General features: G+C 31.7%; 14 protein-coding genes, 1 long non-coding RNA gene and 1 pseudogene across 23 annotated transcripts; 8 read left to right on the forward strand and 8 right to left on the reverse strand.

Moving 5' to 3' along the window:
- Positions 1-3,574: 3,574 nt before the first annotated feature.
- On the forward strand, positions 3,575-9,197 carry LOC114367830 (LRR receptor-like serine/threonine-protein kinase GHR1). 2 transcript variants are annotated; one of them, XM_028325035.1, is made up of 5 exons: positions 3,575-3,700; positions 4,154-4,277; positions 4,377-5,744; positions 5,833-7,377; positions 8,099-9,197. In XM_028325035.1, exons 3-5 carry the CDS (start codon positions 4,685-4,687, stop codon positions 8,680-8,682), a joined length of 3,189 nt encoding a protein of 1,062 aa, XP_028180836.1. In that variant the 5' UTR covers positions 3,575-3,700; positions 4,154-4,277; positions 4,377-4,684; the 3' UTR covers positions 8,683-9,197. The 2 variants fall into 2 exon arrangements, with proteins under 2 accessions (XP_028180836.1, XP_028180837.1); XM_028325036.1 differs by lacking the exon at positions 3,575-3,700 and having other exon boundaries at positions 3,844-4,281.
- Positions 9,198-10,197: 1,000 nt separating this feature from the next.
- LOC114367181 (protein KRI1 homolog) lies at positions 10,198-13,567 on the forward strand. Its single transcript, XM_028324307.1, has 3 exons — positions 10,198-10,303; positions 10,906-13,051; positions 13,304-13,567. Exon 2 carries the CDS (start codon positions 10,981-10,983, stop codon positions 13,027-13,029), a length of 2,049 nt encoding a protein of 682 aa, XP_028180108.1. The 5' UTR covers positions 10,198-10,303; positions 10,906-10,980; the 3' UTR covers positions 13,030-13,051; positions 13,304-13,567.
- Positions 13,568-13,581: 14 nt separating this feature from the next.
- LOC114367182 (probable 3-hydroxyisobutyrate dehydrogenase, mitochondrial) lies at positions 13,582-19,706 on the reverse strand. 4 transcript variants are annotated; one of them, XM_028324310.1, is made up of 11 exons: positions 19,575-19,703; positions 19,367-19,485; positions 19,140-19,228; positions 18,702-18,816; positions 18,060-18,210; positions 17,437-17,519; positions 16,792-16,887; positions 16,555-16,697; positions 15,936-16,020; positions 14,797-14,876; positions 13,582-13,816 (listed from the first exon to the last, which is right to left on the reverse strand). In XM_028324310.1, exons 1-11 carry the CDS (start codon positions 19,630-19,632, stop codon positions 13,720-13,722), a joined length of 1,116 nt encoding a protein of 371 aa, XP_028180111.1. In that variant the 5' UTR covers positions 19,633-19,703; the 3' UTR covers positions 13,582-13,719. The 4 variants fall into 4 exon arrangements, with proteins under 4 accessions (XP_028180111.1, XP_028180110.1, XP_028180109.1 ...); XM_028324309.1 differs by having other exon boundaries at positions 19,346-19,485; positions 19,584-19,702; XM_028324308.1 differs by having other exon boundaries at positions 19,346-19,485; positions 19,575-19,701.
- A 4,338-nt stretch (positions 19,707-24,044) lies between these two features.
- LOC114367167 lies at positions 24,045-27,027 on the forward strand. The gene is made up of 4 exons (XM_028324280.1): positions 24,045-24,118; positions 24,504-25,343; positions 25,765-25,920; positions 26,546-27,027. Exons 2-4 carry the CDS (start codon positions 24,513-24,515, stop codon positions 26,783-26,785), a joined length of 1,227 nt encoding a protein of 408 aa, XP_028180081.1. The 5' UTR covers positions 24,045-24,118; positions 24,504-24,512; the 3' UTR covers positions 26,786-27,027.
- Positions 27,028-28,824: 1,797 nt separating this feature from the next.
- LOC114367187 (endoribonuclease Dicer homolog 2-like) lies at positions 28,825-42,120 on the reverse strand. Of its 3 annotated transcripts, none has more exons than XM_028324317.1 (23): positions 41,957-42,120; positions 41,473-41,582; positions 40,943-41,120; positions 40,692-40,805; positions 39,696-39,830; positions 37,857-37,941; positions 37,676-37,740; positions 37,027-37,167; positions 36,604-36,732; positions 36,373-36,493; positions 36,169-36,268; positions 35,709-35,904; positions 35,469-35,629; positions 35,084-35,302; positions 34,720-34,934; positions 34,316-34,587; positions 33,821-34,227; positions 33,634-33,737; positions 32,874-33,067; positions 32,127-32,336; positions 30,833-31,240; positions 30,310-30,588; positions 28,825-29,360 (listed from the first exon to the last, which is right to left on the reverse strand). In XM_028324317.1, the coding sequence occupies exons 1-23, from the start codon at positions 42,032-42,034 to the stop codon at positions 29,016-29,018; spliced, it is 4,266 nt and encodes a 1,421-aa protein (XP_028180118.1). In that variant the 5' UTR covers positions 42,035-42,120; the 3' UTR covers positions 28,825-29,015. The 3 variants fall into 3 exon arrangements, with proteins under 3 accessions (XP_028180118.1, XP_028180119.1, XP_028180120.1); XM_028324318.1 differs by lacking the exon at positions 41,957-42,120 and adding an exon at positions 41,689-41,859; XM_028324319.1 differs by lacking the exon at positions 36,604-36,732.
- Positions 42,121-46,177: 4,057 nt separating this feature from the next.
- On the reverse strand, positions 46,178-61,779 carry LOC114367185 (endoribonuclease Dicer homolog 2-like). Of its 2 annotated transcripts, none has more exons than XM_028324315.1 (23): positions 61,697-61,779; positions 60,944-61,056; positions 60,472-60,649; positions 60,190-60,303; positions 59,586-59,720; positions 55,864-55,948; positions 55,700-55,764; positions 55,049-55,189; positions 54,625-54,753; positions 54,400-54,520; positions 54,195-54,294; positions 53,473-53,668; positions 53,236-53,396; positions 52,851-53,069; positions 52,487-52,701; positions 52,083-52,354; positions 51,593-51,999; positions 51,399-51,502; positions 50,441-50,634; positions 49,899-50,108; positions 48,318-48,725; positions 47,834-48,112; positions 46,178-47,220 (listed from the first exon to the last, which is right to left on the reverse strand). In XM_028324315.1, the coding sequence occupies exons 1-23, from the start codon at positions 61,754-61,756 to the stop codon at positions 46,798-46,800; spliced, it is 4,329 nt and encodes a 1,442-aa protein (XP_028180116.1). In that variant the 5' UTR covers positions 61,757-61,779; the 3' UTR covers positions 46,178-46,797. The 2 variants fall into 2 exon arrangements, with proteins under 2 accessions (XP_028180116.1, XP_028180117.1); XM_028324316.1 differs by lacking the exon at positions 61,697-61,779 and adding an exon at positions 61,166-61,500.
- A 7,013-nt stretch (positions 61,780-68,792) lies between these two features.
- On the forward strand, positions 68,793-71,915 carry LOC114366934 (protein POLLENLESS 3-like). Its single transcript, XM_028323973.1, has 5 exons — positions 68,793-69,212; positions 69,548-69,760; positions 69,996-70,144; positions 70,246-70,314; positions 70,408-71,915. The coding sequence occupies exons 1-5, from the start codon at positions 69,000-69,002 to the stop codon at positions 71,567-71,569; spliced, it is 1,806 nt and encodes a 601-aa protein (XP_028179774.1). The 5' UTR covers positions 68,793-68,999; the 3' UTR covers positions 71,570-71,915.
- Positions 71,916-73,123: 1,208 nt separating this feature from the next.
- LOC114367969 (histidinol dehydrogenase, chloroplastic-like) lies at positions 73,124-78,097 on the forward strand. The gene is made up of 13 exons (XM_028325266.1): positions 73,124-73,452; positions 73,527-73,579; positions 73,922-73,994; positions 74,110-74,211; positions 74,614-74,715; positions 74,841-74,912; positions 74,984-75,046; positions 75,191-75,232; positions 75,546-75,605; positions 75,717-75,827; positions 76,567-76,737; positions 77,275-77,365; positions 77,578-78,097. Exons 1-13 carry the CDS (start codon positions 73,249-73,251, stop codon positions 77,853-77,855), a joined length of 1,422 nt encoding a protein of 473 aa, XP_028181067.1. The 5' UTR covers positions 73,124-73,248; the 3' UTR covers positions 77,856-78,097.
- An 887-nt stretch (positions 78,098-78,984) lies between these two features.
- LOC114367225 lies at positions 78,985-80,826 on the reverse strand (annotated as a pseudogene).
- A 754-nt stretch (positions 80,827-81,580) lies between these two features.
- LOC114367932 lies at positions 81,581-86,342 on the reverse strand. Its single transcript, XM_028325199.1, has 11 exons — positions 86,189-86,342; positions 85,982-86,059; positions 84,847-84,942; positions 84,667-84,742; positions 84,489-84,575; positions 84,290-84,363; positions 84,085-84,192; positions 83,860-83,997; positions 82,986-83,091; positions 82,562-82,770; positions 81,581-82,117 (listed from the first exon to the last, which is right to left on the reverse strand). The coding sequence occupies exons 1-11, from the start codon at positions 86,255-86,257 to the stop codon at positions 82,049-82,051; spliced, it is 1,110 nt and encodes a 369-aa protein (XP_028181000.1). The 5' UTR covers positions 86,258-86,342; the 3' UTR covers positions 81,581-82,048.
- A 5,050-nt stretch (positions 86,343-91,392) lies between these two features.
- LOC114367270 (homeobox-leucine zipper protein HDG11-like) lies at positions 91,393-100,396 on the forward strand. 2 transcript variants are annotated; one of them, XM_028324419.1, is made up of 10 exons: positions 91,393-91,591; positions 93,024-93,141; positions 93,246-93,437; positions 93,885-94,367; positions 94,646-94,747; positions 94,848-95,051; positions 97,432-97,612; positions 98,961-99,232; positions 99,348-99,437; positions 99,870-100,396. In XM_028324419.1, exons 1-10 carry the CDS (start codon positions 91,467-91,469, stop codon positions 100,245-100,247), a joined length of 2,145 nt encoding a protein of 714 aa, XP_028180220.1. In that variant the 5' UTR covers positions 91,393-91,466; the 3' UTR covers positions 100,248-100,396. The 2 variants fall into 2 exon arrangements, with proteins under 2 accessions (XP_028180220.1, XP_028180221.1); XM_028324420.1 differs by having other exon boundaries at positions 99,873-100,396.
- Positions 100,397-106,915: 6,519 nt separating this feature from the next.
- Positions 106,916-113,135, forward strand: LOC114425532 (homeobox-leucine zipper protein HDG11-like). Its single transcript, XM_028392477.1, has 10 exons — positions 106,916-107,138; positions 108,859-108,976; positions 109,329-109,520; positions 109,644-110,132; positions 110,444-110,545; positions 110,639-110,842; positions 111,445-111,625; positions 111,754-112,025; positions 112,179-112,268; positions 112,631-113,135. Exons 1-10 carry the CDS (start codon positions 107,029-107,031, stop codon positions 113,012-113,014), a joined length of 2,142 nt encoding a protein of 713 aa, XP_028248278.1. The 5' UTR covers positions 106,916-107,028; the 3' UTR covers positions 113,015-113,135.
- Positions 113,136-114,473: 1,338 nt separating this feature from the next.
- Positions 114,474-116,046, reverse strand: LOC114425793 (putative germin-like protein 2-1). Its single transcript, XM_028392753.1, has 2 exons — positions 115,856-116,046; positions 114,474-115,184 (listed from the first exon to the last, which is right to left on the reverse strand). The coding sequence occupies exons 1-2, from the start codon at positions 115,968-115,970 to the stop codon at positions 114,646-114,648; spliced, it is 654 nt and encodes a 217-aa protein (XP_028248554.1). The 5' UTR covers positions 115,971-116,046; the 3' UTR covers positions 114,474-114,645.
- A 2,393-nt stretch (positions 116,047-118,439) lies between these two features.
- LOC114367635 (tubulin beta chain) lies at positions 118,440-121,504 on the reverse strand. The gene is made up of 3 exons (XM_028324819.1): positions 120,882-121,504; positions 120,346-120,615; positions 118,440-119,411 (listed from the first exon to the last, which is right to left on the reverse strand). The coding sequence occupies exons 1-3, from the start codon at positions 121,273-121,275 to the stop codon at positions 118,735-118,737; spliced, it is 1,341 nt and encodes a 446-aa protein (XP_028180620.1). The 5' UTR covers positions 121,276-121,504; the 3' UTR covers positions 118,440-118,734.
- A 9,637-nt stretch (positions 121,505-131,141) lies between these two features.
- Positions 131,142-132,888, forward strand: LOC114425449. Its single transcript, XM_028392379.1, has one exon. It carries the CDS (start codon positions 131,324-131,326, stop codon positions 132,500-132,502), a length of 1,179 nt encoding a protein of 392 aa, XP_028248180.1. The 5' UTR covers positions 131,142-131,323; the 3' UTR covers positions 132,503-132,888.
- Positions 132,889-141,120: 8,232 nt separating this feature from the next.
- On the reverse strand, positions 141,121-142,031 carry LOC114425932. Its single transcript, XR_003669319.1, has 2 exons — positions 141,941-142,031; positions 141,121-141,402 (listed from the first exon to the last, which is right to left on the reverse strand). It is a non-coding gene; the product is annotated as an uncharacterized LOC114425932 (long non-coding RNA).
- Positions 142,032-142,531: the final 500 nt, after the last annotated feature.

The following is a 142,531-nucleotide window of genomic DNA, read 5'->3' on the forward strand; positions in this document are numbered from 1 at the left end:
AACGTCTCTATCATTGCAGTAAAATCATACATGCTGAAAGTGTTTATGTTTGTCACATTTGGTGTCCTCCTGCATTTAATATATAAATTTGTACTTTATACTAGTAACTTAATGAAAAACAGTGCTAGTTTTTTTTTGGTGGAAAAAAAAAGTACTTTGTAGTGTGAGTGTGACGTTTTCACAAATTTATAATATTGTAAGAAATTCTTCCACCAGCTGAATACAAACAGTGAAAGTCTGATCACATGATGAAACCCACGTCAAGCCTTATTTATTAGGAGAGATAAAAAGTTAAGTGTCCTCTGAAACCAGTTTGACTTATTTTTAGAATATAAGGTTTTAAATTTAATTTATTCATTTTATCTAGATATTTCTTTTTACAGAATTTAGACTTAGTCAAATCTTTTTTATATTTTTTACTTGACTTGGATATCTAAGATCTTTAAATTGGTCAATTTGTGTATTAAATAAAGTTTTATATAAGTCAAAGGGTTTGAGTTTTTAGATAAATTTTAAAATATGCATAACAATAACAGTATTATATATTTTCAACAAGTTATCTGATTAAACCTAAAGAAAAATTTTAAAATATCAACTTTTACTAACTTCATTTTTTTTTAATTTTTTTACCTAATTTATTAAACAAATTAATCAAGCTAACCAACTTCATTTAAATTAAGTTATAGCCCATAGTACTTATTTTCACCTATTTAATTTATGATATATTTTTTTATACGTAAAAATCCAACACATGTATTAGAACACATTAAATTTATGGTCTATTTGGCAAGAAGAAAAAATAAAGTATATAAAAATAATTAAAAAAAGGATAGATGGAGATAAGTAAAAAAGTGACAAAATTTAGGAGTATTTGATCTGAGAGAAATATGAAAAAGAATAAAGAAAGTTTTTTTTTCATAAGGGTATATTTCAGGTTGTTTTAAATAGTAGAAAATGTTTAAAACCATCTAAAAATGTGCTATATTTACCCGTTTCTAATTGACAGAGCATGGCACAAATGTGTGCTATACATTGTCACTTTTCATTTTCATCAAGTTTTGTACAAAAATAAAAAAGGTATGAAAGTCGTAACTTGCAATTTATCTTTCTGTCTATTTTTATTCTATCAAATACTCTGTATTTTCCATCTCTTATTTATTTCCTCTCCCTCCTCCCTATTTTGTCTCCATTATTATTTCTACCAAACACACCCTTCGACTCTTAGAGGAAGTAATATAGGAAAGAATCCATCTACTCTTGTATGCGAGCGAGTTAAAATGGTCACATGTATAGTTTTTTGTTTTAAGTTTTAAAATAAATAAAAAACTTGTCTCTTTTGCTATTGTTCTAAAAAAGAGACAATGTTCTAAAAAAAGTAGTTTAGTGCTTGAAGTAGTGTAATAATCGCTGTACTAAAAAGTCCTTAAAAATAGTGAATCTTACCATCACTGAGATTTGAAGGCAATCCTTGTAAAAACGTACTTGAATGAAATAAATGAATATACCATTTAATTTTTTTTATGGGAGTAAGAAGTGAATAAATATTTATTGACATTTAAGGGGCACAAAATAAAGTTCAATATTCCCACCGACGTTATATAGCCATCCATTCTAAAAGTCCAATGATATGTGCATATGCTACCATTATGCGTGTGCGTGTAGTCTTCAATTTTCGGTGAAAGCACTGAAAAAAAAAAGTAAGAAAATTATGAATAGTTAAAAGCATTAAGGGAATAAGGGAAAAAATGAAAATGAAAGGAAATGATGTCAGACATGAAGATCTAAAATAATCTTTTGCCGTACTGTGTATGGAGTTGGGTTTTCCTTGTTTCTCTCCAACTAAATTACAAATTTACATTATAGTAATTGGTTAATTTATTCCATGATTTGATTACAAAATTATTAATTAATATTGACAAAAATAGATAAATAATTTTAGAAATTGATCATTTTGCATTAAATCCATCAACATAATTTAATGAGAGAATTTATATTCGATTCTTATTCTGTATAATTTTTTTTTAATCATGCACTGCGAGCGAATTAGTATCTGAAACAATGAGTTAGAGGATACATGTGGTCTTTGACCTAGGTAAAAGAAAAATCTATCGATTTGATTTACGGTTTTTGTCTCTAAAACCAAACCAAATCAAAGCACTTGTACAACTTTTTTGTGTTATGCGTTTTATAATGTTTATATCACTTACCTTTTATAATGTTATGTATACGTTTTGCGTTTTAATTCTTTATTCATATAGTGAAAATCTTATCTTTCTCCCAATTAAATCACACTCATGCATTTGCCTTGCTCCTAAGTGCTACTCAATGGTTGCCTCTCACCTCTCATTTGGTGAGTGACCTCTATTGTCGACTCATTGTTATCATCTTGTCGATAACCTATCCCTGTCACTATCATAAGTGTTCTTTATCTTTGCTCTCGTCGAAGTCGATGTTGTAACTTATTATTTTCTTTGCTCTCTCTTGTTGATGGTGATGTTGCAAACACCTTTTATCGTTTGCTACTATTATATTTTGGCCTTTTGGGGGTTATTTACTTTGCAATTTTGACTTTTAATTTGTTTTCTTGTCAAATCTGACTTATAAATTCTGTATATTAATTTATAGTCATGTTTCAACTTTGTACTATTAAGTACTTATTTGAAATTGTAAAATATATTGAATAAATGTGTTTCTTATGTATTTAAAGTTATTAGAAGTATTTATTTGATATCAACACTGTGTTAATAAATTAAAAAATAAAACTGTAAAATTGAACTAAATCAAAGCACAAAGTATCCAATTAAAAAGTGATATTATGTATCACAAATTTATCAAATTTTATAAAAATTACTTAGAAGTCATATTTATTGTTAAATTTTTTGATTAATTGATAATGCAAACATATTTTACATAGAAACTAAATTCTTTATTTCTCGTGCCAACTATATTTAAGAAAAAAACAAATGTAGATACAAGGAATATATCTTTGTTAAAAACAATTATTTATATCATTTAAGAAACATATAATCTAAAAATCCCACACAAAATGGGTGAAATTTGTCTATGGTGTTGTGTCTGATGGGCCATATTATTGGCATAGGGCTCCCTAGTCCATGGCCCCATTCCCTTAACACATCTCCATTATTCTCTCACCAACTTCACCTCTTGTGAGTTGTGACTCTCTGTCTTAATTGAATAGCCTTTGTAAACATTGATCAAAACAAAGAAACCCTAGTCAAAGGGGCAGTGGTGGGCCACCACTCGTTCCTAGTCTCCTACATGTCACTGTGTTGACACAACTTCCAAGTTCCAACCCAACAATCTTAATAAACTCTATTTCATAAAATCTTTTGACGTCCACTAGGAAAGCAGTGGGAAGATTGAGATTCCCTGTCTTTTTTTGGCGGGTAAATCAATAATTTTTTTTCTTATAAAATTTTAACACCCCAAAATGGGGCAAGAAATGGAAAATTAAAAAGATCCTAACTTTTGTTCCCGCTTTGCTTTTTTCACCCATTGCCTCCATGTCAAAATTGCAATGCCGAATGCAGACACTGAAAAAACCTCAAAAGGATGAAAAATCTAGAGGCTGCTTTATCTTTAGGCCTTTCATAAACTAACAATTAGGGTTCCATTTTAAGGTGCTCCATCCTCCATTGTCACATGCAAACTAAAAGACACAAGTTAAAAAAGGACAAAGGTACTCTCTTTTTGATGTTTTATTTATTGTCACACTTCATTAAAGTGAAATTTTTTGGGGTCATTTTACTGCTCAGAAAATTTAAATACTTTCTTTTTGTTTTTTTTTTTAAAAGATTTCTATCCATCAATTAAAGCTTTTAGGACCAAAAAAAAATAAAATTCTGGGTCCCTTCTCCTTTATTGCAGCATGGAGTGTCAACTGGTTCTCATTTCCTTTTTCCCCTTAACTTGGTTGTGGCTACAATGCTGCTGTACTGTACTTAATTTCTGAAACTCTAAAGTTCTAATCTTTGTGCTAACCTCTCCTGTCTGCTTCAAAAAATTCATACATCAGAGGAGGGGTTTCTGCTACAGTCTACATTGTGCTTTAGGAAGTGTTTTTTGTTAAGAAACATTGTGTTTTATGTGTCAGATCTCTCGACATTCACACATTTTGTTTGGTTCATTTCAGTGCATTTTATGTTTCTAGGTTACTCCATGAAGCTAATAGTTGTCTCTGCTGAAGAAGCTGCACTGCATTTGTAAAGTTTTTCTATTTTTTGTTGAAGGACAGTGAATCACTTGGTGGTTGTTTAGTAAGTAAAGTCGATGACTTTGTGTAGTTTTTGTTTTTTTTTATTTTGTTCTGGCTTTATAATTTGTTATTGAATGCTGTCTATCTTTGCTTGCTGAAGGTTAGGACACTTGTGGTTTTGAAGAACCCCTCTTTGGGATTTTGCTGTAAGTAAGTCCTTCACTAAGTGTGGACTGAGAAGCTTGAAGACCCAACTCTCTCTTTTGGAGACTGTGCTTGCTTCTTTTCTAAATTGGTGCTTGCTTTTAGAAGAACCAAAGAAGGGTATCTTGGAATTTTATCTGTACCTTTTTTGGTGGGTTGAAGATAATTGCTTATCCTTTTGAACTAAAAGGGTGAAAGCTCCCTTTCTGTCTTCACTTACTGTGAACTACACAGAAGTAAACATTCTAGTGTCTATAGAAGACTATGAAGCCTTTTAGCCTTTTAGTGTTATCTTTATATTTCTTCTCTGTGGTAGGGCAGCTTCCCTCTCAGGACATTTTAACATTGCTGGAGTTTAAGAAAGGCATCAAGCATGACCCTACTGGTTATGTTCTCAATTCCTGGAATGAGGAATCCATTGACTTTGATGGATGCCCATCTTCATGGAATGGAGTTCTGTGCAATGGTGGTAATGTTGCTGGGGTTGTTCTTGACAACTTGGGTCTCTCTGCTGACACTGACTTGAGTGTGTTTACTAATCTCACAAAGCTTGTGAAACTCTCCTTGTCCAACAATTCCATATCAGGAACACTACTTGACAGCATTGCTGATTTCAAAAGCCTTGAATTCTTGGATATCTCTTATAACCTCTTTTCCTCATCCTTGCCATTGGGGATTGGTAAATTAGGGAGCTTGCAGAATCTGTCGTTGGCTGGAAATAACTTCTCTGGCCCAATTCCTGACTCTATTTCAGAAATGGCCTCCATCAAGTCCCTTGACTTGAGCTGCAATGCCTTCTCTGGAATGCTGCCAGCATCGTTGACTAAGACTATTAGTCTTGTATCTCTTAACTTGTCTCATAACGGCTTCAATGGAAAAATTCCCAAAGGTTTGGAGCTGATCCCTGCTCTTGAAAAACTTGACTTGCATGGGAATATGCTTGAAGGTAATTTGGATGTTGTATTTATGCTTTCATCAAGTGCCAGCTATGTTGATTTAAGTGAGAATATGCTGTCAAGTTCTGATTCCAATCAGAAGTTTCTACCGCGAATATCTGAAAGTATTAAGCATCTGAATCTAAGCCACAACAAGCTTACTGGGTCATTGGCTAGTGGAGCCGCGGAACCTGTTTTTGAAAACTTGAAGGTGTTGGACCTCAGCTACAATCAGTTGGACGGAGAATTGCCCGGATTTGATTTTGTTTATGATCTTGAAGTTCTTAAACTCAGCAACAACAGATTTTCAGGATTTATTCCTAATGGCCTGCTGAAAGGAGACTCTTTGGTTTTAACTGAATTGGATTTGAGTGCCAACAATCTCTCAGGTAAATTGGCAGTTCCGTTTTTTCTTTTGCTCAAAATAAAGAACCTGTCATGTTTTATTATTCATCTAACATTCAAATTGTTTTTCAGGGCCACTAAGTATAATTACATCAACAACACTTCATTCTCTTAATCTCTCATCAAATGAGTTCACGGGTGATATGCCACTGTTGACTGGAAGCTGTGCTGTACTTGATCTGTCAAATAACAAATTAGAAGGAAACTTGACCAGGATGTTGAAATGGGGGAATATAGAATTTCTTGATCTCAGTCGGAATCATTTGACGGGGGCCATCCCTGAGGAAACTCCTCAATTTCTGCGATTGAATTATTTGAACCTATCCCATAATTCTCTAAGCAGCTCCCTTCCAAAAGTCTTAACACAGTATCCAAAGCTTAGAGTGCTCGACATTAGTTTCAACCAATTGGATGGACTACTTCCAGCTAATCTGCTCACACTGCCCACATTGCAAGAGCTGCGTCTTGAAAATAATATGATCTCTGGTGGCATCAAGTTTTCGTCTTCTCCTGACCAATCCGATCTTCAGATTCTTGATCTTTCTCACAACCAGCTTAATGGCTATTTTCCTGATGAGTTTGGGTCATTAACTGGCCTAAAAGTGCTAAATATTGCCGGAAATAATTTTTCTGGTTCTCTTCCAACTACCATTGCAGACATGAGTTCACTTGACTCCCTGGATATATCAGAGAATCATTTTACTGGTCCTCTACCAAGTAACATGCCAAAGGGGCTCCAAAACTTTAATGCTTCACAAAATGATCTGTCTGGAGTTGTCCCAGAAGTTCTTAGAAAGTTTCCCAGTTCTTCTTTCTTTCCTGGGAATACCAAGTTACATTTTCCAAATGGTCCTCCTGGATCAATCAGTTCACCTGCTGAAAGTTCCAAGAGGAAGCATATGAACACCATAGTTAAAGTCATAATCATAGTGTCATGCGTGGTTGCGCTCTTCATATTAATCTTGCTTGCTGTCTTCATACACTACATACGTATATCAAGATCTCCACCAGAATATGAAACAAGTAAGGATATCCACAGGCATCCTCAACCAATTATCTCGGCTCCTGTTCGTACGACAGATGGGGGTGGCGCTTTGGTTGTTTCAGCTGAGGACCTCGTGACCTCACGCAAAGAGTCACCATCGGAGATAATCAGCTCTGATGAAAAAATGGCAGCTGTAACAGGGTTCTCTCCATCAAAACAAAGCCACTTTTCATGGTCACCAGAATCTGGTGATTCACTTAGTGGTGAAAATCTTGCAAGACTAGATACGAGATCGCCAGATCGGTTGGTTGGCGAGCTACATTTTCTTGATGATACGATAACATTGACGCCTGAGGAGCTCTCAAGGGCCCCTGCTGAAGTTTTAGGAAGAAGTAGTCACGGTACTTCTTACAAGGCAACTCTGGAGAATGGTTTGTTGTTGAGAGTGAAGTGGTTGAGAGAAGGAGTGGCAAAACAGAGAAAAGAATTTGTAAAGGAGACGAAGAAATTTGCAAACATCAGACATCCAAATGTTGTAGGATTGAGAGGATATTATTGGGGTCCTACACAGCACGAGAAGCTTATACTTTCAGATTACATCTCACTAGGAAGTCTTGCAAGTTTTCTTTATGGTAATATGTCGACTTTCCTTCTAATATGATTAGACTGCTTTTCTTAAACTTGAACCTTAAATAAAGGGAGGCACCTTAGAAGTTGTGTTGGGTAGGTTAGAATTAATAAACAAGATATATACAGGATTTGAAGGGTAGGATAATATAGCAGACTAAAAATATCATGATCCTTGATTTCCAAATGGTTAACATATCTAAATGGTCTTTTGAAATGCTTGGAAGTGCTTGCCATGGCAGCTTCTACTATAAAATCTGCTTGTTCATCAAAAATATATTTGATATATTTATATTGATAGCCTTATATAAATTTTATTACCTAATTTACAAATTTCAGTTGGACTCCTTCAAATTGCACCACAGAAATCACTCTTTCAAAAAATATTATCTAAATGTGAGGAAAGATGTCGTTTTTGTCAAAATTGGCCAAATATAAAAAATCCATTTGAAGTGTCTAAATCTCAATCCTTTTAAACTGATTGCTTATGCTTGAATATGATAATGCCTTAGCTCCCATGTAAAGTAATCTTTAGTTGCATGATGTCTATTATGCATTAATTCTAATATGTCTTTTGGGTGTCTGTTTATGCATGAATTCTAATGCCTATCATATTTTACTGGTGCAGCTAGTAAAGGTTTCTGAATAGTCATCTATTATATCTAGTGTTGTCTTTCATTCCTAAATATTTCATGTTTGAGCTTAATTATAAAATTCAATTGTCAGATCGACCAGGAAGAAAAGGTCCACCACTAACTTGGACCCAGAGGCTCAAAATAGCAGTTGATGTAGCACGTGGCCTGAACTATCTCCATTTTGATCGCGCTGTTCCTCACGGGAATCTCAAAGCTACAAATGTGTTGTTAGATACAACTGATATGAATGCACGTGTTGCCGATTACTGCCTTCACCGACTCATGACTCAAGCTGGTACCATTGAACAGATTCTCGATGCTGGGGTCTTGGGTTATTGCGCACCAGAGTTAGCTGCTTCCAAGAAGCCAATGCCCTCCTTCAAGTCAGATGTTTATGCTTTTGGAGTGATACTTTTGGAACTTCTAACTGGAAGGTGTGCTGGTGATGTTATATCTAGTGAGGAGGGAGGTGTTGATCTGACAGACTGGGTAAGGTTGCGTGTAGCAGAAGGCCGAGGCTCAGAATGTTTTGAGGCTACCTTGATGCCGGAAATGAGCAATCCAGTTGTAGAAAAGGGAATGAAGGAGGTCCTGGGAATAGCAATGCGGTGCATTCGGTCCATTTCTGAAAGGCCTGGTATCAAGACTATTTATGAAGATCTCTCTTCTATATAGTCTGCTCATGCTAACTGTTTGAACTTTGACATATTGTGGGAATTAATGTCTCATTAGTGTCCCATAGTTGTTCAGAGCCTGGCCTTTTAACATGTTTGTATTAACCATTTTTTTAGCTGTAAAAATGGGGCTGTGCCAAAAGCATATACATGGATGATGGATGTTACTTGATGGGTTATAACCATCTAATTTTGTCTCGAAATGGTATGTGTTATGAATAGTCATTTGTTTGCCAGTACTATAGTTGAAGGCTGTCCAAGTTGGTCATGTAATGGTTAACACTTAGCAGTTATATTGTTTTGTTGGTTTAATTGATCTTAGAGTTGAATTGCCAAAGATGTTAGAGACGTAGTTCTCAGCAAACTCGGCTGGTTTTCACTTTCAGGAAGGTGAGTGGCACCAATGAGTACCAGTGGCATGATTCTGTACAGTGCAGCTGTTACTATTGTCATATAATCAACCATGGTTGAGGAAGACATGATTTATTAAATTCAATCTTTGCTTGTGTTGATTAACTACTGGTATTTTATTTTATTTTACTGATTCTTCTAAAAGTATAATTAGTTGTTCAATTCAAGGGATTTTCATTACATTTGATGTTATTTTAAAAATTTACAAACATTAGATTTTCAAACATATACTGGAAGGATCCTTTGGTAGGGTATTCCACAGTCAAATAAGCACTATCGGTTTAGATTATTTGTATTGTAAAATTGAATTTTATTAAAAGTGAATTTGTAATAAAATGATTTGTGTTTGAAACTTTTTCTTTGAACAAGTTTGTATTGTGCAAATGCATGATCTTGCAATACCTCGGGTAAAGAGTTAGTGGACATGTACTCTAAATTTACGAGAATATAAATCATGGTAAAATCGCTACAAAAACAGTTATTTGCTTCTTCAGAAAATTACGATGAGTTTAACTTACCTTGTTACCAAGCAAACATATATGTTTGTGAATGGGGATTTCATGGAAAAGGGAAGATAAATTTTTTTTTGTTTCTATTTTTTAATAGAAGAAATAAAACAAAAATTAATATAAACTTAATGTCTTAATCATGTGATTCATGTGTTTATATTAATAAATATTATACAATTTTTTTAATTTAAAAATAAAGAATAGCACACAGGCTGAGAACATTTCTTTATTAAATATATTTATTGTCCATGCTACTTGTACTATAAAGATTAATCATTTTTTTTACTGCAGTATAAAGATTAATCATGTGTATACAATAATTTGTCTTTTGTATATAAATGTTTTTTTGTTTGTTTGTTTGCACTTTGCAGGCATATAAATGTCATTAATACATTTTATATTGTTATAAAATATATTTATGAAAGAAAAAATAAGATTCGTGTAATTTAATTTAATAAAATATAAAATACTATAGATTTGGCAGCAGACCTAATCTACAAAATCTGACCTGTTAGATTGAAGCGGGTCGGTTTGGTCGGGTCAAACCCGTTAAATTATTTTAATAAAAAATTAAGAAAAACATAAGGTTTGGTTGAGCATGAGAAAATTCACAATCTTGTCTCTTTAGAACCCTTCCGTGTTTCTGTCTCTGGTTCGAGGCGTCTCGTTTACGGTCCCTTGTCTCTGTCTCCGTTCATTCTGGTTAGACACTTTACTTTTTTCTCATTCATTAACGCTTTATGTATTTATGTATGTATTCTGTTCTTTCTATCTATCTCCTGTGATTTCAGTTTCAAAAATTCTCATACCATTTTGCTCTGTTTTGTTGCTTAATTATTTAGTTCCCAAACCGCACTGCCAAGTGCTCTTTATTGGGTTTGTGTTTGTCATCTTGCTACTCTCTCTGTATCTTAGTGTGTTTCTCATTTCATCTTGTCTATGCACTCCACCTGTTTGATGTTATATCCACTAGGGTTAGCTTACTGGTGGAGGGTTTGGGTAGTTTGCATGAGATCATAGGTTCTTAACCTCACTGTCGCCTTTCATTGTACACCCAGAAAGAGCTGTTTGATGTTATTCCTTACCCACCTAACACAAGTTTACTGCATTAAATCTTTACCAAAATGAATAATAAAACAAGTATTCTTTAAAGAAAACGAGGCTATAAACTTTGAAATAATGTTCTATTGTATGAGAGGATTATAGTTCTTTTTTATATTTTTTTACGAACCCACAAGTTCTGTTGCTTGCTTTTTGAAAATTTCCTACGTTATCCTAATAATTGCTTGGTATATATTTGGTAGGCTGAACTTATCTTCGTGGGATCTGTGTTTCGGGAGGATTAATTTGTAGCAGTTAGCCTTGTCACTGTGTAGAGAATGCCTCTGCAACTTTTTGATGGCAGCGATTCCGAAAACGAGGACATTTCAAAGATCAAGATAGACAAGGAGTATGCTCGTAGGTTTGAGCACAATAAGAAACGGGAGGACCTCCAGCGATTTGAGGAATTAAAAAAGAAGGGTGTTATTGATTCACCTTCACACTCGCATTCTGAAGGTGAGGAGGAATCTGAGTCCGAGTCATTGGATGATGATGATGATGACTATGAGACGCTTGTCAATTCTAGAAGGAGGGACAAGGAGTTCTTTGATGCCTTAATTAAGGTGAAGAAGCAAGATCCTATTCTTAAGCAAAAAGATGTTAGGCTCTTTGGGTCTGATGATAGCAGTGACGACGAAAGTGATGAGAAGGAGAAAGTTAAATCAAAAGACAAGAAGGGTGAAAAGCCAATGTATTTGAAGGATGTGGTGGCAAAGCATTTGATTGAGGAGGGGGCAGATTTTGGTGATGAAGAGGAGGAGATAGATGAAAAGGAAAAACGTAAGGGTAAGAAGGTAATGCCTTTGAAAGATAAAGACTTTGTTATTAAGGATGGGAAGAAGACTTATGGTGATGAGCAAGAGGAGTTGAAAAAGGCTTTTCTGCAAGCAGTAGAAAGGGAGGGTTTGGAAGATGGTGAAGAGGAGTTTTTCAGTGTGAAGGAGAAGGTAGGTGAGGAAGACAAAGTAGATAGTGATGACAAGGAACTTGAGGAGAAGCTGGATGAGTATTTTGGTGGAGATGTAGAATCAAATGAAAATTCCAAGTTTCTAAGAAGCTATTTCATGAACAAATTGTGGATAGACAAGAGTGGGAAGAATTTGAATGTTGGAGAGGATGAATTGGACGAGATTTCAGAGGATGAGGTGGAGCTTGAGAGACAGGAAGAATATGAGTACAGATTTCAGGAAAATCCAGGAGATAGGGTGTTGGGTCATGCTCGGAAGGTGGAGGGATCAGTGAGGAAGAAGATGAATGCAAGGAAAGAGCAGAGAAAGAGCAAAGAGGAGAGAATGGCTATAGAACAAAAGGAGAGAGAGGAGGAGTTGAAACGTTTAAAGAATTTGAAGAAGCAGGAGATACAGGAGAAGGTTAAAAAGATAATGAAGACTGCAGGGATCCATGGTGATGATATTATCCCATTGTCTATGGCAGAAATTGAAGAGGAATTTGACCCAGAGGAGTATGACAGAATGATGAAGAAGGCATTTGACGAGAAATATTATAATGCAGAGGATGCTGACCTTGACTTTTGTAGTGACATTGATGACATTGAGAAGCCAGATTTTGAAAAGGAGGATGAATTACTTGGGCTTCCTAAAGGCTGGGATGCATGCGGATCTAATGGTGGGTTTTTAGCTGCAAGGGAAAAAGCATTGAAAGAAAAGATTGAGAATACTAGTGATGACGATCTCCCTGAAGCAGAAGATGAAAACGAAAGGTTTGAGAATACTAGTGATGACGATCTCCCGGAAGGAGAAGATGAAAAAGAAGAGAAAATTCCTGAGGAAGGTAGTCGGAAGAGGAAGCGCAAAACAGCACTTTTGGAGAAAGCAAGACAGGCAATGATGGATGAGTACTATAAATTAGATTATGAGGACACAATTGGGGACCTGAAGACAAGATTCAAGTATGCCAAAACAAAATCAAGTAGATTTGGCTTGAGTGCCTCAGAGATACTATTGATGGATGACAAGGAATTGAATCAGTATATTTCCTTGAAAAAGCTTGCTCCTTACCAGGAGGAGGAATGGAAACTAAGCAAACAGAAAAGATACATGCTGAAGATGAGAGCCAAGGAGCTCCTTCGGATGTCAAGTTTGGATAAGAAGAAAAGGAAGAATTCAAAGGTTGATTCTGGCAAGATAACTTCATCAAAAAGTGTTGAGAACGAAAAACCAAGCACAGAAGAATCAAATATTAATACAGATAATCTATCAAGGAAAGCCAAGCGAAGGCGACAAGTGGCTAATTTGAAGTTATCACAATCAAGGCTTAAAGCATATGGGAAGATACCCTCAAAATCTAAGCATGGAGGAAAGCACTGAAAGCTGTCAATGATTTATGCAGGTAATTACTTTAGTGTGAGGTTAATTTGAGGTAGCAATATAAATATATTATCCATTGCTATTGTTAAAAAATGACTGGTTTAATAAAACATTTCCATTCTGCTGAAGGTGATTCATTTAAAATTAGCGTGATTATATTCAGTTACAATTAAAGTGATATTGGATTAAGTTTATTTATTTATTTTTGAAAAGGATTTGCCTTCTCCCCCTCCCTAACCTTGTCTGCTAGTAACTTTTTCTGGTTGTTTTGCAGAAGGAACCAACTAACCGAGGAACTTACGATCTTAGAAGAGATTTGGAGCTTAATATTGCAAAATGCTGTGCGGTGGATCATGGATTGTTTGTCTAAGTGTTTTTGTGGAGAGAAGTTTTGGTTGTCTTTATGTTTTCTCCAAATGGAATTTCTTAGAGTCTATGGAATTTCTTAGTATACAAACTGTCAATTTTGGCCGAAAGTTGGTGCTTGTCTTTGTGTTTTCAACATTGCATTTACTCGTTTAGAATTTGTGTTTTGATATTTGCTCGTCTTGCGGAACCACACTATTTCTGATTGAAAACAAGAATAACTCGCAACTGTTTCTACAACTTCATTGAGCTCAATTGATCTTCTTGCCATATATACTAGGCATGGGATCACAACAGTTTTATGCATACAACCAACGTCTTAATTTACTGATCATGAGGTTCGTCAATTCCAGAGTAATAATGGCGAAAAGCACATGAAAAGTCTTTGGCTTCATGGCCAACGCTGCAGAGCTCAGTATATCTGCACAAAAAATTCATCAGTAAACAAACTGTTAATACTTCGTATACCTGGGACTAACAGAATTTAAACTCACGAGTAGGATGTTGCTAAAGAAAACCAACCCCCTTGGATTTTTAAAGGAGTTAAAGCTTTTAATAAAGCCATATACGAAATTATATATCGCCAAAGTGGTGCATCATCCAAATCAAAATTGCCAGAAAATGTAGCTTATAACAATAAATTTAATTTACTAATTGTAAAACATTTAATTACTCAAATGTATTAACAGACTCGGTTCATCATTTTTGCTAAGGATTCTAGCAAAAATCCTTTTGGGGCTATAACAATCATTTTTATTCTCAAATAATATTAGATGGTTTCTGCTAGATAACAGAAAACAATAAAAAAAGTATAATGTGTTTTAAAAGCTAACCCTTCTCAATATTTGAAATTAAGTGAATTGAAATACTTTTGTATTAATTTTCCAGTAAGATATGAATTGGCAAGACAAGTTGCAATAGAAGTGGCATTTCGTTTCGTTACATAACGCGAGAGTGGGAGTTCAAGCTCAACTTGTATAAAAACACATCGGGTGTATTTTTCTATTCAGTCTTTCTGCTAAGTTATTGAATTATGAAGACCAAATATTTACGAATTTGGGAAAGAAAATACAACAGGATTTATGTAACATTCCTGTGACCAACTATTTACTGAAAAAATTAATTAAAAAAAATGCAGTGGAAGAGCTGTAATGATACATGGCCTTCATATACAACATAAGTTGATTTATCTATAAAAAAACACTAGTTTTATTCATGTAGTTGGTAGTTTGCATAATTTGCATGCTTTAGTAAAAACACTGCTTGCATCATCTTAATGCTTAATCAGCACATTTATATTATAATAGTTTTAAGGTCCAGAATCACAACAGTTTTCACCAATGTAATTAACAGAAAGTGTTATACATGACATGTCAAGGATATGCAAGAAGAGGGACTTACATCTTTTGCGCTTGTGATGTTAGTGGGTATTTACATCCAGCCAGCTTAGCTGATTCTACTGCTAGATTCAAGTCTTTTGCCTGGAGCACACATACAATTAATTTGGCTTATTTTTAAAAGCCTAACATTCAAACTAAAGCAAAACACACTTACACACTTGTTTAACAAGCTTAAAGTAAATAATAAAATAGATCACTGAAAGAAACATAATCACAATAGACTTCACATTCAATGTATTTTTAGAAAGAATCTTTACACTTTATTTAGCAGGTTATATATAATTATGTATAAATGGAGTCCAGCCCCAGGTTTCACAAAATAAAGTAACAAAGGCACCCAAGAAATGTATAATAGATCGATTGGAACAAAGTGAAAACAGTTAAGGAAAAGAAAAACAGCATGAGTCAACATCATTAATATAGGATACTGCAAAAGCTCTAAAAAAAGGAAATTGTGCACCAGATATAAAAATTCTGGCCGATAAACTGTGTTTTGTCATAAACCAATTCTTCATAAAGGCATTTGATTCAGGCCATTTTTAATAGCTTCACTTGGACTTGTTCTTGGTCTACAATCTATAGGCATCTACCAAATTCTTTTTTTTTTCTTTTTTCAGGACAAAAATTAACAAATTTTTACAAGTTAATTAACAATTTAGCATGAATGTATTGCTAAAAGAGAACATGTAAATTTCAGAAAGAACATGTAAAGCTTTGCTAATGGAGCCAACATAGAGAGACTTTTCAGAGAGAAAAAAAAAACTAGGTTAATTATGTTATTAGCCACCCATTCCTTGAATATCATCAACTAGTTGAGTAGCTAGTTATTTCTAAATTGAAAATAATTTTAACAAGAGTTTCCTTTTTTTATAATTCTCCCACATAAATTTCAGTAAATATATCAAATTGATTATTCTTATTACTATTATCGTGTGTCCTTGCTCTAGTATCCCCACACCCTTAGCTGTGAGTAGTTGATGCATTTTTGCAAGCTTGAACTGTTGAAATTAATGATTATTAGTCGGTCTAAATTTGGCTTAATTGCATCCCACTGTAATGACTATTCACACTAAAGATTTCCAAATGGTACAATCATCAGAATTAAACATTTGCAACTTGAGTTAAAGCTCAGTTACTTACCATAAGCTTGGATGCAAACCCTCCGTTATAATCCCCTGACGAGGGCACCCCTTCCATCAGCCCAGGAACTGGGTTGTAAGCATCACTGTAATGAATGCAACTTCAACCTATTATTTTGATCATCTAAATACCAAAAGTTTAATCTTCTCAAAAACCCCATAACGATTGTGAACTAAGCTATATATGGAAAATTTTATTGCTGAAGAAGGAAGCATAATTATTTTATCAGGAGAAAACTACTAGTAAAGGGTCTCAAAGAATACAAGAAGACAACAGATATGAGGACAGTAATATTTGAGGAAAACACTAAGAACAAGTTTGGAATATGTCACTTGCAGTGAAGCTATGTCAAGACAACTAGTTATGTGTCTCTCACACAATATACTTCAACATTATGGCCTTTTGAACTACATGGTTCTTTCATTTGTATAATGGGAACTATACTCCTACATTCTACTTCATATTTATTCCTTTATAGCTACAATATGACAATACTAATTCTAAGGCCTCTAAAAATCATTGCTACTATGCTACTACATATTGTTAATGATGCTGACTAAAACAATATAGTTCTGCAGCTAGTTGTCACATTGAGTCGACAGAGAAAAGAGCCACATACCTACTCCAACAGCGAGCACTGGAGCAATTAAATATATTTGTCAAGGTGCTGGCAGAAACACCTAGAGATTGGCCTAGAGCAAGAGCTTCTGATATTCCCAGCATGCTCACAGCCAAAGCCAAATTATTGCAAATTTTTGCTGCCTAATAACAGAACCAAGACAAAATATGTGACAGTTAAACAGGCAATTGGGAGTACCAATAAACCTACACTAATTATAAGTAATGTGTAACTTACAGAACCACTTCCTGCTCCACCACAATATATTGCACTTTTACCCATTGAAAAGAGTAAGGGCTTTGCAGCAAGAAATGCTTCCTCAGAGCCACCAACCTGGGGAAGTTCCATATCTTGTTCATTACTCAATTTTTTTGCCAAAAATTTAATTGTTTTAGATTACCTCATTCCCGTGTGCAGTTCATAACATTACAACCTTTGTAATTAACCAATCATAGCTTTAATGCATTATAAATAGTATTGTGGCATGACTATTATCAAAATTTAACATCAAATTGAGAATACTAAACTTCAGTGAACTACTCTAGTTTGGTCATCAAAGCATCAATTTGGTACTCAAATGATACTTTTTTGACACCATAATAGTCCAAAAGTTACTGCAAACTTGTACCAGATTGATGTCATTCAATGACTGCAATTAATCATTTAAGGTCTAATTTAATGTCACTAATTTTTTAAAGACCAAATTAGGAGTACTCTAAAAATTTCCTTTCTCACTAGGAATTGGAAAAACTAGTGATACAATGTTCATCTGGTTTCTAGGATCAAATGCATGGCCATTGAAGCTACAATTATTACCAATTTACCAAGTATATTGTAGTTTATGTAAATTTTCAGCAGGTTAGAAAAAAACAGTAACAATACCATAAAAGTAAGTGTCCCAGCTTCAGCTGCAGTAACACTTCCAGATACAGGAGCATCCAACTTGAAAGGTTTTTCCCATTCACCTACACAATGTATAATCATTCAGTACCAACACATTAAAAGAGTAAAGAGTTCAACCTACTAATTGCTTGAAAGCAATTGATAGACCAGGAGGATGTTATGACAGCCCTCTATACATTTGGTTCGAAGAATATAATGAGACAGCTTATACTCTAGAAGAATTTATTGAACAGTGCATTTTCATTTAAGACACATCTTCAAATGAAAAGGTTTGAATCTATTTACCAATTAATATCTAATGACTAAAAGGCCTAATCTACTCATGCTAAAAGCTAGACAACTGAATACAATCATATGACACAGAAAGTAGTGGGCAATTTTCAGTTAGGACTTCAGAACCAGTTAGGTTGTAGTAGTTCTGCATTTATTTACAAATGCCTTAACCGCAGACCTATAATTAACTTCAACATCAATCAAAAAGTTGAAGGAACATCAGTAACACAATGACAGAAATTAGCTCTTAGGTAATTTAATGAGAAATTCACAGATGGAAATTCAAGTTAAAATATACTTTACTTGGTTGACATTACACTTGTTGTTACCTTTCTTTTCTCTTAGAATATAATTAGTTACTGTAGCAGAAAGGTTTCTTGATGTTTGTGGATCAATAGTGGATGAATCTAACAACAACCATGGCCTTAGGAGTTTTCCACCATGAAGCAAACCATTTGGTCCAGTGTAAACATCAATCACCTACTTAAATTAAATAAGGATGTTATTTTGGTATCAGAACAGAGTCATATAATAACATTGGGAGCAATAAAACACTTCATTCTAATCTGAAATATACTAAATGAGATATTCAGGTACACAGCTAAGAAAACTCTTTAACTAAATAACTTACAGTTTAGGGTGGCCTGCTTTAAATATAGATGCCACCATTTATATAAAGCTAAATGGAAGAAATGATACAATCAGACTATACAAAATAATATGATATAAGAATTGACAGTTAAATAGGTTTCATCATGTTACAGAATCAGAAGCCTTCACTTTTGTATATAAGACAGCAATACAGGTCACATCAAACACTTCAAATTTTTATTTTTTATTTTTTTTACCAAAGAAACTGTATGGAGAAGTTGACAATCTTATCATCTGAGCCAGTTGGAAGAACTATATAGGAACGATGTAATGCATTCACATGTAAGGGAATGCCAATTGGAACTAATGGCCAAACTCACATGGGCAGAAGTTGGCAACATTGTGATTACAACATCACTTGCTTCTGAAACTTCATAAGGTGTTTTCTTTGTGGGAACTCCCATTTGAGAGAACATCTCGAGAACATCAGAGTTTCTGCTAATTTTGAACAAACTCAATTAACACCACCACAAACAATCTGTTTAAATTTAACAAAAAATGAAACAACCAATTTATGTTAACAGTGCCATTAACTCAAACTCTCAAGCCATGCCCCAAATATCTAATCTATATCATATGAAATTGCACCTACAAAAGAAATGAGAATATAGTAGCACTATCACAGGGACGAACTTAAGAACAAAGGCATGTTTTTTTATTTTTTATTTTTTAGCAAATGTTAGTTGTTTGTATTGTTAGCAGAGGGATTCAAACTGTGGCCTTATATATCCAAGATCAAGAAAATGTTTAAAAATTACAGGTCATGAACTGTGAGTCTGAATCCAGCTTTGATCAGATTATTTGCCATTCGTGATCCCATATTTCCAAGCCCAATGAATCCAACATTCTGCAGTGCAGTGCATCAGTGAAAAGAGAGAAAAGTGAAAATTTACAAAACATGCATCAACTTAATCAACTCATAATTAATCAGCTTAGAAAATTAATGACAAGATTAGAGAGAGACCCGCAAGTGATTAGGGGGAACCTGTGCCGAAGAGAAAGCGCGTATTGAAGAGGAGACCAACGCAGAGTTGCATTTCGAAAGAGAAAGCAAAGATTTCAACTTGCAAATCGCCATAGATAAATATCCTTTCCTATTTCTCACTACAACAATAAAATGAGACACGACATGAAATTTCACGATGGGACCAAACAACCACGTGCTTAAAAAAAAACGTTAATTTAAGAAGTACGAGGCAAACTTCTTGTCAGCATGGACTTGTCCAGATTCACATGTAAATTTTGTCTCATTTTTAACGTTAAAATTAAAATCCTGTACTAAGTAATAAATAGAAGTGCTAAGAACACTTTTTTCTTACTAAGAAATGTATGAAAATCACATGATTTTAGACGCTCACACCTTATTTAATAAATTTTTCTCATAATATTATAATATATAACTAATAAGAAAAAATGTATTAACAAAATGTGTTAGAAAAAAATTGATATAACTCCTCAATAATGAAATAAGGATAAACATAACTTATGGATAACTATCAATCTTGACGCCGCATGACGACACGCTCGTTCACCTTTTAGATCATGGTGATCTTGTTCGATTTGTAATTCTTAATTCTTTTGTTTATAAACAATGTATGGGCCAAAGCAAAGAGAAACCCGAATAATGAATCCTGATGGAAATAATTTAGATTATGAATGTTTACATTAAAATCTTAAAAAAAAATATATAATTATAAGAGAAAACTAATAGCATGTTCAGTTTTTTGTCTAATTTTTACCTCTGGGAAACAAATGGATCAGTTTAAGAACTTAGTTCAAAAGGTGAAAAGTTTTGGATGATGAACCTACTTCCATTAACATTGTCTAATAAAATGAGCTACTAAAAGAAATGAGCTACAAAAGGTTACTGATTTTTTTTTTTTTTGGTTATAAGTTGTCTGATTGAACTAAATTAACACAATAATTTGTGATCATTGAGTTTGGATTGGGGTGTTGCTATTGACATTTCCACAATTGCTAATGATACTGCTCACACATTGGTATCTTTTAATTGTATTTTGAAATTATTCCTTAAATAAAAACATAATAGAATCATATTTTTATTGTCTTTATGAGGTGAAAAAAATAATAATAAAATAAAATTTTATTGTATAAACATGCAATAAAATAATATTTTTATTTCATAGATGAGAATGATTAAAAAATAAAGTAACAGAAATATGATTATGTTATATATATAATACACAACAGACTCATTTCATTTTTATTGCGTACACGAGGAAGGAAAAATTAATTCAATAGAAATACTATTTGATTGTTGTAATGCAAAGGAGACGACATATACAAAAAAATGCAACTGTGATGATGGTGAGGGTATGATGATGTGAGCCTCCTTGAGAGTGGAAGTGAGTGTTTTTTTATGGAAGTGTGTGTTTTGAGATAGAATTACAGGTTAAGTAATATATTTTATTTGAATGTTTTAGAGTATACGTCTCTACTACGTACCATGAAGTCTTTTTTATAATGTTTTTCTATCTTATCTTGCTTGAAGAAAAATAAAAGCAGCATGGGTTCTTTTAATTTGCTGTTTAATTAAATAGAAAAGGAACGAAAATTTATATAAATAAGTTCACTGAAATATCATAGTTCTAAAATATATTTATTCTAATCAGAAATAGTTAAATAGTATTTTTAAGTCATTCACTCTTCATTTTTTTGCCTAACCGTGACTTGAATATACTTGCATTCTCTTTTTTTTCAATCTACTCCATATTTAACTCAATACCAGACGGATGGACATGCATCTCAAATCACCCTTATATCAGCGTATATATCATTCCTTCACCACCTTTTGCACAAAAAAATATTCAGACATGAAAAAATATTCATGAGTAATTATATTCATATATTCAATTCTGAAAAAATTATATTTATATATTTGTTTTTTATAAAAAAATTATCATTTTTTTTTTATTTCTCTTCATCTTCATATTTATTAGATCTATTGGTTTTTCTCTACCTTCCACTCATACACCTCAAAAACAAAGTGTTTACTTGCCATTTTCCTGTTTATAGTGTTTTCGATCCTTTTAATAACGTAAAATGATTTTAAAAGAATAACATGTGATCATATATATATATATATATATATATATATATATATATATATATATATATATATATTATTTTTAATTTTACTTACAAATGTTAAAACACTCTTTAATACTACTGAAGAAAAGTGTTTACACTCTCTAATACACATTTTGATGCATGTCTTATTATTGATTAAAATTTATTAAAAATAATAAAATTATAATAAAATTTCATTAAATAAGAAGTTAAACCAACTAAAATTTGTGATTTTTAATTAATTTCAATTATTAATAAATAATGTATTAAAAAAACATGTTTGAAGCTCTATTGTTAACATTTATCTCTATTGAAATCATAAAACTGGAAGTTTCATTTCTTTTTTAATGAATTTCACTTGTAATTTTTTTAATAAATTATAACCAAGATCGTGTTAGAAATATTATATTGAAGAGTGTACTCACACTTTTTAAATTTATTTATTTTAATCTATTATTAATTTAAGAGTTTATGATTTCAATATGGATAATTTAATAAATATATTTGTTTGTTATTTAAATTCAATACAAGATTTAGCATTCATTCTTACATATGCCTTGTGAATTTTATTTTATTTTTAAAAAAAATATCAAATTACAAGTTTACGTTTGAAACACATGATATGAAATGTTATTACTAATAACACGTTTGAAATGTTAGATACACATGCATTAAATATTTCAAAGAAAAACATTATTACTAATAAAACGTGTCTCTCAACCAATTAGTCAACCAATTAGTTAAAGACTAAACTCGTTTGCTATTAAGCAAAAAAGTTAAACAATTTTTTTAATAAATAAATTATTTTCTGGTTAAATAAATTATTTTCTCATATACATGAAGCAAAATTTTACACTAGTGGAGTACAGGTTTACCAATAATTTTATTTGACTTGTACCAAACTCTCCCCCATAAAAAAAAAGAAACATTTGCTCTTAAGTTCGTGCCTGCCTTTTACTGGTAAAGGCATTAATTAGTATATTTTATGACGTAATGGTACGTATCTTACCTAATTTTACTTTTGCAATTTTGAATATAATTTAATTTATTAATTAAAAAATGTATAGTTTAAAATTTGTTAACAAAACCTTAAATTTCATTAAATATTTTTTATAAAAGGTATATTTTTTAAGAATAAAATTTCATTTCAGCTCTCCATGACATTTTTAATATTCTCCACGTTTTCTCTTTTAATGTGCATTTTACACACTATACTCTTGTAATTAGTTAAAATATGTTTCTAATTTCAACCATAACAATCCATCCTTCTTTTATTTTTAATTATATACTTTTTAATCATCTTTCAATCTACTGTATTTTATCCCTATATCTTAATTGAATTTCAGTAGTCTTTTAAAAAAATTGTTTATATTTTTTATAATTTCAATCATTTAAAAATTATAATTTATCTCTTATAATACACAAAACTAAAATACTGTTTTATTATTATTATTATATTTGAAAATCCATAAAAATATGTAAAGAAATAGAAAAATGGTTAATATCCCTGCCCTCATTTATATGGATATAAATTTTGTGAGTGATTATATTGGAATAGCGTCCCTATCAATTACCTTTCTACTCATGAATCATGCGGTTGGACGCAAGGAATAATGTAATAGTAGTGCTGCATTATACGTAATGATAAAAATATTGTACTACTTATATTAATTATAAAAAAGATAAAAAAAAAGGTATAAATTGATATTTTTTTATTTAAACCATAAATATTTCCTACACCGAAGCCAATTTTATAGGAGTTATTCATATAGCTTGATGATATGATGCTAATTTCCCTTACGAGTTTTTTTTTTTCATATAAAAGGTTTGAATCCGAGATTGTCGTTTTTTTTTTTTATATATTGTTAGATAAAAATTAAAAAGAGACATAACAGGATGAGAAAAAATTACACACGCAAGAAAGGCAAACCAATTAATTACATACAGTCCTCCAACGCAACTGGGGGAGAAGCCATATTCTAGAAACGCATACAGTTCCAGAATTTGGACCCATCAGCTAAAAAGTAACTAATGTGTACTTTTTTAATCTTTTATAATTGATAAATCGACATTTAATAAAAAAATATTTCTTAAGCTTTGATATCAAGGAAATTTATAACTATCTAGTATAATCATAGATGCATATTATAACATGATCTATCAAGAGTTAAAATGAAAATTAAGACTAAAATTGGGTATGGTAATGAGGGTTCATCTTTGTATATTTATACTCATTAATAAAGTATTTTTCAGTTTAAAAAAAAGCATTTTTATAGTTTCATATCTTCTAGAGTTATTTCTTCTATCAGCATAGAATTGTAGTCGTGATTAGAATATATATAAATGTCAAAGCCTTTTCGTTAGTCTAGGATCTTTCTGTGTCCATCCTAAATTCGCAACCCTCATTCCGTTCTCTTTATTTATTTATTTTTTAATTAAAAACATTCAAACTTCACTGATACACATACTTTATTTAAATTCATTATCCATGTTTATAAACGTCATGGCTTAGAGCATCCACATGCACAACACTCAACCTTTTGCTATATAAATCTTTTGTTCCAAGGTTAACAATTGAACCACTGTAGTAGTTTGAATTACTAGTTCTACTCTTATCATTGTGAAACAAATTGCCCAATTGTTCGAGGTATGCTCATATTCCCACCGCCACTAGTTTCCACTTCTTGCTGCATACTTAATTACCAATTATCTTATAATCATTAAAAGTTCACATAATTAAACTTGAATATCACTACCCATTAATCTCTAATCCACGCTGACTTCATAAAACTAGGTATCTTGTCTTATTGTTAAACATGGCTCGCTTTTGTTTGTTCATTAATTTGGTCTTATTGTTATCTTGTTTTAAGTGTAACACAAAAGAAATATACTGGCATTATACTATGTTTTATTTTCCTTCCACTTTTGTTAGTATTGGCTTGCTAAAGGTGACATTTTTTTTTTTGCCTTTTCTTTTATTTTAAATTTGCTTATAATTAATTATAGCTAACAAAGATTATGCTAATTAACAGATATTCAACATGAGATTTTTATCCAAAGATTGGGTGGTTTCATGGGCACTATTACTTCTTGTGTCATGCACAACATTCTCATCAGCTTCTTTGGGGAAACCTGAGAACAAAATAAAAACATCTGTTTTTCTATCACCAAAGATTGAGCTAGGTCCAGGGTTAGTTTCAAACAAAAATTATTTTGATGTTGACTTTCCAAGAGGCCATATTGCAATCAAGAGTTTCAATGCTGAATTAGTTGATGAGGCAGGGAAATCAGTACCACTCCAAGAAGTATATCTCCACCATTGGGTTATAGTAAGATACCATCAACCCAAAAATGTGTCACAAAATAATCAAACAGATAATATTGTTATAGTGAGAAACAGTGGCTTTTGCCAAGATGGTTTTCTTGTCCAATATTTTGGGCTAGGATCAGAAACAAGAGGAACTGCCACTGATATTCCAGACCCTTTTGGAATAGAAGTTGGAAACCCTTCAGAAATTCCCTATGGATTTGAAGAGAAATGGTTGATCAATGTGCATGCCATTGACACAAGGGGTGGTGTGGAAGATAGGCTGGGGTGCATTGAGTGTAGGTGTGACCTTTATAATGTCACAAAGGATGCAGATGGTAACCCTTTGAGTCCATATTATAAGGGAGGTTTGGATTGTTGCCCTGATAATAGCACGTGCAGGTTGAACAAAGGCTTCAAGGGTCCTAAGAGAACCCTAAACCTTAAATACACAGTGAAGTGGTTCAGTTGGGACAACTGTGTGGTGCCCCTTAAGATTTATATACTTGATGTGACTGATGTTTTGAACGTGTCCAAAGGAGTGAGTCCAAAGCATAATTGCAAGGTAAGTGAATTAATTATTCTCAAGAAGCATACATATTAAAGGATTATAAAATCATGGGATAAGGGAATGAACCACGCATCTTTTGAAAATATATGAATTATTCAAAGGCGAAAATATATACTTGATTCTTGGAGACGACTCTCTTTAGAAAAAAATTCCAGTCCTCTTAAATTATGCATTTTCTAAATTTGTATTTAAATTATTTGACACATATAGTTATATTTTCCTTAGTTCTTTCGGTAAAAGTAAGAGATTCAAATAAAAGCACTGACTATATATAAAAAAGTAGATATTATACGAATACTTCGTCCACTTTTATATGTCTCAATACCAATTTAATCTAAACATATATGTAATTCTAGACTTTCCACGTTTCATTTCGTTGGATGTAAGTAACAAGAGATTTAATTTTTTGCTACAGGTTGAATATCAGGTTGAACCTTGCAGCAAAGGCTACAATAGTAGTGCTTGCATTGATGTCAGAAAGACAAGCTTCCCTATGCAAACTGGTGGATATGTCATCTATGGTGTTGGTCATCAGCATGTTGGTGCAAATGAATCAACTCTATACGGACAGGTGATATTAGAATAATTATATGAATATACATTATTGCTTTCTAGTCACAAGAGTAAATAAGAGAAAACTAATTAAACATGGAAAATGGTACTATATATTTTTAACCTTTGTTCCTCTTTGTCATTGATTTCTTGTCATGGAAAATTGGTACCTGTTTGTTCCTTTCTTATCATTCCTCTTTGTCATGGAAAATTAGTACCTCTTTGTTCCTTTCTTGTCATTGATTTCTCAATTGAGGATCGTAAAACATTTTTACTTATGATATAAATCAAGATTAGTACCTCTTTTTTATTTAATTATTTTCGTTGGTATAGTTCTTTTTGCTTCACGAAATGCACTACTCCTCCCACATTCACCAATAAAATAAAATAAAATAAAATAAAATGAAAACAAAAAATAAAAATAAAAATCTTCTATCTCATTCAGGAAATTGGAGGATAGTTGTTGGGAATTGGATCATCAGTGCTTCTTTTACTATTTTTCGATTAATCATATCTTTGAACCCTTATCATTGTAACTGAATTTGTAAGATGTATATTATACCCTGAAGAAAAAAGATTGTGAGATGTTAACTAAATATTGGACTAGAGCTTATTGTTTGAAATTTTGACAAAATTAATTTCAGGATGGGGGAGTTATTTGTTCTTCAATACCAAAATATGGAAATGGAAACGAAGCAGGGAATGAGAAAGGGTATGTTGTAGGAATGTCTACATGTTACCCTCGACGAGGTACTATCAAAATAAAAGATGGTGAAACCCTAACTCTAGAGATTATCTACAGCAACAACCAAAGCCACAGTGGAGTAATGGGGCTTTTCTACATCTTGGTGGCTGAACAACTGCCACACCAACACCTCCTTTGACATTATTATGTGTCCTAAGTAAATTCATCTTGGAATGGATCCAAGAGACTATTATATTATATGATATCTATATGAGCAAATGAATATGTTGTGATGAAAAATAAAGCCAGCACTGAGAGTCTTGTAATAATAGGAAAGCATTAATTTATTATACTATAGTCACATATCTTTAGATAATATCCTGTCAACATATTTTTCACGACGAATCGGATTAATTAAGATCAACTGGTTCTTTTCTGTAACATATGATTCCGTATAAAGTAAAAATAATATTAAAAGTGGTTTCAAGATTAAAAAAAAGAGAGTAATATAACAGTAAGTATTTATATGATCAAATCAATTTAAATGAAAATTTTTCACGTACAAAAGCCTAAATAACTAAATCCCCTCTATATATTAAGTTATATCTAATCATTATTAGAGGGTGTAATTGAGTTGAATTATTAGTATTCAAGTTGAACTCGTTAAATAATCGATAAATTTATTTGTTTAATTAAATAAATAAACTCAGATATAGTATTAGGCTAGATTATTCAAATGAATTAATCTTAATCCTTACACGTTGGACATTTACAGCTCGTTAATAGCTTATGTGTGTATCATAGAAAATAAAAAATATTATACCACATGTTGAACACTTACATAATATATATATATATATATATATATATATATATATATATATATATATATATATATATTATCTTGTATAAAATATTTAATTAAATATTAAATTGATAAAGTTAAAAAATAATTTAAGAAAATTTTTTTGCAAAAAAAAACAATTAAATGATAAATAAGTAAAACTGAAGCTTTATTTTTTCTAAATATGTCGAACTTAATCGTTTAGTTAGACTTGTTCAAATAAATAAATTAATTGAGTAATCCATTCTTTTTCAAGTCAAGCCTACACACTCCCACTCATTATAGTATCCACATAGTCATTTTTTTTTCTTTCCAAATATTGATAGGCCAGTCAGATACATATACGCTCATTTATCCATCACTACACCTCTGTAAGGATCAGCCCTTTGGGAACTAGAACCCTTTTTAAGAAAATAGAATTATGATTTGATTGAAGGTACAACTGAGTTCTAGACTTGAGTGGTAGAAACTGTTATTACAAGACTCTGGAATAAAAGTTTTTTTTAGTGAATGAAGGAAAGGAATGGCGAAGACTCTAAGAGTCTGAATGACCAGCTTCATTCCTACTCTCAAATCCTAGCATCAGCTTTTCTGCCACAATATCCATGACTTTTACAACTTTCACAAAGAAAATACAAGTTATCTTAACATCATGAGACAAATTTACACGTATAGACACAAAGGTTAAAGGGGCTTCACAATCACTAAGGGGAAGTCACAATTTAGTCCTATATCCAATGGTTCAATAACGGAAACAAGATGAATATATAACACAACCATTGTTACTCAGAGGGTTATAATTACTACATTACACACAGTATAGGCAATTACACAGTTCCTCATTAGTATATTACTCAAAAAGAAGAGTATGTAGAGGAAATTTACCCTATATGAGATCACTGACTTCCTGGCTTTAACATGAACATTCAGACCACATTTGTATATCAAGTAGTTAATGGTTCTGTTGTTTTTTTTTACTAATAAAACATGACCACTACAATTTCCAAGCATATAAGGATTAGGTTGATGGTTGTCAAAGAGATGGGTTAAGAATGAAGAGAATTTTTGAGTATATTCTTATTGAGGACATGCTACTAAGAATAACATGAGTATATTCCTATAGAGGATATGCTTACTAACTTACAAACGCTAACTTATAGTGTTTCTGAAGCATGTTAAGAACATGAGTATTGTGAGTGTCTTGAGATTAATTGTATGGCCTAACGTTTATGATGAATGAACATTAGGTTACCCATTCAAAGAATGGCATAATCCTCACTTAACTTGACTACTCTTCGACAACTCATTACTCCATCCAATAGTCAATTGATGAAAGAGAAGAGATCAAGCACAAGTTTTTGTTCCTAAGATATACACTTGTTTACCCGCCACCAAGAACCAAATGCTTGCTTTAAATGATATATTTTAATGATATCTTTAAATAATATATACAATTGGTTGTCGTAAATTTGAGGGACTATAAACATATTTAAGCCTTAATATTATAACCATTACACAAAACAAGGACTAAAGAAATATTAACAAGTATTACAAGCCTACAATGACCGGTTAGCCCTTGTGTACCCTATAAATCTTCCTTCAAGGAATTCAAAATTTCCTTGCAGGCTATCTTCTTGGCTGTGTCCCTAAGAGCAGGGCCGGTATACTCATACTCGTGAATGACCCCATCAGCTTCTACCTTCATTCTATAATTAGTAACACCATCTTTGCGAGACACGTCCTCTAGTACAATCTTATAACTTCTTTTCTGGCATAGTTCATTCAACTCTCGGATGGGATGGAGCTTCAATGTTTCTGGTGTCACAAGGGGTTCCAAAAGTGGCCTTATGCTTTGCCACACAACCTCCTTATTGAATCCTGAGTCAACAAGAATCGCTCCAGCCAGAGACTCTATAATGTCTCCAAGTACCTATTGAACAATAGGAACAATCTTTATGAGTTTTGTAACGGTTAACACATTGTGGCTGAACAGCTGAAGTAACAGAAAAGAAATGCACTGCAAAACTCAGAAAGTATAACATTACATCTTTAAATTATGCCAAAGAACTAAAGTAATGACAATAAAGAAGGGGACAAAGCAGCTACATGTTAAAACATGAGTCATGATAGACAAATAATGTTTGCAAGGTCCTTTAACATTGGAGAAGCACAAGAATTTCATCAAATTTACCAATAATTGTTTAATTCATTAGTGTAGTAACTAATTATCCTTCGACATTTGAAGTATGTTTAGTGAACTAACTAATTTATCCTTCACATAGAGAAGCTACTCCAAAAATTGCAAGAAAAACAGAATAGAAAACCAGAACAATGCTTCACCAAAAACTAAACGAAAAATAGTAAATGGTAACCATGGGTTTTCATGTAACAACTTATGAATAGGAAAAAAATTAAGTTTTATAATTGATGCGTTAAGTTACCCATTTATCCAACTTTATCCCCCACCCCCTCCCCATCAATGAATGGTTAACAGACATTCACAACAGCTTTTGTAGAAAAACTCATACCAAATATTATTGCTAAAAAACCCATAAAATAAACCACCATAATACAGGTCACTTTTCCTCTCATCACTTAAAAGATGGTGTTTTCTCTAACAATAACGAGATATTTAGTTAGTTAAGCATTTTCAAGGATGCTCTTAAGTAGACTTGTAAGTGCTGGATAAGCATGTATCCACCCTAGAATTTATAGAATTAATACACCCTTACTTGCACACTTTATAGTCCAGTTCACTTTCAAGGAGCTTTTCCCCGTATTCAAACACCACGATGACAGTAATAATATTTGTTAGCATTGACTCAATACTTAAGAAATAATAACCAAGTGAACCTATGAACCAAAATTTAACAACCAACCTTAGGGGGTGATGCCTCTGACTCGTATCCAAAAGTTGATGATGAAGACAACTTATCAAAATTGTTAAGTGTGACAGCAATGTGCTTATGCAGTTCTTGTGAGGCATGGAGTACATGTTTGTGCAACCCATGCTTAATGGCAGACCATGCATAACAATCATTATTCACAGAAGCTGCCCTCATGTCAGTCAACTGCCCAGGTGACATGCCAGGATATTCATTGTACAAATGCCAAGTAATCAGATAATCCAAAACTGAATCTCCAAGAAATTCTAGTCGCTGCAGGGAAAGGAGTATATCATTCACAATTGAGATCAAAGAATCAAAAGTAACAAGAATACGAGGAAAACATGATTGATCATAAAGAATCGGCACAAATACTATTTATTAGGTCCCACCAAGACTTAAAAGTTAAAACAGATAGGCTAGTCAGTCAACATGAAATAGGTAAAAGTTGTCCTTTAATAATACATGCTAATCACTGTCTTGTTTCCATATAATGAATAATAACAACAGGAAATACCTGATAACATCTAGGAACTTCAGGCAGCATGTACGAACCATGGGTTAGGGCTTCCACTAAAAGAGAATGGTCATGGAATGAGTATTTTAATTGTGATTCTAGGAATCTGACATTTAACAGTTTCTCAGGTTGAATGTCAAAGTGCCTCTCATAGGGTATTTTATCAAAACTGACTTTAATACCAACCCAATCCATAAACAGCAATGCAGATATTTCGCCACCAGTACTGAGGAAGGCACCAATTAGTGCCTCAACAACATCAGCAATAATCTTGCGATTTAATTTTCTTTTTCCGTGAACATAAATTTTTTTCCCCTTGATAACCAGCTCTTCTAATTTTAAACTTTCAGGTTTATCCCCAGGAATGGTCCAGGCATGAGGATCAAAAGGCTCATTTCGTATGAAGCCCTGCAAATCAAAATAATGCAGAATTCAGAATTCTGAAGTTTCAAGATGATGGTTACACAATCCTCATGATAAAAATGCAGAATTATGAAATCATGTTAATTCATCTGAGAATGGATCAAGCGATAGCTAGCAATACAGTCAACTCCTCATGATAGAAGCATTACAAATTAGATAGCACATTACTCGTAAATAACTAAATATTATAAACTTTTCAGTTTAAGCTTTGATAGGAACCCAAGAAACAATTCTGGAAATTGAGTGTTATACTACTATGAGGAGCTCCTAGCTCTTACAAGGAAAAAAAACCCACACCAGCCCAAAGCCTAGCTATCTGTACACACTCAACAATTTTCTGCTTACTCCATACTAGTCTCTTCCTAAAACAACTGTAGCATTTCCAACTGCCTACTCAGCATACTCACGTGCAACTATTGAGCAGCTCGCTGCACTCCTTTCTTTTCAGTAGACTATTCAAGTCTTAAAAACTGATCAGTTTGGGCTTCCTCAATATTAGAGCTCCCAATTCTATCAGATCTTCACTGCTCAAAGAGCAAATAAAATCCAAAATCTTGTACAGCATGATAATCGCCCAAAGTCCCAAACAATTGCAACCACTCAATTGATTAAAAAATATAATCTTTTATCAAACATTTTAAAAAAATCAACTAGTCAAAGCATTGAAGCACTCATTACTTTAAGTTATTATATCAGAAATCAAACTCTTTTTTACGCTGATAAAGAAAAATAATACAGATTAAGAAATCAACCATAAGTTTGAATAATAATTCTAAACTAGAATAATGTAAATAAAAAATGCTGTAAGGCAGCATCGTAACAGATGCAGAGCATAAAAAATGGAACATTAAATGAGAGAGAGAGAGAGTACCGGAAGTCCAGAACTGCACCCTAACTTACAGAGGGCAGCATTAGAAATGATCTTTTCCCTCTTCACACTAAGGAGACCTTCATGGTGATTTTTATATGTTTTAAAAAGCTGTTGACTGGCAGCATATTTTAAAAAAGAATCTCCAAGAGTCTCTAGAGACTCATAATGAAAGGCCTCATTGCATCTTTTAGTAGTTATTGCTTCCAAGACCTACAATGCAAGTCACAGATACTATTGGTGCAATTATCTTTAAAATATTTGACAACCAGACAAAATAACAATAATAATAATAATAATCATAATAATAACAATAGTTTTTTTTAAAAAAGGAATCCACACATTCAGAGAACACTAATAGAAATCAACCAAAAGATGCTAACATAGAATATTTTACACTGCAAGTTTCTTCTCAATCTCTTCATTATGTATTGGCTGAGGCAACAGAGGGTGAAAGGAGGGCAGGACAGAAGGAATTAGTTACCTTCACTATCCACAATGCTTGCATCCTATATAATTTTTTTTTTCAGAACTGCTTATATATATATATATATATATATATATATATATAAATATATATATATTAAGCATACAAGAAAACTTACAGTAAAATAATCAGTTTTCACTACACTTTTTTGTCAATCAAGGACAACTAACAGAAAGATATAAAATTGCCTATTCTGGACTCTGGAGGGAAAAAATGGTAATGTACACTTTTCTAGATTGTAGTGATGAGCAGTTGTAACACACCTTGATTGTTTGAATTTCATTTTGTGTGCAATGATCCAAATGCATCTTCTTTAAGTTGAAAGCTCCAAGTAATGATTCCAGCCGATGCATGATTGATGGAATAAATGAGAAGGTATAAATGATACTATCTTTTATCGGTGACATGACTATAGAGCACAGTTCAGGAGGTAACTCAACAAAGGCCTTGCTTGCTTCTGAAACAAAAAACATAAAGTTAGGATTCAGATTGAATTGTAGGGCTTGATGATAAGTAAGCACTAAGCATAGCCGCAACTTTTTGGTACATATAATACACCTATAATTTGGAAATGAATGAATTTAGGCATTGTGACATTGATATCTTAATTTTCATTAATAGAAGAAGTTACTGATGATACAAATTCTGTTCATATTAAATAACATTAGCTTTCAGAAACAAGCAAAGCCAATAGAGGTAACAACCAAGAAGATTAAAGTTCCTAGTCTAACAAGCCTGATTTCCTTTCAATATCAGAGGGCATATAATGGCAGGTATACATTCAGAAAAATCCACTTCAATTGATATTGGTTACACAGATAACCCAATTTTAAGATTCATGGGCATAATCAACCTCATAGGTATCCACCAGTAACAAAACTATTACGTTTTTTTATAATTTATAATTAAAAAAAAAGACACTTCCATGCATTTCTGGACAACAATGATCAAATCGTTGGCCTAATCTCACTAAGAGATTAAGGAACAGAATAAAATAAACAAATTGAAAATTCCAAGTCTAACCTCCATCCTTCCCTTGTTTTTGTCCATGACAGTAATTTTTAACTTTAAAATGGTGTCTTGCTTTGAGTAGCCATTGATTTTCAAATTGTAGTTGAATGCCATGGCTGAAAATTGTAAACAAAAGGAATAACGCACTCTAGTAGATAAAGTAATCTGAGAATAAACATCAATAAAAAAAATGACTTACTGTTGTTCATAGTATTTCTTGTATGTAGTAACTTCACCACCCCTTAGTTCCATAGGTGAGTTTCCATGCAACTCCATTATACCAGTGGTGATATAGAAATAAATCTTACCACCAGGATGGGAAGTACAAACCAACGCATCTTGTAGTTTACAAGTGCAAACTAGACCACTTTTTGTCTCTATGTGGGGTTGATGATACTTACACGTAAAACTAGATGGTTCTACAGATTTGATAGCTAACCAGTTTACATGTGATTTTTCCCCTTTACCAATAGCTGGAAGCAGCAGATAATCAATCTCAACATTGTCTTCCAAATAGCATTTGTCTAAACTAGTTGCCAACTTATTCATGCTATGATCTATGATACTTCCAAGCAAAGTGACCTGGAACTTTTTACACAAAAGAACCTGGAAAACAAAAAATTAACAATAAATATACTGACTTTTCCGAACATTTCAAATATGTTAGATACAATTAAAGGACTACACAGCATACCAGGTTTGGCGAAAGATTAATCGTTCCTTTGTATCTTAACTTTAGTGACACGCTACCTCTGTCAAAACCCATATCAAATTGTGTGCATCCAATTTCTGGATCAAGCTCAATTCTTATGGCAAGAAAAATATCTTGCACAGAGATATCATAGCTAAAATTTTGACTGAGTTCCATCAAGTAACAATGGTATATCGTGTGGCTATTATTTGACACAGAATTTACCAATCCAAATGGGACAAAAGTTGGTTGGTTTTCATCATAAGGTTCATTCCCTGAAAGAATTTGTTTCCTGTGTTAGTCATTCAAAGAAATTTATGGACAATTAGAGTTTTATGTTCAAGAGACAATATTTAGAAAGAAAGAAAGTAATAGAAGGAGAAATGAATAGAAGCCAAGTAAGTTACCAAATTCCTCCACCTCTGCTTCTTCAATGACAATATCAGGAACAAGATTATCTGTCAGAGCTCCAATTTTATGAAGTTGTTTGCATGCTTCAAGGCATGCGATATTCTTTAAGTGTTTTTTGTTACCTTCTACACAAATAGGCTGTAGAGGGCAACTCTTGGGAAGATACAGTGTTCCAGTCTCTTTGTCCCACCTTGGAGCTGGTTTAAAGTACCTGGGAGTTTAATCAAGATGGGATAAATGTTGAAGAACAGGATAAAAATAAAACAAAAAACCAGGATGATGCAAAGGAATGCATATCTTAGGTTCATTAAAATGAAGGAACAAAAAACATGTAATAAGGGAAGGAATGAAATAACTAACCCATCTGCAGGGAGGCGCGAGCAATATAAGTATATCAAACTAATGCTAGAACTAAGATTTGCAATGGCTCCTGTGCTTGATACGTGATAAGCTTCCTTATCAAATTCATCACCTTCAAAAGGATCACATGGAAGGGAAGAATGACGCAATGACTCCTTCCTCATAATATCTGCACTAGCAAGGTATTTCTCTAGTCGAGAACACGTAACTGAATCCCCACTGTAATTTCAAAATAAAATAAAGGTTGTGTAGGGAAAATTTACTTCAACTGGTAAAGCATATAGATTTGACGCTATAATTTTGTCTCATACAGCTTAATAATTTGCACTTGCCTAAGTGCCAGAGTAATAACAATACGGAGGGAGTAATGTAAAAAAAAAAATACCTCTTAACCATTAATATGTAATCTGAATTTCTCATTCTGGCACGTCCTCGGGACTGTATGAAACTGCACACTGTGGGACATGGATCAAATCTAATAACTAAATTGCATCTTTGAACATCTAAACCCTCTTCAAGAATTGATGTTGCAACAATGATGTTAACCTGCATATTAATTTTTTTATTCAGAAGACAATGCATTTGATTATTATAATACATGAGGTTGTTTAAGAAAGAAACATACCAATCCCATTCGAAATTCATTCACGATTTCATTTTGTTTTGTCCTTGACTGATTTTGCAATCCAAAATTGTATCCTGCAATGAATTTAGTCTTCCAGCTGTTGTATTTTGGAAGCAAGGTATTCAATAGATCCTCAAGGACAATGGCTGTAATGATCCTTTCCACAAATATTATGCATCTCATGTCAGTCAAACCCCTGCAATTGAAGCAAAAATAGTAGATCCATCAAATAGATTTAATAATAACCATAACCTGTCCCCATATTTGATAATTCAGCCTATTTAAGAAGAAAGATGAGACTTCACATTTAAATGACTAAGTGACCAACCATAAAGGCATTTACTCATTCAATAAGAAACTTAGACAGTCTAATAGGATAAGGAGAACCTAGAGGCCAGAACATCCATAATGATAACTCACATTGAAAATATTTAAAAAGAATTATATCCATGATAATAACCTGTACTCGAGTAGAGAGTCAACAAGACAGCAAACTTTGGAGGTCAACAGACCCATCTTCACATCAGATTTAATATTGTCACCAATAGACCACTGAGGATCTGAGTAAGAAAACATTGTGTAAAAATTAATTCATGCTGGGAATGCAAGCAAAAGATTTATATTTAAAATTTCACTGTTCTCTCAATGGTAGAAGAATCATTACCACATTGCAAGTAACTTTTAAGTGCATGTACACCTTCCAAAATAAAGTCTTTGACAACTCTATCCCCAGAGTGTCCCCATGAAAATGACTCTATTTCATTGGAAGATAAAGACTCTGCAGCCTGTCAAGAAAACAAAAAAGAAATTGTCAATTATGATTTATGAAACCTTGAACAGACATGAGAATCAGAAAGTCTCTACAGTCTCTACAGAATAAAGGCAAGAAAAGAACCTTCAAAGCCAACCAAACACCAAGCTCATCCAGGCAAAACATTAAAGAACAAAAAATCTTTGTTATTCTTTTTTGTGCAGACTCAGCAATTGATTTAGTGAAATCTGAACTTCTTAGAGTGAGTTCATGCTGAGAAACAGAATATCCACTGTTAAAAACCTCAAAAGAAATAATAAATTAGGACATAAAAAATACAGAACTTATAAAGTAGCACTAAGTATAAATGAAACTGTGATTCTGACCATGAAGATGATAGGATCAGCAATTGGGAATTGATTCAAACACAACTAGGCACTCAATAAAAACAAATGACTAGAAAGCATACTCATATTTCCACTTTCAATATATGACGAAGAGGAATTTTCCTTTTTCTTAGTTGTTTCAGAGTAGATATCAAAAACTGATATCCTTAAATGTACACACCTGCTCTTTTAACATCTTGAGTTTAGATGCTAATTCTTCAAATAATACAAATTGAATTCCATTGTTGCTGTAAAACTTGAATTTTGGTGTTGATGTTGGTATGAACTCTGTGATGACAGCTTCACTTACACATGTATATACCTTCATTTCAAAATATTTGTCAACCAAACAATCCATAGCAAGACCAAATGGTTTGCACATCAAAACAAACAAGTATTAATCCCATGCAAAATTGCAAATAAGTTTTTCTAACCACATTGCCTCATTTCTTCAAATAAATTAAAAAAAAAAAAATTCTAGCATAACCTGCATAGGTATAGGTTTGACTACCTATAGGCATGTTAACATACAACTGTTTCCTAAAAACTAGGGAAAAAACACTTCTAGAGATAATTATAAAGTATCAAATAAGATACCATCAAGTTAACATAAATTTAACCCTTTTAAATTTTAATACTTCTTGCCAGAAAACTTGCCACTTGGAGGCCCTAATGATAGTCTCTATAATGTATGTACATATGGTTATCTTTAATTACTCCAATGTTTATACAATTATATAAAGAAGGTAGCAGACAACACTCAACACAATAACATGAGCAGAAAGAAGAAAGCAAGAAAAACTGTACAAAAGAGGGAGGAAAAAAACAACCTTTGAATGCATTAGAATCATTAGTTTCTGAATATTCTCTGACCAGGATGATTCAGATTTTCCAACTGGATTGAAAAAAAAATTAAAAGAAAAAGGGAATTCAACATTAGAGGAATGAAAAAGAAAAGGAAAAAAAAACAGGCAATGCAAGGAGCCATAAACTTTCTCTAGGCTTGTATACCTTTCGACTTAATAGGAGATGCAGTCATCCCAAAAATTCGAGGGAGGTCAGAGATACCAGATTTTAATTGATGATGATAAAATTCCTGCATAAAATCAAATCTTACAAAATTAACAAAACTAAGTCCACAACACAAACTACAATCTCATAATGCAGATGCTTAACAAGGAAACAGTAACTTGCAATACAAGATTGTAATAGACTAATTGTCCTCAATCAAAACAGGTTACAACTGTTACAGAAAAAAAAAAGGAAAAGCACAATACGAACAACGTCACCAATTCAAATTATAATCTCCTGTTGTAAAGTAAGAAGGTCAATGGAACAACAAACTTTCAGATGCTGTACATCAGGCCACACCACCTTATCACATCCATGGAATTCATGTTCAACATCAAGTCCCTTTACATATTATCTTTGGAAAATGCAGTATTCAGATTTCAGATCAATTACTCACAACAAAAGTTTACTGCAATTTATATGACAGCGTATTGCAACTATTAAACAGAGGGTGATAGCGGCGGTGAAAGCACGGCCGCAACGAATGCGTCACGTGCTGGAAAGGCATTGCTGTCTGGTGTTGTTTGGCAAGCACAAAAGGGCTGCATGGGGGCACGTCAGAAGTCCAATCCCGACACCGTGGCCACCGTTGTGTAGATTGGCGAACAGTAATGCTGGTGGTGGGGTCACCGGCCGGAATGGTCACGGGCAGTGGCTGGAAAAGTGAAAAAGATTGCCAGAAAAAGAATGGCAAGAGAGGGGACAAACCAGAGGCATACACAATTCACCGAAAAATGAATTTTATATCCGGGGACACTGGGTCCACCAGGCAAGCATGGTTCTCAAGATACCTTTTTTAGGATCTGGATACCATATTAAACAGTAGGAACCAGAGGCATATTAGGCGGAAACTGTATGTCTAAATGACATTATGGTACAGGTTTATATAGACTCATCATATTAATTACACATAATTGGAGGTGATACAGTTTCCTCTAAATCACATCCTATCAAATCACTATGCAATAAATAAAATTTATTTCTGATTCTCAAAAAGCAACCAATGGCATGTTTAGGAATATAGTTTGATTAAGCGATTATTTAACAAGAGCTTATCGCATAAGCTTATTTTGATAAAAATCCAAGTAAAGATTATTCAAATATGCCAAAAAATAAATATAAGAAAGTCATAAGCAACTTTCATAGGCTTAACCAAACACCTGCATAAGTGCTTGATTTAATGTCAAGAGGAGCCCAAGTTATGTAAAATCTCTTCTTTCAAACACCCCGCAAATGGACCTAAATGCCTTTTTCATCAAATAGTTTCCAGGGATGAGTGCACACTGCATATATTTTTCCATCAAATAGCTATTTATAGATCTAATAGCTGACCCACATATGGATGGACAGTCTTTTGTTATTATCGGTAGGCATGGCAAAGAAGGAAAATATTTTAATCTCACCAATCAACCACCGCTCACACCTGGTCTGTACATTATCCATTGAAAAATGAATCCAAGGTCAATGACTTAGAAAGGTTAAGGGTATATTACAAGTTTACAACATATTATTGAAGAAGTCATTACTCATCCTACAGATCATGATGATTCAAATCCTACAGACCGTGATTCTTGTATTGTTCGAATGATAATTACACTGAAGTAATTGAACATTAAAAAGTCTGAATTTTATCCAAAAACAACGTCATTTATGGATTTTATCAGGAAAATCAAACAGGTCCAGTTCAGTCTCTTTTTCACATATTATAATTAGAATTAGAAAGAAATTCAGAGGCACAAACCAGTAAAGAAAAAAAAATGGAGAGGATATAACACTTACAGTCATGATGCAGGCATAAGGGTGTTTACCCCTAGCATGATGGCATTCATCCATTATTAAGACATTAATCATATTCAGTTTGAAGAAGCTATGCCTCAAGCAGCTCAGCAATATTGCAGGAGTCATGACAAGCACCTATACATTCAAAAGCAATACAGACAGTAATAAACAATTACCCATGCAGCATACAAAAAATAAATTTCAGAGGCATCAAACTAAAAGTAACAAATGATGCAATGCGAATCATATTCAAGCCCATTGAATAATAGAAAAAAAGAAAACAGTTGTCATCTTTTCCATTTAATTCAAACATAAAGATAGAAGCCAAAAACTATGTTTAAGTATACTATAAGGCTTAACCCAGTACAAACTTCAAAATAAAGAGGAAAATGTCAAAATTAGAGAGCAAGCAAGAAATGGATTCCAAAAGGAACAATAAAAGAGTTTGTGGCAGATGGCCATCAATAAAATCAGTGAAGTAAAAGCATTTTCATTACTATGCAACACTTATGCAATCAAATAGGATAAGTTCAGAAGTGTTACTTCAAAGCCATTTCATTTAACAATTTAAACTTAAAGGAATTTTCAATTTTTTCAATGGAATTGGTGAAAGTAAAAAAATAAAATAAAGTAACAAATCGTTGAATTGTGTGATTTGTATCAATGATACGGAATAGCACAAATTCATTCATGTATCGTGAGACACAAAGTAAGATTCATCTTCTTTCAAAAAAAATAAAATTAAGATTCATCTTATGATAAAAGTCAGTAAGTAGCTGAATTGTATCAAATTGTAATATTCAAATCATAAATGAATTGTAAGTTCCAAATCGTTAATCATAAGATTTTGATAACCATGGAAATAAATATTCAGCCACCTTTTCAAGTGGGGGGAACAGGAATATGTCACAAACAGATGGGTTATGATTAAGCAAAGCAGGTCTGTAAAAATAACAAGGGCATCTTTCTGTTCTGATAGAATGCAAAAACCCTCACCTCATGTTTTTCCATTTCTTGTTTCCAGGTAGCAGCATCCCAGAAGTCAACTCCCATATCTCCCCAATACATTCCCACTTTCAAATCAGTATGTCTTTTCACGGCTTCCGCTTGCTAAATTTACAAGTGAACAGCAACAAGTTAAAAGATAATGAAGAAAAAGTCACAGTGATTGTACTGATCCATTACATGGCAACCAAATAATGCGTCCCAAATTTGCAAAGGGCATCATAAGAGAGAAAGTAGCATACTTGAGAGACCAACACAACTTGGGGAACCAAGAACACTGCAATGTAAGGAGAAGGCTTTCGCAGTTGATGAGCATAGCTGCGAAGAAGCATGATAGCTATCAAAGTCTTGCCTGAACCAGTCTCCAAGTACACTATGGTATTCTCATGGATAGCTTTGTACAAAGCTTCAAGCTGATAGCTACAAAAAAACAAAAACAAAACAATCAATTCAACATCAATGAGAAAGTGATGATGATGACACGAAGATGATGACAATAATAATAATATATTCAACAAAAAATGCATGCACTCATGACGGCTTTTTTTACCATTTGGAGTAAAAAAAAAGTTCAAAATTAACAGAAATTGTAAAAATTTCGAAACTACTTTTACGACCTATTATCCTAAATGAGAATTAATTCAAAAAATGTCCCCACTTGATAATTTCCAAAAAAAAATAACCCCCAATTGTTATAAAAAAAAAAAAAACCACTCATGACTCAACACTAGAAGTGTTAAACAATAACATGTGCACATTAAATTAAACTCACCTTCTAGCAAATGGTAGAACATCAGGAGCAATGTTCTGATCCTCCTGTGAATCAGTATCCATTTCCATTGATGGTGCCTCTTCCATGGTTTCTTTGCCTTTCTGATCAACCTACATTCAAATTCCAACGAAAGAAAACCACCCCATCACGAAAAATGATCCATTTCCTTGTCATGGAAAATGTAAAACAGCAAACATATCTAAACCCAGAACTCACAAACACAAATCGAATAAAGGGTAGTGCAAAAGGTTCTATATTTCCCCTCTGAGAAGTGAGAGTGATAGGGTTCTCGTGTGTGTGTGAAGTGGTCGTCGTTCACATTGGATCATTGGGTATTTGGTAAGCAAAACAAAAGATTAAATTTTGGAAAATGCCGCACAAAGGAAATAAAAACTAATAATTCTAACAACTAATATTTGTCTATATATATATATAAAAAAAAACCTAATAGATACGAGAGAAAGAGAAAGAGAAAAGAGAGTACCAATGAATTTGAACGTTGTGCTGATTCTCTTTTTCTTTTCTTTCCGCCGTACACTGAGAGTGAGAGCGATGAGTCCATGCTTGACGTAAAAAAGTAATCAGAAGAAGACTCTGCCGAGAAAGAAAAGTTGGTGGAAGACCAAACAAAAGGAAGTATGTCGAGGACTGACTAGATGTTGAAATTTATACACGAGAAAGAGAAAACAAAAAAGGTTAAATAAGTGAATATTATTATCTTGGTCTCTCATTTTTTTTCTTTCGTCTCTATAAAATTTGAAATATTATTTTAGATCCTGTAAAAAGAGTAAATTTTGATTTGTGTGTAAAAAGACTTCTTTGATTTTCATGTCTATGAGATCTAAAATCATTATTTTTTTTATCACAATATTCATTTTAAGCGATAAATAACATTTATAACATTGCATAAATCTAGATAAATACTAACATTCTTATTTAAGGAATGTGAGCACGTATGAGCAGAAATTCTACAAAAGATCGGGTTGATGTACAGTTGTACACCTTATGTTGTAAGGAACTTAACTAACCTTGCATGAACATCCTATGACATTATACGCTGCTCATGATAAGATTTTGGTGTATATTGAATAGATTTTAACATGTGTCATTGTTGACCTATATGGTCGAAGTTCATGGTATATTGTGTTAAGGGACACTATTGACTTATTGCTTATTGATAAGAATCTTCATGAACAATCAATTAGACACAAGGATACAACAGGAAAAAAAATGTTCAGGGATCCTATAAAAAGAAAAAAAATTCAAGGAACTAATTAATTTTTTTTTTTGGTAAGAATATGATGACTTGAGAATCAATTTAGCCTTATTCAAATATACAAGTCAATAAGAAAATTCTTATTGTTAGTGCTCTTTTATTGTTAAGTTGTTTTTTTTCTTATTATTTCTTGCGGTCCTTTTTACAAAACCTAATTAACTAATTCATTAAAATAGATGAAATTGGTTATATTTTTTTGGTAGCATTAAGTATGTCTTAAAAATTTATATATATATATATATATATATATATATATATATATATATATATATATTTCAAAATTATCCCTTACATTAATTAAACACTTACGAAAACGTATATGCCACCAACTATTTATAATACAAAGAGAAACCACTTTAATTATTTTTGTAATAAATAATTAATGAAAAAACTCTTTAGATTTGTTCTTAAAAGAAAGACCAAACACCACTTCTAACCTATAAAAGTAACATATTCCCTATGATCTCATATATAAGAAAAAAGAGTACATTTTTTATCTTAAATACCAGATAATTTTAATTTATTTTATTTTATTTTATATTATTGTCTCTAAATTACCCTTAGTTTAATTAAGGTACTAATTTTAATAACTCTTTTTTATCCTTAATACCAAATTTTAATAAAAAATAAATTGAAAAAAATCATTTTTAATTAAAATTAATACAATTAAATATGATTAATTAATTAATTAGTATGTATTTTTTTATATATTTGTGATCTAGTACACTGGCGTGATTTTCCCCATTCAAAACAGGGATGTTTGGTAACTTTACCTCATATAAGATTAGTGGAATAAATGAGTGATTGAAACACTATTAAGCAACGTCATTTAGTACAACATTAAAGAATCTTATCTTATATATAAAAGTAAAGTACAGTGACATAATTTTTTTCCCGCACAAAACAGGGATAGTATAGTAACTTGAGATACATAAGAAAGGTGGAATAAATAATTAATTGAAGAACTATTAAGCTACATTTATTATAACATTAAAGGATCTTATATATGAAAGCAATGACACTGACATCGATTTTTTCCTCTCAAAATAAGGATAGTTTGGTAACTTGAGTTATAGTATAAGATTAGTGGAATAAATGAGTGCTTTTGAAGCACTATTAAGTTGCATTTTTTTATGAGTTTTATTACATTAAAGAATGGTATAATGATTTTTTAGGAAATAAAAAGTAAAAACAGCTCCTCTTTTAAAGTGGGTTGATAATTTGGCTTATTTTGTTCTTTTTCTAAGACACAGATATTTGTCCTTACTATATGTTTTTTTGTATGATAATAAACTTTGTATTTTAACATATATTTTACTATAATTTCTATCCATGATTTATCACATGTGGTATAAATAAATGTTATTTAATTCTCAAATGTGACTCATATCTCTAATAAAAAGAAAGCATTCCATATGTTGATCTTCAATTCCTACATATATAAAAATTATTATCGTTTAGTGCATCCAACAAAAGTTAAAATAGACTGTTGGCTTCATAAAACAAAATATCATTCAAAACTCTTAAGATTCGAGATTATAATATTTAAAGTTAGTCAAATCTGATTTTTTGTTGTTGGACAAATCTTGAATTAATTAATTTTTGTCATGAATTACTATAAGGATGAAATAACCTTCTTTATAAATAAAAAAATGATGAAATAATTGCAATGTGTCCACCTATATGGATAAAAAAAAATATTATCGTCTACTGCATCTAACAAGAAAGTTAAAATAAATTGACTTTATAGAACAAAAATATCATTCAAAACTCTCAAGATTATAATATTTAAAGTCAGTCAAATCTGGTTTTTTTTTTTGGACAAATCTTGAATTGATTAATATTGTCATGAAACTAATTGGTAGCTATATTGCTTTTAATTGTGTTTTATGATCTTCATTTTACTATATTTTTATATTATTATATTTTTTCTTTTAATGTGTCTCCTTACATAAATTTATTGAAGTTTTTTTATTTTATTTTATTTAAGAAAATATGAAAATGCTTTTGCCTAATTAATGTAGATTGAATTACATGATCACATATAATTTAATTCTTGCGTGTTTCTATATTCTATATATAAATTAAATTTGGACTCTATTTTGTTATCACGGTTTTAATGATTTTTTAATTCATTGTTATATTACCTTTATTATCATTTTTTGTATATTCAATTTAAATTTAAATCTGTCTTTGAATTAATTTAGATATAAGTTGAATTTAAATTATTTTAAATATAATATAATTTTATATGCTAAGTACTTGAAAAATTCAAAGCCCATTAACGATGATAATATATATAGAAGAGATAATATGTATTATATTAAATTAATATAAAACATCTCGAAGAAGTTAATTTTATGAAATATAGATTGAATAGAATAATAATTTTTAATACAATTTTTTAACTAATATGTCATTTTATTAGTTTATATCTTATCTAATGAATTTTTATAATTTAAATTATTAAAAATATTTTTTATGAAATTTAAATATTATAAAATAATAAAGTTTACCTTTTCTACAATATAATTGTAATAAAATAATTATTTTTTCATTTTAAAATTCAAGATTATAAAAAATTTAAATTTAAATGTAATATAAAATTTAACATTATATATTAAATAATTTTAACATATAAAATAATGATTATTCATATCGAATGAGCAATAAAATCATACTCAAATGTTAAAATTAAAGAAAAAACATGTATAAAATATTATGTACATTATAATTATTAAAAACTCGAATATATATTTAAGTAAAATAACATATTATCTTATACATAATATCTTATTTTTTCTGTAAAGTAGATTGTAAATAGAGAATTCTTTAAAAAAAAGGGAAATAAAATTAAGTTAATTTTATAAAAACATATTTCAAAATATAGTCTTTTGGTGAAATTATTTTTAACTTTTTTTTAAAATATTTTAATTTTAACCATGCATAATTTTTTAATTACAATTATTTACATATTAATATAATTATTTCGCCCCTCCCTAAAAAATTCTTGAGTGTATGACACAGGTCTATGACTAATTTGAGTCTTATAAAAAGAAGCAAAATATTATTTAAGCAAATTTTTGTGTATTTTTGTTTTCTTGCCTTTAACCTTTTTATTTTCTTAAAAAAAACTACCCAAAAAAATTAAAATTATGGTTAAAGTGTGTTTTAAAAATTATGCATGAAGTACTTTACTCAATAATTATGTTGTAGTTATTTATTTTTGTCGAACTGACTTATTGTATAATTGTCCTTTTTCTGTAACATGAAAATTTTACATCCATTTTCTCTAAATAAATTAAATAATCTTACTTAATTGAATTAATTATTTTCATATTTTCTGCTAATTAATTCCATAAGATGTCCACACGTTACAAAAAAAAAAATACAATATTACATATTAAATATTCTTAGAAAGAAAAATCCTTAAAACAAGATATAAAAGACAACAATTGCTAAAGTAGTAGATGGTGTCGAAGGGTCCACTAGCTGACCATGCACAAACTCATCAGATTTGGCCATCTTGGATTCAAAGTCTGACTCAAATTTAGCTATTTTTGCTAAAAATGACATTGCTTTCTCTTCTAAACAACCCTTCACAGCAGTAAGCTTTTCAGCTTCCTGATAATCTCCAGGTTTTTCTCCAAATCTTCAACCTAATCAGCCTTCACTTTTGCTGCAGCAAGTATCTCCATTCACGTAGACACTCAGGTTCAGCTGATAACCCTTGCACAAAGCAAGAAACACCAAAAAAAATACCAACAAGTATTGCTATTACAACCTACAATGACAGTTTTATTTTTTTGAATCGGCGAAATAAATGATATATAACTAATAAATGGTACAGGGGTACCAAAAACCCTTTTACATCAGATTCAATAGCGAAGCATATGCCTGCAACAACCCCACATGGTTATAATGTATTTATATTCCAAGAAGCCAATACAAAATAAAGTATAACCTTAACTACCCCCACTTTATACCCCTGCAAAATAGCCCTACAATGACAGGTTAACCCTTGTGCACAGTACACAAGTTTTTCAAACTTATGCACCATTTGATTCTCCTTCCTTCAAGGAATTTAATTTTTCCTCGCAGACTATCTTCTTGGCTGTGTCCTTATGAGCACCGCCATCCTTCAAGGAATTCAAAATTTCCTTGCAGACTATCTTCTTGGCTGTGTCCCTAAGAGCATCACCTTTATACTCGTACTTGTGAATGATCCCATCAGCTTCTACCTCCATTCTATAATAAGTCAGACCATCTTTGCGGGACACGTCCTCTAGTATAATCTTATAACTTCTTTTTTGGCATAGCTCATTCAACTCTCGGATGGGATGGAGCTTTAATGTTTCTGGTGTCACAAGGGGTTCCAAAAGTGGCCTTATGCTTTGCCACACAACCTCCTTGTTGTATCCTGAATCAACAAGAATTGCTCCAGCCAGAGACTCTACAATGTCTCCAAGTACCTACCAAACAATAGGAACAATCTCATGAGTTTAACAATGATTAACAGAATGTTGTAGCTGATCACCACAATAAAGAGATATTTATTTAGTTAGTTCAATATTCTCAAGGATTCTCTGAAGTAAACTTGCCTATGAAGTGCAGGAATAAGCAGGTATCCACCCTAAAATTTATAGTTAATTGTACACTTTACAATCAAGTTCACTTTGAGGAGTTTTGTCCTATATTCAAACACCATCAACAGTAATAATATAATACTTTATCCGTTTCTATTTACAAGGCATAGTTGACAAAATTACGCTTATTAAGAAAATTAGTTAAATTTAGGTATTAGCATTAAATTTGTCTTTAATTGTAATATTTTTCCAAATTTGTCCTTAACATTAATGGGAGTCTACTCACTTCTTCTATCTTCATACAAAAGAGAAAGTGACAACTCAAAGTAACATTTAATTATAAATTAAATAAATAAGGGTAATTTAGTAAAAAAATAATTAATGCACTAGAGAGATGAAATGAAGTCTTATAATAAGGGATAAAAATACTTGCTGACTGTCTTATAAAGACGGAAAGAGAGGGTATATGTTACCATTAACTCTAATGTTAACAACTAACCTTAGGGAGTGATGTCTCTGCCTCGTAACCAAAAGTGGACAATGAAGATAGCTTATCAAATTTGTTGAGTGTAGCAGAAACATGCATATGCAGTTCTTGTGAGGCATGGAGTACATGTTTGTGCAACCCATGCTTAATGGCGGACCATGCATAACAATCATTATTCACCGAAGCTGACCTCATGTCAGTTAACTGCCCAGGTGTCATGCCAGGGTATTTATTGTACAAATGCCAAGTAATCAGATAATCCAATACTGAATCTCCTAGAAATTCTAGTCGCTGCAGGGAAAGGAGTGCATCATTCACAAATTAAGATGAAAGAATCAAAATTAACAAGAATACGAGGCAAACATGATTGTTCATTTCCAACAAAACTTAAAGAAGATAGGCTAGACACTTTGGAGTTGGTGAAAGTTCATTCATACATAATAAACACATGTCACTGTCCTGTTTCCGTATAATGAATAATAACCACAGTAAATACCTGATAACATCTAGGAACTTCAGGCAGCATGTATGAACCATGGGTCACAGCTTCCACTAAAAGGGAACGGTCATGGAATGAGTAATTTAATTGCGATTCTAGAAAACTGACATTTACCAGCTTCTCCGGTTGAATGTCAAAGTGTCTGTCATACGGTATTTTATTAAAACTCACTTTAATACCAACCCAATCCATAAACAACAATGCAGCCTTTTCACCACCAGTGCTGAGGAAGGCACCAATTAATGCCTCGACAACATCAGCAACAATCTTCTGTCTTAATTTTCTTTTTCCACTAACATAAATTGTTTTCCCCTTGGCAACCAACTCTTTCAATTTAAAACTTCTAGGCTTATCACCAGGAATAATCCAGGTATTAGGATCAAAAGGCTCATTCCGTATGAAACCCTGCAAATCATAAGAATGCAGAATTCAGAATTCCAAAGTTTAAAGATGATAATGCAATCCTCATGGTGATAACGCAGAATTCTATAGCCACAACAATTCATTTGAGAATGGATCAAACAATAGCTAAGCAATACAATCAGCTCCTCATGGCACAAGCATTACAAACGGGAGAGCACATTACTTGTGGTAACTGGTACCTATTGTAAACTTGTTAACTTGATCTTTGATAGGAGCCCAAGAAACAATTCCGAAAATCAAGTTTTATTCCACTATTAGAAGCTCATAGCTCTTACAGGGAAAAAGACTCACACCAGCCCAGAGCCTAGCTATCTGTACACACTCAACAATTTTCTGCCTACACTCCATACTAGTCTCTTCCTAAAAAACCAAAGGCATTTCCAACTACTTGCTCAGCATACTCACATGCCTGCAAGCAGCTAGCTGCACTCCTTTCTTTTTTAGTAGACTAACCAAGACTTGGCTCACTTGGATTATGGTCCAAAAACGTGATCTGCCTTGGCTTCCCCCTCAATATTAGAGCTCACAAATCTATTAGATCTTCCCTGTTCAAAGAGCCAATAAAATACAAAACTAATAGAAATTGGGTCAGAAACTCAGAATTACAGAAAGGAAAATGTTTAACTTGCGGAACTTCGAGGATCTACACCTCCCAATGATCAAAGGCCACAATCCTCTAACAAATGATGAGATGATCTCTCTCTTCCCTTCCCTCTTATTTATAGGCAACATGCTTTATTTCTCTAACTAACTAACTCTCTTTAATCATTCTACTTACTAACTATGGGGGTTACCTATAAAAAACTTGCACAAACATGATAATCACCCAAACAATTGCACCCAGTCAACCAATTCACAATTATAATCTTCTATCAAACTTTTTTAAAAAAACAGCATTAATTAATTGAAACATTCAGCCACTCGTTAATTTTTGTCCTTATATCAGAAATCAAAACTCTTCTTCATGCTGATAAAGAAGAATACTACAGATTAAGAAATCAGCCATACATTTAAAGAAATATTAGTTTTAAAGAAGAATAAAGATAAAAACATACAATAAACTGTTAAATGTTAATATGAAAAATGCTGAAAGACAGCATTTATAACAGATGCAGAGCTAAAAAATGGAACATAAATATCAAAGAGAGAGAGTACCGGAAGTCCAGAACTGCACCCCAACTTACAGAGGGCAGCATTAGAAATGATCTTTTCCCTCTTCAGACTAAGGAGACCTTCATGGTGATTATGATAGGTTTTAAACAGCTGTTGACTCGCAGCATATTTTAAAAAAGAATCACCAAGAGTCTCCAGAGACTCATAATGAAAGGCCTCTTTGCACCTTTTCGTTGTGATTGCTTCCAACACCTACAATGCAAATCACAGATACCATTGGTGCAAATATCTTTTTAAATATTTGACAACTGGACCCAAAAGAAAACCAGAATCCACATATTTATAGAACACCAATACAAATTAACCAAAAGATGCTGACATAGAATATTTCACAAGTTTCTCCTCAATCTCTTCATTGTGTATTGGCTGAAGCAAGAGTGGGTAAAAGGAGGGCAGGGCAGAAGGAATTAGTTCTCTCTCTCTCTCTCTCTCTCTCTTTCTATCTATCTATCTATCTATATATATATATATATAAGTTTACAAGAAAACATACAGTAAAATAATGATGAGCAGTTGTAGCATACCTTGATTGTTTGAATTTCATTCCGTGCACAATGATCCAAATGCATCTTTTTTAAGTTGAAAGCTCCAAGCAATGATTCAAACCGATGCATGATTGACGGAATAAATGAGTAGGAATAAATGAGACTATCTGATATCGGCATCATGACTATCGAACACAGTTCAGGAGGTAATTCAACAAAGGCCTTGCTTACTTCTGAAACAGAAAACACATAAGTTATGATTCAAATTGGATCACATATGGGTAGTGCTTATAGCCGCAACTTTTGGGGTACATAGTACAAGTATAATTGAAATTTGAAAATGAATAAATTTAAACATCTTGACATTGATAAGTAAATACTCATTAATAGAAGCAGTTACTGCTGATACAAATCCTATTATGTTGACAGGGTGTCAAAAGAGATAAAATCTCTATTCAATTCCCTGAAATATTTCCGTAAATAAGTTTGATTTTGTACTTATTTTGTTTCCCTGTTTAACTAGTAATTATTGTGTTTCCTTTTTTAGTTTATCCTATTTTAGGTAATTCATTATTGTTATATTTTCTTTCCCTAATTTAGGATTTAGTTTCCATATTTTAGGAAATCACCTAATGTAATTCTCCTTTATAAAAAGGAGGAATCTCTGCACAGTTTATTAACAATAATATTCCATACTTTCCATATTTCTGGAAAGCAGCCTCAAAATAGTTGTTAATAGAAGCGCAGTTACTGCTGATACAAATCATATTCATATTAAGATTATAACATTAGCACTCAAGAACAAGCAAGCCAATACAGAAGCAAGCAAAATTCATGGCATAATCAACCTCCTTGGTAATCACCTATAACAAAACTGTTATATTTATCATAAAAAAGATCATCCATGGAACAAAGATAGAGTATCATTGGTCCAATTCCAATCTCACCAAAGAGAGATTAAGGAACAAAATAAAATAAACAAATCGAAAAATCAAACCTCCTTCCTTCCCTTGTTTGCGTCCATGACAGTGATTTTTAACTTGAAAAATGTGCCTTGCTTTAAGTAGTCGTTGATGTTCAAATTGCAATTGAATGCCATGGCTGAAAATTGGAAACCAAGAAAATAAGAATGACGAACTCTAGTGGATAAAGTAACCTGAGAATAAACACCAACCAAAAATAATTACTCACTGTTGTTCATAGTACTTCTTGTACGTAGTAACCCCACCACCCCTTAGTTCCATAGGTGAATTTCCATCCAATTCCATTGTACCGGTGGCAATATAGAAGCTAATCTTACCAATAGGGTGGGAAGTACAAACCAATGCATTTTGTAGTTTACAACTGCAAACTAAACCACTTTTTGTCCTTATGTGGGGTTCATGATACTTACAGCTAACTTCAGATGGATTTACAGAATTAACAGCTAACCAATTAATAGCTGTATATTTCCCTTTACCCATAGCTGGAAGCAGAAGATAATCAATCTCAAGATCATCTTCCAAATAGCATCTGTCCAAACCAGCAGTCAACTTATTCATATCATGATCTATTAGAATTCTAAGTATAGTAACTTGGAATTTTTTACACAAAAGAACCTGGAAAACAAAAACAAACAATAAATACACTGACTTTTCTTAACACTTACAAATATGTATTAAAGGACAACTAGACAACATACCTGATCAGGCGAAAGATTAATGGTTCCTTTGTATCTAAAGTTTACCGACAAGCTACCTCTGTCAAAACCCATATCAAATTGCATGCATCCAATTTCTGGATCGAGCTCAATTCGCATGAGAAGAAAAATATCTTGGACAGATACATCATAGCTAAATTTGTTATTGAATTCCATGAAATAACAATGATAGACCGTTTGACTATTATTTGACACAGAATTTACCAATCCAAATGGGACAAAAGTTGGTTGGTTTTCATCATAAGGTTCATTCCCTGAAAGAATTTGTTTGATGTGTTAGCCATTCAAAGAATTCTATGGACAGATAGAGCTTTATGTTCAATAAACAATATTTAAAATGGAAGGAAGTAATAGAAGGAGAAATGAATAGAAGGCATGCAAGTTACCTAATTCCTCCACCTCTGCTTCTTCCATGACAATATCAGGAACAAGATTATCTGACAAAGCTCCAATCTTATGAAGTTGTTTACATGCTTCAAGGCATGCGATATTCTTTAAGATTTTTTTATCTCCTTCTACACGAATAGGCTGTAGAGGGCAGCTCTTGGGAAGATACAATGTTCCAGTCTCTTTGTCCCACCTCAGAGTTGGTTTAAAGTACCTGAGAGTTTAATCTAGAAGGGATAAATGATGAAGAACAACATAAAAACAAAACAAAACAACCTGAATGATGCAAAAGAAAGCATATCTTAGGTTCATCAAAATGAAGGAAGAAAAAACATTAACTAGGGCAGCAATGAACCAACTAACCCATCTGCAGGGAGCCGTGAGCAATACAAGTGTATCAAACTAATGCTAGAACTAAGATTTGCAAAGGCTTCAGTGCTTGCAACGCGATAAGTTTCCTTGTCAAATCTATCTTCTTCAAGAGGATCACATGGAAGGGAAGAATGGCGCAATGACTCCTTTCTCATAATATCCCCGCTAGCAAGGTATTTCGCTAGTCGAGAACATGTAACTGAATCCCCACTGTAATTTCAGAATAAAAAAAAGGTATTTAGGGAAATTTTATATTAACTAGTAAAGCATATAGATTTGATGATTTAATTTTGTCTCTTGCAGCTTGATAATTAGCCCTGTCCAAGTCCAAGAGTAATAATGATACTGAGGGAGAATTGTAAAAAACAAAACCTACCTCTTAACCATTAATATATAATCTGAATTTTGCATTCTGGCACGTCCTCGGGACTGTATGAAACTACACACTGTGTGACATGGATCAAATCTAATAACTAAATTGCAACTTTCAACATCTAAACCCTCTTCAAGAATTGATGTTGCAACAATGATATTGACCTGCATATTAAATTTTTTTCTTGATAAGACACTATGTTGGGTTATTACAATAGTGGATTTTAAGAAAGCAACATACCAATCCCATTCGAAATTCTTCCACGATTTCATTTTGTTTTTTCCTAGACTGATTTTGCAATCCAAAATTTTGTCCTGCAATAAATTTAGTCTTCCAGCTATTGTATTTTGGAAGCAAGGTATTTAATAGATCCCGAAGGACAACGGCTGTAATGACCCTTTCCACAAAAATTATGCATCTCATGTCAGTCAAACCCCTGTAATTGTAGCATAAAAAGTAGGTCCATCAAATATATTTAATAATAATAATCACACACACACACACACACATATATATGTATGTCTATATCATTTGTCTTCAAATAAGAATAAGTATTGTAAAACATCCATCAGTTCTCAACCTTAAAAATTGTATGTCATAGCATAAAATGTCCTAATTTATAAATTTTGTCAAAATATCGAGTCAGCCTAGTACTAGCCCAATCACTAGTCAGGACATGATTGGGCTGAATTATGAAATATTGTGATAAGATAAGATTAGGTTAAATCCATCGATGAAAACCCATATCCAGAGCTGAAGAATAGAGGAGAAAGATGAGACTTCACATTACTGACCAAGTGACCAACCATACAGCACTTTCTCATCCAATAAAAAACTTAAACAGTCTAACAAGGAGTCAAGAACAAGGAAAGTCTAGAGATCAGAACATCCATAATAATACACATTATGATTTCAGAATCACATTTGAAATATTCAGAAAGAAACTTATCCTTGATAATAACCTGTACTCAAGTATAGAGTCAATAAGACAGCAAACTTTGGAGGATAACAGCTCCATCTCCACATCATATTTAATATTGTCACCAATTGACCACTGAGGACCTAAGTAAGAAAACATTTTGTAAAAGTAATTGATGTCAGGAATGAAAGCAAAAAGATTTATATTTAAAATTTCACCAATTCTCTCATTAGTTGTAGAATCATTACCACATGGTAAGTAAGTTTTGAGTGTTTGCACACCAGCTGAAATAAAGTTTTTAACAACTGTATCCCCAGAATGTCCCCATGAAAATAATTGAATATCATTAGAAGATAAAGATTCTGCAGCCTGTCACATAAACAAACGATTGTTGTCAATTATGATTTATAATATTTATAAAACTATGAAAAGACATACGAGTCAGAAAGTCTCTGCAGGAGAAGGGAAAGAACCTTCAAAGCCAACCAAACACCAAGCTCATCCAGGCAAAATATTAAAGCAGAAAAAATCTTTTTTGTTCTTCTTCGTGCAAACTCAGCTGCTGATTTAGTGAAATCTGAACTTTTTAGATTGGATTCATGCTGAGAAACACAATATCCATTGTTAATAACCTCAAGAAATAATAAACTATGACAGAAAAAATACAGAACTTATAAAGTACCACTAAATAATAAAAGTGCGACTCTGACTAATAATTAAATACAGGAAGATGATATGATTGGCAATTGGGAGTTGATTCAAACACAATATGCCAATCAATAAAACAAATGACTAAGGGTCATATTCATATTCTCACTTTCGACACATGGAGAAATTTTCTTTTTCTTAGATGTTTCAGAGCAAATATCAGAAACTGATATCCTTATATGTACACACCTGCTCTTTTAACATCTTCAGTTTAAATGCTAAATCTTCAAATAATACAGATTGAACTTCATTGCCCTGGTAAAACTTGAATTTTGGTGTTGATGTTGGTATGAACTCTGTGAGGACAGCTTCACTTACACATGTATATACCTTCATTTCAAAATATTTGTCAAAGAAATAATAAATAGCAAAATCAAATGGTTTGCAAATCAACACAAACGAGTATTAATAACATGAGAATAAATTATTCCAACCACATTACCCCATTTCTTCAAATAAATAAAGAAATAACTTTCTAGCAAAGGTATAGGTTCCAATACCTCTAGGCATGTTAACATTAAGAGTCTTGAACAGTCACAACTGCTTCCTAAAAACTAAGAAAACAAATGCTAGAAATAACTAGTATCTATTATCTAATAAGATAACTCATAGTTAACATAAATTTAATCCTTTTGATACTTCCTTGCCATAAAACTTGTCACTTGGAGGCCGTATCAATAATCTCTGTAATGTATCTACATATGGTTATCTTTAATTAACAAAATAGTTATACAATTATACCAAGAAGCTAGCAGATAACACTCAAACAACACAATAATATGAACAGAAAGAAGAAAGCAAGAAAAACTGTACAAAAGACGCAGAAAATAAAAATGCAACCTTTGAATGCATTAGAGTCATTAGTTTCCGAATATTCTCTGACCAGGATAATTCACAATTTCCAACTGGATTAAAAAAAATAAAAGACAAAGGGAATTCAACATTAGCAGGAAAAAAAAAAACTAGCAATGCAAGGAGATATAAACTTCTCTAGGCTTGTATACCTTTTGACTTAATTGGAGATGCAGTCATCCCAAAAATTCGAGGGAGGTCAGAGATACCAGAATTTAATTGGTGATGATAAAACTCCTGCATATAATCATATCTTACAAAGGTAACAAACTAACTCCACAATACAAAATACAACCTCATGATGCATATGCATTACAAGGAAAAAGCTGCTTACAATACATGATTGTAATTGTCCTCAAACAAAAGAAATTACAACTCTTACAGAACAAAATACAATTAGAAAAAGCATGATATACTGAACAAAGTCACCAATTCAAATTATAATCTCATGTCGTAAAGTAAGATAGTCAATGGTGCAACAAGTTTTCCGGAGCCAGGCATGAAGTCATACCACCTTATTACATCCATGGAATTAATGTTCAACGTCAAGTCCTTTTTCATATTATCTTTGGAAAATGCAGTAGTTCAGACTCCAGATTAATTAATGACACCATAAGTTTACAGCAATTTATATGACAAATGTAGGAGATGTTTGGGAAAACAGTTTAATTAAATGATTATTCAATAAGAGCTTATCACAAAAGCTTATTGATAAGATTGAAAGTGAAGATTATTTAAATAAGCCCAAAAAAACTTATGAGAAAGTCATAAGCCATTTTCATAGGCCTAACCAAAGTACCAAACACCTGCACGAGTGCTTGATGTTAATGTCAAGAGAAGCCCAAGTAATCTATGTAAAAACTCTTTTAAACTCCCCACAAGTCTATGATTGGACCTAAATGCTTTTTTTCATTAGAAAGTTTCTAGAGATTAGTGCACACTGCATATTTAATACTCAATAGATTGGTTTCCTTTCTTAGCTTCTATGTATAGGCCTAACTACAGTTTAGTGTGCCTTTATAGTTAACTGACTAGAGTCAGTTGACAGTTAGAGTTAGTTGACAGTTACTTCTGAGTAACAGCCTATATAAACTGAGTTGTAACCTTTCTCTTTGGGTTGAATAATATAACTCTTCACCTCAATTCTGTTAGTGATATTCTCTCTCTTTCTGAGATTTGTATATGGTATCAGAGCTTTGTTTCAATCATCCATGTCTTCCGCTTCCCCTTTCAATTATCTTTGTTGTGTATCTCATCAATCGTCTTCCATCATCATCTATTAATCAAGAGGCACCTTATCAGAAGCTGTTTAAAAGACTTCCAGATTACAAGTTCTTAAAAGTCTTTGGGTGTGCTTGTTATCCTCTACTAAGGCCCTACAATCAGAATAAACTCCAACCAAGGTCTGAAGAATGTCTTTTTCTGGGGTATTCTCTCTCTCATAAGCGTTACAAGTGCATGGCTGCAGACGGAAAATTTTACATCTCCTTGGATGTGATTTATGATGAATTGAACTTTCCTTTCCCTAGGCTGTTTGGGGAACCAGCCTCAGATTCATCAGCTCTTGCTGCTGCCTCTTCTCAACAGACCTTAACTGTTTTGTCTGCTCCTCCAACAGCAGCTACTCCTAACACAACAGTCAATCATACCACTGCAGCTCAAGTAGCTGATGATCACTCACCAGCAGCTTCAACTTCAGAGGGTGTTGCTTCTGTTTCTGATTATGTTTCTCAGCCAGACCAAGAAACAATGGCCACTGCAGTTGCCCCCTCTCAAGCAGCTCTTGTCAGATCTCATAATACTCATCCAATGTGTACTAGGGCCAAGGCTGTTGTTGTTAAACCCAGGTTGCAGCCTACTCTTCTTTTAGCTCATGCTGAGCCTAAGAACACAAAATCTGCTCTTTCTAATCCAACATGGCTAGCAGCCATGAAAAATGAGTATGAGGCCTTGATGAAAAATGGAACTAGGTCTCTCACTGATCTTCCTTCTAACAGGTCACCTGTGGGCTCCAAGTGGGTTTTTCGAGTTAAAGAAAATCCTGATGGCACAGTCAGTAAGTACAAAGCCAGACATGCGGCCAAAGCCTTTCACCAACCACTTGGTTACGATTACAATGAGACCTTTTCTCCTGTAATCAAAGCTGGTTACTGTCAGAATTCTTCTTCTCCTTTACTGTCACTCACAAGTGGAGTCTTCAACAGTTAGATGTTAACAATGCCTTTCTCAAACAAGCCCCTATGGCATTCTTGAAGAGGATATCTACATGAGTCAGCCCCCTGGATTTGAAAATCCCAACAAACAGCTTGTGTGTAAATTGCATAAGGCAATCTATGGTCTCAAACAAGCCCTTAGAGCTTGGTTTGACAAATTAAAGGCCACCCTTCTAAGGTTTAAGTTCAGGTCAAGCAAGTGTGACCCCTCTTTATTTGTTTACGCTGATTCCAAAATTACTGTTATCTATATGCTTGTATGTAGATGACATAATTGTTACTGGAAACAATCCCACTTTCATCAAGTCCTTAGTCACCAAACTCAACTGAGTTCTCTCCTAAAGACCTAGGGTGTCTTGACTACTTCCTGGGAATTGAAGTCAGACCTCAGTCCAATGGTGCTCTCATTCTGACCCAGACAAAGTACATTAGGGATTTGTTGGGGAAAACAAAAATGGATGAGGCCAATCCAATTTCTTCTCTGATCCCACACTATTCAGGTCTATTGTGGGGGCCTTGCAGTATGCAACCATCACTCGACCTGAAATTAGCTTCTCTTTTAACAAAGTTTGTCAGTACATGAAAGATCCATCAGAGCAGTATTGGGAAGCCGTAAAAAGGATTCTCAAGTATCTAGCTGGTACCATCAACTTTGGCTTCAAGTTTCTCCCTCCCTCTACTGGACTTCCCTTTACATTGCATGCTTACTGTGATGTTGACTAGGCATCTGACCCAGATGACAGAAGGTCAACTTCTGGTGCAGCCATCTTTTTTGGGTCCAATTTAGTTTCTTGGTGGTCAAAGAAACGGTCCGTTGTTGCCAGGTCCAGTACTGAGGCTGAATATCGCAGTCTAGCTTTAGCCACTGCAGAAGTTACATGGATTAAATCTCTTCTGTCTGAACTGCACATTCCTCATCACTCTCCAGTCATCTTTTGTGACAATCTGAGCATTCCTGCCCTTGCTCACAATCCGGTTATCCGGTTATGCACTCTTGTACTAAGCATACAGAACTGGATCTCTTCTTTGTTAGAGAAAAGGTTTTGGAGAAGCAAATTCAAGTAGTTCATGTTCCTGCCATTGATCAGAAAGCTGACATTTTGACCAAGGCTTTTTTTTTTTTTTTTATCAGCAAAGATAATATTGTATAAATATAGAAAGGAGTACCAGAGGTACTGATAGGGATACCATACAAATGGTTCCATATATTTTTTTGACCAAGGCTTTAACTCCTTCCAATTTTGCAACTTACAGATCCAAGCTCGGAGTGGCTGAAAAGTTTACTTCCAGCCTCTCATGAGCTTGCGGGAGGAGGGGGGGGTATAGGAGTATATTTACTCGATAGACTGTTTTCCTTTCTTAGCTTCTATGTATAGGCCTAACTACAGTTTAGTGTGCCTTTATAGTTAACTGACTAGAGTCAGTTGACAGTTACTTTTGTGTAACTGCCTATATAAACCGAGGTGTAACCTTTTCTCATTGGGTTGAATAATATAACTCTTCACCTCAATTCTGTTAGTGATATTCTGTCTCTTTCTGAGATTTGTATAAAGTTATATTACAAAGAAGTCACAACTCAAATATATAATGATGATAAGAATTAATAAGAAATTCAAAGACACAACCCAGATACTAGAAAATCATAGAGATTATATACTTACAGTCATGATGCTAGCATAAGGGTGTTTACCCCTAGCATGATGGCATTCATCCATTATCAAAACCTTTATCAAATTCAGTTTCAAGAAGCTATGCCTCAAGCAATTCAGCAATATTGCAGGAGTCATGACAAACACCTATACATTCGAAAGCATTACTGACAGTAATTACCAACTATCCATGCAGCATACAAAAAAATAAATTTCAGAAGCATCATACTAAAAGTAAAAAATGATTGTAATGCATGCCATATTCAAGTCATGTTTAAGTATACTATAAGCTTTAACCCAGTACGAACTTTACAAATAAAGAGGAAAATGCCAAAATTAGACAACATGCAAAAAATAAATTCCAAAAGGAACAATAAAAAAAATTGTCGCCAGATGTCCATCAATGAATAAAATGGAGTATCCCTTGTGTTCTCTCCCAGATTGGGGGGGAGGGGGGGGGGAGGATTGTGAAGTACCATAATTGTTTACTTCCATGATTAGGAAAGGTTTGTTTAAACTTGATATGTATATTTAATTTTTATTCTGTTCTAATTCCATAGTTAGGTAAGATGCAGTTAATCTTTCAGTTCTGATAGAAAATGCCAAAAACCCTCACCTCATATTTCTGTACTTCCTGTTTCCAGGTAGCAGCATCCCAGAAGTCAATTCCCATATCTCCCCAATACAATCCCACTTTTAAATCAGTGTGTTTTTTCACGGCTTCGGCTTGCTAAAGTGAATGAATAGCACCAAGTTAAAAGACAATGAAGACAAAGAGTAAAGTGAAAGCACTGATCCATCACATAACTCTCCTCAACCAGCACTTGGGAATCAAATAATGCATCTCAAATTAGCAAAAAGCATCACCATCATATATATAAGAGAGAAATCGGCATACTTGAGAGACCAACACAACTTTGGGAACCAAGAACACTGCAATTTGAGGAGAAGGCTTTCGCAGATGATGAGCATAGCTTCGAAGAAGCATGACGGCTATCAAAGTCTTGCCAGAACCAGTCTCCAAGTAGACAATGGTATTCTCACGGATAGCATTGTCCAATGCTTCAAGTTGATAGCTACAAAAACAAAAACAAAACAAAATCAATGAGAACAGTTTTTTTTTATGGACAAATGTTAATTGTTAGTTTGTTTATTTTTTTTATCGACAAATGTTAATTTGTTAGTTTGTTAGTTTTTGTTAGCAATGGGGATCAAAACTGCAACCTTTCCCTCCTTCCTTTTTTTCTTAACCACCTAACCAACATTATATCTCCTCAATGAGAACAAAATGATTATAACTATAATACATTCAACAATGCATGAACTCAACACTAGAAAATGTTAGCATCTGTCAGCACATTAAAACTCACCTTCTGGCAAACGAAAGAACATCAGCACTAATAACCTTCTGCTGCTGCTGGGTATTGGAATCCATTTCCACTGGGAGTACTTCTTCCATGAGTTGTTTGCCTTTCTGATCAACCTACATTCAAATTCCAAAGAAAGAAAAAACACCCCCATCACAAAAATGATCCCTTTCCTCCTCATGGAAGATGCAAAGCAGCAAAAAAAAAGTTAAACCCAGAACTCACAAGACACCGATTGAAGAAAGGGTAGTGCAAAAGGTCGCAATTTGGCCTCTGAGAAGTGAGAATTCTAGTGGGTGTGTGTCTATTTAACAAATCTTCCAAAAAAGGCAGTGGATACTATACTACTACTACTACTACTTGTTACCTAAGCACCTTGCGAGAGAAGGAATAATAATACGTGACAGAAAAAGACACCAAATCAAAAGAGGTCACTCACGTTGGTCTATGTGGTATTTTGGTAGTATATGAAAAGAGTAAACTTTCAGAGAATAATAATCATAGCATACGATATACTCGTGTGATCTTGAATATACGTAACAAAAAGCTTGTATTTTGATCTCAAATAAGAGATTAGTAAATCCTAAAATGTATTCATTGACACTCACACACGCTCACTATTTTCCCTGCCACATGAGTGGCACGTTTTTAAATAAAGGGTTTGTGACAAGGACAGTGAAAGCAAGTTGAAATTGCAGAGAATTTGAAGCGGTGTTGACAGAGTTTCCAGAAATTTGAATTTTAAATGAATACTACCATTGTGCTGATGTGTTCAGTTTCTTCTCTTTGTCTTTTTTCTCCTGCTGTTGCCTGCATGCTTAAATAAGAAATTGGTAAATCCTAAAAAGTACCTGTTCAAGAAAAAAAAAAATAGGTTAGTGGCAAAAAGTGTGTGATGAAAATTTTTAGAAAGTTTTTTTAGGTAAAATATATTTTTAGATTAGTAAATCCTTAAACTTTTAGAAAGTTAGACACAAGAGAAAAATAAAATAAATGACAAATTTAATTTGATATTTTCTAGAAGTCAATTTTTAATATTTTCTTTTTAACTAAACAAAATAAAATATATTGTTATTGACGCCTTTCTCCCAAATTATTTCATACAAGTAATAATAATAATGGATTACAATTTGGTGTATTTTTTAATTTATGAATATTAGATTAAATAAATGGGCAATTCAGATTAAAAGGGTAAATTACGAAAGAGGCATCAGCAATATATTTTTTCTATAATATTTTTATTATTAGTTAAAATTTGTTAAAAATAAATAAATAAAAAACAAAATTTATCAAATAAGAAGTGAGATCCATAAATTTTAGTGATTTTTAATAAATTTTAGCTAACATAAATAGTGTGGTAGAGAATGATGTGTTGTTAAAATTTTTCTCTTTTATTTGTTTTTTTTTCTTTCTTTTTTACTCTCTACATCATCAATTTCCCCAACCCTAATTCAAGTAGGAGTCTTCCTTACCACTATGAAGTTCGAGGCCTATGATGTTTGGCATTAAGCAAGAGATGTCGACGACTTTGTCCTTCTATTGGAGGCGCCGCCACCACCAAATGAGTGATTATCGATTGCTATAGACAAATGTTAACAATTAAAACACCACAAGCAATTGCTGGTTGAAAGATCTGAGATCTAATTGAAGATTTTAGGGATAATCAACTCTTCACAATAGTCTCAGTGATCCACTATCTTTTACTATACATAAGAGAAATTAGGGTTATCGTTAGTCTCTGGACGGCGGACTATGTATGTATATATATAGTAGTACATCACTTGTGCGTTGTACCCTATAATTAAATTTAAATATAAAGATATTAAATACGTTAAAGTCATAAAAGAAAACATAATTTTTTTATTTAGTCTGTGAACGGTAGACCTAATCTACGTGGAAAAATTGTTAAATAATCCCTTTATTTATATATATATATATATATATATATATATATATATATATATATATATTAATATATCACTTATGCAATGTATCCTACGATTAAATATAAAATATGTTAAAATCATTAAAAAAAGAATTAAGAGTTTAGTTTGTGGTCGATCAACTTGGTATACACAAAAAGTTGCAAGACAATCCTTACTTTATGCAGTAATGTAACACTTGGGCAATGTACCCTAAAAATAAATTAAAATATTAAAAATATAAAATACGTTTAAATCATAAAAGAAATCAGGACAAGCTTTTAGTTTGTTGGTGGTGGAGATGGTATACACAAAAAAGTTGCTAGACAATTCTTCATATATGCAGTAGTATATCATCTGTGCATTGTACTATAACATTAAATTAAAATATAAAAAAACGTCAAAATAATTTTAAAATTTAATAAAGATACCATAAAAAAATCTAATGAAAGATAGGATTAAAACACTTACAACTAAAAATAAGTTTTATGTATAAGATAAAATATAATATAAAAGAAGAAAAATTAAAATTACATACATTTCATTTATTATTTATTATAAGTACATATTTCTATTTTTAGATTATTATATAGTATTAAAATACTTTATTAAATACTAAATTGATCGAATTAAAAAAATAAGTTAAGAAAATTTTCATCAAAAGCAAAAGTAATTAAGTTATAAGTGAACTAAACAAACCTAATTTAGTTCCCAACTTAATTCAATTGTTTTATACTCCTAATTTCCATGTTTGATTTCTATAAAAAGAAAAATCTTAAGTATGTAAGTATTTATTTTCTTCCAAAAATACTCTTTTAGTAAATGACTTCATGAGATGTATTTGTTTAAAACTTTATCATTTAAAGTTTTTTTTTTATAAATATTTGTATATATTATTGTGGCAACCAAGTCGCCAGGACAAGAAAAATATAAGTTAAACATAGGAGCTACAAATTAAGGAAAACTATGAAAAAAAATCCTTATAAAAGAGTTAATTACTTGTAAGGTTTGTTCTAGAAAGAATACTTCAAATTAATTAATCAAATTAATGTATAATTTTTTAAAATATTTATCTCACCAAAAAGTAATTTAAAAAAATTAACTACAATAAAGATATATTTGTTTATTCAATATGTGCATTTATTAAATTTTATTATTATGAAAAGGGAGGATTAATATTTTTTGTGTTTTTAGATGGACAAAAGAGATTATTTGCTCTAGTATATCTTCAAGTGCAAAGGAAAATAAAGTAACAGTTCTTTTATTGAAAAAATTGAGTGTTGATGTTTTTTTTTAATATTGTTATTTTTTTTTAAATTTTATTTTTTAAGCAATTTAGAGAGGTTTTAAAACTTGAAGTTGTCTAATGCCCAAAACCTCATGATTAAGAAGATTTACATCTAACAATCATTTATCTAATTATGATTTATTATCACTTATAAAGTATTTTGATTAAATTATAAAAACTAAAATATATTTTTTTTATAAATATCAAAATGTTTAAATTTTTTTTTTAGAATTTTTTATATATTTTTTCTCCTCAGAAGTCATAACATTTAGATGTGTTATTTTTTTATCCAAAGTTAGATTTAAGCTAATCCAAACCTAACTAAAATTTAGATAGGTGCAACTATGTTCCTCTTTCTTTTTCTCATATTCTCTCTTCTATCTCCTCCATTTTAAATCGTCTTAGATCCAAATCCTTCACCTCCTTCGTTATCAAGTTGTGTTCCAACCATGCTGCATACACTTCTCACATCACCACTCTTCCAATCAACATCCTCAACCTCAAGTTCCTTTCTTATCTTCCAAAACAAGTTGTGTCCTCCTTCAAGATGTGTGGTTCACAGCGGTGCAACAACTCCTTCCTGAATAACATCCACCAAATCATGAGGACTTCTCCACTGTACTCTCCACCATTGCCTTAACTTCTTCGATTAGGTCGATGCTGACCTCAAGCCCCTTATCGCCTTTCGCCGCCACATCTTCCACCATCACCTCCTCTTCCTTGATGGTGGTGTTTGCTATTTGGTGATGAAGGTGGTCTAGTGGTTTTGATGGCAATTGTTATAGGTGGTAGCACTAGGGTGGTGTTTATTATGTGTTTGGAAGAAATGTGTTTTTTGGTAATAAAAAAACTATAATTTGTAACCTTTGAATCTTCAAAGATTATATTTTAAAATTTAAATGAAAACATATTAAGTAGTTTCTAATTAGTCTAACTCTAGTTTTAGATTAAAAAATAACACATTTCAATCTTGTAAGGACAACAAACATACCAAATTTTTTCAAAAGACGAATTTTGAACATTTTATATTCATAGAAACAAAATATATATTTTAGCCAATTATAAACTAATTATAAATTATAAAATGCTTATATTTATTGTTATAATATATTTTTGAAGCAATTATAGTTATAAAATTTTGTTTTAATTTTCTGTAATTTTAATTTGGGTTCAATAATGTCATTTTGGAGAGAAGTTTTAAAACATTAAATTGTCATAGCTTTCGTTCCAAAAACTTCAAGCTTAAGAAGATGTCACATTCAAATAATTTTTACTCCAATAAAGTTTTTTCTATTATTATGGTTAAAAAAGATATTAATAATCAAGAAATATTTAATGGAGATTATGTTAAGATTTATATTTTTAATATGAATTATTATGTCTAGAAGATATTTTATTATTAATTATGATTAAAACTGATCAAGAAGAAATTTAAAAACACTGAATTGTCGGAACTTTGTATTCTCAAAATTTCATAAAGTAAAAAAGATGTCACATTAATCAATCTCTTTTTTCACCATGATAATTCCATTCATTCAATTTCGCTATTTTCCCTAATTTAATTACAACTGCTTACTAGCTTTTAAATATTGGATTTCACTGCAATTCGACCTATGTTTTTTATAAATTTTGCATAAAGGCTTCAGTTGGAGATCTAATGCTAAAAAAAACCCATCGTGCCTGACATAATTAACACAAAATCTAAATAGACAGCAAGCATACTTTGACAGATATTTTTTTTCTCAATCTTCTAGTTCATTAAAAAAAATTATCATTAATTCAAAGTTGAGTCAAAGATAAATAAAATTTGGCAAACAAATTATTTTTATCAAATCAAACTCGATCGATAATGCATGAATGATTTAACCTTTAACTTGTGATTAATCAAATGGTTCGTTGAGAGGGAGATTAAAATCAAATGAAAAGGTAAAGGAAGTAAAATAAAAATAAAATGACCAAAAAGGATTAATGGAAATGTTAAACCAAAAGGAAGAAACATGTAGAAGTACGTTTGCATCAAGATACCCTTAAATGGTAGAGTTACTGCAAGCTGGTGCCTGAATTGAATGGTAGAGTTACTATTTTCAAAACAAAATGGTTGGCTATCTTTTCGTGTGTGGTTTTTTTCTTTAAGTTTGTTTCAAAACGTGACCCTCTCTGATGCACATACTTCCAATTCATAAGCATTAATAAATTATTGAAGCCTCTGAAACATATTCACGTGAAGCCTCTTTTTTCTACCTGCCTAGCTAGCTCTTGTGTCTTTTTCAAATATTTTTGACTACTTTTCATTGATATGTTAAGGTATTGATTTCTTTTTTCCTAGTCAACTTTCTAAATGCAGCTTTGCTTTGTTTGTCCTTGAGGGTGGGTTGTGGGAGAGAAGAAATAAGATGGAAAAAAAATATTTTTTTAAAATTAGTGTTAGTGTCACATTTCTAAAACTCTATTTTGATTTAAATATTTTTATCTATTATTTTTCTTTCTTTTCTTTTCCACTGTACCAGTGGATGTGTTGTTGCTTTCTACCATTTGCAATTATTATCTTTGGAGGAACCAAACATTCACCAAAATGGGTCAGAGCAACTATATGATTAGGTATCACAAATAATTTCTTTCGTATTTATGGGTTTTATCTTGAACCTATTTCGACTTTAATGAAAAATATTCCTTTTTAGTGAATATAAATATTATTCAAATTATCTATGTGATGATGAGAGTAAGGATAAATATCAAATTATATCTGTATTCATATTTATACCTGTCTTATTATATTTTTTATATAATTTTTTTCACCACATATATACACATAATATATATAAGATTTTATTGTTCTTTCTTCACAGCTCTCAAAGACCTTGCTTGTGCCTGAGGCTAGTGAGGCTAGCTTATTAGAGGGACCAACATTCATTGAAATGGATTAAAGTCACTGTTGCACGTTACTGCTGACTCATTCTTTTGCTTCCCCAAATACTCAAATACATGTCAAATTATTTGTATTTTTTTAGCTAGCTTTAATTAGGCTTTTTTGGACTTCTTTTATTTTCTAATTTTTTTAGTGATCCAATTTGATTAACAGTGCCAGCTTAAAACAAGAATAAAATCAAAAAGTGGACAGAAATAGGTGTTCACGATCTTTAATATATTCAAAGAAAATAGTAGAAAAAAGTTATATAATAAATGTAAAAAGTTTTATCTAGTCATCCAATTACAATTTAATAAATATATTAAGTTTTGTAACTTTTAAAATAATTATTTAAAACTAATTAAAATATTAAATTATGATTAAATCACAATGTAAAAGACATAGACAAAGAAAGGGTAGGAGAAAAAATAAAAGAAAAAACTAGAAAACCAAATGATTTACATTATATTTGCTAACACAGCAGTTATTGGGCTCACCTATTACCCGTACTCTTAGCCAAACATTTGCTTTCAAATAAAAGCAACACTAATAACATAAAGGTGAAGATTATGAGATATAGACTAATCAATGTTTGCTCAAGAGGAAAGAAAGTGAGATCAATATGGCATTTGAGTAATACAAAACTTTTTTTTTAAGTGTGTGGTAAGGAATATTTTTTCTTCATCTTTATTTTTTTTACTTTAATTACTCATGAGAAATGCATGGGCATTTTTTACCTCATTAAGGAAGTAAAAGAGAGTAAAACAATCTCTTTCACAATATATTGAGATCTATTGAATATTTGAATTACTTGTTTAAAAGTTTTGGTAGTGAGAAAATAAAAGCTTTTAATCCTGTTATGGTTTTGGTAGTGGTTGATTTGGTCTTAATTATGTCCGTAAACCCTGACTTTGGTGGCCAGAGTTTCAGCAGCAGCAGCTCCGACATGTGCCCCACCGACGACATCATTTTCTGCGGCAAACTCGTTCCCTTCAAGGTTGAAGAGCCGCTGAAAAATTACACAATGCATAAATATTAAACTGTTGATATTAACTCGATTTTAAGCAAATAAAAAAAAACAAAAGATTTTTATTGAAAACTAGAACTCATTGACATTAGTTGGGCCTCTTTTCACTGAATCGAGAGGACATTATATAACTTATACGTATGTTTTATTTTTTAATTTATTAATATATTAAATTTTTTAATAGTAAATATTTTTTATTTATAAAAAGGTATACAGATTAAATAATTTGTATGAGTTATATCAAAATTAATTATCACAAAATTTATTATTTAAATTTACATGCGCATTAAATATACATTTGAGCGTTATGCTAATAACCTAAAAGTTATAAATTAGAATCTTGCTTGGATCATTAATTTTAAATTAATTCATAACACATATTTTTGAATTTTTTTTTTTAAAAAAACTTTTGGATTGAGCTTCATACATATGAGGCGCACGGATCAGCTCATACGGATCAACTGATCCATGGGCCTCATACGGATCAGCTGATCCGTATCCTTTTACGAAATGATAAAATGAGAAATTTGCAAAATTGTTGGTGTTCGCTGGGTGCGCGTAGCAGTGCCCTTGGGTAAATTGAAGATTAATTTGGGCCCAACTTTAAAGCCCAAACCCAAAAGAGATCTCAGGAGCAAAAACAGTGACACTAATAACCCCAACGGCTAGTAATTTTAAAACGGCTACTTTCGTTTACATTTTTTTCTTTCACCTTTCATTTCTCAAATTTTCTTCCTTTCACTTTCTATCGTTGAAGCACTCATTGCTCGTGTGCTTTTCGCCCTCTGTTAAATTCACAATCTTTCTCTCTTTTCCCTTCACATCCTTCAACTAGAGGGAAGAAGAAGAAGTGGGGTTCTCTTAAGTTGAAGAATTCAATCTTTCAGCGTTTTCTTGTTGAGAAAGTTCTTGTCACAATGCTGTTTGAAAGAGGATCTCCGGCGAGGTGCTACATGACGCCGCCGCCGCAGCGAACTTCGCCGTGGAAGCCGCCACATTCACGGTCTTCTAGTGTGCCGTTTTCAGAGAGAAAAATGTCACCAAATTCTGTGAATAAAAGTGATATTTTTCATATAATTCACAAGGTTCCTGCTGGGGACTCACCTTATGTTAAAGCCAAGCAAGTTCAGGTAACATGTTTTGTTTTGAATTTGGACGTTACTTCTCCTGGGATGTACTGTTCTTGCTCGTGTTCCTTCACTTCTTGGCCTTGAATTTTCTTACGTAAGAAGGTTTTTGTTTCTGCAAATTTGCTTTATTTTGTTTCTTTGATGTTTCTTTTCTTTTTTGTTATGAATATGATGGAATTTGAGGGTGTAGCTAATTAGGCTTACAGTGTTTTGCAATTATAGAATTCATGGGGCGGGGTGTGAAGGGGAACTTGAATTGCCAAAGGGGTTTTGCTGGTTTGTTTTCTTTCACCGGTTCTGTGCAGTGATTGTTAATCTGAACTCTTCATTTACAGTTGGTGGATAAGGATCCGGGAAGAGCAGTTTCCTTGTTTTGGGCTGCCATCAATGCCGGAGATCGTGTTGAGAGCGCCTTGAAGGATATGGCCTTGGTTATGAAGCAACTCAATAGGTCAGATGAGGCAATTGAAGCTATTCGATCTTTCCGTCATCTTTGTCCGTCCGATTCTCAGGATTCTCTTGACAACATCTTGGTTGAGCTGTATAAGGTAAAAAAGCTGGTGAATTCTCTTCAATTTTGTTGCTGTTTTGTGTCTTTAAATGAATTAAACCTTTAAATGCTTGTGTATGTTGGTACATCTTACCTAGTGGGGTAAGGCTGTTATTGTTGTATGTATGTTGGTGTACATCACCTAGTGAGATAAGACTATTATTGTTGTATGTATGTTGGTGTACATTACCTAGTGAGATAAGACTATTGTTGTTGTATGTATGTTGGTAAAGAGGTCCGGAAGGGTTGATGAGGAGATCGCCATGCTTTGTCACAAGTTGAAGCAAATTGAAGATGGCTTGACCTTTGTGGGAAGGACTACAAAACAAGCGAGATCTCAAGGAAAGAAGATTCAAATAACGGCCGAGCAAGAGATATCGAGGTTTTTTTTTTTACATTCATGCTCTTTTATTATTATTTTCCTTCTAGTTTATGGACCATGTACCTCTTTATTTGACTTTGAATGTCTCTCTAATAATGCAGGATATTGGGGAACTTGGCCTGGGCATACTTGCAAAAAGGAGACTATAAAACTGCTGAAGAACATTATAGGTGAGCTTCTAAGATGGAATCAAAATGGAGTTTATGTATTTTACTTTTGTTTCTTGGAAGAGAAAAGTAACAGTTCCTTATTTGTTTCTACAGGAAAGCATTGTCCTTTGAGGTTGATAGGAACAAACAGTGCAATTTGGCTATATGTTTAATTCATATGAACAAGATCAAAGAAGCAAAGTTTCTACTCCAGGCAGTACGTACCGCTACAAAAAATAGAAAGATGGATGATTCATTTGCCAAATCATTCGAACGCGCTTCTCAGATGCTAATTGAGATAGAGACATCATCATCACAGAATGCAGCATTTTCAATGACAACACAGTGCCCTCCACAAAGCTTTGAGAACTCGATTAGAATGAGCTCTGATAGTGTTCAGAGTAGGTCAGAAAACCGGTCTGAGATATCTGAGGGGGATGCACCTCATGCTAGGAGGAGATTGTACCAGTCCCCTGATCCTAGTAGAAGAGATCTCAGTGTTCCTTGCACAAAACCAAAAAGATGTTCATGGGGATTCAATAATGGACATCGAAGGGAAGCTTGGGGAGATGCCAATTCAGATTATAAACCTACATTTGGGACTCCTCCTAATGATAAGCATGTCACAAGGATGCTAAACTCAAGAGAAAATGGTTTCTCTTCACCTGCCAATGGGAATGGGAAGGCAGCAACATTGGAAGATCCTGCTATACTAAAGCATGAAGCTACAAAAGTAACAAGTTCTGATTCGTTACACACTTTGAACACCGAATCAGCTACGGAGTTTACTGAGAAGGAGAAATCTGCTGCAGATGACAGTAGCTATGGATCAATACTGTCAGAATCACATGTCACAGTTGTGAATGGTGTCAATGAATTTGCTTCAGGAAAAAGAAAACCTGAGAAGAAAAGTTGGGCTGACATAGTAGAAGAAGAGCAAAATGAAGAAAATGACTTCTTCAGTGGATTCACAAATTTTGATGATAAGAATGGTGCAGAAGTGTTTAATGATGAAAATGAAGACTCCAACATAATCTATCCAAGTCCCTGGCCACAGAACCAGCCTGATGAATGGTCAAGCAAAAAGCTTGAATCATTGGACAAGAAAGATGGACACTATGCATCTGAGAGTGCCATTCTGTCAAGGAATCCAACAGCAAGGCGTTCTTTGTGTTTCAACCCGGAACTGATTGGGGAGAAGAGGCTAACTAGGAGAAGTAGGTTACAGGTATTTCAGGATATTACTCTTCTCCCCGAAACCCCAAGATTTGCCTAAGATTTATTTGTCTCTACACAAGTGTCCTAATAATGGATGGAGAAGGATCACATTGTTAAGACTTAGTGGCTTAATTACAGGATCATGGATCTCATTTACTGAAGGAATTCTATTAATATAGCTTATTCTTTCATTCACACTCATTTTTTTTAACAAGTTCTGTAAATCCATGTTCATTTGCCCCATTACTGTAAAATAGTTACCTCAGTTGTATTGAAACTGGAAGAGTGCCGCCTATTTCTGGTACACTCTCAGATTGTGCTTCAATTTTCTAGTTTCATTACTGATATTATGTACTTCTTCTACAATCAATGAGAAAAATTATGCTTCTGTTTGTTCCTATTAAGATTTGTAAATCCAACTTCATGCTTTCAAATACTTTAAATGAGTAGTTTCCTCTGTTGTATTGAAACTGGAAAAATGCCTTTTTATAGTACACTCAGATTGTGCTTCAATTTGAATAGTTTTATTACTGATATTATGCATTGCTCCTTCTACAATCAACGGAAAAAAAAACTATGATTCTGTTTGTTCTCATTAGGATTTGTAAAATTCATGTTCACATTAGAACTAACCTTTTGCTATTTTGGTAAGATATGACACATACACTATACAGTGACTAACACCTACTTTGGGCAATAGTAGACTCATCATCAATTTGTTAGGCTTCAGAAGACAATTGAATATTCGTAGGATATTGATACATATTTAAGAAAGAATTGCCTGCAACATGGATCACACTCACATACATTCTAAAACTGTCACACTATAATATTGTTCAGAAGTGTTGATTATGCACTTTGACAAAATCATTGACTATCTCCAAAGCAACATATATATTACTTGCCTTACCAGATATTAATAAAATTTTGCCGTGTTACACCCAATTAATGTTAATTTGCATTCAATAAAAAAATGTTTCTACATGAAGATCAAATTGTACTTGCTCTTTCTCAGGATTTCAACTTGTAAGATCATGCCCAATTTACTTTTAGATAACAAATTCAAGTTCGCATTTTTTTAAGTTTTTTTTTTTTTTTAAATTTTGATATATTTTTTCCGTGTAAATATTTTTACATTGTTAAAAACATTAAATACATTACATATCATTTTGTAATCATGACTTAGAAAGCTATATTTAATGTGATATCTATTTAGTTAAGAATGTAAAATTTTTTACATTAAATCTTTTAAAATAATTGTTATAAAATTAATAATTTTAATTATATAATAAATATTCATTGGATGATAATATAAACAAATAGTTAAATTATTAATATATTTCAATTAAATTAAAAAAAAAACTTTTACGTGTGTCTTCATTTTCATATGTATGCGTTTCTCATATTAAGATATTATCTTTCAAATTTTCATAAAATCAAATTAACATAATAATTTTTTATGTCAATACTTAAATTTCTTTTTCTTATAAAATATTTACATTTTTTTTGTATGAGAAATAGTGAAATACTTACATAAATTTCTTTGACCAATACTTCAGATTACCATTTAAATATCATCAATTTTTTAATTTTATTGAAAACTTAAAAATTTTCAAACACATGTCATTTGATATCCCTACTTTCTAACCGGAGCGAAGAGACAAGCGAGCATAGCAGTGTGGTCTCTCTCACTCCAACTCCAACCACAGAGACAACAAATTCAACAACGTTGTTTCCATGACAATGGAATCTGCGCTTACAGCTTCTAACTGGAACCGTTCTTTGATTCGGATTCGCCACACTAAGCCACGCTTCGGTGCAATTCGCCCCACAGCAATACGGTGCTCCATCAACTCGTATCGCTTGTCCAACCTCACTCCCTCTGAGCTTCAGAGCCTCAAGAGCCGACCCCGCATCGATTTCTCTTCCATTTTCGGTGTTGTGAGTGGTTTTCCCTCTTTCCCTTTGTTTTCAAATGGGTCACTCTCAAAATTGTTCCTTTTTTTTCCTTTCAGGTTAATCCTATTGTCGATGATGTTCACAAAAGAGGGGATGCTGCGGTTAAAGAGTTCGTCTCTTCTTTCAAATCTTCTTATTTTCATCTATGAATATGATCTTGTTATTGTTTCATTCACTCTTGTTGTGTGTGGTTTCTTAACTTTTTCTTTTTTTGGTAACCATGTCAGTATGGAGTATCACTGACTTTGTCAATGACTAATCTCCGTCGGGTACCTGGCTGACCACCTTTAGTTGGGTTCTCCCCTCCCAACCATGTTTTTTCCATTCATGGGCTTGAACCCAAGACCTTGCTTAAGAAGACTCAGTCCAGTATCACTTGGATCAATGACTTGTTGGTTGTGCTTTCTTAACTTCTTTGCCTATGTAACTTCTTCACTTTTGTGTTTTGTAGATACACTTCAAAGTTTGATAAAGTTGAATTGGATAAGATAGTTGAGGTTGTCTCGGAGCTCCCTGACCCTGTGGTATGTTTGTTTGGATATGCATACATTCTGAAGATATGCCTTTGATTATGATTCACTTTAGTGATGTTGGTTTGGGCGCTATTATATTCTTGTTTTTGTGCCTTTTATTTTGCAGCTTGAACCGCCTATTAAGGAAGCTTTTGATGTCGCCTATGATAATATTTATGCATTTCATGCTGCTCAGAAGTCATCCGAGAAAAGTGTTGAGAACATGAAAGTATGTCAATACTGATTCTTGCCTATAGACTGGCTAGGTTGGATGAACAAGCCAGGGGCTTATTGATTCATGGCTGAAATGATACTTTGCATAAATTTGTTCTTGTGCATTATTAAGTCAAAATTTGAAATATTCAGTGGTAGGATATAGTTAATGTAGCTAAGTCTTACAGCATTATCTAGGAAAATTTAAATAATACTAGAAAGATCAAATGGGTAGATTGTCTTTTTCAGTTGTGATTATGTGCTTTTCTGTCCATGGTTAGTCTCTTATTTTTTTATTTATTTATTTATTTATTTGTGTATATCTTGTTGTTTGGCTATCATGCCTACATGATTGTTTGTTCTTTGGTTCTTGATGTTTCCCAACTTACGTGAATCTTGAGTTTTCTGAAAATCTCAGGGAGTCCAATGCAAGAGAGTTGCAAGAAGTATTAACTCTGTGGGTCTTTATGTTCCAGGGGGAACTGCTGTATTACCTTCAACAGCTTTGATGCTTGCAGTTGTAAGTTGAATAGATATTTCTGTTCCTCTTATGCCTTTCAATGTTCTACAATTTTGATATTGTAATTTGTATATTTGTATTTATCTTGTCAGAATTAGCTGACGGTTAATTATTTTGTTTACCAGCCTGCACAAATTGCAGGATGTAAAACTATTGTTCTTGCAAATCCTCCAACTCGGGATGGCACTACATGCAAGGTATTTATCTATTTTTGTTTGAAAATTATAGTCATGATGTTGTTCTTGTTCTGAGCAATGTTTTCCTGCAGGAGGTACTGTATTGTGCAAAGAAGGCTGGGGTGACTCACATTCTCAAAGCTGGAGGAGCACAGGTTTGAAGCATGATAGTATAAGATAAACTTCTTCTGGTTTTGTAATCTGAATCTAGTATCCTTATATTTAGCTTTATTCTAATATATTTGTATAACTCATTATAAATTATACTGTGATTAATATGGCATTTCTCTCCATTGTAGGCCATATCTGCCATGGCTTGGGGAACAGAAACTTGTCCAAAGGTGACTAGCTTCTCATTTAACCCTTCTTTATTGTTTGCTTCTCTATTGATAGTTAATGGATTCAGCTTTATTTATTATTATTTATTTTCTCTCTATTAGTAATTTAGTTTTCATATTCTAATAGTATTGCAATTCATGATTAGATATAGTGAAACTCATTCCATGATATATTATCAAACTAATCCTAACACACACTACATAGATTACGTAATATTGTGATTAAACCGTACTTAAGATGTAACTTCAACAAGAAAACTTCATACTTATTTGATCATTTTTAATTTTAATTGTGAATTTGTGATGAAACTAGTAGGTTGAAAAGATTTTTGGCCCTGGAAACCAATATGTCACTGCTGCAAAAATGATACTTCAAGTAAGCATGTTTATATCACATTAGAATTTATGGATCCGTATCCACTATTACATTTCGTTTGTTGAATCTTAGATCTTCTGCATTTCTTTACCTTTTGAAAATCTTATGCAGAACAGTGAAGCCATGATTTCGATTGACATGCCGGCCGGTCCATCCGAAGTTTTGGTCATTGCAGACAAGCATGCAATTCCTTCCCATGTAGCTGCTGATTTGCTTTCCCAGGTTTAATAAGTTTTAAAATACTTCTATTTTCCTTGCAAACATTATCCACTAATTCACATTCATAATGAGAATTGGTAATCTTTCTGTCACCCTCTTAGAAACAAAATTCATGTTCTAGTGTAATTTATACATTATTCTAAAAATATTTTATTTGTAGTTTCTACATTATGATGTTAGTTTTCCAAAATTCAATATAGGATGAACTCATAATTTGCGCAGCATGTAGGAAATGTGAATTAATTGAAGATTAATTACTATATCTAGAAAGCAACCAAATTTGTAAACTGAGGATATGGAGTGTAGAAGCGATTTGTTTGTTTATTTAGAATCTGATTATGATTCAGTGTTCTCTTAGTTGACAATGAATGTGCAAATACACCACACTAGAGAAAACGAACTGGATCACCTTTCTTCAAATAAGGCCCAAAATCTGCAAAACTTAAAAGCACAGATAAACCCCAACTGACAGAACCACTACAAACAAGAGTACAAGACCTAAAACCTGCTAAAAATTCAGACACGGACTAGAAACAGTAGTGCAAACAATATCCCATATAGAAAAAACTAATATAATGTTCAAAGTCTCAAACAGACATGCTTCCCCATCATCTTGCCAAATTATGACTTGAGGTTGATAAATTGTCCCTTTTTTTCTACCTACACACTTCGAAGATGATTCCTAACCTTTTTAGCTTCCTGTACATTGCTGATATCTATGCACCTAGTTTACAATTTTCAGGCAGAGCATGGCCCAGATAGTCAGGTTGTTCTTGTGATTGCTGGAGATGGTGTGGATCTGAATGCAATACAGGAGGAACTCAGCAAGCAGTGTGACAGTCTTCCAAGAGGCGAGTTTGCCTCTAAAGCTCTGAGCCATAGTTTTTTTGTGTATGCGTGTGATATGCTTGAGGTCAGTCCTGTTATCTATGTTTCTTTCTTGACCTACTAAATGTAGAGCGACCAGATCAGGATTAAGGTAGAGAGAGAACAATTTCTTTGGAATAACTAGAACAGACTGTTAGGCTTCTATGCCTGTATTTATACAGTGCACAGCAAGTATGATTATTCCATAATATAGATTGTACTTGTGTTGAGGAGTGTTAATAAGTTGTTAGAGAAAATCAAGAGAAGAATAGGAATAGCCAAATAGGAAAGACAGGCCCACCCCAAAAATACAAAATAACCTATGAAACACCTGTATAAATAACTATTCTCAGACATTTATGCCACATGGAATGTTAAGATGATCTCTTGATATGTCAGAATTCATAACTTTCTTTGGAAGAATTTATAATTTAGCATTGAATTATATATATATTATGTTTATTTTTCAGTCAACTAATATTTTATATTTAATTCCTAATTCGCCTCTCACTTGTTAAGTCTCAATTCACCTAACTGTTGTTATTGGAGTTTTAGAAGTAAAAGTTACCTTTGCATCTTTCAGGCTATCAATTTCTCAAACTTATATGCACCTGAACATCTAATTATCAACGTGAAGGATGCAGAGAAGTGGGAGAGTTTTATTGAGAATGCAGGTGTGCCTATGGATTTTCCTTTTGTTACTTTGAATTTATTTAGTTTTCAATAAATGTAGGGTTTGGAGGAGTGGGGATGGACTCTTATCAAAGATACTTATGCCTTCAATCTCTTTTAGGATCCAATTCGTTTTTGATAACCTCATTTTGCATCCTTGATGGCATGGCAACTCAAGAATCCTAGATCCTAACGTCTGTCATTGCCTCTGCAGGTTCTGTGTTTTTAGGGCCTTGGACTCCTGAGAGTGTTGGTGATTATGCAAGTGGGACAAACCATGTCCTTCCTACTTACGGTTATGCAAGAATGTATGGTGGTGTGTCATTGGACTCCTTCCTGAAGTACATAACTGTGCAGTCTCTCTCAGAGGAAGGTCTAAGAAGGCTTGGGCCATATGTAGCAACCATGGCTGAAGTTGAAGGCCTTGAAGCCCACAAGCGAGCAGTTACCTTGAGACTTCAGTACATAGAAGCCAGGCAGGTTTCAAGATGAGATGATGCTTCAACTCATTGTTCTCTTTATCTCTTGTAAGCTACTAGCTCTTAGTTTTTGGCAAGTCTAGGACCATTTGCTTGGCGAGATTACCTAGATTTAGGTGGTATTAGTAGCTAGAAGTTGCCATTTCAAGTTCATGTAACAATATGGATTCATATTCTGTAATAACAAACATATACAAGTGCCTAATTTGTCGGTGATCTTTGGAATAATGCATCCGATGTATTTGCTAGACTGTACTTTTTTCCTTCCTGATAAGCTTGCTCAAATGTACTTGTACTTGTTCACCATGGTTAAGAAAGTATTTGCAAAGACGGATAACTCAGTATATCGAAAGAATATTAATTTCATTAATAAAGTGTATTGAGAAACCTTGTAAAGACAGAAATATCTATGTAAAGAGTGAAGTGAAATCTTGTAAGACTAAGGAAAAGTTTTGTTAACGAGTATCTTTTAACACAGGTTGAGAAAAATTATTTATAATTTGATGCTAATTAGTGTCATAAGGATGATCAATGTTTAAATTTTAATATATGGCTAAATAGTTTATAAACGAGATTAGTCAAATAATTTGTTCTCTTATCTCTTTTTTAGGTTTTAGCTATTAAAATTGCATGACCATGTTACACATAAGTATGCTAACAGGGTTAAAAATACCGAAATCATTGGGCATAGAACAATAAACCGATTTGTCTAAGAAAGCATACGTCGTAAAGGATAACTAACAGAAAATGCAATAGAGAATATGTAAAATGGGTGAATATTTCATCTCAGTTCTTTACATTATACAAGACCATCCTCAAACTATGAAGAGAAAAAAAAATCCATGCTTGAAGGATGAGCTATTAGTGCATATGGTTAGGAGCCCAGGAATCAACAATATAAAACCAAGGAAAAATTAGTGATGTTTCACCCTGCTAGATTTTCTCTATTACTATCTCATGTAAAAATGGATAATTCCACATAAAGAGAAATGTTTGGCTTGTCTTTTCCACACAATTTCGTTTATTTTTGCAAGGTCAGGAAATGGGAAACCCCTGCCTAAGAATAAGATGGTGTATATATTGTATGAGCTTGAAACAGACCCTATCAGGAATTAAATTATCAGAATCTACGAGAAAAGAGATTTGTAACAGAAAGAAATGATACTCCTGTTGATTGGACTCCCAAGTGGAAAGTCCCAAATCCCAATGCAGGAAAACTTGAGTTTGTCCCCAACAAACATGGAAGTCTACCAATTCTGGAGCATGCTTTAGCCACTGCACTTGAAGCAGCACATCTAGTTGCAACCAAGTTCATCAGATGGCCATAATCATAAAATGCTCTGCCTCAGCTACACAGCTATTGATTAAATAGCATCAGAAGAATCCTGAGAAAGCCTACTTACAAATGATTTCTGCTTGATAGGAATGTATAACAATTATTTTGTTTCCTCTGTCATCTTAAAGGGCTAACAACCCAGCCTGTAATCGGGTTCTGCTGTCGAAATCTCAACTTCCGGTGTCCACCACTTTGCAACCGCTCAAGCACTGCATGCGTAATTGAATCTGGTGTGAAACCTTGCTGCTCGAGTTTTGCATAGAGGTCCACTGCCTCAGCAGTTCTTCCACTCTTTTCAAGACAGTCAAGCAAAATATTATATGTGATTAAGTTAGGAGTGCATTCTTCAGCAAGCATTTCATCAAACAACCTACACGCCATCTCAACTTTATCCGTCTTGCCAAAACACTCAATAAGTGTACTATAAGTCACGATTGTAACAATTGGGAATAGAATTACCCATTTGAACCTTCACTCACTCACTAACAATTCTAAACTTTATTTATGAAAGAGAATGTACATAAGGGTATTTATTTATACCCTCTTAATCTGGATTTTCCTAATGACAATTAACTTGCTAATCAAGCCTCTAATTTCACTTATTACAACACATCCGGATTTAATCCTTTCTCTTGCATCTCTTTAAATCTCATGTGAGTTTCATCAACATCCCCATTCTTTCCAAGGCAATTGATCAAAGTGTTATATAGGAAATAATGTCAGGCTTACAGTCGCTATTCTCTAGTTCTTCAAAATTTTTAACAGCAATGTCTACTCTTCCAGCCCTGCCAAAGCTGGAGATCAAAATATTGTATGTAAATATGTCTGGTTGAGGGCCATCTTGTTTCATCTTTTCATAAAGATCATGAATTTGTGATATTTGTTTCAACCTGCCAAGAGCTGTGAATACTGTATTATACACGATAGTATCAGTGGTTATACCCTTTTCATGAATTTTATTCAGAAGGTCTTGGAACGCTGCCTTTCGCTCGTTAAGAACCCGACGAGGATGTTGACGGTGGAGATGGAGCCGCGAACGGCGCGGCGGTCCATGTCGCGGAGGAGCTCGCGCGCCTGGTCGAATCGGGCAGGGTTGGTGGACTTGGAGAGGATGAGGAAGTGGCGGTTGTAGGTGAAGGACTCGTGGCGGAAATTAGGGTTTAGGGAGGGGCAGAATTGGAAGAATCGGAGGGCGAGGGAGGGGTGTTTGAGGGCCTTGAGGATTTCAGAGGCTTCGAGAGGGGTGAGGGAGAGGGAGAAGGAGGAGAGGTAGTCGGAAAGGTCGGAGAGGGTGGTGGGGAGAGGAGGATTTGCAGATAAGATCGCGCATGGGGAGGAGGTAGCCGTGCGAGTCGGAGGGGAGGGGCGGCGGAGGGATTACTTCGGCGGCGAGGGAGCGGCCTGTTGCGGTGGTGGAGATTATCTTGGCGGTGTACTTTGTGGTGAAGTGACGGCGGAGGTGGAGGAGATGTGGCGGCTTCGTTTTGTGATTGGTGGTGGTTGAGTTGAGTTGGGCTTGGTGGAGCTTAGGGGACAGTGTTATGCTGGGTTGGGACATGTTTAGTGCAGTTAAAATTGTTACGCCCCATGTTCCAATGGAGATTCAAGGAATAAAAATCCTTTTACCTCAAAACTCAAAAGTACGTTTTTTTAACTAATATCCAAACATGAAATGCTTTTGCATGCAACAAACTCAAAAGTACTTATTTTTAACTGATATCCAATCATGCACTGGTTTTGCATGCAACAAGTTCGATGCTTTCCCCTTCCAAAATGTTTTATTTTAATGATATAGAAGAAAATGTAGGTAAAAATATACATGCTTCAAAATTCTATTGTTTTAGAACATTTTTGTATTGTTATTAATTAATTATTTGTAGTCTTATGTAACTGCATTTGTTTTGGAATTGTTCAGTCATAAATTTCGAAAGATGCATAAATTTGTTTGATCTGAAGTGTGCCCGGTAGTGGTAGATGGATGCTTTTGAAGTGTGAATATTATGATCCGAACCCCAAAACAATGTTTAAGTTCGTTATTCGTAATGATCCCCAGTTAAAGTATAATTTTAATATAAAAAAAAAATGTGCGTACCAGTCCTGACCTAGGGAGAGGAATTATATGCTGTTTAGTTGATGAGAATAAGTTGAATTATATCCTAATTTGACTTTAATCCAGAATATATTTAACCATAGTCTTCATATACTAATTTAATAATGAAATTTTTGAAAAATTCATGCAATAATAAGCCATATATGAAGAATCCATCTTATTTCTTATTTCACCCCATCTGTTAGTTTTACAGAAAACGAATGTACTTTAGAATGGGGATAGAAGCTAAACAACATTCACATGGCTGACGTGCTTCATAATCAATCAACAATCATGGGGAAGAGAAGCACAATGTCAATAAATGGTGAGCTCGTGTTGTATGAAAACAATGCTCTGCTCATTATTTAGAAACAGAAATGATCATTATTTTACAATAGAATTGAAATAATTTCGATCAAAATGATAACCACGGGGTACACCCATTATGGTAAATGGCTGGAATAATAACACACCTACTATGACTATCTACGTCCTGATTAAACACGGGGGAACAATGCTTCACATTTAAACAACATCGGTACACAATAATCCCCTATTCTCTAGACTCAAATCCTGATTGGACTAGTTTCCAATACCTCATTATATGAATATAATTGGCTACACCGGTCCATTAAACACAAGTAACAAAAGCTATAACAATAATATAATCATGCACACGGATTAGAGGCATCAAGAAAAAGACTCCCCCAATTACAAGGTTCAGCGGCAGACCGGTTCTCCTTCGTTGGTTGAAAAGATTTGTCTTGGTGCGCATCCATGCTTAATCAAGCTTGACATTAGAATATAGAAGGGTGTCCCTTGTGAGCGGCATATTCAGGAGGTAGCATATCTGCCAGCAAACAAATAAATTAATAAATATTATGCATCAATATCAATATTACCTATCCACCATAGCATCATTAATGACGGATCCTAAAGGACCTTATGCATGATTATCCTCGTATGTAATCCTTTGATTCCTTCATAAAGAGATGGATTATCCAAATGCGAAACTAACACTTTTACTGATACTTGCACCCATCGTCCAAACAAAAGAATCATTTAAACTATCACGCTAGGATTTCAATCATGAATAAGTTTTCAAGTAGTTGCTATGATAGGTTACTACCCTGCCCCTGCTCTAATCAAAATAAAGATTGCCTTCCAATATTTAGCTAGGCCTTAATGACAGATTTTAAACCATACAGAAAAGGGGTTTCTTTTTTGAATTTCCATTTTTATCTGATTAATAATATTACTATTAACTAGCATAATTAGTTCACCTAATACTTACCCCCATAAGGGTTGAAACGAGCAATATAATTCCTGTTATCCAAGCAAGGGTTCTCCTAACCAGCACCACTTCTGGCAATGTTGCATTCACTGCATTTGTTTCTGCCAACCATCGAGCATACGGATGGTGAGGAGTAAATATCACATCAAACTTCTTGCCCGACTCTTGAGTAGTGGCCCCGTGACAGTAGATAATTCCAACAATTTGACCTGCTCAGTCATTTGATCATTGAGAGGTTACAAGAAAGCAAGTTAACTTTTTAGATCAATACAGTTGACATCTGATATAATCTGAAGAATGAATGATCAGCTAAGACTTTGCCAGTTGTTTGACAGGGTTTTCTATATTAAAGCAAATCATTACCAATATTGAAAGGCTTTAATTTAAAATCAAACAGCAATTGTTTTAGCCTAACAAAATTGACCTTTATATGCTTCTTGCAGTGAACTAAATATCTTTGTCAAAGTTGCATATAGCAATTCAACTCCATGCTGAGCAATACTTTCAGTTTCATATTGCTCTTGCAAAACCTGCACCATATTAGTCAACAAGACAATTAAAATCCATGTATATAACATCAACAGTCAACATTTTTATTGATTACTGGTTATGTTCAAAAACTAGATAACAAAAGAAATGCTCATTGTATCAAGTACGCAATATTACTTTTGTTTTCTTTAAACATATATGTAGCTGAAGAAATAAAAGTAATAATGGAATCAATGCTCTTTTGTCAGGGTAATGGAATTAGGGATTAAAGATTTGCTGCACGGGGAGACTCTAAGAAGTGGAGAAATATAATGTCTCACTAGACATATCAGTAATACATGTAAATTGAGAAAAAGCATTAGAAAGAAAATTGTTATTAACTCCAATATCATATCAATATACGTTCATATAAATTCAGAAAAAGCATTAAAATAATTTTTTTATTAAAGGAATATCCTTTAAGAACATCAAATCTAGAAGTAAATAACATGACCCTTGTAAGACTAATACAGTTTCATTTTTATAGGAAAAGAGATATCATTAAAAAGAAAAGAAACAACAAACATCTAACTGATGAGAAAAAGATGCATCACCAGGGTCTCCTGGCCCTTAAATTTTCTTTTGTATAGGGTAATGTTCTTATCCTCTCCCTAGGCAGTGCTAACAATTGCGGATTGCAGAATATGGTGGAAAGCCAATAATCTACTATATTGGATAACGTTGCGGGTAAATAGCACATTTCACATGGCAGTTCTTCCAAAAATTCAAAAGAAGAATAAGGCAAAGGTGTGAAGAAGAACATGACATACCTTAATGCCATTGAAGCATCCTGTTAACAACTCAGCAGGACTCTTCACACTCTGTGATAAATTGTCATGCATTTGAATTGCTCTTTGGACATTACGTGTGAGAGACATAAGACCTATGATGAACTTCCTTTCTGCTTTCTGCAAACACAAACATGTAAAACTCCCAATCAGTCTTAACACATTCACATAAAAGTAGAAAAATATACCTTAAAATCCTCATTATACCTTTGACATATGAAGATTCACTGAGGCACCATTTGCCAATGGAATGGTAAGCACTCCATTTAATGGCTCAAGGGCATCAGGAGCATATGATCCACCTATCGAAGATGACTAAGAAAACAATGACAAAGTCATTTTCACATGAAACGTGATAATCAAATAATACAGAAATAGCTCATAGGCATGTATAATATAAATCAAAACTAACAAAATCACTAATTTCTTTGTCAGTCCAGTCTTCCAGTTGCTCATCCAAAGAAACCACAGAAACATCATTTTCATCTGCATAAATTTAAAAACAACAATGAAAACGAAGCTCTTTTACAAAAAATTATTAAATCATATTGCCTACCACCATTTTCATTATATTCTCTTTCTTTTCCAAAATGAACTTTTCAAAGCCTCACCTGGAAGTTGAATGTCAACTTTATCTGAATTTGTACTCCAAAATGAATTGCTGAACATTGGATTATCCTGGACAATATTTCCAAGACCTGCATTCATGATACATTACACTATTATCTTTTTACGAAAGAGAGAACCAATATAGAATTTGATTATTAAAATTAATCCAAGGTCAGAGACCATTGATTCCATTCACTTCCAGCAAAAACACAGCACGAGGCCTCTTGAATGGGTTAGGAATCAGAACATCATTCAACTGCACGAAAAACAAAATATCGTCATCAATCAAATCTATAACAAAAATATGATGTAACATGAATAATGTAGTGAAAACAGAACATCACTGATGATTTCAAGAACCTTGGATGAACTGGCAGCTGGAAGGGTGGAAGGAGGAGCAAAACCAAGCAAGACTGACACAGCAGCACCAGCTTCTTCTAGCAACAGTGAAGGTTGCTGCAACATGAAATAATACCACCCAGTGAGATAATTATTATTGATTCAACCATTAAAACAGAATGCAGTAATCTCGTTAGTGAAGCTAAGTGGAATATGGAACATTTAATCTATTTAACTAATTGGTCTAATTGGAAATGTTTCAGATGGATTCTACCAGTCAAAATTTCTTAAAAGGCTCTTTATCCAAATTCTTTATCATTTGAGTTATGACATTAAGAACCACACAATCTATTTATACAAGGGCATCTGTGATGCCAGTGTAATGAGAAATTCCCACTATCTGCTTATTTCACTTCTCCAAACTGCTAGCACATCCTAAAGAGTATAGAGCCACTGAATTTACACAGGTTGATAGTGGTAATCTATATTCTATTTTGCAGACTACTGTCCAAATCCCACAATAGAATACAGATTTCCATATCCTTTCTGACCTACGACCAGGTCTACTTTATCCGGAGAAAGCAGTCCACTAACCTACTTTATTACCTTTGATACTACCACTTCAAAGTCGAGCTTCTTCTGCAATCAGAAATTAGCAATAAAACCCCGAAACTCTGTTTGCTCAATATTTTGACAATCCAACGAAGTTCTATGGAAGATGCTTTTACAGAAAATCATTTTATCTACTGATTTGAAGATGGATTTGTTTCATGTATTACAATAAATTTGAAGGTGATAAACTAACGCCATAGCATCCAAACTCACCAAATAAACAAAATTCCGGGGCTGAAATGTTACAATTCAGTTCTGGCATCTATTGAAAGTTCTTATTCATTCATCAAGTGTCACTTCCCCGGACATTCCAACACTACCGACTAGGCAGAAAGGCTCATATTGCATGATTTATTCATAACATTTCGAAAATGGAATTTATTTTATCGACTAAAATTGTTCGGTCCTAATTTTTTTAAATAAACTTAAAATCAAAGTACCATAAATGCGTATTCAAATAAACGACTGAAATTCGCAACGATCAGCGAGTTGAATTGGAAGATAGCATAAAATGCAGAAACGAGACAAAAAGAAGAATCTGAACCTCATAGTTGGATGATCTGGCGCGAATGAATTGATTACTGGAGCTATCGACGAAGAAGACGGAACCAGAAGCCTCACCCTGCGACAACACACACACACACACACAATCGAATCAAACAAAGAGAAAATTGTTAGATCGAAGCCGCACCGCCATCAAGTTCTTACGTACTCATGAGATTGAAGAGAACACTGAGAGGGAGAAACGAACCTTGATTTGAGGAGAGAAGAAAGAGACAATGAGGAGAAGGCTCCAAATGACGGAAACGCGAAACTCCATCGCAGAGAGAGAGAGATCCAGAGGTTCCACTTCAGCAACGTGCTTCGTTATTTCTCGCAATAATGAAACGTAAATCGCACTCAGAAGACACAGGCTCGTTTGGGCCTTCTCAAATCACTGGGCCTTTAAAAAGCAAAATCTAGGGCCTGAAATTGACATCCCTATGTTGCTATTTAAACCCCCACCAGTAAAAAGACCTCCCTGCCCTCACCATTTTCCCTACTCCCGCCTCTTAAAACACCCCCCACCCCGGTGGACACCCCCTTACCCTCTTCCTCTCGTTCTCTTGCTGCTTGCTCTTCAGCTAAGCCTTTTTCCAAATTTTGGCCACGTAAGCCTCCTTTATCTCCTTCTCATAGCTCAACATTCCATTCATCTCCACCAATTGTGCTACTTAAACTCCATTTTTTTTTTTCCATTTCGTAGATCTGAAAAAAAGTTAACGATATGCATTGGGTGTTGTTGCCTTGTGTTTCAAGTACGAGCACTTCAATGATGCCAACATGCACAATTGTTGCAAGTTTGTTGGATATACGATATAGATTATATTTTGTTACGTAATTCTAGGTTTTTAGTTTTACGATAAATATTTATGGTAATGTTCTATTTAGGCAAGGGTTTATATATGAGCACTTTTCAACTATTGGTTGCAAGAGAATCAATACATACATTAAGACAAATCCCCGAAGGAGATCCTACTAAATTCACTACAATTAGATGGTGTCATTTGGACACAATTCAATGATCAATGAAAGGTGCAACAATTTCGTGGGATATATATTATACTTGATTGGCTTGCTTCGATTTGGCAGCCACGTTCATGCCTATCTACTCGAGTGGATCTTACGTCAATTTGGCCATGTCTAGGGGATTCCTCAACCCCCTCATCGGATTATATATATAGGTGCCCTCTTTTGAGGATGTTGATGAGTATTATCGACAATGTGCATTGATGATTATTATAGTGGTTTCACATCTACTCTCATCCATACATATTGTCCCCAATAAAAGGTCCTCTCCTTATGCCTTATCGGCATGCATGCTACAACAGCCAGCCAGATAAACACCCAGATAAACCATCTAGATAGATAATTAGCATGATAATTATCGTGTAAGTATCTTTATATCTCTATCTTTTGTGTTGTATAATTTCATTGTACTTATATATATATTTTTTTGTAGAAGATTTTCAAACCATATTAGATTTAAGGAAAATGAGGCTTGTGAGGATATTTAGTACTGTGTATTGAGCTGGGTGTTGAGGTGGCCGGTGGGCATAAAATTAAGAACACTTCAAGAGCATGCACAAAGTGGAGGAGGAAGACTTGCCAAGTATTTATGTTTTGTCTTTTGTATTTGACGTTGTGTTTTTATTATTGTATTTTGTTATTGAACGTTAGGTTGTGTATCTATGATGATTTTAGTTTGATTTCTTCTATAATGTTACACCCATCTATATATATCATGTTAATTATGAAAAGTAGCCTAAGAATGAAATCGCTTTAATTAAACTCCATCGAAATAAAATAAATATTAAATCACAAGCTTATAATTTTCCCCATAACACAACAAAAACTTGTTTGGGTTATGTATCTGAGGGTCACACAATAAAACCATATACAGAATGAAAACTTATCTTTGTTATGTATGCGCGTTGTTTTTTTACACTATTGTTAAATTAGAAACATATCATTCTTGAAATAATTTTTAATATTATTTTATAAAAATTAATACACTTATTTTTCTTGATAATTTTTAATTAGATAACAATATAAAAATATTTACATTCTTAGTTTATTTTAATTTTTTTACTTTTAATTTGTTGTAGTCTCTTGTTTTAGATTTTTGGAAGGATAAGAGAGAGATATATAGTTATAAAAGTACGTTTTTTGTAATTTGTTTAGTTAAGTGTTTAATGAATAAAATGGTAGAAACGTATTAATTATTATTATTTAATTATATACTTATTTGTAAAAATATTACAAAGAAATAAAAATAATATAAAAATATTAGATTCATAATTAAGAAAGATAGAAGGTATATTAGCAAAATAAAAATAATTTTGAAACAATTTTAATTATTTAAAGAAAATATGAAATATTTTTAAGAATTTTTAATTTGATTGAAAGACTTTTTTTATTTGTTGATATGTATATTAAAGGCATATCTTTAATATTCACCCAAAAGGAACATATTTAATAAAATTATTTTTAAATGTTTACAAACTTAAAAAAATATTGTGAAATAAATAATGACACTAAATATAATTTTAAAAGTATTTCAAGGTAACTTTGATTTAGGAAACAATTAATTACATTTTCAATATTATGAAATACTAGGTATGAAATTTTTAAACCATTAATTTTTTATTAACTAGTTTTATTTAAAATTTTTTAAGGGATCTATCATTATTATTAGTACTAATTAATTATTTTTCTCTCCTATTTTAATATTTTTTTAAAAAATTGAATAAACTTTCCTTTTATGTTAATATTTTTTATTTATTTTGAATTTTGGATTTTTCTAAAATAGAAATTATTTTTAAAAAATTTGTAAAGTTTTAGTTATTTTTAAATTTTCATTTTATGTTAAGATGTTTTTATAAAATTTTCCTCTTTTTATCATTTTAATTAATTTTAAAAAAATCATGTTAAATTTATTTATATTAAATATTTTATATAAAATTAATTATTATTAATTTATTTTTAAAAATTTATTTCCCTCTAAATCTATTCAACTTATATTTTTAGTTGAACTAAACAATATCCTTTGATTAATGTTCAATATATTTGCTAGTATATGATAATAGCTGTCCTTATTTTATGACAAGTGATTTTTAATTAGTTTATGTATAAGAATAAATTCAAAATGTAATACTTTTAAAACGGTTACATATTCATAGAAAAACCTTTTACACTAAACAAAATAAATAAGACAAATAGATTTTTTTAGGTAAAAATAACACATATAGATAAAACTTTGGAAATTGAGGAGTAAATTAATTATGATAAAACTTATGTGAATTAATCATTAATTATTACAGTTAGTTTGGAGTGTTCGCGTTCGGTTTAATTTGATTTTTGATTAAAAAAATCATCCAAATCAAATCTATAAAATATATGTGATTCAATTTGATTTGATTTTTGTTTAAAAATAAAATTTGAACCAAACAAACTAATACTTTAAAGTTTGGTTGATTCAATTTTTACTATTTTTACTAAAATATTATACCATTAAAATTTTTATATTTTCTTTTCATGTTTTAAATTAAATTTAAAAAAATTACTAATAACAACCTATGATACTTATTAATATGTTTAATTTTCTACAATAAAAATCTATCAAATTTTCATCAATTTTAAATCAAATATATCTTAAAAAATTTATTGAAAAAAAATGATATACATTATATAAATTTCATATAATAACACTACAAAACATTATAACACTCCCGTGATATACATATAAATCATATAACACTAAAGTAATATAAGTATTAATAATATAAGTGTTGCAATTCGATTTAAAAAACAAAAATCAAAAACCGAACCAAGCAGATTGATTTTAGAAAAAATCATCCAAATAAAATCTAAAAAAATCAGTTTAGTTTGATTTTTGATTTTTTTAAATAATTTTTCATTTTTATTTTGGATTGATTTAAATTTCAACACTTGTACAGTCATTTCCATAAAAAAATTACAGTCAGACAAAATTTACAAATATAAAAAGTTTTGATATTATCAACTGAAGAATTTAGAATAAACCGAATTCTAATAATAGTATTTAAAAATGTTTTTAAAAAATCAGACGCATTGAGTGAGAATAGATTGATAAAACTCTCCGCTCTTAAGAGTAAACACTTTAATATATAATTACTATTTATTTTTTTAATAAAATATTCACATTTCAATGTTGTTAAATTTTTAAATTTCATTCATCTTATTTTTTATATCACTATAATGTTTATTTCTTTTCTTTTTGAACGAATATAATGTTTATTTCTAATGGTACTCTTTACTGAAAATAAATTTATTCTGTTTTGTAATGTGTCACCACCGCTATTATTTGATCATTAATTGATTTCGTCATCCGCATTTATTAATTTCTTTTCAATTTCACTTTTTATGCTTTTATTAAATAAAAAATTATAAATTTAAAAGCTTCAATTAATGTCTTTCTCTCACAACATTTATTCGAGTATATCATACTCTAAAAAAATAGAACTAAAGGCTCCAATTAGTGCCTCCCACCACAATTACTACGAGAATATATTATATAGTAAAATAATAATATAAATAAAAGGCTTCAATTAATGACTTTTCGCAATATACGAATAAAAACACATCCTTAAAGCGATGCTCATTAATTGCTTACAATTTATTTATTTTTAATTTGAGTGGCCCTGTGTAGCCAATGTACATTTAAAAGGCTCATACTCATTTATTGTCAATTATCTTATCCTGCTTAGAAACTAGAAAGTATATTTATTTTGAACCTGTTTTTGTTTTCCTCCTCTTTGCATATTCCTTCTTATTTCATTACAAGGGTAAGCACAAACTTAACTCCACGATATATATGCATTTTTTTTTTAAACCACCAAACCGAAACTTAACCCCACAGTTTCAAATTTCATAGTCAAAATTCAGTTTCAGTGTTTTGTTTTTTAGTTTGATATTTTCCGAGTTCTCTCATCTTTTTGCATGCATATCATGAGTTGTCATGCTTGGTACAATGCAAGGCTAGGCAAAACCATCCGTTACAATCTGAATTTTTCCAAATATACTCTTCATTAATATTTTTTTTTCTTATAACTTTCATAATTTGTTTTTTACTACCCCATATGGCTGTTACTAGGTTGGAGAGGTATGCTTGTATGCGTGTAAATAAGTTGAACATTTAATTTCTGTCCATCATAGCACACAGTTTTTTTTGGTCGGCAAAATAACACAATAATCTTAGGGAAAATCCTTCCTAGGAGGTAAAAATCTCATTATTATTATTATTTTCTTTGCCGGATTTTATCACTTTTTGTGATCTTGGAAATGCAAACTGCAAAGGTAACTCCTATATGCTCACCAAGACTGAGGTCGTCATGCAAATTGGCATTTATATAAATCTCTTAAGAGTTCACACAACTCAACGCAAAAAAGGGTAAAGGAAGCAAAACACTCAAAAACTCTAGTCTTTTGCAGGTGAATTGAAAAAAAAAATGGATTTTGCCATGGGAGCTGCTGGTGGGTCTGGTGATGATCAACACAATCAGAGCTTAAACAAAGGAAAAAAGACGACCACCTACCGTCGTCATAAAGAGGATCAAAGAACTAGGCTTGAAGAGTAAGATGACTTCTTGCTATTTTTTTTTTTTAAAAAAATTTAATTTGCTAGTCTTTGAATTATATGAGTGAAGGATATAAAAGAAAATGGCTAACTTGTCTCAATCGCAGCAGATACCGCGAGATTGACAATTGATACTTTGGAGATCTCTTGCTGCATGTATATATAGAGCAAGCTATATCCATAAAATCTAATCACTTTTTCATGTAGTTATCAAGTTCAATTCATTATGTGCGTATAGGTTGAATAATAAATTACTGAGTTATTTTTTTCTTGGCTTGTTTTTTTTTTTCATGACATGGGTTTTGCTTTGTTTGATGCTTTTAAAGGAAGATCTTTTGTTGATCTACTTTCCAAGCGAAATTAGAATTTAAGATCATGACTGCTGTTTTTTGTTTTAAAAAAATATTTTTGCATATTTTTATTAATTTTTGTGGGGTATTAGTCTTCACATGTCTGTTGTGTATTTTAGGCATGAGAACCATACGAGTTGAAATTGGTTTGACTCTTCATGTCCCTGTAACCCTATCTCCATTGAGTTTTGTGGGTTTAATTTTTTCTTTTTTAGGAAAACCTGTTTCACTTATATATATATTTTAAGTAAATTATTTATTAAATTATAAATTATATTTTAATTTAAATAATATATAAATTCAATAAATAACAAAGATCTTAGAAAAAAAATGAAATTAATTGTTTATTTAATTTTTTATTTATTTGTTATCATAATTTTAATTATTTAACTATTAAAATAATAATTTATATTTTTAATAAATATAAAAAATAAAAGTATGAAAATGAAATCTTAACTTTTATATATATATATATATATATATATATATATATAATATAATATAATATGCTTTTAAAATAAAACATAACATAGTAGCCGGGGTTTGGGAGTGGGATTACATCCACGACCTTAGGGAAACCGAGTTTTTTCTACCAAAATCATATCAAAGTTGAACGAATACTTAAGAGTTTGAATTTAATTATAATGACTTGTGTTCGTGTATCTTTTCTGGCTCCTCTATATATTAATTTCATTTATTTTTAAAAACCATTTTTAAATTTCCCTTCCGTGATTGGTTCCATTTGCGATTGGTGCCTTCTGTAATGCCATAGTTTATCTGACAAGAATGGGCAAGCCAACAAGCAACACCAAGAATGAAAGTGGAGATGATGAATTGCATTTTAGATATATTAATACTTTTTCTGATTAAAAAAAAGATATTAATTTTCATATACTTGTTGATGTCTCTGTATACTTATACACACATATACTTGTCATTTTAGTAATTAATGGCATAGCATTCTACATATCCTTCATAGCTTATGTAATTTTTTTTCGGGATTATGCATTTGTTATTCAACTTAAATTATCTTGCAATACTTTCTCTATTAACTGGGATCTTTGTTTCAAATTTATAAGACTGTTCAGAAAGTGCCCAAATCCAGATGAAATCGAAAGACGTCAAATAGCCAAAGATCTCGGGCTTGAGCCAAAACAAGTAAAATTTTGGTTTCAGAATAAGAGGACTCAAAAAAAGGTGCGTAATCTATATATTTTCTTTACTTAGATACATCATTATATTAAAACATTATTTTACATGCTATTCTAACCATTTTACATGTGCTATGATCTTATATAAAGACTATATCTGAGCGAGTGGATAATAATGTCCTTCGTGTTGAGAATGAAAGAATGCACAACGAAAACCTCGTACTGAGAGAGGCATTAAAGACTATAATTTGCCCTTCTTGTGGGGGTCCACACAATGAAGATGAAAGGCGTGAACTTTGTCTAGAACAACTTCGTCTTGAAAATGCTCGTCTAAAAGCACAGGTTAGTTAACTACTTTGATTAGTTATTTATTTATTTATTTATTTATTTATTTATGTGAATTGTTGTTTATTTGATTGGTTTTATTATTACTCAGATATATATTTTTGGTTCTTTGAAATTTTGTCTTTTTATTTTTGTTCCTCTTTTTCTTTTCCTTAAAAATTACAAAAGTCATGCCTATTGTAGGCCATCAAAAGATTAAAATCACATTATTCTATTAAAGATAGAAAACAAGAAATTAAATGAAAATAAAATAACAAATATTATGTTATCTTTGAGACTAAAAACATTTTTTATCAAAAAATTTTAATTTATTATAATGTTAATTCTTATTAGGAGAAAAGTAAACTTATGATATTCTTTCCTTATTCCTTAATCATTCAATACATCTTATAAAAGCTATATATAATATGATTCATATCTATTTGTGTTTTTTTTTTTTTGCAGCATGAGAAGTTGTCTAAGTTTCTTGTACAGCACATGGATAAACCAATTTTGGAACAAAACTTGGATTCCCCTATCAGAGGATCTTCGTCACATGGTCCATTACTAGGAAGTTCTCTAAGACTAAGAGCTGGAAGATCTCGTATGAATCTTGGTGCTTCAACAAGTCATGATTCATTTCAAGATGAAGAAGATACCATGTCAAGCCAAGCTGGGAGCAAAATAATAACACAGATGGAAAAGACAATGATGGCACATATTGCAGTGGCTGCTAAGGATGAATTGCTCAAGCTTTTGCGCACAAATGAGCCCTTATGGGTCAAGTCTTCAACTGATCAGAGATATGTTCTTCATCTTGAATGCTATGAAACGATCTTTCCAAGGATTAACCACTTCAAGAATTCCAAAGCGCGCGTAGAATCATCAAAAGATTCGCGAATTGTCAGAATTAAGGCGAAGGAATTAGTTGACATGCTTTTAAATTCGGTCAGTACTATTACTTTCGCCCTCATATATATATATATATATATATAATCATAATCATTGGCAGACCTACATTATGATCAAGGGTGTATCTCATTTTTTTAAAACTCACAAGTAAATTGTTTTTTTACAAAATTTTATAATTTATTTTGTATTGTATTTTTTCTATATTTATATATTTGAACCCCTGATTTCAATTTGTATAATTTGCTCCACTAGCTCAGGGTCTTGCATTGGTCACTGATTCATAATGAATTTTCTTTATTTTGTAACCTTTGTAGGAAATTTGGGAAAATCTTTTCTCAAGAATTGTTACAAAAGCGCGCACAATCCAAGTACTTGAAAATGGTTCATTGGAAAATCGAAGTGGAGTTTTGTTGCTGGTATACTTTCATGCAAACCTTATTGCTCCATGCAATAAGTTTCTTTGTTACAATAGTATTTCAATTTTATAACAAACCACGATTTTTTTATATTTTGTAGATGCGTGAAGAGATGCACGTTCTTTCACCTTTAGTGCCATCTCGGGAATTCTACTTCCTTCGCTATTGTCACCAAGTTGAAGCTAATGTATGGGTTATAGCAGATGTTTCAGTTGACTGCATGAAAGAGAACAACCATGATCCTAACTGTTGGAGGTTTCCCTCTGGATGCATGATTCAGGGAATTTCTAATGGCATGTGCCAGGTGAGTACATATATGTAGTTGCATTGGTGAAATAAGTCATCAATGTATAATATATTGTTGTTATACTTTATGGTCAAATACATGGTCAACCACTAATTTCTTACTTTTTGTGTCAAATTTTTCGTAACAATTAACATTTCTGGTTCTATATCAGTAATGCTAAATTGTACCATAATTAGTTGCATAAAAGCCACACAAATAAGATAACTAAAGTCTGATTTGTTATTTTTTTTTACTCCAACTACCCATGTATGGTTATTAGTTTCCTAATTGATTTTACCACTAATTTGTAGATTTTTGTGTCAACTTTTTCATAGCAAATAACATCTCTCTTTCTTATATATCTGCGACGTATTTAATTTGAAAGGAAAATGTGCATGTCAAAAAATGCATGAATATAAAAAATTGTATTTTTAACACCTCTTAATATATATACTCATTAAGATGTGTTTCTTACTTCACACATCACCATACTTTAAAGGAGTTGGATATGAAATTTTAATGTTTATACTCATTAACTTATTTAAAATTAGATGAAATATATATTAGAGACACAAAAAAGGTAAAAAGGGTAAGCAGAGGACAGGAAGGATAAGCATGGAGCAGGGGTGAAGTTGGGTAAATATGAACATTGATGCACATCTAACTTAAAAAATATATGTTGGTTCGAGTTATCATGTAAGGATGTTAAAAAATAAGTGATATCAAGTTGGTTACCAGGTTAGAAGAAAATGAATCCTATTAAAAATCAATCACAAGACTTATTGTCCAAGATGAATAAATGCTTCATGTGTGAGATGACATGATCTCAAGTTTGGACTTTTTCTCATGACATGAGGGTTTATTGTCCCCTCATTTAGCATGAGAAAATATGATGATGTGGTTAGTTTATGAAATAAATTAAACTTCAAGTTAGTCATTAGGTCACGTCAATCTAGAACAAAATCACCAATCGCACCTTCTCTGTCTCACTTGGTGTCCCACCAATTAAAATTTGTCACATCAATTAAAATCCACACGTGACTATCATGTAATTTCTTTTCTACCATTCTTTTCCCATTTTGTTCCAAATTGGTCTGCTAAGCTATCACTCCCCTTCGCCTCTCCAATCCTAAAACTAATTTCAAATTTGATTCACATCGTTATACTAATATTTAAACTAATTTTAATATAAATTGAAATAATTCTACACACAGTGACTTTGGTAATTACAAAAGAAAGAGGGAACTCATATCTGTTCCCCACCCAACACAACCAAAATAATATGCAAAATAACAACATAATATGCCCTCCATTATAAGCCTACCACAAATCATGACTGAGATATAACGCGGCGCAATAAATGGCATGGAACACCCGAAGGATAAAACCACAGCCACTTCAACTGTGGGCCGAGGTTCTGCCATTGACATTAATTTGATATTTTGATAATACTGATAATGCAAATATATATATATATATATATATATATATATATATATATATATATATATATATATATATAAGATAATTATTTGATAATGGACAAAATTATATAGTTAATATGAGTAAAAGTTTGCAGGGTTTTGCACAATATTCTCTTTCACATCATCATGTCAAGAAAGACACCAAGGGCCATATATAATTAATTGAAGGACAGTTTTGTACCAGTGGGTTGATGATTTCAGGAACCTTGAACTAGGTTTCATTTTTTCTTCCAAAAGACATTTATTTGTGTGTTTTTCCATGTTGGAGGAGAAAAATAAAGAGTGGTTGATTTGGGGTTGGAGAAGGTAGAGGTTGTAGAGGGGGAGGGAACCATATCGGTAAGCTGTAAAAGACAAAATTAGGATAGAATGGAAAGAGAATGACAGAAGAAATCATGTGTGGATTTTAATTAATGTGACACCAAGTGAGATAGGGAGGGTGGGACTGGTGATTTTGTTCGAATCAATCTTATAAATACAAGCTTATATAATGCGTGTAATTAATTTAGTGACTGCTTATTGAAATAATTTATACGATCATTTACTTAATTAGTCCCAATTTGAGGGAAAGGTTTTAAGATAATACCTTTCTTTTTCTTCCTTTTTTTTTCCATTATTTTAAATCATCAAAATAATTTGAGGTAAAGGATTTAAGATATTACCCTTAATCTGTTTCCCCCTTATATATAAAACATCTATTTCTATGATTGAAAGCAAACTCATGGGACAAAGAAATCTTTGCCGTGTGTTTTATGTGTGTATGGGTGTGTATGCCTTTGTTTGTCCGTGCATGTGTGAACATTTAACTTTATATTTCTATTTTAAAGATTATGAAAAGTTGTACTGCATCATTTTGAGACCATTAATGCTAATTGAAACAAACTTTTGTTATAACTTTATATACGTCCTTCCAGGTTTCTTGGGTTGAACATGTTGAAGTGGATGAGAAGATCCAAACACATCATCTGTTTAAAGATCTTGTTAATAGAAATATTGCATATGGAGCAGAAAGATGGCTTTTGGAACTTCAAAGAATGTGCGAAAGATTTACTAGTCTTGAAGTTGAATACATACCTAATTATGACATCGGTGGAGGTTACTCTTTTCCATCTCTGTTCCAAATCTATTTACATTATTTATTTATCGAATTTGTTTTGACATGTGACCATAAGTAATCATTAAAGGTCTAAACGAGTATAGGTTGACTCACGAATTTGATGGACCACTTGATTACATTTTGACATTTTGGTTTGGACCATTGGTTCAGTTCGATTTTTGTTTTCCTAACCCGACCTTGTTTGGCTCGAGTTTTAGGTTATAAGTTTACAAACCTAAAAAATCTAACTCGAGTCATACACAATATGTGTAAGGTTCCTTTTCTCATCCACTCACTCACTCGTTGAAGCTCCATGCTAGAACTCCTTTTTCATTATGTGTCGTGAGGATCTTTTAGTTGACACATGAGTTGAGGCATAAGTTTGACAAAGATATAATATACGATCACTTTGAACTCACGATTATATAAGTCATTGATAATGACACCATCTTGGTGACTGTAGTCTTGTTTGACGACACCCTAAAGATTCTAACATCCTTTGTAACAAGGATATATGAAGAAGACACTCTAAGGAAGTAAATGAGGAGATCATTGAATAATTAATTCATTGATTACACAAATTAAAATTGTAAACCATAAAATCACTAAAGTAATTATTCGTTTGATGATTCCTCATGAACTATCTTTGCCATAATCATAAAGTTTCAAACTTTGCTTCATTTGTACAAGAAGCCTTTCTCATGCCAGTGGCCTAGGTATAAGGCTTTGGTTGTGAGTGGGCATTTCAAGGGTGGTAAACTCATTCCTATATGGTGTTGCTTTTATGAATTCGAAGGTGGTTGGTGAAAGCACCAGAATACAAGGTGATGTTGTAGAGGAAGATGAATATATGATTTTTTTTCTTGATTTTTCATACTGTTTATTTTCAATTTTTATAATTTACTATTATTTTGGAACATTATTTTATCACTTAATTTTAATCAACTTGTCGGTTGGTTTGATTTCAAATGCATACCCAAAAGCAAAAAACTTGAACCAACCTAACTTGGTATTGTTTATTTGGTTTAGATTTCTAGACACCCCAAAGTTGTTTAATAGATTTAGATTTTTGGATGCCCCAAAACTCACTCAACTTGATCCAATTACACCCCTATTAAGCATTAATTTATATAAACAATTTTTTTATACAAAAAGATATTTGTTGAACCCCAAATACAAAAAGTCATCTAACATTTACTTTTGAGGTAATTAGTTAGTAATACTTTATAGGATGTAATTTATATTTGTTAACATTTTTCTAGCCCTATATTAAAAAAACATTCATTTATCTCCTATTTAATCCATTATGTGTACATATCTAAGACTATATATATCATTCATTTTCAGTGATCACTACTCTAGGAGGAAGGATGAGTATGATGAAGTTTTCTCATCAAATGGTTAAAAGCTTCTATGGAATTTTAAATATGTCAAGTATCACTGACTTCCCACAACATTTAGCTGATGAGAATACTGGGATTAGGATTTGTGCTCGAAAAGTCACAAACTCAAATCAATCAAATCCCAATATTATAATCACTGCTACTACATCTTTCCGACTTCCTTTGCCTTCTCAAAATGTTTTTGACTTCTTTAGGGATCCAATAAGACGTGTTAAGGTTTAGCAACTAAGAATATCTCTCTTTTATTTTATTGGCATATAATTAATATTTTTGTTTGTAAATCATAATTTTTCATTATAGAGTCATCCATTCATTTGCTATTTTCTTTTAGTGGGATGCTATGTGTTATAAAAGACCTCTACATGAGATTGCACGCATATCCACGGGAACTCATCCCAACAACTATATATCCATTATTCAGGTACTTAATTACCTTATATATTTCTAAAATAATGCATGATCATTATGTATTGAAATGATTTTAGTTTATATTTAGTTATTAATTTTCTAATGACTTAAATAACATTTTAGTCCATATAATATACGGCTATTTTGTTTTAGACCTCTTAATCTTTTTGTCTATTTTAATCCTCTTAATTTCTTGCATTCTTGTAAGCTTTTAAAATGGAGGAAAAAATTGTAAACCAAATGTCATAAGATAACCGATGAAAAATAGTGTGATTAGGGTTTCATGCATTGGAAAATATATAGTGATTTGTGTACTTATGATTATCATATAAGCTATTGCAATTCCTTTGATTTACCTTTTAGGAAAAATGAAACCTTCAATTAATTTATTGATACTGCTTTTGATATGAACTTGATTAAACTTATTTTAATCATTCATGTGAAGCAGCCTATCCACCCAACTGCAAATAATGTGGTGATTATTCAAGAAAGTTGTACCGATCCTCTAGGATCATATGTTGTATATTCTTCAACCAATATACTTGACATAAAGAGGACAATAAATGGAGAAGATTCATCGACAATGCCATTTTTTCCATCAGGCATTGTCATTTCAGAGGAAGGACAATCTATTACAAATGCTCGCGCATCGAGTAGTGGAAATGGGGATGTAAGAACAAGAGGATCACTACTGACTGTAGCTTTCCAAATATTGATGAATAGTTCACCGACCATGATGATGGAATTTGTGACTGTTGTTAACTCTCTCATCACCTCAACAGTCGAAAACATAAATGATGCTTTGATCAGTTCTTTCAATTAAGATTTCTAGGGATTTTTCATTTCTAGATGAAGGAGGATATGATTGGAAGTTTTTGCTTCCATAGTATTTAAGGGTAGTTGTTGGACCTTCTTGTGTCATTTTGCATAATTATATCACAAAGAATTACATAATTCTTTACTTTTAATTAATTTAAGTCTTTTTTATTTCATATATATAGGGAAAATGATTTGATTGTGAGGTAGAGAACTTCTTTTTCTCTGTGACTAACCTTGGGGGGTCAAACTTATATTGTTGAAGTTGTTAGATAAATGGGGACAACAAGATCATGCAATAGTAGTGGCCATTGTTTTCTTTCTAGGATAAGGTTATAAGAAACAAACAATCACGGCCACCAAGGGGGAAAATGGATTTAACATAGCAAAACCTTGTTAGAATTGAGTATAAGAATGACAACAAATTACTTTCGAAGGTGTATTTAGATGGTAAAGTTTTCCAAGAATTACGTGGACCTTGGAATGATGCTTTAGTGATTAAATTACTTGGAAAGTCAATTGGCTATGGCATGATGAAGGTATGGAATCTCAAAAGGGGCTTTGATATAATGGATGTGGATAATGGGTTTTTCATGGTCAAGTTTGATTTAGCGATGACAAATGTAGTCAAACTTTTGCTTCTCCAAGTGCTCACGTAAAGCAAACCATTGTACGGATTTGGTTCCCAAGATTAAATATTATCTATTATGATAGGAATTTCGTCCTGGCTATTACTTTCATAGTAGGAAAACCCATAAAAGTTTTATCGTAACACTTTGAAGGTTGAGCATAGGCACTTCACAAGAATTTGGGTGATAACGAATATCTCCCAACCAGTGGTGGCTAAAAAGTCTTGGTTTAATGTCCATTGGTACAAAGTGGAATAGAAAGGTCTGTTTATCATATGTGCTTCATGTGGTTATTTTGTCCACTTGGTCAAAAATTTCCTTATACACCCATAATTCTTGTCAAAATGTGCTCGATCATCGCTCTTAAGGGAAGTTGGCCAACAAGAGTTCAACTGGTAATGAAACAAAAATTGTGGAGGGAAATATGACAACATATTCGGTAATGAATTCTCACCTTAATGATGATAAAATATTACATGATGAATGGATGATTGTGAGGTGAAAAAACATTAATCTCCAATTACTAAAGATATAAACAAAAAAAGGTAAAAATTCTAATGCTAGTAACAAATTCAAAGTGATTGTGATTATGAATAATATAATCGATCAGATGGAAATCCAATATTCTAAGAGACCTACATTATCAATTCATGCTAATAGATAGCAGAGAGAAAATCATGACGCTAAAAATCATAATAAGCGAAAAAAAGTTGACATGATAATGGTCAGGGTTAACGAACAATGCACCTTCTACTTGTGTCAATAACAAATCTAGCGATTAATCAATAGGGATGATAAATTGCATGTTTTGCACACTATTATACACTCTAATATGCCTTCCCAAGTCCCATATTCTCCACAAAAATGCACCATCAAACCTCTCGAATGCAATGACTTTGAAGGAAAACACTTCATCATCAAGGCAAGGTGTTGCTCTAGCCAAACCCATCTTTCAAACAACTATGGTGATAAAATAAGTTGGTCATAACCACTTTCACTTTGTGGATGAACCAATCGATTCCAATGTATCATGGTTAAGAAGCGTGAAATCAAGGATTATACCTACTTTAGCGACCATCTGGGACCAATAAGATAGCAATAGAGGACTAAATAGAATAGGCAACCTATTTTGTCTCATAGTATACCTCTTTCTTTATAATCTTGTTTCATGGATATGCTACATGCATTTCAAGACAAAACCATTCTCTCTTGAAATGTTAGATGGACAATTAATGCTACAACTATGTGAAGATATTATCCCCTGCTTCTTTTTATCCTTGAAACTCATGTACAATTTTAAAAAAAAACTATTTTTTTGTATCAACCGATAACTATTGTGTAAGTTAAGGGCAAGCGGTGGGAATTTGGGCATCTATCTAGATAACTAGAAACTTTATGATGACTATCCTAGATACCTCTCCCTAATTAATTACATATAGTTTTAATGTCGGTAATCATATTGTAATATGTGTAACATCCCCAAAATAGGTTAATGATAATACTAAAATAATAAATAAGATGTATTTTTCACTTGTGTGATAAGTGTTTTGTATTATATAGTAATAGTGGGCTATAGTTAAGCTAATTGGGAGAATGCCCTATGAGGCCCAATAAGAGCCCCTAAGCATTTCTAGACACACAAACACTCACTAAACTTTTAAAAGAGGAAAAGAAAAGTGAGAAAAAGAGAGGAAGAAAGAGAAAAAAAAAGGAAAGAAGAAATACCTCTACGCAATCATGTCAAAAATATATCTTGCGAGTGTATTCCTTTTTCTTTTCCTTCCTTTTTCCTATTAATTTATTGTTTTCTTTCCTCCTCTTTGGTATTTTATGAATCACTAGGACTTGGATTTATTTATGTGATTGTTATGATTAATGGGTTAAAATATGAGGATTTGACGTTCGAAGGCATAATGAAGCATTTTTGTTGTATTTACAACATTTTTGGTTGGTTAAGGGCCATTAATGGTCACAAGGATATTAAATTTGTGACTTTTGTAATATAAAAATCACCCTTTTGTGCTAAGTGTGCTTTCATGGCCCTAAGCATGAATTATGTGAGACTTGGGTTTGGTGTCTAATATGTCTACACTAAGCGCAACCATAGTCGCGTTAAGCATGAAGCTTTTAAGAGAACGAGATTAGGGCTCTAGATAAAGACTCTAAGCGCAAGAAAAGTGTGTTAAACACCAAAACATGTAAAAAGTGTGTCCCAAAGTTCCTACATGACAATGCTAAGTGCAACCTTTGTGCGCTAAGCACAAGTCTTCTAAAGAGAAAGTCTATAACCCTTTGCATAGTTGCGCTAAGTGTCATCCTTACGTGTTAAGTGCCAAGGTCCAACATTAAGTATGATTGTACCTATACTAAGTGCGAGACCCCTAGAACATCATTTGACATAGGATTTTTTCATCCCATTTTTCCTTATAAAGTGGTAAAATTCTTTTTTGGTAAAGAAAGAATGATGCCATGGAATAAAGGACACTCCTTGCTCAAGGATGAGGCTAAAAATTGGTGAAGGGGAATAAGTGAGAAAATGGTGAACTTAGACTTTCATCACTTATGATAATTTCAAGATTGTTCGTAGAGATATGTGTTTTTCCCACAATGTATAAAATCAAAATGAGGTGGAGTTTCTTTAACTTCAACAGAGAAGCTTTTGTGTTGGCCAATATGTGATTAAGCTTGAAGAGTTGACCAAGTTCTCATAGTATTTACAATCCAAATAAAGAGCGGTAGACAATTAAGTTTGAGCAAGGTCTAATGTACAAAATTTGTAATATGGTTAAGATCTTGGAAATTAGGGATTTCTTCACTTTGGTTAACAACTACCTCATAGTGAAGAGGAATTTGAGCACAATGGAGGGGACCAAACACAATCCTTCAAGAGGAAGAGGGGCAAAGGAAAGTGCTTCCAAGGAAGAAAGTCTCAAAAGGTTGGATACAATGTAGTGATTATTGTGAATCCAAAGGTGGAAGGTTGTCCCAAATATGGGAAAGTGAGTAAAGGAACATGTTTATTCAGTCAAAATGTCTACTTCAAATGCACTAGGTCATTTCATCGAGATTCCCTAAATCTAAAATTGGGTAGAGCATTCAACCAAGCACTCAAAGTTAAAGGAAGGATCTTTACCTTGAGCAGTGAGAAAACAAAGGTGGTTAATAACCTTATTCAAACCATTTGTTTCTTAAACCAAGAACATTTAGTTATGTTATATGACTTAAGATCAACCCATTCCTTTATTTCTTATGATTGTGTGCATCATCCGAAATTGTTTGTTAAACCTTTGCCTATTTTGCTTAATGTATCTACTCCCTTTTAGGATAGTATTCATGCTTATGTTTGTATTCACTATCCTCTTGTAATTCAAGATAGGTTCTTATTAATTTGATATGTCTGCCTTTTGTTGGACTTCATATTATCCTTGGTATGATTTTCCTTTTGCCAACCAATCAAGTTAAATTTTTTGGTTGTATTTTAAAATTTCCTAACAATGTTGTTTTCACCAAAGCTAAATTCTTTTATTTTCTCTAGTGTCTCTTAGGTTTTCCAAAGCATAAAAGAAGGGGGCAAACCTTTTCTTTTGCTATAGAGGTTATCCCCATCATTCATGACATTTGGTTTGCAAGTTTGATTTTCATTTAAAAGCTTACAAGATTGCAATAAATTAAGAGGACTAAAATAGACAAAAAAAGAGAGGTCAATTAACAAACTTAATCTTGTATTATAGTGACTACAAATTTATTTAAGTCTATATAACATTACATAACTAAATATAAACTAAAATAATTTGATGCATAATGATCAAAATATTCTTTTAGAAATAAATATGGTGATTAAGTACATGAATAGTCAATATATATTTGCTATGATGAGTTCCAATGGAGATGTGTGTATTCTCGTGCATAGGTCTTTCAAAACACATAACATCCCACTACAATAAAATAACAAATGAATCTATGTGACTCTACAATGAAAAATTATATTTTACAAACAAAAAACTAATTATATGCTAGTAAAATTAAAGAGTGACATTCTTAGTTTGTGAACCTTAGCATGTCTTATTAGATCTCTAAAAAGAAGTCAAAAACATTTTAAGAAGGGAGAGAAAGCCAAAAAGAGGTAGTAGTAATGATCATAATTGTGAGATTTGGCTGGCTTGGATTTTTTATTTTTCGAACAGAGATATTAATCTTAGTATTATCATTAGCTAAATGTTGTAAGAAGTTAGAGATATTTGACATATTTAAAATTTCATAGAAGCTTTTAACCATTTGATGAGAAAACTTCATCATACTCATCCTTCCTCCTAGAGTAGTGATCACTTAAAATGAACCGCATATATAGTCTTAGATATACACATGATGAATTTAAAGGGAGATAAATTGATTTTTTTAATGTGGGGGCTAGAACATAATAAATAATATTAAATAAATCCTATTAAAAATTTTAAATAATTAATTCATAAATAAATTTGGGATGACTTTGTATTTGTGGTACAATAAATGCTTTTTTATATAAATTAATGCTCAGGGGAATCCAAATATCTAAACCAAAGAAGCAAATTGGTGGTGTCCAAAAATCTAAACCAAATGAACAATGTTGAGTTAGGTTGGTTCGAGTTTTTATATAAGATGAATTATTTTTTATTTAATCAATATTGATCATATTTACTAAATAAAGGTTGTGTGATTATACATAAACACAATATTACATTAAAACATTATTATATATTTGTTTTAAAAAAATTGTTATATACCAAAGTATCATAGTATGGGAATAGAGAGAATGGCTAAGAAGACAAATCAAAATGGACAGAATCACAACTAGAGGTATAACTTTATCTCAAGATAAGTTGAATCAGGGAGAAGAAGATTAGTTGAATGTCAAATAAAAACTTTAGATATCTTATGGTCACACCAAAAAAATTGTAACAAGTCCAAAATAAAAATTTATTATGTCAAAATATATTAGTAGGGGAAAGAAAATATTTATTATATAAAAATACATTAAGTTCAGTTATTACTATCTTTTTAAATAATTACAATATATTAATTAATAGGTGTATTTAATAGTATTTCTTAATGGTTTATTTATAGTATAATTGGGTGAGAGGAAAGAAAAAAACAAAAAAAGAAAGTATAACAGTATATTTTATTTTGTTTAGTTAAAGATAAAATAAAAAATTGTCTTTTAAAAATAAAAATTTAATATTTTCTCTTGCTATTTTCTTTTCAATTCAAATTTAAAATTTTCTTGTTCATCTCTTTTTTTCCCCATTAATTGAACCAAATAGAAGATTATGTACCATCACACTAGGATTATATATATATATATATATATATATATATATATATATATATATATATATATATATATATATATATATATATATATACTAGAAGCTTAAATATGAATTTAATTTGTGTAAGTTCATGTATTTTTTTTATTTGGTCCTTTTAATATTTTAATTTTTAGTCCTTATAAGTTCGTACTTTAGGGACCACAAAATTAGAAAAAACACAATCCTATAGGAATTATATATAAATGAACAATAAACTTACAAAAACAAAAAAAAAACAAAATTTATGAAGACTAAAAGCACACAAAAAGACTTGTAAGAATCAAAATCTAAAAATAATAAATTTAGAGGGACTAAATTCATATTTAAGCCTTATGTACGTTTGATTAAATAACTTATGTTTTATATTTAACGTGTCTCACACATAATTCATTCATCTTATATTTTTTATTTTTATTAATTTTTTAATCTAGGTACATATGAAAGGCTTTAAAATATTCCATAGTTGTTGTCAAATTCTTCGAAATAATCTTTTCCCAAAAATAGTGTTTTGCAAAAATACATCCTTTTTTATAATTTTTCCAGCCTTGTCAATTAATAAAAATTTTCTTATATGGAAAAGATTAATGACTTTTCTATTTACTCTCACACAAGAATCCAAAAAAAATGTAGAAAATAATCAATTTATATTGTTTTCTATTTATTATTTTTATTATATTAATTTCTTTTATTGCCTTTTGTGGAGGATAAATCATATGTGCAAATACATCGAGGTTTATGAAGGTCTAAGGGGATTATATAAACACCCTAAAGGCTCAGAAATCTCCAATAGTTGCTTACCGTAGGTGGTTGAAAAATGGATTCTTCAATGGCAAGTCCTGGAGGGTCTGGTGATGAAGGTTCTCACCAGGGAAGAAGACCCTCCTACAAACGTCTTTCTTCTGCTCAAACAGCCAGACTTGAAAGGTAAGATCACCCTTTTGATGGTTGTAAATATTTTCTTTCAACATTATTGTTTTTAATTAATATTTTGATTTGCTTGATTTTGAGGGAACATCTTGCTTTATGGGTGAAGGAAATGAAAGTAAACAAGTAACACAATATAGTTCATTTAGATTTATTAATGTACGTGCTAGCTAGCTGTTTCATAAAACTTTTTTTGTTTCATTATTTTTTAATCAAGCTCAATACATATCTCTCCACATTAATGATGAATAACTTCTCTTGATTTTGTCTTGCTTGGCTTCATCTATTTGATAACATGGGTTTTCATTTTACTTAAATTTGGTTTAATGTCCTTTCCACTATCACTAGAATCACGATGAATGGTACCAATATTAATTTGTAGAATTGATTTTTTTTATGTGTATTACAGTGACCATGTTGATAGAATCTAAGTTCTCGTACATATTACGCATGATAGGTAGATTGATTTTATAAGTAGAAGAGAATTGGTAAAATTGATTATAGATGTGAGATTCACGAATTATATTTTTTTAGTTTATGATTGTTTATAAGTTAGAAAAATCACTTTTGCACTTTTTTTCAAAAGCACGTACATTTCAATACAAATATATGATTCAAATGAAGAAAATACCAATAACAATCTTTGATATTCTCTTTCTAATAAGTTTTTTATTTTACTTTTTATAATTAATTAAAATAAGAAATTTTAGTAGGTTCTACTTTACATTTAACTTTGGTACTTTTTTTATGCGTTTCAACTTTGGTACTTGATTGTATGATGAATGACTTAATGATGAAATTAGTACTACTTCACATTTTATTAAATTAACCATAGGGAATTGGTACTAATTAATAAATTATATTATATAATATATTGACCAATAAAATAATATAAAATTGAAAAAATTAAGTCTAATTTTTTAAAGAGTTTTGACTGTTTTTTATCATTATTATTATTATTATTTTGACTGATTCTGTTCTAATTTTGACTATCTTTTTATCTATTGAATTTGAGTTGTCAGGACTAATTTAATTAATATTTTGATTTTTTTAATTGATTAAATATAATTATTATGTTCAATGCAATAGATTCCCTTTAGAAATGAAATGGAATTTAATTTTCCCTTTTTACTTCGTCTGTTCTTATTTATAAGAACAAGAAAAAATAATTTTACATTTATTAAAGAAATTAATTGTTTTCATTAAATTGTGTGAATCTCAATTAAAAAAAAAACTTTTTCTTAAATTACCATTTATTATAATTTGATATCAAGTATTAATCTCTTATTAAATTAAGAGTATTTTAAAGATAGTCTTATCAAATGAGACAAACCTAATTAAAATTTACTTATATTTAAGAAAATAAATATTTTTTTCTTATAAAGGAGAATGAAGTGTCAAATTCAATGAACTATTTAAACATATTATTTAGGGTTAACCAATAGGAATTGAGTAAGAGACAAGTCCCTCACAACTTGACATACCAAAGTCTAAATTTTTATTGAAATAAGTATTCATATTCAGTGTATCATATCTTAAACAAAATTGTTTTCAAAGAGGGATAATGTGAGAAAAATGTTTATTTTAACACATTTAAGGTTAAGCATCTTAGTACATTTACTTTTTGGTTATGCATTTCTTAATTATTTAACTTATCGATCATCTTGTTCTTATACTGTCTCAACTAATTAATAATTGGGGTTTAATTTTTGAAATAAAGATTCATCAAGGATTGCCCACACCCTGACGAAGCTCAACGACGTCAATTAGCTTCTGAAATTGGTCTTGAGACTAAACAAATAAAGTTTTGGTTTCAGAATAAGAGGACCCAAATCAAGGTGATTCATTTTCTTTTATCTAGTACTTTTCATTTAAAAACTATTTTACATGTGTTCATACTTAGTGCTTTCATTTTAGAGAAAGCATTTTCTATAATAAGATTTGAGAGAATACTTTATGTAAAAGAGTTTTTTTTATCATATATATAATAATAATTACCATACAAATTATACTAAAAAAATAGAAACTTTTGATTATTTCAGAATATAAAAATCATTACGTACTAACAAGATATAGAAATTTAAAAGGAGAGAAATGTATGATGAAATAAAAGATGTTTTAAAAAGATATAAAAAAATATTGTATGAATAATATATATAACTCACCATTTTATTTGTATGTTATCTTAAGAATCAACACGAGCGAGCAGATAACACTGCTCTTCGGGTTGAGAATGATAGGATCCATACTGAAAACCTTCTAATGAAAGAGGCACTGAAGAACATGCTTTGCTCATCTTGTGGGGGTGCACCGTGTCAAGAAGAAGATCATGAACATGCAATCCAAAGTATGCAACTTGAAAATATTCAGCTAAAAGAAGAGGTTAGTGATGAACTTGTTTGATTAATTAATTCTTTTTAAACAAAATTAGGGCTATAGAGTGATTAATTGGTTTTAATTAGCATATATATATATTTATTTATTTATTTGTGAATTGGTTTTCAGCATGAGAAAGTGTCTAGCCTTCTTGCAAGGTACTTGGAGAAACAAATGTCACCACCTGAGCTCCAACAACAGGCTTTTAATATTCCTATCATAGGATCAAGTTCACATGCTCCAGAACTTGAAAATTCATCACTAAACTATGAGATTGGTGGAAGTTCATCAAGTCATGGTCCAAGTCGTTATGGTATGCAAATTATGGTTAGTGATGACCATAACTTATTGAGAAGTGAAGGTATAGAAAAGGCCCTTATGTTTAAGGTTGCTGCTGCCGCAATGAACGAATTGATTAGGCTTATTCGGATTAATGAGCCCTTATGGACCAAGTCTTCAACTCAAGATGGGAAGCCAATTCTTCAGCATGAAAATTATGAGAAAATATTTCCAAGGACCAATAGTTTCAAAGGTGCCAATCTGCGTGTAGAAGCAACAAAAGAATCAGGAATAGTGAGCATTAATAGCATTCAACTAATTGACATGTTTCTGGATCCGGTGAGCATGCACTTCATAACTCTTGTTTGTTAAATATTTCTCTCAATTTTATGAAAAATGCTAACTAGTGGGAAGTAAATAAGAATTTTTTTATTGAGACGTAAAAAATGTGTTCTCCTGTGATTTTAAAATGTGTTTTCATATAATTTCCAATAAAATTTGATTTCTTTTAGTTTCTTAGTCAGTATTCTAGACTAGTTATACTTCTTAACAAGACTCATTTTTATTTAATGTTACAATTACAATATTGATTATCTACAATAAAGAAATACATCTATACTCATAAGAGAATGGTGAATCCATCTTTACAGGACAAATGGGTTAATCTGTTCCCAACAATTGTTACAAAGGCAGAAACAATGAAAGTAATTGAAAATGGTTTGGTAGGAAGTCGAAGTGGAGCCTTGCAGCTGGTAAATATTTTCATGCAAATTTAATCTTGCTTTTTGTGATTAAGTTTCTTTGCTATAATTTTTTAATTTGTTGATAATACACTTTTATGACAGATGTTTGAGCAAATGCATGTTCTTTCACCTTTGGTGCAACCTCGCGAGTTTCAATTCCTTCGCTATTGTCAGCAAATTGAAGAAGGTGTATGGGTGATAGCAGATGTGTCATTTGATTCCTTTCGACAAAAAACCTCTTTTTTTCACTCTTGGAGACATCCCTCTGGATGCATGATTCAAGAAATTCCTAATGGCTGTTCCATGGTTAGTAATTTACATATTTGTAAAATAGAATACCTGATTAGATCTTCAACTATATGATTGAAATACTCTACATGTTATTGAGAAAGACATTTTATATATTCAAAACAAATTTTAGTGAAAAGTATCAATGCTCTTGAACATGCTAAGCATGGATACTACGTGAAGAGTTGAATGCCTAACTGAGAAAATGTAATGGCTCCCTCACCCATTGTCTGTCACTTGCTAGGGCTATAATGTCAAAGCATTCACGACTTTTCCAATAATTAATATATGAATTGGAAATTTTGTCATTCTTTTAAAACAGTTTATGTATGTGTGAATGTAACAGTAACTAGTATAAGATCAAAATTCTAAAATGTTCTTGAAAGGAAAATTTTATTACCAATTTTGTTAATTAAAAAATTCCACCTCCCTCATTATTTGAGAATATATCCCAATGAAATTTTACTTTCAACTAACTAAAATCATATAATTCCGATAGTATTTAATAAAGCCACGGATTAATTAAGTCCAGTTATTTTCATGGATTGTGTTCAAATATTCATATTCAATTTCTTCATCAGACAAACTCAACAGAAAGATATTATTATGTTCTATGTTAGGTTACTTGGGTTGAACATGTGGAAGTGGACGATAAGATCCAAACCCATCAGCTATACAAAGACCTTATTGCTACAGGAATTGCATACGGAGCAGAAAGATGGATTATGGAACTTCAAAGAATTTGCGAGAGATTTGCTTGCTTTTATGTTGAAAGGATACCTAGTCAAGACTCTGGAGGAGGTCACACTTTGTCATAATATTCACTCAAAAACCCTTACACTTGTTCATTTATATATTTGATTTATGATTTATCATCATATGCTTATATATATAGCTAAATATATACTTTTTTGTTATTCATTGTTCAGTGATCAATTCTCTTGAAGGAAGGAGGAGTGTAATGAATTTTTCGCATCGTATGATCAAAGTCTTTTGTGAGAGTTTAACCATGTCAGGTAACTTGGACTTCCCACATATGAATATGGAGAACAATAGCGGTTTGAGGGTTTCTATTCGCAAAAACAGAAACCACCTTGGTCAACCAAAGGGCATGATTGTTGTAGCTGCTACCTCCATTTGGCTTCCTCTCCATTACATGAAAGTTTTTGAGTTCTTCACTGATGATAGAAGACGTGCTCAGGTTCGTACAATTAATAAGCTAGCTAGGCTAATCAATCTTTTATTTCATTGTACAAAGAACAATTTTTATTGGTTAATTAGTTAAATTTAAATCAACCTTTCATTGCAGAATCATTAACACTTACTGAATTGATATATTTTCTTATATACATAGTGGGATGTTCTTTGCTTTGGAAATGATGCGAACAAGGTTGCACACATCTCAAATGAAATTCATCCTGGCAATTGTATATCTATTTATCGGGTAATTAACTTCAATCTTTCATGCTTATGTTTTGTGTTTCAATTTTGTTATAAAGAGAAGTTTAGCTTAATTTTTAGTACAATTATATTCAACAAAGACATTGTGTCATTAAGGAATTTCTGTAACTAATCAGCATGAGAAAAATAATAAGGAGTACGGTAATGTAAATTGTCAATTAGATGCTTAAATATAATATTCCTTTTGATCTTTTTTTTTATAAGAAATAAGTTTTAGTGTATTTTACATTGACACTTATTAAGGTAAGAAGTACTTTGAATTAAATTATTATGAACACGGTGCTAATTAACTTCATTAATTATTGTTTCTTCAAGTAAACTTGTATAATTTGACTTCATGTGTAGCCATTCATCCCTAATGAGAACAATGCGCTGGTTCTTCAAGAGAGTTTCACAACTCCCATGGGATCGTATGTTGTGTATGCTCCAACCGATGTAGCAGCTATGAATTCGGCCATAAACGGAGAAGACTCTTCAATGTTACCAGTTCTTCCATCAGGTTTTGTCATCTCTGCAGATGGTGAACCAAATGCAGCTTTGGGAGCATTTAATAGTTCAGATATTGAAAGATTGGGAGGCTCATTACTGACTGTGGCTTTCCAAATACTTGCTTCAAGTCCAGATGGAATCAATATGTCAAACATGGAATCTGTGGAAGCTGTGAACTCCCTTTTAACCTCAACAATCCTAAAAGTCAAGGATGCTTTGAATTGCAACAACTTGGAGTGATCTTTTGGTTATGTAGTTTTTTTTCCTATCTCTAGCTCAAGGACAAAATATTGCTTTGTTTCCTTTGCATGCATGACTAGTTTGCTTGACATTTGAATTAAATAATATCTGCTTTATTTCATTTTGCCCTCTCTATTTATGAGTGATGAATAATTTTGATCCTTATGTTATGGTGCTAATGGTTCTTTAGACAAGCTAATCATTTTTCTTCTTCTGATAAGCTAAAAAATATATTTAAAGAGACTACAAGGGGTACTACTCCTACCCGGCTACAAAGTTAAGCCATCATGACTTTGAGGATTGGAGAATAGGTATAGCTAAATCTCTGATTTATTGCTTTCCCATAATTTCTCTACAATATTCTCTTATATTAGCTATAGGCAATTTGTGGAACAATTTTTATATAAGTATCAGAGATTGAGTTCTAAAATCTAAAAGTTTGTATCTCTCGCTGTGTTCTAGGAGCTTTTGCATCTTGTTTGCACCCTTCAACCTAAAATTCTTTTGGGTTCTTGTTATATATGATCAGATTTTCGAAATCCTGTTTGGTGGGAATTCGTTCCTCTCGATTAATAATGTCTAGATAAAATTTCATTGTTCGATTCAATGAGAAGAATTATTTTAGTTAGAAGATTCAATTCAAAATGTTCGAGAAAGAGAATGAAGAGGCATCTTAACGAGTCCAGTTCAGCTCTTTTTTTCTTTTTTTTAACAAAGTTCAGCTCCTATTGTCACCCAGGAACTTCAAACATGGGAGGCTAAAAATGCACGAATCATATCTTGGATATTAGATTCAATTAAATCACATACGGTGGGTAATCTAAAATCGTTTTCTACAACAAAAGAAATATGAGAATATTTGATACTGATTTACAATCGGGAAAAACAGTCGATTCCAATTGGAATTGAAGATAGGAAATTTTAGTCAAAGAAGTTTTTCTATTTGAGCTGTACTATTTAGTTTTCTTGAATTTGTGAAGTGAATATTCTGACATTATTAATGCAATAGTAATTAGGGGCACTCACTACTGATTTTTAATAATATTTTTTTTCTAACACTTAATAAAAATATTGTTAAAGATTTTTAATCATATAAAAAAATATTGTCAAAAATAAATATTATTAATATATTTTTATCACATTATTATTAAATATTATATAATCCATACATATTGTTAAAGTGTAAAAATGTGATAAAAAGACTAACATAGTAAATATTTGATAAATGTTACAAAATATATTTAATAATATTTATTCATAATTTTGTAATATTTTTTGAATGTTGTAAAAAATTTTAATAATATTTTTATTAAGTGTTAGATAAAAAAAATGACTAAAGAGTAAAGACGGTTAGAAATTTAAACTAAAATGATGAATTCATAATGGAATTAAAACTAATTTGTGACTGCACGGGAAAGACCACAAGGTTAACTTCACTTAACAATATATATATACTTCTCAATACCAAATTCTATAAATTAATCAATTGATAGACCTTAACACAAAAAGGCCAACAAATAATAAAGCATAGAGATGGATAAAATGCATAAAAACTACACACATAAAATTCAATACAGTGAACACACAGTAAACAATAAATGAAATTCTATATCTCTCCCATGTTCTTGTACCTAGAACTTGTTGGACTGTAGATAATTGACGATAGCCTTGTCCAAATGGAAAGCCTTAACAAGAACATCACTATCTATATCCGGCGTAGCCCCAAACACCGCATTAGCAACGGTTATGAGTCCTGGATTCTGGCTGCTAAGTGCTGCAATGGCCACAGCATTGCCATACCCAACATTTCTCTGGTAATGGACGAGCCCTATGGGGAACACAAACGCATCACCCTTCTGTAGAACCACCCTGAAGTGGCGGTTTTCGGGGTTGGAAGTGACGAATCCAACCTCTAAGGCGCCATCGAGAACGGTTAAAATCTCGGTGGCGCGAGGGTGCATGTGAGGAGGGTTAATTCCCCATGGAGCGTAGTCAATGCGAGCCATGGAGATGCCGAGAGTGTTCAACCCTGGAAGCTGAGTTGCGAAGACTGGTGTCACTTTTGAGCCATTAGGGTTTGTGGTGTTGCCTGCTGTGTGAAGACCGCTGAAGAAGAAGTCGTTTGCTTCAACAAGTTTTGGATCCTTGCATGCCAAACCGTTCACTAACACTGCCACAATTGATCAATGGGTACAATGTTAGAATCTTGCACTACTTCTCTCTGTGTATAAACTATAAACTTTTGTAAACCCTAAACAAGGAGTCATGTTATAGTTACCACTTACCTTAAACTTTTGGGATAGATTAGAGTAAATTCCACTTTATTCCTCTAATATTTTATAAAATTACACAAACTCTTAATTCATATATATTAATTCCTTTAATTTTTATAAATATACACTAACATCACCTTTATTCATTATAGATTACACTGACTCATCATTACCTTAATTATTTGAAAAACATTAATTATCCTGTGTTTTCTTTAAAAAAATGTGTAATTTCAATAATTTTATGAAATTTCAAGAATAGTTTGTATAATTTACTCATAATATATATATATATATATATATATATATATATATATATATATATATATATATATTAATTTGCCCACAAAACATTAAGCTTAGTTCAATGCCTATTTTTAAATAAAAAATGTCATAATTTATGAATTTCTAGTATGCAATCCTCTTATATATGCAAGAGTGAAAAATTATCTTGTCTTCCTTTTATTTATGTTGAGTTGCGGGAAATACAAAGTTTAGAATTTAAAATAAAATGCCAAGATAATTAGGTGTCACTAAAAGGACAATTAATATATATGTGCATTTGCTATACCTTGCCCTTTTGGGTCTGCCACACAGAAATCTTGGAGAGCACTATTATCAGCTGCTAAAGCAACTGATGAAAGTGAAAGAGCTAAAACTGCCACCAACAACGAGAGATTAGCCATTTGACAAGAATGTAAAAACCCCTAGTGGAGTTTGTAGTGACAAGAATTATATGTGCTAGCAATGTGTGTTGTAGTATTAATTGGTTATTGGTGGATGAATATAGCATTGCATTAAGCCCTATTTATAAACCAATATATAGAAACAAATATGCCGCCCTAATTAAGAACAGAATTGGCCATGCAAAGATTGGTTTCAATAATATTTTTTATCTTAAAAAAACAGAACAGAATTGGTCGTCATGTTTGAAGTGGTAAGAAAAACATTAGTGATTGGTTTTGCTCAAGCTAGCGTGTGTACTACGGATTATAATGCCGGTGATGCTGCCATTCGGCTAGTCATTTACAAAAGAATCTTTAATTGATTAATTAATTTAGTTGAAACAGCTAACTCTTCCATTTGTAAAGAACATTCTAAAAGTAGAATGCGAGTGACCAATAAAATAAGATTATAGTGTATTCTAAATGGATCACAACCGTATCTATTTGGGGTTGGAGCTGTTGTACGTACGTATTGGAGAAAAAAAAATTGGTATTAATTACTTTATCGGCCTTTTGGCTAAGATCAAGTGTACGTAATTATGTATCCGAGGAGAAACTTCGCATGTCTAGTAGATTTTATTTGGTACAATGCAATCAATGGTAGTCAGAAAAAGTAGGGGAAAAGGGCTTGTTGAAGGTTGGAAATATAATTAATAAATATAAAACACAAAAAAAAATCTTTCATTTTTTCTCTTCTGTGAGTCATATTTTGAAAACAAGTTCATAAGTCATAATAATATCAAATGTTTTTCTTGATTTTTATTAATTAGAGTTCTTTGGGCTTAATTGCACATGTTTGTCTATTAATTTGAAGGTTGTTTCTGTTAATTTTATTGAAGATATGTATGAGAAAGTCTGAAACATTTTCTTATTATTATCTGGTTGAGGTTTTGAACTTTATTTTCGTAATTTGTAGAGGTTTAATTTTAATAGCTTATAAACATCATCATTAAATAATAATTCTAAAAATATTTCACTTAATATAATTATTCAAATTTACATAGAGATAATTACAAAGGGAGAACCCAAAAACCTGACAAGGTTTTCACCCAAAAAGTTACCAATTATATACACGTGCAGGCTGAGCAAAAAAATTAAAGGGAAAGGAAATTTCGTATTCGGAAAGTTACCTTTGGCCCTTCCCAAATTTAATTCTATGCCTCACTTCTAATTAAGCGGATGCCAAAGGATATTTCCTAGGTGTGTCTTTTTTCTTATATTTTTTTCATCTCTCTCTTTCTCATTTTACTGTTTTCATTCTACACCCCCTTTGCCCAACCAATTATGACTCGAGATGATGATGAATAATATGAACAAAAACCAAGATCTGGTGAACACATGTTTTGTTTTTTACCTTTTTTTGCCGAAATAAGTTTTTTCAAGAGTTAAAAGTTTTAACTTTTTCAGAAACTAAAGTTTGAAGGTGATAAAATTTTGCCGATAAAAATAAAAGTGATACAATTTTAATAGTTTCAGAAAATAGTTTCCAAAACATATCAAATAAATTTTATAAAAAAAACTAATTTTCAAAACATCTATAAATTTTTTTCAAATATTTTTGCATTGAAAAATATGTTTCATAAATTAATTTCTAAAAAGATAAAAATTATAGGAAGAGACGAATAAAAAAAAAGAATTACTCTATAATTAGGTTGCACGAAATGGGCCTACTTTGTACGTCTTTTGCAAAGGCAATACTGGACAGCTCGTTGTGGACCAGCAAGAATAGATTGCAATTGCAACTCACCCACTCTTAAAGATTACCATCATTTGGGACATGCTAGGTGCACCCAGCAACATTGCTGGTGCATCCAGCAATTAGGTGAATGGGCAAAATTGTCCTTGTATTAAAAAAATAATTCCTTCTTTCGGAAGAAGGTTCTTCCGATAGAACAATTTATTCTATCAGAAGAACTTTCTTCTGTTCTTCCGATAACTTCTCCGGAAGAAGGTTCTTCTGGATGAACAATTTGTTCTACTGGAAGAACCTTCTTCCGAAGAAGCTACTGGAAGAAGGTTCTTTCGATAGAACAAATTGTTCATCCGGAAGGACCTTCTTCCGGAAAATTTCCGAAAGAAGGTTCTTCCGGTAGAACAAATTGTTCATCCGGAAGAACCTTCTTCCGGAAGAACAAATTGTTCTACCGGAAGAACCTTCTTTCTGAAAACTTTTCGGAAGAACCTTCTTCCGGACGGAAGAAGAAATTATTTTTTTTAAAGTAAGGACAATTTTGCCCATTCACCTAATTGCTGGGTGCACCAGCAATCATTTTAGGATAAACTATAGCATTTACATTTTTTAAAGTTTAATGACATTTATTTTAGTTGTCCTTTTAATACAAAAACATAATAAAGTTAACAAAAAAAAGTCCGTTTAAAAATAAAAAACTAAAAGGCTTTTATATTTCAAAAAGCAAAATACTCCACCCATACAATTTCATAGACACTTGTATTTTTAATTCAGAGGTAACTTACTATAATCAAGATATCAAAAGGGGGGAAGAAAACGAGACCAGTCATTAACTATTACAAACATCCATGACTTGATCTCTCAAGAACATAAGCATTGTCAACAAAACCCAGTTTATACAATGTCAACAATCAACGATAAGCATACACATTAACGAGTCAATCTAATTTGACTGCACAATTTAAACTTACACCACTCGTTCAAAGCCAACCATATCGATATTTGAAACAATTTTTGACAAATAAGAGAGGCGCCTTAAGCAGCAATCTCTTCTTCCTCTTCCTCCTCCTCATACTCGTCCTCGTCAGCAGTAGCATCCTGGTACTGCTGATACTCAGCAACAAGATCGTTCATGTTACTCTCGGCCTCGGTGAATTCCATTTCATCCATTCCTTCCCCGGTGTACCAGTGCAAGAAAGCCTTGCGCCTGAACATAGCCGTGAACTGCTCACTAACTCTCCTGAACATCTCCTGGATTGAAGTCGAGTTACCAATGAAAGTGGATGCCATTTTAAGACCCTTAGGTGGGATATCACACACGCTGGACTTCACATTATTAGGTATCCATTCGACAAAGTATGAAGAGTTCTTGTTTTGCACATTGATCATCTGTTCATCCACCTCTTTTGTGCTCATCTTACCACGGAACATAGCTGAAGCAGTCAAATAACGACCGTGACGAGGGTCAGCAGCACACATCATGTTCTTGGCATCCCACATTTGCTGAGTCAATTCAGGAACAGTCAAAGCACGGTATTGCTGGGATCCTCTTGATGTCAAGGGCGCAAACCCAACCATGAAGAAATGGAGCCGAGGGAATGGGATAAGATTGACAGCAAGCTTGCGAAGATCAGAGTTCAATTGCCCAGGGAAACGTAGACAACAAGTAACTCCACTCATGGTGGCAGATATCAGGTGGTTAAGGTCACCAACTGTAATCAAAACAAGATTAAAAAAATTAATTCAAAAAATTGAACTTACAACTAATGTCATGTTTGCTTAAGGCCCCCAAAGAATTTATTCATAAACTAACAACAGTTGTCCGGGTAATTTTTGGAGTTCTCAAAATCAAATCCTGCAATGAGTAGAATTGATTAAAAACTAAATATTTTTTTAGCTTTTCTGATGGGAGTAAAATTTGTTTTAGGTGAAGGAACCACAAAAACCTAAACTTCAAAATGTTTCTATTTTATCATTCAAGTAAAATTCTTGTAACCACTTTTAAAATATCATTCCCAAACAAAACTCAATTTTCTTAACAATAATTTTTTTAACATCTTACATAAAAATCTCAAAAAAATATCATCAGATGAAGTGACCACACATTCCATTTAGAGAAAGTGACTGAAAACCAAATTGATAGAAGAAGCTGAACAACAACACCCACCACAACTACCAAGACACAAAATCCCCCCCTGGCCCCACTAACACAATGACACTTCAGCTCTATTTGAATAAACTTCTCCATAAACAACCATACAAGACAAAATGAAATACACTTCTCCCATGAGCTAAAATTAGCTTATGTGTAAGTTAAGTTATTGTAGCTGTCTCATTTAGTTTTTAAAAGTTGACTTAACTAATGCATAAGCTAATTTTAGCTTTGGGAAAAGCATATTTCATTTTTCCTTCTTATTTTCTTCTCTAAGTTCTTAGAGAGAAATTTATCTAAATAAACAATCACTACAGTGACAAACATTACTCATCTAAGCTAACAGAACCTTAAACATAGTTTAAATTGTGAAATTGAAAGCAAAACCAGATAATTAGACCACCATTTACTTGACAATTAAACCATAATCTGCAAGAAACAGAACAACAACAATAACAAAAAACACCAATCAAAAAGAGAAACCCGAAACTCACATGTCGGCGTGGCGAGCTTCAAAGTCCTGAAACAGATGTCATAGAGAGCCTCATTGTCCAAAACCATACACTCATCAGCATTCTCAACAAGCTGGTGAACAGAGAGGGTAGCGTTGTAAGGCTCCACAACGGTATCCGAAACCTTAGGCGAAGGAAACACGGAAAAAGTCAACATCATCCGATCCGGATACTCCTCCCGAATCTTGGAGATCAGAAGCGTCCCCATGCCAGAACCCGTTCCTCCACCAAGAGAATGGCACACTTGAAACCCTGCCACATCATCATCACCACCATTATTCAAATTCCATCAAAATCACAACAATCAATCAATCAATCAAAATTAGTAAGCAACCAGTAGATTCAACTTATGCATTGCACGGAGATCGAAAAAACTAACAAACGTTGATAAAAAAAAAAAATCCATGAAAATATTCAGTTGAAGAATGACAGCCAAAAACACTCTAGTTCAAGATAATTATTCTAATGACGGATAAAAACGCTATCGTTCAAGATAGTTATTCTAATTCAATTTATACCTTGCAAGCAGTCGCAATTCTCGGCTTCTTTGCGAACGACGTCGAGAACGGAGTCAATGAGCTCAGCGCCTTCGGTGTAGTGACCTTTGGCCCAGTTGTTTCCGGCGCCGGACTGGCCGAAGACGAAGTTGTCGGGGCGGAAGATCTGGCCGTAGGGGCCGGATCTGACGGAGTCCATGGTGCCGGGCTCTAGATCCATGAGGACGGCGCGTGGAACGTACCTTCCGCCACTCGCTTCGTTGTAATAAACATTGATGCGTTCCAATTGGAGTTCAGAGTCGCCACTGTACTTTCCGGTGTGGTCGATGCCGTGCTCGTCGCATATCACCTCCCAGAACTTCGCTCCGATCTGGTTCCCGCATTGCCCTCCCTGGATGTGCAAGATTTCTCTCATTTTCAAGATGAGGAATTAGGGTTTGAGAAGATTGGGAATTGGAATTGGAATTGGATTTGGATTTGAGAATTTGTGAGTTTGGAATGAAAATGAATGAAGCGGGGCCAATGGTGGTGGGGGAGAATTTGAAGGATGGTCCTGTTTTGTAAATATGGAATGTTTCGAGGGTGTTTTTGGAAGAGAGGGAATGTTTTTAAAATGATCTTTTTTTGGTGGTGTCCAATTGTCATAAGGAACTAGGAACCAGACGAAACGACACTATTCTGGAACCATTTCCATCTCTGTCTTAATTAATACTATTTCAATTTATATTTTTTTATTACCAATATTTATATAACATTTTTATAACTAGACCATTGTAATTTATATAAAAATGTTATGCTTTGTAAAAAAAAAATTCAAGTTGATTAAGAGTGTGAAATAACTTCATTTAATTTGCTTCAATTTATTTTAAAAATGAAATTTTTTCCTGTATTATCCTTCACAGATTACTAGTCGATGAAAGACTTTTAATTTATGAAAATTTGTTTGTGAGAATATTTTTCTCCATTTTAAGGATATTTCATTGTTTTTTCTTTGAAAAAAAGGATATGTCATTGATATTACAAAACTCATAAAATCATTGAAAATAAAAATCTAAACTAAATAATTCTATATGAGGTTTTAAACTAAACTAATCGCTGTTTATTTTCTAATCTAGAGTGTATTTTTTTGTAAAATGGACCAAACCATACTTTCAATTTGGTTTTTTATTTTTATATTTATGTGGAAAAAAAACACTTTTAGCCGATTAAAATTTAATAAAATTATGCAGTGGGATATTAAAACGGCAGTTGAACGAGTGCTGATTGGAGTGAGGTGGGCCGGTGAGAATTGATGGCCTTATAGCCCAACCCAACTGTCACTGATTTCTCCAATTTTTGGATCCAACCTTTCAATGTCGAGTCACGAGTGATTGGATAAGTTTTATTTGTGATGAATTTATATATAAAAATATATGTACAAAATATAAAAAAAATTAAATATTTTATATTTAAACTAAAAATAATTGTGTCTTTAAATATATTTTTTAATCAGAAAAATAATATATTTTTGCTCCTTTTTTTTTTGTACATGCCAGAGGTTTAACGCTGCTATAGAACTTCACCGAACCAATTCCTCAAAATTCAATGTGAGTATGATACTGGTAGCGTAAAAAGAAAAATAATACTAGCATAGCACACAGAAAATAACGGATATTTCATATGTGCAGTCTTATTCAAAACAACAAATTAATAATGACTAGCAATTTTTCTTCTTTTTTTTTTTCCTTAGAAGAAATGAATACACGCCACCTCCAGTGATGAGGAACATACTGCTGCCAACAAAGGTTGGTTTAATTGTTAAGGATTGAAATCATATTACACAAAAAATGTGAATTAGAACCTTGTTACCTATGTGAAGATTTTGTGAATAGGTAATCTATAAGAATATCTATAAGTGTTTTTCTGAACCTTTAAGTTTATTCTGATCATGATGAACTCAAACTTACCAAAACTTTTATCATTTTAGAAGAAAAATAAAGACTATGCTACTTGCGGATCCTATGATTCTAAGTAATCATTTAACGTATCTCATTATTATTATAAATTACACAATCCGGTGCAACAAAGCAAAAATGAAGTGCATTAAGTAATACCCATGATCCTATGAGATTCCCTTTCTTGCGTTTGAAAGTATTTTTCTTCCTTTTGTTTTTGGACCATTATAAAAAATGTTGAGTAAACTCATTAAAATGGCCCATTACCAAAAAATAATTTTAGCAACCAGCAAGGTTGTTGCTTCATGTACCTCCTTTTTGGCTTTCGGAATGTCAATCTGACGCTCTTTTTTTGGTTTCCAGAATGACCAATCTGAAAGATAAAAAAAGACATTTTGAAAAGGATGCAAGAAACAAAATGGGTGATTTTAATGAAGCATTTGCACCCAATAACCCCCTCCATCCTCCATATTTACATTCAAGAACTTGCACCCACAATGCTTCTTATTGAAAGAACAAGTTTCATCTCCACACTCCTAGCAATGCCTCATTGAATTGGGACAAGTTTCTAAAGGGGTAGAAAGGATATCACTGAATTGATCAATGACACCCTTCTTGCAAGTGACAAGGTTTTATGCTTCCAAGTCTCCTCCTTCCTTCGATTAGCACCTATGGGAAGTCCAAGATATGTGAACAACAATTTTGAGTTTGCAATTCAAAACCCTAGCATAAGTCTCCAACATCGGTCCCTCCACTCCCAATGCTCCAAAGAAACTTTTTATGAAAATTTACTTTAAGCCCCGACATAAGCTCAAACCATCTCAACATGCTTTTTATAATCATCACATTTGCTAAAGTAGTCTCTTAAAAAAAACATGTTTACTTCCACCTTTGACTTACCCACCAAATAGTTAGTGCTAATTTATTTTTTATTGTTTGCCTCATTATGTCACATAATCCTTCGACAACAATATTAAAAAAAAAAGAAATTAAAAGATCTCCTTGTCTTAACCCCTTTTGAACTTTGAACTTCATAATAGAACTCTCATTCACCAAAACCAAAATAAAGATAGATACCTCTTTCTCCTTACTCCCCTCAAGTTTGAGTTTTACTGCTTGAAGTAATTAATGTAACATTTTTTTTCATAGAGAGAACTATGACATTTAATGAGAAAACCGTCAATTTTTTAAACTTGGAAAGCTCAATGTTCAACTATAACTCCAAGTCTCATGAAATACTCAATTCACGTGTGCTTTCATTACGTATCAAATTTAGAAGAAGAAAAAAACTTAAAATAACCAACTGAAATTTGAAAGATAAACTAATATAAAACAAAATTTTGATAAGAATTAATATTCTGAGAGGTTTTAAAAATATTAAATAACATGAAATTATATGTTTTAAAAAGAAAAGGCATACTAAAATATTATTTGATTTTAATAGTGGAAACTTCACTCATATATAAAGACAAACTTTTTTGGTAGTGATAAATAAAGACAAATTGTTCTTGTAAAAAAAGACAAATTGTAACGCGGCATCTAAGTTTATCCATCAGGGAAAATAACTCCTATTTTACATTTAAAACGTGTCACTTCAGTATTTTCGATCGTTCCAAAAATAAATAGTACTTTAATATTCATTATTCAGTCCCTTTCAAGCCTCCCATCCGTAGAAGTATTAACAGAGTAAGTTGATATGTCAAACCACTGTAAGGTTATGCAGAGTAAAAGTAGTTAATAAGTTAAATAAAAATAAAAATTAAAAAAATAATTTTAATTGGAAGTTGTTAAATTAACTTAATAATTTTTTTTATTGGGAACGTGGCACTGTTGAAAGAAAAAGTTACAATATTTCGCTACTTCTAGAATTAGGGTTCATCAGACACAAAACATTGAATTGCTTCTTGAAAAGAAAACGAAATGAATGGAAGTTCGATTATCATTATCCAACTAACTTTAAATGGAAGTTCGATTATTATTATTATTATTATTATTATTAATTTTTAATTGGTTTGGTGTGTTTGCTAGTGTCCCTAAAAATGGGCATTGAAGATCTTCAAACTTGGCTTGCGAGTGTGGCCATCTTAACCCCCTCAACAACGAGACATCTACGTGTGGCACCTCTTAAAGAAAAATATCATACCTCCATGCCCAATTCTCTATTCACAAGAAACATTATATATATATTTTTTTGAACGGAACATTATCCTATGGCCGACACTGCTGTCCAATGTCTTGAAAATTAGAAGTATTGAAATTATTTTGTAACTATAACCAACCGATTGGCATTAATTTTGAGATTAAAGATGTCCCTGTCCTGCATTTTGTCTCATCAAGTCTAATGAGAGCTTCTTTTTTTTTTGTTAAGAATTAACTAGGGAAGCTTAAATAACAAGAAAAAGTATTGTTAATTAGTTTGGTATATTAGTTAGTGGGCATGATTGACGTGCATTGATAATGTGTGTTATTGTGTTAGGTAACGAAGATTGATATTTGGGGTTAAAGAGTAATATATTATCTTGATTGATTGGTCAAACCACAGTTTGACACTACTTTAAAAAGATTGATTCGGTGACCTCCAACACAACCAAATTAAAGAATCTTGTTTTGTAAAAGTTGTTGATTCAATAACAATTTAAAATACTTGATTTGTATCACCAAACACGAATATGTACTGATGTAAGAATATTTTAGTTTAAGTGAGAGTTTGAATTTTGAATATGCAATTCAATGGTTACCAAAAATACATGGGTTGTAAAACTGTGCTTAGAAAGGAATGAAATCCATGAAGATATAGCAAAGCTAAATATGCTCGGCGCTTGAAAAGGTTAGTAATGGCTAATTAAGGACCAAGGGTGGCCCATAAGAACACTTGAAAACAATTGAAGAGTGACCACTGACTAGAACCAGAGAATCAGTTTCTAATACCATCAGACAAAATGACAAATTGCATCTAATGAATAAGATATGTTGAGGGAAGGTTTATTTATGCAACATTTCATTGCCCCTCACCCCACAGCCGATCCAGTACTAAAATAAATGGCATCCAGCAATATATTTGAGTATAATCACTATTAATCAGTAAAGATATTTATGAAGAATATAAATCAATTAACACTTGAAGTACGTATTCTAACATTTTGAATTAATCATTATTATGAATTCACAGAATTGAACAAAGGCTTTTAATATTGCTGTGCTTGGTAAGCAAAGTTTTACATAAGTTATTGTGGACAACTCATTTAGTCCTATGAGTGCTGAAGAGAGATTTTTCCCCCCTACTACCTGTGATATTGGTAAGAAATCCATTTTGGACTTGTGGAAGAAAAAAGATAACTGAAAAGTGAAAAGGCTTTGTTTTGACAATGAGTAGCAATGACATGAATTGATTCTACCCTACAAAATCATGGTGAAACCATGAAAAAGTAGAAGCAATTATTTATTGTTTCACTTTCAGCATGAAAAATTAATTGATTTTTTTTCTCACTATGAATCTATTCCAAATACATTATTGATCCCTGGCTTCCTGTCTACTCAGACGCGGGCACACACACTCATATTAATTAATTTGATGTGGCTCAAGTTCCTATAGATGGAACAGATATTGTGGTTCATTCACTAACTTCTGTAGGGAGATCAAACGTTCTGTAAGGGTAAGATGTTGAGAGATTTTTTCTTCTTCCTTGGCTGAATGTTGGTGGTTCTTTTGAGAAAAAATTGGAGAATTTATTTTGTGATTCAAGAGAAAAAGATATAAAACTCAAGAACAAGAACGATAATGAGACACACTATGAGAGATGAGGCTCCTGGTTTCCCTTCCTTTGAGTTCAGGGGTGACAACTCCACTGTACAATTCACTTCTTTCTTGAAATGGCTTTTCCCTATGCCATATTAACTACCCTAACCAACTTATTAGGAGCTGTTATACAATTGAAACTATCCTCCATGTCACCTTGATTTGTTGCACTTGGAACTTCTGTTGCTGATGGTGGCTTAAGTCATTTGTTGTATCAATATGTTCTATACTTCTATTAGTATTAGCTTGTACTTTGTGTTAATTAAGTAGTTGCTAGCTGTAACATATTTATTAGCCAGCCCTAACCAAAGTGCTTTCCTCAAAGAAAGATTTATTACCCATTAATTTATACATGTGCATTCGAAAAATAACAAATTTGAGCAACATTTTCAGCAAAGAAGGTGATATGTGTCATGACCATGTAATTGGTATTTTGGGTCAAATGTGAACATTTTAGTGATTAGCAAATGAATTTAGGCAAGTCAGCTTCACCTTTTAGCCGAAACATTCCTGCAGCAAATATTTCATATGTTGATCCTAGGACAAAGATATTTGATTGCATGCTTATTTTCAGCTTTCTGAAAAGCAAATTCCTGCTTTTATTGAAGACAAAGTCAGGAAGTTATAATGGTGAAAGAGTAGAGCACTATGCTATTGGTCGAAGGAAGAAAAGTTCAAACAGGAGGCTTAACTATGCTTTTAGATTAATATATTATGATATAGTATTTAGTTTAGTTTAGTTTATTTCAAATAAATAATTAATTAATTTTAACAGCTTTATATGAGATTTTTAAAAAAAAATAAGTGGCCATTTCTCTAACTTTAATCTTTATCAAACACCCTATATAAGATAATGGGTGTGCATTATATTTTCCTCACTTTTGGTGGGGACAAAAGTAATGTAAAAGAAAATATTAGTAGGCTTAGCTGGAATTGTAAGAGAAAAATAAAATAAAATAGCTCAGTATAGGTTTTAAGGATTTGAAATTTGTTAACTGTGTCATGATCTGCAACTGCAGACAGGGTTAGAGGCTATTGATGACAAAATCTCTGTTCCACAATTTCACAAGAAATAAGTGATTAAGTACCTATGCGGGTCAAGCATGGCATTTGGTAGGGAAGGAAAATTATTGAAAAGGGTTTTCCATTGGCGGGTTTGTCAAGGAAACTCCATGTCTTTTTTATGATCTTTTGGATTCGGATACCTTTTGGATTAGGCCATGTCTTATTTGTTCAAATTTGATCTCTACATTGCAATAATTGATAGTGGCACCTTCTTCATGCCACATTGGTCTTTCACTGTTATAGTCTCTCTTTTCCTCCCAAATTGGAGAGTATATTCTTAGTTTGAGACCTTCACAAGGAGAATATTGCCCTGCTGAATACTTTACTCAAATACTTTGATGTATTAAATCAATAAAGTATTCACAAATCATTAACTTTTTATTTATTGTATAAACATTACACTGACTAATGTTATTAACTTATTATCAATGAGTTAGTACAAAAATCTCTCGTGTTCTACATAGCATTCTGGTCCTGATGCCATATGATATGACCAGAGAATCAAATTTTTCTTAGTCCAATAGTTCACATTCTGTGGTGCATTTCATTGGTAAAAGAACAACCTAATACACCACAAACAATAAATAAAAAAATAAAGCACTGATTTTAAAGCTTGAACCTATGACATATTCTATATGGGAGCTTGGACAATCTCAGTCAAAACATAAGGTAGGGGATGAAAGGAGTAGACAAGGTATCACTTTCTCATAGCACGAGACCAAGTAGAGTCAAATTCCATATGATTCCACGTGCTTCTCGTTCCAATGTTCCCCAATGATTCTGACTTGGCATTTACATCACCTATTGATGTGCTCAATAAGGGCTTTGTATTATAAGGTCCAAGAAAACATGCTAAATTATTCTGTTTTGTTTGTCTTAAAATGATTCCTTTGTTCAAAGAAATACTGCCTGGGATACCCACCAACCCCACTGTCACTCACTCACACACCCAGCCATAATCATAGTTTTTTTCAAGCTCGAAGGGTTAACTTTTTTTTTGGGTCTTATCCCACTTTTAGGACCCCAAAAGTCAATCTTTTTAAGCATATACTACAAATGTTCAAATGTTCTCCTCAATATATATATATAAAATTTAAACTCAAAACTCTAAATTAAACTAAAATAATTTTACATCAATGGATTTACACATTCGATATTTTGTCTTATGATTCTAAAAGCATGAATATATATCCATTATATTATATGTAATTTGATCAATAGGGAAATGGCCTAGTGGTCCCATTAAACAACTATCTAATGTGCTCCAATTATTAAGGCAACACCTAGTGTTCATTGTGTAGTGGGAAGAATTATATAGTCAATCACAATCAAGCAATATCTAAAGGCAGCTTAGGAAAAAGAAGATAAAAAGAATAGTGTTGTTGTTGGAGTTCACTGTGGCAGCTCCTGTGTTACATTTGTATAGTTTTTCTGATAACTTTTCTTTTCCCTTTTTATTTGTTTTGCTAATTAACAAATGTAACCTCTCATTTCCTAGTTCTTGCTGGCAACCAATTGGAATGGACGAAAGTGATATAATCCATATTATAAAGCCATAAAGATAGAAAAGGGATGCGTTGTGTTGCTGAATTGGGCAGCTCATAACGTGACAAGAAAGTCCATGTCAGGTTGCCAAATAATTGCAATAACAAAATTAATTGTGATGTTACTTATCCAAATTAGGATTAACCTTTCAATTTCACATTGTAATTTGTGGTAAGATCACCACTTATTTTCTTATTCTTGATTGATAAATTAATTGTTACTCTCTAAAAAAAATCAATTTTATCATATATATATAGGTACACATTGTTTTTGTTGGTTTTAAACAACTGTATAGCAACCTACCAAAAAAAATTAACTGTATAGCAAAAAATATAACTTGCCTTCATAAAATTCATTTTGCCATATAAGAAAAAAGGTCAATTTGGCAGGTGTGTCACGCATTATGAATTAATTTCATGTTATTGGAATTTTTTAATTAAACATATATTTAAGATGTCAGTCCACTTGCTCTTACATCTTATTAAACAATTTTTTGAATTACATTATATAGAAAACATAATAGGAACAGTTATTAAAATTAATATCATTTCAGTACTTTTTGTATTATTAGTTAAATTAATCTATTACATTTTGAGCTTCTTGCATTGATTTTAGAATATTCCTATTAGCTCACATCCATAACAGTTTTTTCATGAAAATATATATTTGTTTTTTATAATGATATAATTTCAACTAGCTTTATGGATATGATATTGCCAATTTTTCATAAAAAAAATACATTGTATTACTAAATAAAAGTCAATAGATTCAATTTATATATATATATAGAAAAAGTCCATAAACTCTTTATTTTCAAATTCCGGGGAAAAATCTACATCAACTTTGAAAATCATAGACAAGAGAAGACTGATAACAACTTAAAATAAACAAATTATATAACGTCTTAGTTCACCACTGTTCATAGTAACGTTATAACTTATATGTATACATATTTAAATGTAAGGGATGATATTTTAATTTTTCAATACACTTCTCAAACCAAAATACTTCCTCGCCGTTTTGTATGAAACTGAAGCACTTAATTTCCATAATATAAACATTAAACAGTCTCCAATATATATATATATATAGCTTGACAAAAAAATTCCTCGACCATTGATTGGTAAAATGTTGTTACAACTCCACGAGGAGGTACCTTGTTATTAGTTTCCTATTCCTACTTCACCAAAAAAAAAAAACCCACCTTCTCTTCCAAATAAAAGACATATACATACAAGAAACGAATCAATACTCCACATACCCACACATATTCTCCCTCATAATAAACTAAAAATCAATGGTAAACATATCAATTTTTAAATATGGAAAAAAATGTCTTTAACTCCGAAAAATCACAAATGTTAGTTATATTACTCGCTTTCAAGAACTAATACGTTATTGTCTAAGAATTAAAATAACCAATAATTCATCTTAAAAACTATATAGTCAAGCTTATTCGGTACAAACTTGACTTTAATTTTAAAGATGAAAAATAATTCTAAGAAGTAAAACAAGCAATAAGTGCCGCACAACGAAGGGCGTTATCTCAAATTAAAATCATTTAATACTCCATTAACGCATACCAAAATCAACATAACATATACTAGTATTTTTTAAAATATATAAAAATAAGAATAATTAAAATGATGTTTGGTATAAACTTATTAGATGGTAGTACAAGAGCTTTAAGCGTTATTAATAACAACAAACACCTGTACTGACTCAGACACGAAATTTTAATTTTTTTCTAGCGTTGGAAATATGAACAGTCACGAGTCACGAAACTGTATAGATGAACATTGATTAATTGTGAGGTTATATGATTGATGTTTGAATATTTTTATTGTAAAATAATATATATAAATAAATTCTGAAACCAAAATAGATTAAAATGAAAAAAAGAAGGAAAAATGGGTTGGGACACGGTAACAGTGGTTTATAAACCCAGGAAATACTCCATTCAGAGTCTCGGTGGAAACCGGTTACTTGTTTCCTTGTAGAATCTCTCCCCTTCCTTCTAAGTAGTTCCATTATTATTATTATTCCTAACCCTAACCTAACTTAAACTAAACTAAACCCTTTCACACACTTGTTCTTCAATCAAGTTTCTTCCCAAAACGACCATGCCGTTTCCGTGGAAGAAAAACCGCGTCCCCCGAATCTCCCAATTCGTCGCCGATCTCCAATCGCCAAAACGCGGCGGTTCCCTCGTCGTCGAGACCGGCTTCCCCACCTCCCTCATCGACCTCTTCGTCAAAAACCAAAGCCGCTTCCAAAAACACCGCTCCAAAAAACCGCCACCGCCAAAATCCCTCTCCGCCACCGATCCTCCGCCGCCTCCTCCACCTCCACCGCCCTCTCCGGCCACTTCTCCGCCTCCCTCACGCGTCCCCGCCGTCCCAACCACTCCAGTAGAGCAAGACGACACCGCCGTTTCCGCTCCGGATCGAATTACCGAATGCTCTGGCTCTCACTGGTCTCGTGTGAACGCCGTCGTCCTCGTTGCAAAGATTCTGATGGTGTTGGTCTTAGTCGCGAGCGTGGAGAGGCTCACCGTCGGAATCACCGCGTCGGCGTTCGCGCTTCTGCTTCTCGAATACGCAGGGCTGCGGCGCGCCGTCGTTTCGTGTTCTGTCGCAGAATCGCGGTGGCGGTGGTTCCAGAAGGTTCCGAGGAAGGAGCGTGTTGTTGTTGAGAGAATTGAATTCGAATTCGCCGAATTGAACAAGGGTTTGTCAATCGATGAAATTGAGGTTGTGGAAACAACCAACGAAGGGGGGATTTGTTGCAGTGAAATTGGTGACGTGGCATTGAAGGTTTTGGAGCCGTGTTTATGTGATGAAGATGTTTCTGAATGCAAGATTAGACCTAGCCGAAGTGGTAGGTTTAGGTCGAAGATGGTGAAGCTTGTTTCTAAGAAATTTCGTGGGTCTAAGAAAAAGAATAAACACAATGAGGGTGAGTCAGGTAGTGAAATTTCAAGTGCTGTGGGAGAAGAAAAGTTACCAATTTTAGAAATTGAAGAGGAAGAGGAGGAAGAGAATGGGGATAATAAGTCAAGTAACACTAAACCTGATTGTGGAATCACTTGTTCCTATGAGAAGAAAGTGAATAGAGTTGAGAATTCAGGTTCTTCCATGGTTTTAGTTATGATTATTGCCCTTGTTGGGCTTCTTTTGGGTCGTTTTCCAGCATTGGTACTTTTGATGACATGGTGTTGCTTGATGAAGATACTTGGGATTCTATGGAGAACACAGAAAGTGCCTATGAATATGATCAAGTGTTCTGTTTCAAACTCTTGATGGGAACAAGTTTTTGTGTTTTTTACTTTTTTTATTCCCACTTTGTTTCTGGATTATGATACACAGCTGGTAAAAATTTCATGTTTAGTCTAGAAAGACTGAGGAGAGGATTATTCCCATGATAGGAACTCCAACCATTTGTTGGGAATCCAACTTCATGCGTTGTACTTTGAAATGTAAATTTATAGATAGATAGATACTAATCATAGTCAATACATTCTTTCTTTGTCTATGATGTTAATTAGTTATTCTTATGATGCGTTGTTTTAGATTGATGGCAAAAGATTGAAAAGGTTGAAATGAAATGAGATGACAAGGAAGACATTTGTTTAGATGTTAGAAGATGCAGTTAAGTTAGGAAGGAATGGAACTTCTGGTGACTTTAATTCCCCTTTGTATTCCGTTATGCAGAATGTTACTTATCTTCTAGATTGGGAAAAAAGGATGGTGATTTAGAGTTTTGAGATTAAAAAAAAAAAAAAAACTAGAGATAAAATGGATGTGAGAAGTGATAAATTCATGATTTTTTGTCATTTTATTCACCTATACTAAAATTTCCAAAATAAAAAAGAACTTCATTGCATCGGTACATTGATATTCTTCCAAGTTAGCTTTTCAAAATATTCAAACATGGCATAAGTTTCTTCGTTTTTGTTTGTTCCCAGTGTCTTTACATATATTAATTGATTGATTAAAAAATATATCTTAAATATATTTTTTATTAAATGATATTTATATTTATATATTATATAGGCTTAAATGTAATTTTAATTTTTTTTTCTTAATATGTAATTTTAGTTCATTTATTTTAAAAAAGAAATATTTGGTCTTTTATTTTAAAAAATATGATTTCAGTCTCTCGTTTTAAGATAAAAATATTTGGTTTGATTTGGTTTTTTTATTTTCTAAGGTGTGTCTCGAAATCCCTAGAAACTATTATTGCTAGTATTTTGTTATTGTTGGATATCAACGTTTTAAGTTTTCATGATTGAAAGCAAATATTCTAAATGTTGTTTTACTTTTTTTTTTTTTAATTCACTCATTTGAACTTGGAAACAAGTATTATATTTTGTTTACTTTTAATGACTATTATTCAATTATTATTTTACTTGAAAATAATTATTGCTTTACTTTAAGTTTAATTATTGTTCATTTATATTGTTGAATTAATTATTGTTCAAGTTTTGCACAATTAATAACAAATTTTTTAAACATTTTTTAGTACTTAATAGCAAAATTTTAAAATCACAAAAATTAAATCCGCACTTAATTTTTTTGTTTAGCTCAAACTAATTTTAAATCAAAATCGCATCACACTAAACCTCTAAAGCCTAGGATGTTCTTTTAAGGTATAATAAAAAAATGATTTAATTAATTACGTTGTAACAAATAAAATATATATAAAAATAGAAATTAGACCAAAATTAAAGATTAAACAAAATTACATTTATATATATATATATATATATATATATATATATATATATATATAAAGGTTTTATTTTGTGATCTAACGAGTGGATCCTATATTCATTTTATCCAAAAAAATATGAAATTTTTTTTATTTTTTATTTATAGAAATCTATATTAGGAAAATAATATACAGAATTAAATAATTTAATAAAAATCTATACTACACAGAAATTAAATACATAATCATGTATATAACCTTCCTTTAATTATATAAATAATATAAATTGATATTTGATATGACAATTATTTATGTTAACAATTAATAGAAAATTGGAAAAATATTTTTGGACATATTTTAAAATTAAATGAAAATAATTTATTATAATATTTATTTTCGGAAACATAATTAAAAAATCTAGTTTTAAAAAATTCAAATTTAAATATGATAAATTTTGGAATGCACTAAGGAAGTACGAAGCATCCATATCATTTTTTTTAATTTCTGTATCAATTTTTATTATGGCTTAAAAAAATCTGAATTTGTAAAAGTAATATGTAACAATAAAAATTAAGATAAATTTGGAAATGAGTTATATTTCCTATTTCAAATTCAGGCCTATCATTCCTTTTTATATGATTTCTGTCCTCTTTTTTTGGATATCTCATTTTTTTCCTCCTTTTCTTTTATTTTTTTCCTTTATATTTGTATAACATTTGTATAAAACATTTATAATATTATCTTGGATGAAAATTTTGCCATGTGAACAAATATCACTTTTGACAAAAAAAAAAGTCATTGACAAAGTCACTAGATATATCCCACAAATAGCACGGTTATAAAAAAATGAATTAAATTAATTTAAAAAAAAAAATAAAAAAGGGCATGAAAGATATCAAGTAAAGGAAATGTTACTTAGGATAAATAACACTTCCAATAGTATTAATTTTATGGAACATGTTTGTAAATAAAAATTATTTAAATATTTATTGAAATATCTATTAATATATATATATATATATATATATATATATATTAAAAATTTAAATTAAATAATCAATAATATAATAAAAAAATTAAATAATATAAAAAATTACTCATATATAAAAAGTTAATTTAATACTCATATAAGCCTCACAACACTAAATTTGTAAAATATATTAATAGAGAGAAATGTAAATGAAAGGTGTATTTTTTTTTTTTTTGAAATTAAGGAAAGATGTATATTATTTCATTCACGTAGGGATATTATACAAGTAAATGAAAGAATTACCATGCGGAAAAATTGGGGAACTATGATTTGATAATTATTTTCAATATCCTTATCAACGAAAACTCAGTACATCATAACTGATTAGGAGGAATCAAAACAAACAAATTATGGACATTACAATATAATAATATTCATAACAATCTTACCTTTGTATATTTTTTTATATTCTTTTTTATGCATAGAAATTTACGTATTTAACTTAATTAATTAAGTTAAGCCTCCTTCACTTTTGCATATTCATATCCTATTAAAACATTCAGGCAAAAAATATCTTATTGAAACTTTACTTAAAAAATTTGGTAAAACAAAAATTTAGCGAAAGCAAAAAATAAATATTCTTTAATACGTTATAAATATTGCCTCATTACAAAACACATGGTTTAGTATAAAAGAATACATTGTGTATAAGATCACATGAGATCTTTGAGTTGACAAAGTCAAATATTGTAGACATGTTTTTCAAAAGATGTAGTATGAAGAAGTGATTTGATAAACAAATATGCTTGATTACCACATAAACAAATTTATTAAATGTATATATCACCGTTCTTTGAGAGATAGAGTGAATAATAATTTTAGTGAAATATGAGGTGTTTTTTTTTTGTTTTACAAAGGTGAAATATGTTTTATTCTATCACTTTAAATGTATCGTTTTATTTAACCCAGTAATACATGTAGTATTATTTTCATATGAGATCATTGATTATAGGTCCTTGTAAAAACATGAACTTGGACCATTGGGGGGAATTCTGAATTTTGAATAGATAAACAAAAGTGGTTATTTTAAGAACTAGAAGATTGGCGCCATTTAATGGTGAAAAGGCAAAGGTTCATGGTATACAAACGAAATAAAAGTGGCATCAACTTTATGTGTGAGGAACTAATAAAAAAGGCAACAAACACCACATATCATGCTCAATTGGTCATACTCATCATAAAAGGAGTTGGTGATTCCCGTGAAGTGTCAATTACCTAATGAGTTGGGTATGTATATTTATTGGAGTGGATAAGGGGCATCAATAAGTGAAGTAGGATGTTTTTGGGACAACATTTGTGGTGCTTGTGAAGGTGTGTGCCTCTTTCACTCTTTGAAGAGGAGACAATCATAAGTACATGATCAGTTGAGAATTGCTAATTCCCAGCAAAACATGTAGCCAATGTTCCGGTACTGAACTATCCATATCGTGATAAGTTGTGGAATATATATAACTAAGTTCTTCATTATAGGTTTGATGCAAGACGTATCATAAGGCATATGAGATCAAATCTTGTTATATTTTCTTAAATTTATATTTTAAATTAACCTTTGCAAAAGGGTTGTTCGAGTGGTAAATTTGCTTGATTTTCCTGATTGCTGAACCTCTTGTATATGCCAATAAAAATGATAAAACCAGCATCTTCTCGAAGCGTGTTTGTGGTATGTGTTTGGTTTCGGTAGGGAAGAGTTTAATGTATATTAATATAGATATAGATAACTATTTTTTTTTCCGATTACTTGCTTAAAAATTTATATATATAAATAGAAAAACAAGCGCAATCTTTAAAATGTGACACAATATATATTTTTCATAATTGTATCTTTTTTACTTTACCCTTCAATTTAAATTATGTATGATTTTAGTCTCTTAGAAAAAATTAAATCCTTTAGATAAATAAACTTATTTAATCCAACACAGAGCTGTAAGATCTCGCTGTATTCACATGAGTGAAAATAATCTATTTAATAAAAAAAAAAGTAAGATTAATTTTTGACCCCAATAAATTAAAAAAATACTTGTAATATTTAATTTATATCATATCATGAAAAAGATTAACTTTTAACTCAATAAATTAAAAAAACATTCATAATTTTTTACTTTAAGACAAAAAAAATCTTAATCTTATGCCGACATTTTGTGCCATCACCATTCCAACTTATTACTATTTTTTAGGAGAGCTACCGCGTATCAAACTAATTAATTAATCATTGGTTATTTTTTTTATTAAAGAAGTCATTCTGGCACATAATTTCCCACGCCTAAAATCAGCTATGGCATTTATTTCATAATTTAATTCACATATTCACACAGACTAATATTAATTATTATTGTCATGGGAATTCTTTTTGGATATGTGCAATAGAGTCTCAAGCTTTTGTTCTGCTTCCATCTTCAAACTACATTGACACTGACCCTGAATGCAAGGACAGTCTGAGCAATCATAGCTACCCCAGCAAGGTATATGTAGATTGATCTCTGCATCTGAATCTTCTTTAGTCTCACACTGCAAAACTGAAATTAAAAGAATGTTCATTATATTTTTAATGGAGAATTAAACTTTTAGTTATTCAAAATCAATCCTAAAAGAATCACTTTGACAAAATAATATAATTCCGAAAGGAGATGAAATTCTTTTGTTTACAAGTTATATACTGTTTTTTTATATCTATTTTTAGTAAACATGTCATAAATTTAAATGCTAGTTAATTGGGGATTTCAAAGTAAATTTATTAAAATACTATAAATTTCATTTATCGTTCCTCAAGGTGTGCTAAAAACGAAAAATGACTCATAAAAAACATGTAAATTAAATGTTGGTTTTCAACATGCATTGATGGCAAACATGAAGGGTGGACATTAAGTTATTTAATTTAATTATAGTAAAATTATTTCATTTAATAAGTTTTTGTATATAAGAATATACACAAAGAATTGTTAAACAAAAAAACTCATGTCAAAAATTATTTCTAAAATAAATTCAACTCCATCAATATATGAAATGGAACTGGTGGTTTGATAAATAAAGGATTACAGGAAGCTTCTTCAAAGAAAGAAGAAATTACCTGAAACAAACACCTAGCTTCAAAGACTTGTCCATGTTCTGTTTAGCTCTAGTGACTTTTTTCTCTCTCCCGATATTCTGTTTGGCTAGTGTTTATGTCTTCTACCTAGTATCTGATTGGACATGAATTATTACTAGCCAAAGCTATAGCTTGTATAATTTGTGAGAACTTTTATATACTTTCAAGATTTTTTCTTTTTCTTTTCTATAATATACATTAATACCTTCAAGACTCAAGGGCATTTTTGTAATATAAAATAAGCTAAATTGTGTTTTTTTAGGTTTGATTAATTTTCATACTAACTTGTGACTTCCTCTTTGGATCAATCTCATAATTAATATGTAATGACTATCTTTGTATTAGTATTAAATATAAAGAATAGAATATGAAACTTTTATTAGAGATGAATTTGATTTTTTTTTTTTGTTTCTTTTTATGTTATTTTATTAAAATTATATAATTTTTAAAATTAAATATCATCATTAAATATTTATATAATTGTTTATACATTGTCATTAGAGGATGTGTGAATTTGGAGGTAGTGGGTTGTTGAGAATTCTTGTTTTGTTTTCTTAGGGGTCTATTGTTTTATATCACTTCCAAGCCCCACACTTAATTCATGACACCACGTGTCCTGTGTGCCGCGACAACCTCGTTCCACCGAATCCGAGGATGTTCCAGTTCCGGAAACGTTAACGCGAGACATCCAAGCCCAAAACGACGCCGTGGAAGCCGTGTCTTACATGAACCCGAATTTATTTCCCTGGACATTTGAAAAGGTTAGGGAAGAGGGGCTTTGATTTGAAAATTTGCGATTTTTTTTCAATTTGTGGGGGATTTTAATTTCCAAAAAAAAATGTAAGAATAACATTAAATAATTGGTCCGATGAAAAAATTGATGAAGAGTGATTCATAAGTACGAAAATCAACTAAACTTAACTACGGACAACTAAATAATACATTTTAATATTTTGAGATGAAAGAAAATAAAAAAATACAGAAATAAAATTCATACCTTACGAATTTTACAATGATAAAAAAAATATATTTTAATCTATGTAATATAATTGATAGTGTGTACAACAATTAATGAGAGTTGAGGTAATATAAGTCACAATATAAGATATAGATTAGATTTTTTTTTATTAGTAGAGATATATTTATATTTAATCAAAGATGTTGCTAATGATTCTTAGATTATTTTTAGTGGAATAATTTATTTTGGATTCTTAGAACACTTTTGTTGGTTTTATAATATTAATATTATATAAAATATGAGAACTTTGTTCATTTTTTTTTCCAATTTGAGTTTTCAGATTAGTTTTCTTGGGTTTTTCATTTGAAATTAATTAGGAAAAGAAACATTATAAAATAATATTTTTGAAAGAAAAAAGTTCTTTGGGAATTTTCTTCCTAGAACATAATTTCTAACATGAAAAATTCTTAAGTAAAAATACTAGTAGATACTATGGACAATGATTTTTGAGCTCAAAATTCTAATTAAAGATACTCTTAAAAATTGATTAAGGTAAAAAAAAGCATAAATAACACAATTTTGCATATTTTAATAATTATTATTATTATTTTAGTTACTTCACCCCTACCTTAAGAATGTTTTGCCTTTAATTAATAATACCTGACTAACAAATTAATTAACAAAATTACCTCTAAAACATGTGTGTGAAAATAAAAGAAAAAGCGGTGTGCAACAAATAAAAAAAAGTGCATAATGCTCAATATTTTTATGTAACAAACGAAGAATGACGTGAGGCGTTGAATTTTGTGAATAAAGTGAGAAAAATAAATTGAAAATTAAATGTTGATGATTGAAACTTTTGTAAGATCCGAAAATAAAAAGGTTCCTTACATGAAACGTAACACCACCGCTATAATATTATTAAATAAAGTTGAAAGTTTATTAGAAAAGCATCGACGAGGTTAATAATGTTTTCCAAATACAATATCATTAAATCGTAGGTTTTTAATAACGCTTTCTTTGGGAACTGTTATTTATTTATATGGCTAAATTATGTTTTTAATTCTATTTTTTTATGAAATTTACTTTTATTTTTATTTATTTATTTTTTTTACCTATTTTAGCTTCTTAACTGTTTGTCCATAATTTATTTTCGATCCCGTCACTGAGTGCCACTCAAAAGTAATGTGAAGAATCAATCAGGACAACACAAGGAATTTAAGGTTATGTTTGTCATTTTATTTAATTTTAATTTTTTTAGTGAAAAAATTTATTTGATTATTTGGTAAATAAATATTTTTAAGTAATTTTTAGCATTTTTAAGTAAATTTTATTATTTTTTAAAATGTTAGCTTATAAATTTTTATATTTTTTTTGAAATATTTATTCAAATTTTTATCCTTTTTAAATATTTCATTTTTATTATTTTATATTTTCTATCTACTCCCACTGTTACTTTTATGTACATGATTTAATAAGTTAGCTTAAAATTTTTAACTTTTAATTACTTTAAAATTTTTGGATAAAATATATTTAGTCTCTCATCCTTTTATTAAATTCCATTTTAGTTTTTCAACAATTTTTTTACTAGTCTTAATTAGTCCATCAATTATATATCTATAGTTATTTTTAGTTTTCTCTCACCAATTAAACATCACCATTAAGTAACTTGTAAATTAAATAATAAACTACTTCTGTTTCATAATTTCTTATTTAATTTTAAGTTATTTGTCAAAAAGAAAAAAGCATATGAAAAACCCAAATAAGGAACGAGACTTGTGAAATTCTCTGAAGCTCAATCTTTGAATTCTTCAATTTTGTAATTTAATTTTATTATTTTTATTAAGTACAACAAAAGTGTAATTTAAAAAAATGTCATTACTTAAAATTTAAAATATTTAATGAACTTATATGTTTTATGCAAAAAAAATAAAATGAAAATGATAGTTGTTATTTTAAAATAAAATTGCTGACAAGTTAATAAGGACTAAAATATTCACATTTGGATATATATATTTTTATTTATACCTAGACAAATTATATATTTTTTGTTTATTTTCAATAATTTTTTTATATTTTTATTGCATTTAAAATTGTAAAATATTTCTAAAACAGATAAAGTTCTAGCGGCACGCAATTTCCCACGCATAAAATCAACTATGGCATTTATTTAATAATTTAATTCACAAATTCATGACACTGATTAGTTAATTATTATTGTCATGGGAATTCTTTTTGAACATGTGTGCATGCAATAGAGTCTCGAGCTTTTGATCTTCTTCTTCTTCTGCTTCCATATTTAGATCACATCGGCAGCGATTGTTAATGCAAGGACAGTCAGGGCATTCATAATGACCATAGCAAGGTATAACCAGATCAATTTCTGCGTCTGAATCTTCTTTAGCTTCACACTGCAAAACTTCAAATGTATTTTTTCTCTCAATAGCCAACCATTTTATTAAAAAATTTAAAGAATATTCATTATATATATTTTTATTTATGTCTACTTTTAGTAAACATGTCATAAATTTAAATACTATTTGTGGATTTCAAAGTAAATCTATTAAAGTAGGATAAATTTCATTTGTATTACTTGTCAAGGTGTTCTAAAAACGAAAATTGACTCATAAAAATTAAATGTTAATTTTCAACATGCATGGATGACGAACATGAAGGAGTACGTGGAGATTAAGTGATTTTAATTAATCATAGCAAAAATATTTCATTTAATAAGTTTTTGTATATAAGTTTGAATTATCAAACTGTTAAATTTAATATATTGAAATATTTGAAGGATTATTAAAATTTTAATGAGTACAAAGAATTGTTGAGTAAATAAATATAACCTATCAAAAGTTATTTCTGGAATAATTTTAACTCCAACCATATGTGAAATGTAACTTGTGTTTAGTAAATAAAGGATTACATGAATGTTCTGCAAAGTAAGGAGAAATTACCTGAAGCAAAAACCAAGAGGACGACGAAGAAACCTAGCTTAACCAAAGACTTGTCCATGTTCTGTTTGGCTAGTGACTATGTCTTCTACCTAGCCTCTCATACATTAATTTATAGCCGAAGCTAGCTCATATAATATGTGAGAATTCAGTTAATTAATTAGCCTCTCTTACTTTATTGCATTATATTTCTTGAAATTAATGTGTACAACAATTAATGAGAGGTTTTTTAATATAAAAAAAATAATGATCAATGCATCTCCTAATTTGACATGATAGATAAAAGATGATCGGAGATAAAAAAACTAACTCAAAAGTTAGTTAAAAATAAAAACTAAATTATTAAATTAGAAATATTTAATTAAATTAACTATGAATAAAAAGTGTAAAATGATAAAAAAAAAATATTTATATTTTAGTATTTTATGTTATATTTTTTTCATGTTAAATATTCTATTATTAATCTTATATTATTTTTAAAATATTTTTAATCGAATTTAAAATAATATAAAAAAAATCAATTATACTTTTATTATGTTAATTAGTATAACAGTCAAAATAAATCATCTAATATAAAATTATTTAAAAAATAAT

Source organism: Glycine soja, chromosome 9, assembly GCF_004193775.1.
Source record: "Glycine soja cultivar W05 chromosome 9, ASM419377v2, whole genome shotgun sequence".
NCBI lineage: Eukaryota > Viridiplantae > Streptophyta > Magnoliopsida > Fabales > Fabaceae > Glycine > Glycine soja.

Bases quoted from the DNA above. Each gene is read 5' to 3' on its own strand.
- LOC114367830 (XM_028325035.1), top strand. From the start codon at position 4,685: ATGAAGCCTTTTAGCCTTTTAGTGTTATCTTTATATTTCTTCTCTGTG. The intron at 5,745-5,832 runs GTAAATTGGCAG...ATTGTTTTTCAG, and splicing joins GAGTGCCAACAATCTCTCAG to GGCCACTAAGTATAATTACA. The intron at 7,378-8,098 runs GTAATATGTCGA...TTCAATTGTCAG, and splicing joins TCTTGCAAGTTTTCTTTATG to ATCGACCAGGAAGAAAAGGT.
- LOC114367181 (XM_028324307.1), top strand. From the start codon at position 10,981: ATGCCTCTGCAACTTTTTGATGGCAGCGATTCCGAAAACGAGGACATT.
- LOC114367182 (XM_028324308.1), bottom strand. From the start codon at position 19,632: ATGAGACAAAATTTACATGTGAATCTGGACAAGTCCATGCTGACAAGA. The intron at 16,021-16,554 runs GTATGTGGCTCT...CATTCATTACAG, and splicing joins AGTGCTCGCTGTTGGAGTAG to TGATGCTTACAACCCAGTTC. The intron at 13,817-14,796 runs GTAAGTCCCTCT...TTTTTTGTGCAG, and splicing joins ACATCACAAGCGCAAAAGAT to ATATACTGAGCTCTGCAGCG.
- LOC114367167 (XM_028324280.1), top strand. From the start codon at position 24,513: ATGAGATTTTTATCCAAAGATTGGGTGGTTTCATGGGCACTATTACTT. The intron at 25,344-25,764 runs GTAAGTGAATTA...TTTTTGCTACAG, and splicing joins GTCCAAAGCATAATTGCAAG to GTTGAATATCAGGTTGAACC. The intron at 25,921-26,545 runs GTGATATTAGAA...AATTAATTTCAG, and splicing joins AATCAACTCTATACGGACAG to GATGGGGGAGTTATTTGTTC.
- LOC114367187 (XM_028324317.1), bottom strand. From the start codon at position 42,034: ATGGACTCATCGCTCTCACTCTCAGTGTACGGCGGAAAGAAAAGAAAA. The intron at 37,741-37,856 runs GTATACAAGCCT...TTTTCAATCCAG, and splicing joins ATCTCCTATTAAGTCGAAAG to TTGGAAAATCTGAATCATCC. The intron at 34,228-34,315 runs GTATGCTGTGTA...TTTGTTTTCCAG, and splicing joins TTAATCTTTCGCCAAACCTG to GTTCTTTTGTGTAAAAAGTT.
- LOC114367185 (XM_028324315.1), bottom strand. From the start codon at position 61,756: ATGCAGGCAACAGCAGGAGAAAAAAGACAAAGAGAAGAAACTGAACAC. The intron at 55,765-55,863 runs GTATACAAGCCT...TTTTTAATCCAG, and splicing joins ATCTCCAATTAAGTCAAAAG to TTGGAAATTGTGAATTATCC. The intron at 52,000-52,082 runs GTATGTTGTCTA...TTTGTTTTCCAG, and splicing joins TTAATCTTTCGCCTGATCAG to GTTCTTTTGTGTAAAAAATT.
- LOC114366934 (XM_028323973.1), top strand. From the start codon at position 69,000: ATGCTGTTTGAAAGAGGATCTCCGGCGAGGTGCTACATGACGCCGCCG. The intron at 69,213-69,547 runs GTAACATGTTTT...CTTCATTTACAG, and splicing joins TTAAAGCCAAGCAAGTTCAG to TTGGTGGATAAGGATCCGGG. The intron at 70,315-70,407 runs GTGAGCTTCTAA...TTGTTTCTACAG, and splicing joins ACTGCTGAAGAACATTATAG to GAAAGCATTGTCCTTTGAGG.
- LOC114367969 (XM_028325266.1), top strand. From the start codon at position 73,249: ATGACAATGGAATCTGCGCTTACAGCTTCTAACTGGAACCGTTCTTTG. The intron at 73,580-73,921 runs GTTCGTCTCTTC...TGTGTTTTGTAG, and splicing joins GGGGATGCTGCGGTTAAAGA to ATACACTTCAAAGTTTGATA. The intron at 76,738-77,274 runs GTCAGTCCTGTT...TGCATCTTTCAG, and splicing joins ATGCGTGTGATATGCTTGAG to GCTATCAATTTCTCAAACTT.
- LOC114367932 (XM_028325199.1), bottom strand. From the start codon at position 86,257: ATGGAGTTTCGCGTTTCCGTCATTTGGAGCCTTCTCCTCATTGTCTCT. The intron at 84,743-84,846 runs GTTCTTGAAATC...TTTTTCGTGCAG, and splicing joins CAGCTGCCAGTTCATCCAAG to TTGAATGATGTTCTGATTCC. The intron at 82,771-82,985 runs GTCAATTTTGTT...ATGACTGAGCAG, and splicing joins ACTGCAAGAAGCATATAAAG to GTCAAATTGTTGGAATTATC.
- LOC114367270 (XM_028324419.1), top strand. From the start codon at position 91,467: ATGGATTTTGCCATGGGAGCTGCTGGTGGGTCTGGTGATGATCAACAC. The intron at 94,368-94,645 runs GTCAGTACTATT...TAACCTTTGTAG, and splicing joins TTGACATGCTTTTAAATTCG to GAAATTTGGGAAAATCTTTT. The intron at 99,233-99,347 runs GTTTAGCAACTA...ATTTTCTTTTAG, and splicing joins ATCCAATAAGACGTGTTAAG to TGGGATGCTATGTGTTATAA.
- LOC114425532 (XM_028392477.1), top strand. From the start codon at position 107,029: ATGGATTCTTCAATGGCAAGTCCTGGAGGGTCTGGTGATGAAGGTTCT. The intron at 109,521-109,643 runs GTTAGTGATGAA...ATTGGTTTTCAG, and splicing joins ATATTCAGCTAAAAGAAGAG to CATGAGAAAGTGTCTAGCCT. The intron at 112,026-112,178 runs GTTCGTACAATT...TTATATACATAG, and splicing joins ATGATAGAAGACGTGCTCAG to TGGGATGTTCTTTGCTTTGG.
- LOC114425793 (XM_028392753.1), bottom strand. From the start codon at position 115,970: ATGGCTAATCTCTCGTTGTTGGTGGCAGTTTTAGCTCTTTCACTTTCA. The intron at 115,185-115,855 runs GTATAGCAAATG...CAATTGTGGCAG, and splicing joins GGCAGACCCAAAAGGGCAAG to TGTTAGTGAACGGTTTGGCA.
- LOC114367635 (XM_028324819.1), bottom strand. From the start codon at position 121,275: ATGAGAGAAATCTTGCACATCCAGGGAGGGCAATGCGGGAACCAGATC. The intron at 120,616-120,881 runs GTATAAATTGAA...ATGATGTGGCAG, and splicing joins GAATTGCGACTGCTTGCAAG to GGTTTCAAGTGTGCCATTCT. The intron at 119,412-120,345 runs GTGAGTTTCGGG...TTTTGATTACAG, and splicing joins GAAGCTCGCCACGCCGACAT to TTGGTGACCTTAACCACCTG.
- LOC114425449 (XM_028392379.1), top strand. From the start codon at position 131,324: ATGCCGTTTCCGTGGAAGAAAAACCGCGTCCCCCGAATCTCCCAATTC.